The 144,179-nt window shown below is 43.2% G+C and overlaps 2 protein-coding genes and 1 long non-coding RNA gene across 15 annotated transcripts; 1 reads left to right on the top strand and 2 right to left on the bottom strand.

The window, feature by feature from the left end:
- Positions 1–3,912: 3,912 nt before the first annotated feature.
- Positions 3,913–22,628, bottom strand: LOC124280935. Its single transcript, XR_006899798.1, has 3 exons — positions 22,617–22,628; positions 20,552–20,556; positions 3,913–4,036 (listed from the first exon to the last, which is right to left on the bottom strand). It is a non-coding gene; the product is annotated as an uncharacterized LOC124280935 (long non-coding RNA).
- Positions 22,629–22,949: 321 nt separating this feature from the next.
- Positions 22,950–58,997, top strand: LOC124280933 (myosin heavy chain, striated muscle-like). 13 transcript variants are annotated; one of them, XM_046716939.1, is made up of 39 exons: positions 22,950–23,286; positions 23,561–23,704; positions 25,457–25,613; positions 26,207–26,234; positions 27,138–27,258; positions 30,435–30,530; positions 32,667–32,730; positions 33,080–33,178; positions 33,548–33,651; positions 34,126–34,258; positions 36,004–36,122; positions 36,515–36,664; positions 37,345–37,515; positions 37,608–37,787; positions 38,286–38,412; positions 39,623–39,684; positions 40,879–40,966; positions 41,408–41,525; positions 41,747–42,004; positions 42,177–42,642; positions 42,823–43,032; positions 43,200–43,345; positions 43,799–43,889; positions 49,921–49,977; positions 50,739–50,825; positions 51,139–51,305; positions 51,620–51,698; positions 51,859–52,104; positions 52,446–52,642; positions 52,853–52,985; positions 53,308–53,524; positions 53,647–53,887; positions 54,094–54,286; positions 54,478–54,738; positions 55,013–55,252; positions 55,547–55,747; positions 55,961–56,119; positions 56,932–56,970; positions 58,343–58,997. In XM_046716939.1, the coding sequence occupies exons 1-38, from the start codon at positions 23,092–23,094 to the stop codon at positions 56,965–56,967; spliced, it is 5,841 nt and encodes a 1,946-aa protein (XP_046572895.1). In that variant the 5' UTR covers positions 22,950–23,091; the 3' UTR covers positions 56,968–56,970; positions 58,343–58,997. The 13 variants fall into 13 exon arrangements, with proteins under 13 accessions (XP_046572895.1, XP_046572896.1, XP_046572884.1 ...); XM_046716940.1 differs by lacking the exon at positions 56,932–56,970 and adding an exon at positions 57,364–57,384 and having other exon boundaries at positions 58,343–58,440; XM_046716928.1 differs by lacking the exon at positions 56,932–56,970.
- Positions 58,998–67,349: 8,352 nt separating this feature from the next.
- Positions 67,350–119,081, bottom strand: LOC124280941 (exportin-6-like). The gene is made up of 24 exons (XM_046716947.1): positions 119,030–119,081; positions 118,695–118,807; positions 110,568–110,765; positions 109,221–109,380; positions 105,160–105,294; positions 104,207–104,639; positions 102,594–102,720; positions 101,900–102,009; positions 98,840–98,948; positions 97,924–98,016; positions 96,909–97,138; positions 96,127–96,219; positions 95,750–95,900; positions 95,162–95,308; positions 94,382–94,569; positions 93,691–93,848; positions 87,110–87,224; positions 80,118–80,177; positions 79,665–79,772; positions 78,079–78,238; positions 73,645–73,743; positions 73,031–73,261; positions 68,538–72,749; positions 67,350–67,388 (listed from the first exon to the last, which is right to left on the bottom strand). Exons 1-23 carry the CDS (start codon positions 119,079–119,081, stop codon positions 72,648–72,650), a joined length of 3,372 nt encoding a protein of 1,123 aa, XP_046572903.1. The 3' UTR covers positions 67,350–67,388; positions 68,538–72,647.
- Between the last annotated feature and the right edge of the window lie 25,098 nt (positions 119,082–144,179).

Genomic DNA, 144,179 nt, shown 5'->3' on the forward strand with positions numbered 1-144,179 from the left:
AGTGGGCTAGCACTATAAAACCAGCTTAATTCTGGGCTAGTACAAGCAGCCACACATACACATAAACACGTATGCACGTCGTCATATGAGCGAAATACTCTCAAGCACGACGTTAAACCCAATTTCACCTCACCTCACCTGCACACTGAAGCCCGTTTACCAATAAATAGCCAATCCAATACTTTATTACACACAGCTTACTGTTTCCGCGGTTCATGGTTTACACTTCAAATAAACAATGAAAGCTCATGTACATTTCTTTCAATCATTAATTACATAATTTTCAAATATACATTTTCGTCGTATATTGCGTGAAATTGTGCGGAAAGGGCGCATATGAAACATTAGCTTATCAACTCTTTTTAAGATAATGCTGCACATGTATACACGTCACCTAATCACGTCCGTAGTACAAAGAAGCCTTGTGTGGGAATAGGAGTGTAACACTGTGTGAAAACGTCGTCGTCAGGGACACATGCAGGCAGGCAGTATATACATGGTAGAGTACAGCAAGAATGTGTGAAAACGTCGTCGTCAGGGACACATGCAGGCAGGCAGTATATACATGGTAGAGTACAGCAAGAATGTGTGGAAACGTCGTAGTCAGGGACACATGCAGGCAGGCAGTATATACAAGGCAGGGTACAGCAAGACTGTGTGGAAACGTCGTAGTCAGGGACACGTGCAGGCAGGCAGTATATACATGGCAGAGTACAGCAAGACTGTGTGGAAACGTCGTAGTCAGGGCACGTGCAGGCAGGCAGTATATACATGACAGGGTACAGCAAGAATGTGTGGAAACGTCGTAGTCAGGGACACATGCAGGCAGTCAGTATATACATGACAGGGTACAGCAAGACTGTGTGGAAACGTCGTAGTCAGGACAGGTGCAGGCAGCCAGTATAGATATGACAGGGTACAGCAAGACTGTGTGGAAACGTCGTAGTCAGGGACACATGCAGGCAGTCAGTATACACATGGCAGGGTACAGCAAGAATGTGTGGAAACGTCGTAGTCAGGGACACGTGCAGGCAGGCAGTATATACATGGCAGGGTACAGCAAGACTGTGTGGAAACGTCGTAGTCAGAGACCCATGCAGGCAGTCAGTATATACATGACAGGGTACAGCAAGACTGTGTGGAAGCGTCGTAGTTAGGGACACGTGCAGGCAGTCAGTATATACATGGCAGGGTATAGCAAGACTGTGTGGAAACGTCGCAGTCAGGGACACGTGCAGGCAGGCAGTATATACATGGCAGGGTACAGCAAGACTGTGTGGAAACGTCGTAGTCAGGGACCCATGCAGGCACTCAGTTTATACATGGCAGGGTACAGCAAGAATGTGTGGAAACGTCGTAGTCAGGGACACGTGCAGGCAGTCAGTATATACATGACAGGGTACAGCAAGACTGTGTGGAAACGTCGTAGTCAGGGACATGTGCAGGCAGTCAGTATATACATGACAGGGTACAGCAAGACTGTGTGGAAACGTCGTAGTCAGGGACACGTGCAGGCAGTCAGTATATACATGACAGGGTACAGCAAGACTGTGTGGAAACGTCGTAGTCAGGGACACGTGCAGGCAGTCAGTATATACATGACAGGGTACAGCAAGACTGTGTGGAAACGTCGTAGTCAGGGACACGTGCAGGCAGTCAGGATATACATGGCAGGGTACACCAAGACTGTGTGGAAGCGTCGTAGTCAGGTACACACGTGCAGGCAGGCAGTATATATATGACAGAGTACAGCAAGAATGTGTGGAAACATCGTAGTCAGGACACATGCAGGCAGACAGTATATACATGACGACAGGGTACAGCAAGAATGTGTGGAAACGTCGTAGTCAGGGACACATGCAGTCAGACACATGCAGGCAGCAGTATATATATGACAGGGTACAGCAAGACTGTGTGGAAACGTCGTAGTCAGGACACGTGCAGGCAGTCAGTATATACATGACAGGGGTACAGCAAGAATGTGTGGAAACGTCGTAGCCAGGACAGAAACGTCGTGCAGGCAGTCAGTATATACATGACAGGGTACAGCAAGAATGTGTGGAAACGTCGTAGCCAGGACACGTGCAGGCAGTCAGTATATACATGACAGGGTACAGCAAGACTGTGTGGAAACGTCGTAGCCAGGACACGTGCAGGCAGTCAGTATATACATGACAGGGTACACCAAGACTGTGTGGAAACGTCGTAGTCAGGGACACATGCAGGCAGTCAGTATACACATGACAGGGTACAGCAAGAATGTGTGGAAACGTCGTAGTCAGGTACACGTGCAGGCAGGCAGTATATACATGGCAGGGTACAGCAAGACTGTGTGGAAACGTCGTAGTCAGGGACCCATGCAGGCAGTCAGTATATACATGACAGGGTACAGCAAGACTGTGTGGAAGCGTCGTAGTTAGGGACCCATGCAGGCAGTCAGTATATACATGGCAGGGTATAGCAAGACTGTGTGGAAACGTCGTAGTCAGGGGGACACGTGCAGGCAGGCAGTATATACATGACAGGGTACAGCAAGACTGTGTGGAAACGTCGTAGTCAGGGACACGTGCAGGCAGTCAGTATATACATGACAGGGTACAGCAAGACTGTGTGGAAACGTCGTAGTCAGGGACACGTGCAGGCAGTCAGTATATACATGACAGGGTACAGCAAGACTGTGTGGAAACGTCGTAGTCAGGGACACGTGCAGGCAGTCAGGATATACATGACAGGGTACACCAAGACTGTGTGGAAGCGTCGTAGTCAGGTACACGTGCAGGCAGGCAGTATATATATGACAGAGTACAGCAAGAATGTGTGGAAACATCGTAGTCAGGACACATGCAGGCAGACAGTATATACATGACAGGGTACAGCAAGAATGTGTGGAAACGTCGTAGTCAGGGACACATGCAGTCAGGCAGTATATATATGACAGGGTACAGCAAGACTGTGTGGAAACGTCGTAGTCAGGACAGGTGCAGGCAGTCAGTATATACATGACAGGGTACAGCAAGAATGTGTGGAAACGTCGTAGCCAGGACAGGTGCAGGCAGTCAGTATATACATGACAGGGTACAGCAAGAATGTGTGGAAACGTCGTAGCCAGGACACGTGCAGGCAGTCAGTATATACATGACAGGGTACACCAAGACTGTGTGGAAACGTCGTAGTCAGGACACATGCAGGCAGGCAGTATATACCATTTATATGGCGCCAGATGCACGTTTAGAATACCGTATTATATTCACACTTTACAACAGATACAGATGATCCTTTGACTCATGAATAGAAGTGATACACACTTCAATAATGTGAAGTCTTACGACATCAGATTTCTGATATAAGACAATGTCCCTGACTGAAAATACATTGCAATTGACTATGGGTTAACCCTCTTCTGCGGGAGATGTGTGTTAGTCCTTGTCGTTAACCTTCTTCTACGGGGTATGTAAATTGTCTTTGTTGTTAACCCTGCTCTATGGGAATGTATGTTAATATTTATGAGTAAATCTGTTTGAAACGTCATCAGGATCATGGTACTAGTGTGTGGTACTGATTTACACCAAAAGGTATATTTCCGCGGGCACCCGGTGTCACTGATATTATAAATGATCCATTCATATAGGTTTCATTTTCCGTGTTGCGCCCAATGGTATCTGTTTCGATTGATAGTGGAGACTGGCTATTCTCTATGATTCTCTATATTTATTGAAACATTTATCATCCAAAACTGTGTTGCACTGCAGATCAAACGATATCTCCTAGGAGATATCGTTTTGACGGTAAATTTTGTACAATGCCCTGACGTCCTCAATTACATGAGATCACAATGCTTTGACATCATCAATTACATGACTACAATGCTATGACGTCAAAAACTGATGACTGATCACAATGTCATGACGTTATACACTTAATGACGTCACAATGCTATGACATCGCTCCACTGCAAGTCTAATGGCAGTACCGTGTTCAGAGATGTACATTTATCACTGAAAACTAATGAAGTGTGATCTTTGATGATAAATAGAATCTCACTCTCTTCTCTTCTCATATCAACTCGTGTTGATATAATTGATATCAGTAGACACTTGGGTGAGATTCTCTATATAAGCCAGTCTGAATACATCTTTCTGTAATGGAGTGGAACATGGGAGACGTGATCCCAGAATCTTCCTTGTCTTCATCCTCTACAACATGGCACTGTCAGTCTGTCAATACCATTATGAGATGTAAATCTGACCAAACCAGAGGGCGAGCATTTACATCTACAACTGTATATAAAACCCAGAGTTACACCTACTATTAGCAACTTCTTTCTAACCACATTCCACTGTGATAACATCCAGGGTTCTATCCAGTGATCTGAGCTGATGACGTCACAAAGTGATGTGTCTGTCACGGGAGGTAAACAGAGGGGCTTGTTCAGACTTCCTATTACTGCATGTATATCGCGTGTGTGTGACTATGTAAAGCGTTTCTCAGAGAGACTGCTTGTAAAGAGATGCCGCACTGGCCCAGCATATTAGGGAACGATAACGCGCAGGTAATGAAGCATTAATCGGAATGATTGAGGAATGTATTAATGGCGGTGTGGGTTACTCTGGAATCGTTTTCTTTGATGAGGTGTTGTACGGGCCAGTAAATAGGAATTAGACCTGTAATAATATTGCTATCTTCAATTTGTCTTAATAGCTGATGTAAACTGTGAGTATAAAAAATATAATTGGTTTATGTGAGTGCTTATTTACATACTTGCAAACTTTGATGATGTTCTCGAATCGATATCTATAGTGTGTTTTGTCTCCCATAATGGGAGCGGAAACACATCTATAAAGGCGTATTCCACTACATGAAATGTTAGACTGGCGTCTAATAGAAGACTCGCATGTAGAGTAGATTACACTGAAGACCAAAACCTATTTCTTTGAATGATAACTTCTAATCTCTCAGTGATGAAATCCTCAAATTAGAAGTTGAAAAAGTCGAGATTTTGTGTCTGTCTTCCTGCAGCCTTGCTATTTTTCACTGAACACCGCAGTAAGGTGTTTAAAGAGAGTGTGTTAACAGATCGACAGATACATCAGTGTCACCTGAATCACTAACAGACGCGGAATAGAAGAGGAGGAATCACGCCATTATTTACCAGCTGGTTCATTTACTCCGTTTAGACTAACAGAATGGAGAACATATTTTGCCTACTGTCCCCCGTTTTCTAACTCTCGTTGTGCCCGGAACCATATACTTATAATGCAACGGGCTCACACACTAAGTTTATAACGAAGACGCTTACAACGAACTGATGGATATAACCTAGTGTTTCCTTGGTGCCGGTCATTTGTTGTACATTGTATCATATAACCTTGATGAATATAACAAATATGCTTATAACCAACTGATGGATATAACCCAGAGTTTTCTTGGTGCCGGTCATTTGTTGCACATTGTATCATATAACCTTGATGAATATAACAAATATGCTTACAACGAACTGACGGATATAACCTAGTGTTTCCTTGGTGCCGGTCATTTGTTGCACATTGTATCATATAACCTTGATGAATATAACAAATATGCTTACAACGAACTGAGGGATATAACCTAGTGTTTCCTTGGTGCCGGTCATTTGTTGTACATTGTATCATATAACCTTGATGAATATAACAAATATGCTTATAACGAACTGAGGGATATAACCTAGTGTTTCCTTGGTGCCGGTCATTTGTTGTACATTGTATCATATAACCTTGATGAATATAACAAATATGCTTACAACGAACTGACGGATATAACCCAGAGTTTCCTTGGTGCCGGTCATTTGTTGTACATTGTATCATATAAGTGATGAATATAACAAATATGCTTACAACGAACTGACGGATATAACCTAGAGTTTCCTTGGTGCCGGTCATTTGTTGCACATTGTATCATATAACCTTGATGAATATAACAAAATATGCTTACAACGAACTGACGGATATAAACCTAGTGTTTCCTTGGTGCCGGTCATTTGTTGCACATTGTATCATATAACCTTGATGAATATAACAAATATGCTTACAACGAACTGAGGGATATAACCCAGAGTTTCCTTGGTGCCGGTCATTTGTTGTACATTGTATCATATAACCTTGATGAATATAACAAATATGCTTACAACGAACTGAGGGATATAACCTAGTGTTTCCTTGGTGCCGGTCATTTGTTGCACATTGTATCATATAACCTTGATGAATATAACAAATATGCTTACAACGAACTGAGGGATATAACCCAGAGTTTCCTTGGTGGTGCCGGTCATTTGTTGCACATTGTATCATATAACCTTGATGAATATAACAAATATGCTTACAACGAACTGACGGATATAACCTAGTGTTTCCTTGGTGCCGGTCATTTGTTGCACATTGTATCATATAACCTTGATGAATATAACAAATATGCTTACAACGAACTGATGGATATAACCCAGAGTTTCCTTGGTGCCGGTCATTTGTTGTACATTGTATCATATAACCTTGATGAATATAACAAATATGCTTACAACGAACTGACGGATATAACCTAGTGTTTCCTTGGTGCCGGTCATTTGTTGTACATTGTATCATATAACCTTGATGAATATAACAAATATGCTTATAATGAACTGACGGATATAACCTAGTGTTTCCTTGGTGCCGGTCATTTGTTGCACATTGTATCATATAACCTTGATGAATATAACAAATATGCTTATAATGAACTGACGGATATAACCTAGAGTTTCCTTGGTGCCGGTCATTTGTTGCACATTGTATCATATAACCTTGATGAATATAACAAATATGCTTATAATGAACTGACGGATGTAACCTAGTGTTTCCTTGGTGCCGGTCATTTGTTGCACATTGTATCATATAACCTTGATGAATATAACAAATATGCTTACAACGAACTGACGGATATAACCCAGAGTTTCCTTGGTGCCGGTCATTTGTTGCACATTGTATCATATAACCTTGATGAATATAACAAATATGCTTACAACGAACTGACGGATATAACCTAGTGTTTCCTTGGTGCCGGTCATTTGTTGTACATTGTATCATATAACCTTGATGAATATAACAAATATGCTTACAACGAACTGAGGGATATAACCTAGTGTTTCCTTGGTGCCGGTCATTTGTTGTACATTGTACCATATAACCTTGATGAATATAACAAATATGCTAACAATGAATGATGGATATAACCCAGAGTTCCCTTGGTGCCGGTCATTTGTTGCACATTGTATCATATAACCTTGATGAATATAACAAATATGCTAACAACGAACTGAGGGATATAACCCAGAGTTTCCTTGGTGCCGGTTATTTGTTGTACATTGTATCATATAACCTTGATGAATATAACAAATATGCTTATAACGAACTGACGGATATAACCCAGAGTTTCCTTGGTGCCGGTCATTTGTTGTACATTGTATCATGTAACCTTGATGAATATAACAAATATGCTTACAACGAACTGACGGATATAACCTAGTGTTTCCTTGGTGCCGGTCATTTGTTGTACATTGTATCACATAGCATTAACGAATATACCAAATATGCTTATGACAAACTGATGGATATGGCGAACCCACTTTGTGGTCCCTCTGACACACCCTCTGTCAACGACATTGTTTATGTGTATCACGAACAATATGATCTCTGAGCTTCTCATGTGTAAAGGATGGCATATCAAAACTTCCACCAGCACATGTGGCTGTTCAAACTAGCAACAAACATTAGAAGGCAAGTGATTAACTAGGTTATGTTCTGACACTCTCAATCAACAATTGTAAAACAGTTACTAGGGTGGTTGCCTTTGAAGTGGATATATTCTGTTTATAAAACGCGACGACTAGAGTTAGAAAACTCAGTATTAATAAAGGTAATAAGGCATAGGACTATCTACGGTTGAATTGAAATATAACTAGCGGCCCTTTCAGTTCGTTATAAACGTAGTTCATTGCATATAAAAACGTTATTGTTATTATTCAGGAGTTGCAATTAAAACAACCAATTAGATATATATCCTTATCGTTATACTATTAGATCAATATACTAATTATAGATCCATATGTTGTGTTGATGAATCTATTTTACGACTGACAGTGATAAACCGTGGCCAACTTGGCGGTATGTTTGTAGTAACGGTTGTTGCACGGCTCTGACTTGATGCCTCTCACTCCTGAACCAAAGGTCTTGCACCATCGAAACTGGGGCAGAAACCCCATTAAACATACAGGGTGCCTACTTAGCTGTCGGCTTGAAACACAAACACGGAGTAGAGACATTGTAGTGATGCCGTACGTTTCGTTATACTATAGAGCAGAATACAGAGGTGTTTAACACACGCAATGCTATTAAAGTACATTTACACACGTGGACATAACCTAAAACATGAGAGAGGTTGTTATCAGTTATGTTTTAGACCCTGTATATGACTTACCCCTTATCATGGCAGTCTGCCTCACCTACAGTTCATGAGGGGTAACTGATAAGAGCCTTGCATAAAACACTTAACCTAAAGACATTAAAACGAAGTATTTTACATTATCCCCATTCACACTGATACTCTTTGCGAACTATGTTATACAGATTTTATCAAGATTTCCAAGACGTTCTTCTCTTGACTGGCTAAAACAGATGCTATGGCGGTAACGGCCAGCTGGCAGTATGGCAGTATGATCCAGATCAGAAGAATAAAGAGGATTCTGAAGTAGCTGAAAGCCACACTGTATATTAGAATGACTGATTGTATGAAAGAGCACACTTTTTGTCTTAATTTCAGCCTGCAATTGCAGCATGAAACGCTCTATTTAGTGTGTGGCCCCTCCGAAGGTAACCCACCTTGATGACACCCCCTTCATCCCAGAACCCAGAAGCCATACCTATTCCAGCTGTTGGTACCGCATGCGTTCTTTGTGCCCCCTTTACGACTGAAAGTGGAGAGTATATTTTGCTCACTGTCCTCCTAGGTTGCCCTGAACCATGTACGTGTAGGCCATGTAAACCCTGCTAATGACCACCATGGTGGTGATGTCAAATGCTTCCACTGTTTTGATTGCTGTCTGGTGTTTGAAACGTAGATTTCATCCAAATTCATAAACCATCCAAATTCACAAAGATTTTACTGGCTCAGCTTTAAAGAGGGCTAGAATATCGCAAGACTTGATAAGACGTCCAAAGATTGGAAATCAAACGAGCTGCTACTGTCTTCATTGCCAAGTTTTCTTTGGTAATGGAATGCATTCTCTCCACAGAGGTGTCAGAAGACTGAACACCCCATATACACATACTGGTTATACACGAGGTCTCAGACTTCTGAACAACTCATACACACAGGCATAGCATATACAGCGTCTCAGACGTCTGAACAGCTCATACACACAGACATAGCATACATAGCGTCTTAGACGTCTGAACAGCTCATACACACAGACATAGCATACATAGCGTCTCAGACGTCTGAACAGCTCATACACACAGACATAGCATACATAGCGTCTCAGACGTCTGAACAGCTCATACACACAGGCATAGCATACATAGAATCTCAGACGTCTGAACAGCTCATACACACAGACATAGCATACATAGCGTCTCAGACGTCTGAACAGCTCATACACACAGACATAGCATATATAGCGTCTCAGACGTCTGAACAGCTCATACACACAGACATAGCATACATAGAATCTCAGACGTCTGAACAGCTCATACACACAGGCATAGCATACATAGAATCTCAGACGTCTGAACAGCTCATACACACAGACATAGCATACATAGAATCTCAGACGTCTGAACAGCTCATACACAGACACAGCATACACAGCGTCTCAGACGTCTGAACAGCTCATACACACAGGCAAAGCATATACAGCGTCTCAGACGTCTGAACAGCTCATACACACAGACACAGCATACATAGAATCTCAGACGTCTGAACAACTCATACACACAGACACAGCATACACAGCGTCTCAGACGCCTGAACAGCTCATACACACAGGCATAGCATACACAGCGTCTCAGACGTCTGAACAGCTCATACACACAGGCATAGCATACACAGCGTCTCAGACGTCTGAACAACTCATACACACAGACACAGCATACACAGCGTCTCAGACACACTGAACAGCTCATACACACAGGCATAGCATACACAGCGTCTCAGACGTCTGAACAGCTCATACACACAGGCATAGCATACACAGCGTCTCAGACGTCTGAACAACTCATACACACAGACACAGCATACACACCGTCTCAGACACACGAACAGCTCATACACACAGACATAGCATATATAGCGTCTCAGACACCTGAACAGCTCATACACACAGACATAGTATATATAGCGTCTCAGACGTCAGAACAGCTCATACACACAGACATAGCATACAAAGCGTCTCAGACGTCTGAACAACTCATACACACAGGCATAGCATACATAGAATCTCAGACGTCTGAACAACTCATACACACAGGCATAGCATACATAGAATCTCAGACGTCTGAACAGCTCATACACACAGACATAGCATACATAGAATCTCAGACGTCTGAACAGCTCATACACACAGGTACAGCGTCTCAGACGTCTGAACAACTCATACACACAGACATAGCATACATAGCGTCTCAGACGTCTGAACAGCTCATACACACAGGCATAGCATACATAGAATCTCAGACGTCTGAACAGCTCATACACACAGGCATAGCATACACAGCGTCTCAGACGTCTGAACAGCTCTCACACACACAGACATAGCATACACAGCGTCTCAGACGTCTGAACAGCTCATACACACAGGCATAGCATACAGAGCGTCTCAGACGTCTGAACAGCTCATACACACACAGACACAGCATACACAGCGTCTCAGACACACGAACAGCTCATACACACAGACATAGCATATATAGCGTCTCAGACACCTGAACCGCTCATACACACAGACATAGCATATATAGCGTCTCAGACACCTGAACAGCTCATACACACAGACATAGCATATATAGCGTCTCAGACGTCTGAACAGCTCATACACACAGGCATAGCATACACAGCGTCTCAGACGTCTGAACAGCTCATACACACAGGCATAGCATATACAGCGTCTCAGACACACGAACAGCTCATACACACAGACACAGCGTCTCAGACGCCTGAAAAGCTCATACACACAGGCATAGCATACATAGCGTCTCAGACGTCTGAACAGCTCATACACACAGGCATAGCATACATAGAATCTCAGACGTCTGAACAGCTCATACACACAGACATAGCATACATAGAATCTCAGACGTCTGAACAGCTCATACACACAGACAGCATACACAGCGTCTCAGACGTCTGAACAACTCATACACACAGGCATAGCATACACAGCGTCTCAGACGTCTGAACAGCTCATACACACAGGCATAGCATACACAGCGTCTCAGACGTCTGAACAGCTCATACACACAGGCATAGCATACACAGCGTCTCAGACGTCTGAACAGCTCATACACACAGACACAGCATACACAGCGTCTCAGACACACGAACAGCTCATACACACAGGCATAGCATACATAGCGTCTCAGACGTCTGAACAGCTCATACACACAGGCATAGCATACACAGCGTCTCAGACGTCTGAACAGCTCATACACACAGACACAGCATACACAGCGTCTCAGACGTCTGAACAGCTCATACACACAGACATAGCATACACAGCGTCTCAGACGTCTGAACAGCTCATACACACAGGCATAGCATACACAGCGTCTCAGACGTCTGAACAGCTCATACACACAGACATAGCATACACACCGTCTCAGACGTCTGAACAGCTCATACACACAGACATAGCATAGCATATATAGCGTCTCAGACACCTGAACAGCTCATACACACAGGCATAGCATACATAGAATCTCAGACGTCTGAACAGCTCATACACACAGACATAGCATACACAGCGTCTCAGACGTCTGAACAGCTCATACACACAGACATAGCATACACAGCGTCTCAGACGTCTGAACAGCTCATACACACAGGCATAGCATACACAGCGTCTCAGACGTCTGAACAGCTCATACACACAGACATAGCATACACAGCGTCTCAGACGTCTGAACAGCTCATACACACAGGCATAGCATACACAGCGTCTCAGACGTCTGAACAGCTCATACACACAGGCATAGCATACACAGCGTCTCAGACGTCTGAACAACTCATACACACAGACACAGCATACACACCGTCTCAGACACACGAACAGCTCATACACACAGATATAGCACATATAGCGTCTCAGACACCTGAACAGCTCATACACACAGGCATAGCATACATAGAATCTCAGACGTCTGAACAACTCATACACACAGGCATAGCATACATAGAATCTCAGACGTCTGAACAGCTCATACACACAGACATAGCATACATAGAATCTCAGACGTCTGAACAGCTCATACACACAGACACAGCATACACAGCGTCTCAGACGTCTGAACAGCTCATACACACAGGCATAGCATACACAGCGTCTCAGACGTCTGAACAGCTCACACACAGACACAGCATACACAGAATCTCAGACGTCTGAACAGCTCATACACACAGACATAGCATACACAGCGTCTCAGACGTCTGAACAAGCTCATACACACAGACACAGCATACACAGCGTCTCAGACGTCTGAACAGCTCATACACACAGGCATAGCATACACAGCGTCTCAGACGTCTGAACAGCTCATACACACAGGCATAGCATACACAGCGTCTCAGACGTCTGAACAGCTCATACACACAGGCACAGCATACACAGCGTCTCAGACACCTGAACAGCTCATACACACAGACATAGCATATATATAGAACAGTCTCATATAGCGTCTCAGAACAGCTCATACACACAGACATAGCATACAGCGTCTAGAACGTCACACAGACGTAGCGTCTCAGACGTCTGAACAACTCATACACACAGGCATAGCATACATAGAATCTCAGACGTCTGAACAACTCATACACACAGGCATAGCATACATAGAATCTCAGACGTCTGAACAGCTCATACACACAGACATAGCATACATAGAATCTCAGACGTCTTAACAGCTCATACACACAGGCACAGCGTCTCAGACGTCTGAACAACTCATACACACAGACATAGCATACATAGCGTCTCAGACGTCTGAACAACTCATACACACAGGCATAGCATACATAGAATCTCAGACGTCTGAACAGCTCATACACACAGGCATAGCATACACAGCGCCTCAGACGTCTGAACAGCTCATACACACAGACACAGCATACACAGCGTCTCAGACACACGAACAGCTCATACACACAGATATAGCACATATAGCGTCTCAGACACCTGAACAGCTCATACACACAGACATAGCATATATAGCGTCTCAGACGTCTGAACAGCTCATACACACAGGCATAGCATACACAGCGTCTCAGACGTCTGAACAGCTCATACACACAGGCATAGCATACACAGCGTCTCAGACGTCTGAACATCTCATACACACAGACATAGCATACACAGGGTCTCAGACGTCTGAACAGCTTATACACACAGGCATAGCATACACAGCGTCTCAGACGTCTGAACAGCTCATACACACAGACACAGCATACACAGCGTCTCAGACACACGAACAGCTCATACACACAGACATAGCATATATAGCGTCTCAGACACCTGAACCGCTCATACACACAGACATAGCATATATAGCGTCTCAGACACCTGAACAGCTCATACACACAGACATAGCATATATAGCGTCTCAGACGTCTGAACAGCTCATACACACAGGCATAGCATACACAGCGTCTCAGACGTCTGAACAGCTCATACACACAGGCATAGCATACACAGCGTCTCAGACGTCTGAACAGCTCATACACACAGACACAGCGTCTCAGACGTCTGAACAGCTCATACACACAGGCATAGCATACATAGCGTCTCAGACGTCTGAACAGCTCATACACACAGGCATAGCATACATAGAATCTCAGACGTCTGAACAGCTCATACACACAGACATAGCATACATAGAATCTCAGACGTCTGAACAGCTCATACACACAGACATAGCATACACAGCGTCTCAGACGTCTGAACAGCTCATACACACAGGCATAGCATACACAGCGTCTCAGACGTCTGAACAGCTCATACACACAGGCATAGCATACAGAAGCGTCTCAGACGTCAGCGTCTCAGACGTCTGAACAGCTCATACACACAGGCACACACACATACACAGCGTCTCAGACGTCTGAACAGCTCATACACACAGACATAGCATACATAGCATAGCGTCTCAGACGTCTGAACAGCTCATACACACAGGCATAGCATACACAGCGTCTCAGACGTCTGAACAGCTCATACACACAGGCATAGCATACACAGCGTCTCAGACGTCTGAACAGCTCATACACACAGACATAGCATACACAGCGTCTCAGACGTCTGAACAGCTCATACACACAGACATAGCATATATAGCGTCTCAGACACACTGAACAGCTCATACACACAGACATAGCATATATAGCGTCTCAGACGTCTGAACAGCTCATACACACAGGCATAGCATACACAGCGTCTCAGACGTCTGAACAGCTCATACACACAGACATAGCATACACAGCGTCTCAGACGTCTGAACAGCTCATACACACAGACATAGCATATACAGCGTCTCAGACGTCTGAACAGCTCATACACACAGGCATAGCATACATAGCGTCTCAGACGTCTGAACAGCTCATACACACAGACATAGCATACACAGCGTCTCAGACGTCTGAACAGCTCATACACACAGGCACAGCATACACAGCACAGCGTCTCAGACGTCTGAACAGCTCATACACACAGGCATAGCATACATAGAATCTCAGACGTCTGAACAGCTCATACACACAGGCATAGCATACACAGCGTCTCAGACGTCTGAACAGCTCATACACACAGACATAGCATACATAGAATCTCAGACGTCTGAACAGCTCATACACACAGGCATAGCATACATAGAATCTCAGACGTCTGAACAGCTCATACACACAGGCATAGCATACACAGCGTCTCAGACGTCTGAACAGCTCATACACACAGGCATAGCATACACAGCGTCTCAGACGTCTGAACAGCTCATATACACACATATATAGCACATATAGCGTCTCAGACACACGAACAGCTCATACACACAGACATAGCATATATAGCGTCTCAGACGTCTGAACAGCTCATACACACAGGCATAGCATACACAGCGTCTCAGACGTCTGAACAGCTCATACACACAGGCATAGCATACACAGCGTCTCAGACGTCTGAACAGCTCATACACACAGGCATAGCATATACAGCGTCTCAGACGTCTGAACAGCTCATACACACAGGCATAGCATACACAGCGTCTCAGACGTCTGAACAGCTCATACACACAGGCATAGCATATACAGCGTCTCAGACGTCTGAACAGCTCATACACACAGACACAGCGTCTCAGACGTCTGAACAACTCATACACACAGGCATAGCATACATAGAATCTCAGACGTCTGAACAGCTCATACACACAGGCATAGCATACATAGCGTCTTAGACGTCTGAACAGCTCATGCACACAGGCATAGCATACATAGAATCTCAGACGTCTGAACAGCTCAAACACACAGGCATAGCATACATAGAATCTCAGACGTCTGAACAACTCATACACACAGGCATAGCATACATAGAATCTCAGACGTCTGAACAGCTCATACACACAGACATAGCATACATAGAATCTCAGACGTCTGAACAGCTCATACACACAGACACAGCGTCTCAGACGTCTGAACAACTCATACACACAGACATAGCATACATAGCGTCTCGGACACCTGAACAACTCATACACACAGACACAGCGTCTCAGACACCTGAACAGCTCATACACACAGACATAGCATATATAGCGTCTTAGACGTCTGAACAGCTCAAACACACAGAAAGGTTTACACATGGCGTCTTAGACACCAGAACAGCTCCTACACACAGAAAGGTATACACATGGCGTCTTAGACACCAGGACATCTCCTACACACAGAAGAGGTTTACACATGGCGTCTTAGACACCAGGATACCTCCTACACACAAAGAGGTTTACACATGGCGTCGTAGACACCAACACACCTCCTACACACAGAAAGGTTTACACATGGCGTCTTAGACACCAGGACACCCGCTACACACAGAAAGGTTTACACATGGCGTCTTAGACACCAGGACATTTCCTACACACAGAAAGTTTTACACATGGCGTATCAGACATAAGGACACCTCTTACACACAGAAAGGTTTACACATGGCATCTTAGATACCAGTACAGCTTCTACACAGAAAGGTTTTCACCTGGCGTCTTTGACACCAGGACATCTCCTACACACAGAAAGTTTTTCAACTGGCGTCTTAGACACCAGGACACCTCCTACACACAGAAAGGTCTACACATGGCGTCTCAAACACCAGGACACCCCCAACACACAGACTTGTTTACACATGGCGCCTTAGACACCAAGACAGCTCCAACACACAGAAAGGTTAACATATTGCGTCTCAGACACCAGGACAGCTCCTACACAGTGAAAGGTTTACACATGGCGTATCAGACACAAGGACACTTCTTACACACTGAAAGGTTTACACATGGCGTCTTAGACACCAAGACACCTCCTACATACAGAAAGGTTTACACATGACGTCTTAGGCACCAGGACAGCTCCTACATACAGAAAGGTTTACACATGGCGTCTTAGACACCTGGATACCCCCTACACACAGAAAGGTTTACACATGGAGTCTCAGACACCAGGACATCTCCTACACACAGAAAGTTTTTCAACTGGCGTCTTAGACACCAGGACATCTCCTACACACAGAAAGGTTTACACATGGCGTCTTAGACAGCAGGACACCTCCTACACACAGAAAGGTTTACACATGGCGTCTTAGATACCAGGACATCTCCTACACACAGAAAGGTTTACACACAGAAAGGACATCTTCTACACATGGCGTCTTAGGACATCTCCTACACACAGAAAGGACATCTTCCTACACACAGAAAGGTTTACACTCCCTACACACAGAAAGGGCGTCTTAGACACCAGGACATCTCCTCCTATGGCGTCTTAGACACAGACATCTCCTACACACAGAAAGGTTAACACATGGCGTCTTAGACACCAGGACACCACTACACACAGAAAGGTTTACACATGGCGTCTTAGACACCAGGACATCTCCTACACACGTATCAGACAGAAAGAGGTTTACACATGGCGTCTTAGACACCAGGACATCTGGCCTACACACAGAAAGGTTTACACATGGCGACACCCCAACACACAGACTTAGACACCAGGACAGCTCCAACACACAGAAAGGTTAACTGCGTCTCAGACACCAGGACAGAAAGGTTTACACATGGCATGACACGTCTTAGACACCAGGACATGGCTCTTACACTACATACAGAAAGGTTTACACATGGCGTCTTAGGCACCAGGACAGACACAGAAAGGTTTACACATGGCGTCTTAGACACCTGGATACCCCCTACACACAGAAAGGTTTACACATGGAGTCTCAGACACCAGGACATCTCCTACACACAGAAAGTTTTTCAACTGGCGTCTTAGACACCAGGACATCTCCTACACACAGAAAGGTTTACACATGGCGTCTTAGACACCAGGACACCTCCTACACACAGAAAGGTTTACACATGGCGTCTTAGATACCAGGACATCTCCTACACACAGAAAGGTTTACACATGGCGTCTTAGACACTAGGACATCTTCTACACACAGAAAGGTTTACACATGGCGTCTTAGACACCAGGACATCTCCTACACACAGAAAGATTAACACATGGCGTCTTAGGCACCAGGACATCTCCTACACACAGAAAGGTTTACACATGGCGCCTTAGACACCAGGACATCTCCTACACACAGAAAGGTTTACACATGGCGTCTTAGACACCAGGACATCTCCTACACACAGAAAGGTTAACACATGGCGTCTTAGACACCAGGACATCTCCTACCCACAGAAAGGTTAACACATGGCGTCTTAGACACCAGGACATCTCCTACACACAGATAGAGTTACACATCCATTTAAACATGATGATATTTACTTCCCAGTCGTGTGTCAGTGTATCGGGGCGAGGTAGATAGTAAATGGCGTGTACAGGCTCAGCTAACATATAACAGGTGCGTAAGATCAGCGAATATTTCTCAGATTCTCTGGAGGTCCATCTCGCCCACCATCTCATCGTACCACGTCGTGGTTACAGGTTGATGTAGGGCCTCCTCGCATGTCGGTGTCGGGAAACATCGGCATCGTTTCAATCAGACGGGTTTTTTCACCTGTTTGAGTAAAATTATCCTTTGATATAAGAAATCCGAAAACACCTTGGATTAAATAGATAGGTCTCTAAATATAGCAATGTTTCAGATTATACAACTGAGGTTATGTTGACACTGTTTATTGAATTGATGGGAGTGTAATTAAAGACGTCCTTTTGACGTTATGTCTGTGTGAAATATAGAAAGTTATGATTTGTCTTGAATGAATAACATGAGAGTATCCAGTAAGGATATGCTTATGAACAGTGGTGTCATTGGCGATACTGGCTCAATGTATAAACCTGTGTAAAGGTAGGAAAAGCTGACAAATGCCTTAATGTGTTTTTGTACTGTCAAAATTTGAAATTTAATGGGTTTAAGAAAACGAACAAGAATCACTAAGGCCATAACAGTAGTAACCATGCATGTGTCAACGGAAGCAGTGTATCATCATCAACACTGACGGTGCACCAGACATGCTTAATTACGTTCATATTAAACGTGCCTGTTATTTTCTGTCAGTAACCATGAATAATCTACCTGATAATTACGAGTCCTTTTCAGTATTACGAATAGCATGTTAGTGCCCAACAAGAGAGGGTTAAACTAGTTTGCCAGCTTCATGGGAGCACATTGTTCTAGCTCAAACAATCCGATTATGTTTGCGGGTGCACGTTCTAGTCTATACACGCCACACACTATCTGCATCAAGGTGCAAGTGCACGTTCTAGTCTGTACATGCCACACACTGTCTGTGTCAAGGTGCAAGTGCACGTTCTAGTCTGTACACGCCACACACTGTCTGCGTCAAGGTGCAAGTGCACGTTCTAGTCTGTACACGCCACACACTGTCTGCGTCAAGGTGTGAGTGCATGTTCTAATCTGTACACGCCACACACTGTCTGCGTCAAGGTGCAAGTACACGTTCTAGTCTGTACACGCCACACAGTGTCTGCGTCAAAATGCAAGTGCACGTTCTAGTCTATACACGCCATACACTGTCTGCATCAAGGTGTGAGTGCATGTTCTAGTCTATATACGCCACACACTGTCTGTGTCAAGGTGTGAGTGCACGTTCTAGTCTGTGCACGCCATACACTGTCTGCATGAAGGTGTGAGTGCACGTTCTAGTCTGTACACACCACACACACAAATCACATGCTGTCTTCATGACAGTGCATGTTCTAGCTATAACAATTGACAACCTGTCTGTGTCAAGGTGCGAGTGCACGTTCTGCCGGTGCAACGTACGTGCTGTCTGCGTGAAGGTGCTCTTCCACGGATGATGCCTAGCGTCGTGGTACAACACAACCTCCGGGCGTTCCTACATCTGACTAACTTCCCAACAGTCAGTCTCTCATGCTTTCGTTACCGCCCATGTGCTATTCAGGTTGAATAAACGATTGAAAAAGTGTTTAAAGAACAATTAGCTTGTGAGGAGTATATCGGAGTCTGAAGGAGAGGCGTGTGTCTCTTTGCTAAACAAGCTCCAAAAATATTCTCAAGTAGCTCAATTTCTCAGTAGCAAAATATTGAACTAAAACTCCGAATTCCTTGACGATAATCAACACCATTACACAATCCATCATTTTGTAAAATACAATTCAACGAAATAAAAAAGAAATCGGAAACCGACAGGCATCTGCTAAGTGTATGTCAAGGTGGAATCGAGAGTGGGTGTAAGACTGTCTGATCATGAAAGGGGCATCTAACGACTGTTCTGAGAATATATAGATAGCATTGGTTCCATATAAAGTTCCAGCAACTCCATGCCAGTGTAGTATTTAGCTAGCCCATGACACGAGAGCGAATGCTCAGTCCAATCTGCACCGCCATATAAGGGCATAGGCTACCACGGTTCCATGTTGTAAGGTAGGCAAACTTTGTGCTGTTATCTCCAGTCCTGCAGTATACCGAGTCACTGGATCCCTGCCTGTAAGATACATACACATCCCATCTCGACTCCGACCTCACGTTGCCATGGAAACCAGAACCTATTGCCATTCACAAGCCGGCCTGCATCACTTAGGCTGGTGATACTAAATCTTGTGAAGGTGTGGATGAATTTATCACCGAGAAAACAACAGGCATGAGACAACCGTACGGTCACACTGTGTATTGTCTTAGCTTCCTAGTTAAATAGATAGAAAAATGTTGTGCTAATGGACGGTAACGTACACACTCCTAAATACATTTATCAGTTTTGTTTGAACTGATGTCCACTGAGTTTAGACTTGTATATAATAGTGGGGCGGGGGGGGGGGGGAGGGGGGGGACTGGGTTAGGGAGAAATAGGGGGGAGGCACAGTCACACAGTTATGACAAAGTGGTTATTTCATAACAAAATATAAAATGCACCTTTCACTTTACAGGGACGGTCATGAAAAAATATGATCAAGGTCCAGGGCAGGGTCACCAAACTATGCTTCATCTCGTGATGGATTTGCTTTTCTAATCCGTCAATATGTTTGAATATTAAAACGCTAGTGATATTTTTAAAAAACACACCAAAACAACCCAGAACAAAACAAAACAAACAAACAAACCCTAATCTCCACTGCATTAATGTTGCATAAATGTAAAACTGTCAATAAAACGAGCGCAACGCCAAATGATTAGATCTGGGTGGTAATCTAAATTGACACGTATTATGATTAACGCCGACACACAATGCGCTAATTGAATAGCGGCCCCCACAGGGTTATGCCTCACGCCTGAATGCCCGGCGTCCCATGGGGGTCTACGGTGCAGAGGTCGAGTGCACACGCACACACATCACCCCCGCTCCTTCCAACTGGTTGCTGGCTCAGCCTATCTGCCTAGCCGAAGAGGGCAGTCATAGCCGCGCTAACACATGCCACGGATTCCCGGACTTTCCTTATACAGAAGCACCTACGTATTAAGTTACATATTTTCTGATTGGGTAGGATCTTTTTCTGGACCAATCAGAAATACGTTTGCATAATGACACGTCTGAGAATTATAATGAGTGGTATAAATTGGATGTTCCCGTGTATCTCCACAGAACAGCTTTTGAACGTAAGTACATGGATTGTGGTGTGTGTGTCTCTCTATCCTATCAAACATTCATTCTGTTTTCCCTTTTCTCTCACTACTATTACGTCATCACCTTCACATCAACATTTAACAGCTGTATTTCAAATTGGTAAACTTAAAAACTTCTGTTTCAATTGAAAAACTTTACTTTCTCGAATGACCCTTGACCTTCAAGTGCACTTACAGCTCCCAAAAGCATATCACCATCTACCTTAGTGTTAAACACACACGATTCCTTTCAACATCGTCTGCATCATAACATCCCTTGCACGAGCAGCTTGATCCTAACATAACGTAAGCGGATTTTCATTTTTGTGTGTGGACCCACTGTCTGTTGGAGATGTGGTGTGTGTTTCAAATCCTGGATGTGTTAATATCCATATTGGGATCTCCGGATGCTGTGGAGCGTCAGGCATCGGCGGATGGATATACTCTCTATCCTATGGATCGCGAGGATGTCCCTGGAACACAGTGTGTGACCATTCCCAGGATTGTACTTCGATCAGTGACATGCATGGATTCTCACAGCGACTGGGGGCATTAAATAATACTTATTTATGAGTGATTATGCTTCTAAAAATGTGCTTGCAAATGTACATGGTGTATTATTCATGTTTCGTTATTAGTATATCCTTATTTAATTTTAATAGCTTCAAGTACATGTTTTTTCTGGTATGCATTTTGATTACGTTTATATATTGACAGAGTACATGTAAGAGATTAATAGTACATGTGACAGATTCACAAACCTTATAGGCTTCTTGCTAAATTAGATGTCGCAGTTACCGCACCAACGACATATATGTTAAATCAAAATCTTGTAATGATATTCCACTAACACCAGCTGGTATTGTCGATTAACAAGTTCCTTGTTCGAAAGAAATCTTATATGAGTCATCCAGTAGTTTCTATATCGCATGTGAAAGGGTGGGTTTGGGTTGTGTAGACGCCCTCGCTTTAAGATGATGTCTATAAGTTGGTAATACCGTGCTGCATGTCATTGGAATGTGCTTTTAACATAAAACATTGACATACGTGTTACATCAACATCAACTATCAACATTCATTTACGTGTTTACAAAAACATAAACGTCATTCATTTTATATCCCGTTTGGAACCACTGAACGTTCAAAAGAAATATCAAAAGGACACATGGCAATGATGAAGACAGTATCTCTCTTTCACTCTCTCTCTCTCTCTCACACACACACACACACACTCACTTTAACTCTCTCTCACACACACACACACACACTTACTTTAACTATACACAAATCCAATTAAAATTGAATGACAATTCGATGTGCGTTAATGTTACATGTATTTGATTAAAAAACAGTTGTTGGGCCTACATTACTTAGCCTTGACCTTGTGCTTCAGCTGCTGGATCTCTAGAGCTGTTCTGCCAGTCTCCAGTAGGCCTACTGTGGTGAAGAGTTCTCAGTCGGCAGACTCGACACTTCGCACTTTCAGTGCAAACTTTCGGCAGAAGTAGGAGCTTGTCGCCACCACATCTTCCAAGATGTCTTTTGATCCTAACGATCCCGATATGGAGTACCTTGCGGTAGATCGCAAGAAGTTGATGAAAGAACAGACCCAGACCTTTGACGGTAAAAAGGCCTGCTGGATTCCTGATGACAAGGAAGGATTTGTGGCTTGTGAGATTGAGAGCACAAAAGGAGAGGAAATCACCGTTCGGCAGAATTCTAATAACGCGGTAAATATGATTTAAGTTGTATTCATGATCCATGTAGTGCTAGACCGTGGGTTTTAATCCCTTACTTAACACTGAGATCCCTGCTTGAATATGGGACACATGGTTGTACTATTATGTAGGTAACCAGGTGTATTTTTCTGAATTTGTTGATACACAAAGAAAGGTCTTTTGGTATGGCATTTGAATAACACTGGATTCTTACACGTCTTCAAAGATAAAAGCAAAACTAAAAAGATGCATGTATTTATGATAATGTGTTCCGTCCCCTCAACAGCAAAGAACTGTCAAGAAGGATGACGTCATGCAGATGAATCCCCCTAAGTTCGAGAAGATCGACGACATGGCTAACTTGACCTATCTTAATGAGGCTGCCGTTTTGTACAACTTGAGAGCTAGATACACCGCTTCCCTGATCTACGTAAGTACTCACTGATGCCACCTCAACTCATGTGACTTGCTCAGACAGAACTTTGCCTATGCTATGTTACTTCATGCTGGACATATTACGTCCCTGGAAAAGGTGATTAGGTGAAAATGTCATTATCAGTTTGGAAATGGAACTGTTGACTGAAGGACAATGTTTTTCAGGTGCTATTAATCTGAATGACACGCTATCAGACTGAGACACTGATACTATTTACGGTACAAATCAAATGATTCTTAGTTGAAGCATGTATGAAACTAGCAGGTATATCTGTTGTCCCATCGTAGTGAGGATATCATCTCGCATCATGGATGTCTATGTCAAGATGTATCTAATGCTAACAGGCGCCTTTTGTCACAAAACTATCCTTACGGTACAACCTAAATTCATACACTAAGATGTATGAAAGTCAAAGTCCTAAGGTCGCTTACTGGAACCAGACTCTGAAATTCCGATTCCAAAGTAGGTTTTTCACTAACATTAGGTATACACTGTAGTTAGTGTTGTTAGCTGTTAGTGATTCATCGCCCTACTGATTATATACCTGATCCAAACGTTGACGTAATGTCATATTGACATTGCCTGAAAATAGTGCATGAAACATTAATTAGATTATGTAGAAACGTTACAGAAACGTTTGAATAATGTTCTTTTACAATATGAATCCTGCTTTAAAGAAATATACATTTTGAAATGTTCAAACAAGCTAATGATGCGAACACATGTATGATTGTAAGTTTGCGATTCATGGACCTGCTCGAAACTATGGCCTGAAAGACGATATTCTGGGGTGATTCTGCAGATGCGCGGAGCGTGTGGTGCTATTTTTGGCACCATCTGCCTTCGACCTTCAAAGTCCTTGAAACCTTGGCAGCTTCACTTGCCCGGAATGTTCGAACGCATTTAGATATGTAGAATGTGACTCCTCCTTTTAGCCAAGGTTTTCAGATAGAATATACATTGCTGTTTCACGTTTTCAACCAATATTTACATTGCATCTCCAAGTATAAAGCATAGTTGTCTCTCGTATAAACTATGTTTACTTTATCACGATAAGTTTTAATAAAGATACAATGTATTTTGCGCTGATATGTATGATTTGCATCGTAAATAATCGTTAGGATAAATATGAAACTTTTCGAAAAGAGATGTTGACAGCATTTAGAAGATGTAGCCCGAGGAAGACCGTCCAATATGTAAATGGAAAAAGGTGGATCGCTCTGTGATTTGACGAAAGTTAAAATATACTCAATATTTATGATTTCGTTACATACTGATCGATAATGAATTGGCCTCATGATCGTGTAATATGGTGGTGTAATGAGGTAGGGTATTCAAAAGAATTCAGTTTCCAATAAAACTAACACCCACCCCACCCCACCCATCCCCCCTTTAATTAGTGAGTGAGTGAGTGAGTTTAGTTTTACGCCGCACTCGGCAATATTCCAGCTATATGGCGGCGGTCTGTAAATAATCGAGTCTGTACCAGACAATCCAGTGATCAACAGCATGAGCATCGATCTGCGCAATTGGGAACCGATGACATGTGTCAATTTAATTAGTGAAGACAAACCGTGAAGGTACAATGGTGACACCAGATGTGGGTGAAACTATAAAGCGTGTGGTACTACTTTAATATGTAGGCGTGTTCCTTACATATAACCGATGTTGTAAATGTAAAATGTATCCCAATTTTATCCCATTCCCCTACAGTTCTTTCTCCATTGTGATGTTTATTTACTTCAGACCTACTCCGGCCTCTTCTGTGTCGCCATCAACCCCTACCGGCGCCTCCCCATCTACACATCCAGGATTATTGAGAAGTTCAGGGGCAAACGAAGGGTGGAGATGCCTCCCCACTTGTTCTCCGTCGCTGACAACGCCTACCAGTACATGTTGCAAGGTACTTAGGGACACGCACACGCACGCACGTACACACACACATATGTATGATTGTAGCGATAGGACATGATTACCTGATTACCTTTGGGCTATCCAACTTCACTTGTGTTTTTGTGAGAATCATGCGGACCATCCAAAGATCGCACTGAGAATAATATTTGGATCGGAACCAATCGGGCCTGGAAGCTAAGGGACATAACTCATTGTGGCGAGTTGTAACCCTAAGACCATTGTTACCACTGAAACTATATACACATCGGCAGTGTCAGAGATGTCTATCACTTCATCACATACATTCCTGTTCGATAACCCATTACACCCAACTACGAACCAATACAAGACATGTTTCTACAATTGTTATCACCGTGATGACATGCCGACATTGACACATTACCTACCCAGGTCACCGTTCCTTGTGGATTGACTTAACATGATATTGATTGTAATATGGAGTTTACTATACTGCTACACGTTCACTCACCTTCAAGTAACTATCGGAGAAACATGGAACTGTACTGCTGTACTCCGGGCTAGATAAAGGTATATTGGAGATACAACTTGGGTAACGACTGAATGCTATACATTTGTCCACAGATCGTGAGAACCAGTCCATGTTGATCACGTGAGTACTCTCGAACACGATTTACTTCCTCATATCCTTCATATCTTACCCAATGTGTGAAGTTTAACCAGCAATTTATCCACTCCTAATAATATTTGCCGCACATATCAGTTTAAATGCATGATAGACTATAAGAACACGAAATACAGCAATATTTTAACAAGCATGCCCCCACATAACGAGAGTATCTAGTGATCTAGTCTGTTTTAAAGATACACTTAGAATTCCTCACGTGTGAACTTTAAAACGTGTGTTTATGAATTTCTGTAAACGTCTTCTTAGATAGAAACCTCTCCACTGCACATGCCCCCATTTCTGTAGTATTAGAACAACACCCAGCTTGTGTACAAACATGGTAGGTCCCTGTGGTGGTTCATCCTCGGTTATCAAGGTGTTAAATCTCCATTCTATTGTGATAAATACCAAGAAACCATTCACCACCATCCGTGTCTCAGGCTCGAAAAACACGACGCTTATAAGAGACTCCAAGCACATAAGACGACAGAAACACGCGTGGGTATCACGTCCTCGGACTTACTTGCCGTGTAACAGACAACCGGAACGCCTTGTCGTGTAAGACCTTCCCTCTCCTGTCTTAACAAGGGTCACAACTTTTTCTGGTTAAATGTTATCAACGTCTTCAGAATCGACTATACATATATCGCTCAGGCTAAGCGTCTACACCATTGAAGATCTACTGCGAACTCGAGTACAAGCGAAGCAATTTGCCTTTGTGCTGATTTCAGGCTCACTGTTAGTCTACCCTAAGTGAATGGTGGTGAAAGGGTATTTATTTAGAAAGAATTGAGATTTAATGTTTTCATTTTTGATAATCGAAGATGAAGCCATGGTACGTTCCTGTTGTGTTGTGTTTTATTGATGTTTGATAATTATTTTGGCTAGTGGTGAATCGGGAGCCGGAAAAACTGAGAGTACGAAGAAAGTGATAATGTATTTTGCTCGAGTGGCAGCTAATGTTCACCGAGAGGGTGGTAAAGGGCCCAAGCAACAAGATGACCTTTATGTAAGTCTTTATGGTATATTGCTTCAAGTATATACATGCTTTGTGCAATCCTGCATAATCGTACCATTGATGTACATCGCAGTACCAAGGATTCAGAGAAATGATAAAGTACCCTTTGGTTAAAGATTCCTTTCCGTGTCTATAGCCGGCAATCAATATAAAAGCAGAAAAATACTTTTCTATAATTAATCTATTATTGATCGGTCCAATATATAAACAACCGAACCATTTATTAAAGTTAGACAATGACCTTGGACTATCTGTGATCTATCAACGGTACCGTTATATAGGATCATATTCATTAGCAACATGTTAAACTGCATCTTCCAACATCAGTGACAGGAACATCGGTGAACATTTTGGCCGTCAGTGGTTAGGCCATTATTCGTCTTGTGAACATAAATACACTCCGCTGGAAGATGTAGTTAACATACTGTTTTGACTCTCTTGGGATGGAGAGTGAGATATAGATATGAATAATATAAACAGAACGATTCTGATCCTGTTCTGCGCAGTGGCGAGTCTGGAGCTGGTAAGACTGAGAATACCAAGAAGGTTATCCAATATCTGGCTATGGTTGCCGGAGGGTCAAAAGACACCAAGGAAAAAGACGAAACTGACAAGAAGGTAGCAAAGTAAATCCTGTGTGCGCATGCTCCCGATGACGTCATAGAATCCACCTCTCACTCTATCTTCCAGCTACGTCTAATATGTGTGGTTTCTTCAAGACACTATTGTCTCCTGGAATTGTTTATAACATGTATTTTAGTGATGTTAAAACAGGTGAATGCTTGTTTGATCAAATGTCATCAGCACCTTACCATTGACAGTTATATATTCAGTTATCTACAAATCTTTCAAGTAAAGAATGCATGGAGTTTTACTTTCACACAAGTCTTCTAGTCACCAAACTCCCTCTTCCTGTAGTACCACACTCGACTGGACCTGCTGTGCTCATGTTTCTATTAGTACCAGTAACCATGACGACGTCATCACTCAAATGTTTAACTCTTTGATGCTGCTGAACAAAGGCAAATATTTCATCTTCCTTCTCTCTTGGAACTCATGAGTGACACAGGACCGAACCAGAACATGAATTTTGAGCTTGATAAATACACGAATGAAATCTTTTCATCATTTAGGGATCTTTTTTCTTTGACTTTGTTCAGCATTTTAATCCTTTCTTTCCAGCGAACTCAGTCAAAGTATTTTGATACTTCAAAGTAATTGTGATCGATATTGATATCAAAATGCATTGACTGTTTCACAAAATATCGATGATCTATAAGACGTTCTTTTGTAAGGTATTATATATAATCATTTGCAAGACCATATAAAGCTTAAATTTCAATAACCTTTTCGCATAATTCATTCATCAAATGTTTAATATATATGTATGTATGTATGTATGTATATGCATATAGTACTTATGATCTCATAGAATTGGTTTTCTACTTCTTTGCAATTTGTGAACACAGGACATGTATTACACAGTTCATACTTCTTCTTTTATCCCGCCCTTTTAATAATCTACCAAACGCCATCCGTCCATTTAATAAAACACCCAAAACGTCTTACCTACCTACTCCTTGGCTCATAACAAAATAAAATACATTAAAAACCACCCCAAATCCCCAAACAACCACCTCGAACACATCCAAACCCAATACCCGTCCGAACCTATACTCCTGTATAAAAACCCTGAATCTTCCACCTTAAAAACCCCAAACCCGACCTAACTTCTACCCCCTTATGAAAAAAACCCTCCCAAACAACAAAACCAACCATTCGCCCTGTACCTAAACCCTATGATTCCCTGTCTAACATATGACCTGCCCCTTCCAAAACAATTTCCCCCCCAAACAGGGTACGCTGGAGGATCAGATCGTGCAAGCTAACCCTGTCCTTGAGGCCTACGGTAACGCCAAGACCACCCGTAACAACAACTCCTCCAGATTCGTAAGTTAAGAGTGAGACCAACCTACTGCCCTGGTCCACTCAGGTGACACCAACCGAACCCCTAATCTCATTTCTCCAATTCTAACACACTTTGCCCTAAAAATGTGTTATAGCCCAGCCCATACTCAACCAACCCTTCCCCTTATGCAGCCCCTAATCACCAGGTACCCTTACCAGGCCCAGAATGTCCATCAACACCCCATGGTACATATAGCCAGTCTAACACATAGCCAGTCTTCATAATGACACCAGCCAACCCTTGCACTTCAATGAATAGGTCATTACTGATTTTTCCACCCTTCCTTTTTTACCCTTCCATTTTCCGTATTGTGTCGGGTATCAGGGATCACTGGAGGACCAAATTATCCAGGCCAACCCCGTACTCGAGGCGTACGGTAACGCCAAGACCACCCGTAATAACAACTCCTCCCGATTCGTGAGTACCGTACCCCCTCTAGTTATAGCCCGGAGAGATCTTCATGACGCGTGTTTAACCCTTCCTCCGAAGAATCCCCACAACTCCTATCTCCTCCTCCTAATGTACTAATGTAGGAATCATAGCGTTAGAACCTAGGATGAAAGTGTCATCACAAGCTCACCAACTCTGAAACTCTCCAACCTCAATCCCACTTTTAATGTGCTAATGGTTTTGTTGTTCCGTTGATGTATGTCCAAACGAATCCTGATATTGAACCTCTCACCGCACAACCTCCTCAACTGAATCCCTCTCACCATTTTCCTCTTCTTGGTCTTTCCCACTGTTTCTGATTTTCTTGTGCCGTCTGTGCGTTTAAAGGAATCTTAGCAATAGCAACTCTCACCTCGGATGAAAGTGCCATAACAACCCAATGAAAACCCATCATCATGCACCAGTGAACTAAGTGAATGAGTTTGAGAAATACATGTGTGAAACTCCTTTAACATTTCTCGCCGCAGTCTAGCAAACCCTCACTCTACCCCACATACCCCATGCACTAAAACCTTCCTAAACAAGTCACCAAAATACCCGAGTATTATATCCTCTAACCTCTGATAAAAACCCCCACAACCCTCTGGTAAAGAATCCTCTCACACCCAGCGCCTGGATTGGCCAATCTATTGCTTGCAATAGATTCGTACAATCAAGAAGGCCCTGGTTACCTACCCTATAAGCTCCTTAAGGTCGTTACTCCAGACGCCTTAAATTGTACCTTACCTTTTCCTGCATGTACCTGAAGATTGGATCACTCGAGGATCAAATTATTCAGGCCAACCCGGTCTTGGAAGCTTATGGTAATGCAAAGACCACCCGTAATAACAACTCCTCTCGATTCGTAAGTACCCTGTACAGATTCCCATGCTTGTCACCTCACGGAGCACATCTAATACAGATAGACTCTAAACATAGTTGACCCTAGATGACCTCCAAAACAGATGACTTACGAACCTCACGGACACCCATGTGCCTTGTCATGGAGCCCTGGTTTTATGGTCAGTTGTTTGAATAAAGGTCAGTAGTTACCTTTGTCCTTTGTAGACTAATACCCTGTTCGAATGTCCCTCTAAACATGTGTGCAGTAGAAAGGGACGGACATATTTACCCTAATGCACAGTTCCGATCCTTCAACTCAACACGGCGTGCATAGTGCTTATTCCATCTCCTACCTCTTCTTTGCTTTTGAATTTTCCTGTCAAAATCTGTTTTCTTATTCTTCCTTTTCTCTCTCTCTTACCAAATCTTTTTTCACAACCAAGTCAAACAAAAGTTATCTCCCTTTGATTGTGCGCGTGCCCTTCACCTTCCCCTACAATGATAACCCACATTGCCAGTGCTTCAGATTTATTTGAATCTGTTTTTAAATATAGCAGTCCCTTTGTGGAACGAAGGACGGCGTTTCAGAAATATATTCACAAAGAACCTTTTATTGAAAATGGAGGATTATGTAAAAGACCCGATGTCCCAGTCAATCTGAAGCACTGCATCAAACACCAAAATTCCATCTGACAAACCGTGTGTGAATTAGTTTTGGAGTTTCCTCACAACCGCACACCAAGCACCTTGTTGAGGTAGCTACAGGTACTAACTAACACAGATCCCTTCTGGGTATGTAGACAGTATGCACAGAACACTAATCCTTCATCTTGCCTCCTTCCCGTGTGTGCTTGGCGCCGACAGGTTGGCAACCTTGAGGACCAAATCATCGAAGCTAACCCAGTTTTGGAAGCTTTTGGTAATGCCAAGACGGTTCGCAATAACAACTCCTCAAGATTTGTAAGTATCGTTGGTGATGAGAAACCATGAATCAGTGGAAATATTTTCATATATTTATACTTTCATGGACATAAGGGGTTCTGAATTTTTTTCGGCTCTCGTACAGTATTAACTGTTAAATAACTCATACTTCAAAAGTCAAAACTAGTTTCTTTTGCCTTTCCGAAAATGAAGTTATTCGTTGATAGTGGAGTCTTCATGTAGTAGAGACGTCAAAGATGCATGTAGGCCCTGTTTGATGTCATTCAAAATTCAAAAAATGTCTTTTTCAAGTGTTTGAAACGCTTTTCTTGAATCATATCCTACACTAAGCGAGGCGACTGCAGATTATTTGTGTCGAATGTCTCGGCATCGAGTGGTACTGCGTTCAGCCATAGTGACTCATCTTGGCGTATAGCACCCCTTGATGTTCGCAACAATTGAAGATCACTATACCTGTATATAGAACCGTGCAAAGTGTTCCTTTAGTGGAAACATGTTATGGGTGCACATACACACGTGTGTGCGAGTTACCACTTGCTCTCCTGGTAGATAGGCTCATTACGAGCGATGTTACCTGTTTATTGCAAAACCGACTCCTTTTGTGACCAACCTGCATGTTGTGCGTAAACAATCTCCTCCTAACCATTGGTATCGTCGTCACCACCTTGTATATTTATCATTACTTCGTGACATCATGGTCGTGCGGGTAAGTACGCTGTAGCGTCCCCATGAGAACTTCTGGGTAGAATAGTTCCCGTGCTCCACGTTTGAAGCTGGAGGCGACTAATGAGATTCAGGTGGTTTCAGAGTGACCTAGCTGATTGTTGTCACGGTGCCCTCAGCTGGAGTCGTTGCTCATGTCATCAACCAATGGTCGGTTGAATCAGTCATTGACAGGCTGCCGTGAAAGAGGTGGAACATTGCTGACTGGAGTGTACCAAGCCTGCTTGATCAGAGTCAAATAACATTGATTTATAATACAAAAGTATCAGTTATACGAATAGCAATCGCATTTTATTCCGTAGTTATTTTTAATTCTATACGTAAAATTAGATATCGAGGACATATTCATATCTATCACTTTCAAATCGTAAATAAATGGTGAAAAGTTCAATAATATTATAGGTGTGTATTGTATGGTGATACTATATCATTCCTTTTGTTCATTCTCTACCTCTATTTGTCGGATATGTGAATATATTTTCTGCATCTGTAGGGTAAGTTCATCCGTATCCATTTCGGTACCCAAGGAAAGATCGCCGGTGCTGATATTGAAACATGTAAGTTGTCATTAAGTTCGATAATCGAAATTTTCAGTAGGTGAGGTTGATGTTTTTTTCACCGCCAGGTATCAATGTATGGCTTGAATGAATATAGTTTGACACTTTCGAAATGGCAGTGATCTATTTTGAAGTGACAGATGAAATAAATAATCTCAAAAACAGGAATTGAAAGTACGAAGAAGCCCTTTACGATTAATTCAGCAATTTCCTATAAAACATTGTCGCGTTACAGTTTTAAAATATTAACATGTTAAAGATATAAAATTGGTGTTTAAATTTCCTTTTGTGTACAGTTATGTATATATCCCATGGGCCTGGAGTATATGATATGTTAATCTTCTGCCAGACCTACTGGAGAAATCTCGCGTGACCTTCCAACAGCCCGCGGAGAGGAACTACCACATCTTCTACCAGCTCCTGTCTGATGCCATCCCAAAGCTCCACGGTAAATAAATATACACACAGTGGAATCGCCGGTCTGCCCTTAGGGTCCACAGGGTATCTGTGTTAAAGAAGTCACATTGCAAGGATTGTCATTTTGAAGCCATCTTTATATATTGATTGGTTTCCTGTAAAATTCAAAACATTTAGGATTCTTATATCTAAAAGAAAGACAACAGGTTAAAACTTGCATGTTTCAATGTATATTTTTCTGAAAAAGGAAATTGGAATGATGATCAACATAAAAAAACGAAATATAACTTTTTCTAATTCTCAATTTTACAGATTGATAGATTCGTAAATATTGTTAACGATGTTTTGGATATGGTTGTTTCCAATGCCTTTGATATCCCCCCCTTCATACTGTGTTCAGAGAAGCTGCTGTCACCCTGTGACCCCGCCCTGTACTACTTCATCAACCAGGGCGCCCTCACCGTAGACGGTATCGATGACGTAGAGGAAATGAAGATGACAGACGTAAGTATATAATTAATTCAAAACATAAACACACGGAAAAGTGCATACGTAAATTTCTCATTACACTGATTCGGACGAGTTGTGATAATTGAATTGGTAGTGGTATATTAAGAGTCAGGTGAAAGGAGAGTTGACTCAGGCGAATCGATGTTAATAGGTGGACAGTCGAGGCTCTAGCCTCGCAAAGGATGCGTCATTCGGTAAAGAATATGGGACCCACTATGTCTGTTACCCTTGTTTTTGTCAGCACACAACCCGTGGGTGTTAAGTTATAAACAATACGACCTGCGTCACCTTGAACCGCTGTGGTTTCATTGAGACGTCCAGTGTAACCATTCAACAGGTGCCTTTGTAGACGATGAACGTCGGGGAACGTCTGGATATTTGACAAACTAGAACAACATGTGACTGATACGTGAAACATACAATGCGTGAGGACAGCCATGTTTTTACACCATGTATGTATATGCTTAGGTCGCCTTCGATGTGTTGGGTTTCACCGTGGAGGAGAAGACCAGTATGTACAAAGGTACTGGCGCCATCCTGCACTTTGGTGAGATGAAGTTCAAGCAGAGAGGCGAGCAGGCCGAGGCTGATGGAACTGCTGGTGAGTGAGTCAGTCAGTCAGTGAGTGAGTGAGTCGTGTTCAGGGCAAGGTAGTCTTTCTTGAGGAAACCCACCATAGCCTTATCAAATTGTTACTCAAGAAGTCATAAGTGTATCATACATTGACTTTCCTTTTCTATGTACAGTAAAGTATTATTCACAGTGTTGTCATGCCATTAACCTACCATATACAGCACTCTGATATGACTGGAGTGCCACTCAACTGCTAAAACCGTTGGTTAAATCTCCAGCATCTGCTAGATATGTTTACAATAGGTTTGTGCACAGAGTTACATCAGATCATGCCGTCGTTTCTAATTGCTTAGTGAATCAATGGAAATGAAAATCAGATATGAAAGGTTTATGTTTTAGTAATGATGTCCTAGTTTAGCCGACGATTGGACGTTTGGTATTGTCGTGAGTGGTGTGCCTGTGTGATATTGTGATTCTAGTGCACTATGTGTGTTGTGATAGAACAGTTTTATCCTCTATATCATATGTCAAGACATTCATGTGTTTACGCTTTAAATATGCATGTTTCTACAGATATCGATGTGATGCTTATTTCAGCTATGAACATTTTGTGGTCATCCTTCCACCACTTCGACTCAGTATGTCTACCTCACTCTCATCCCTGCACCTCCCCTTTCTGCCTCGTGAACTTTTTTACAGGACCCGGAACACCCGTTTCATCCGTCTCACAACACAGGAGATACATACATGTTCACCCACTAACATCCATCTACACACTGGCATTAAACTACATTATGTTTCCTCTCTCTTTCCTAATACTTTTTTCAACAAACTCTCTTTCACATTATTTTTAATTCCGACTGATACCTAACCAATCTTCTGCCATGGTTGATTGAGCCATGACTGTGTGATTCTACCTCAACATGTCACCACCAACAGCCACTCAACAACTAACTTTTAGTGAAGCAAACTATCAGTGTATATGATTGTGTTATCTTTACCAGCAGAGAGGGTGAAAATGCATAGACCTTCAGACTACGGCACAGAACACACGAGGTGTACCATCAGAGGCAGTGCTTCTCGGAACAGGTGTACTTCCTATGGCCTGGTTTTCCCCTCGTTTATCACTCTGCACGTACCCTCCACGTTTGTCCCCCATCCACACGCCCATTCATTCCCATGACAGGTCCTTTCTCTCATCTCAAGATCCTTTCATGAAAAGCACCTGTTTGCTTTTCCTGAACCAAACACTAACGTTGTGGACATTCCAATAACATCTGGCGTGACACCCACTGCCATGCTCCTGTTTCAGCATCGCTGAAGTCTAATGGTTTCAGCTTACTGATACGTCCATTAAAATCTAATTTCGAATTTAACAACTCCACTTTTATACTAATTTGTTTCAAAGATTTCATTAAAACATAACACATTTTTATTGATGGGTTAGACGTAAAACGTGTGTCCATATAAATTTCAAGACTACTCCCACAATATATTTGAATCGACAGTTCAGTATATGTATACGAAAAAACCCAATAAGACAGTGCAGAGATTCTTTGCTGCGACATTGCTATAATCTAGAAACATGCTCTCTTATTTATCATTGTTTCCCATGATGCATTGGGTAAATGCGTAATTGCACATAGCCTGCGGTTGCTAGAATTAGATGCATAGGTTTAGTTATTTTAGTTAGTATGTGTTAGCTTAGTCATTATCGTATAGTAAGTTGCCAAATTTAGGACGTCACTGACATGGAGTTTTCTCCCTTTGCAGAGGTTGAGAAAGCTGCTTTCTTGCTCGGTGTCAACGCTGGTGACTTTGTCAAAGGTCTCCTGAAACCAAAGATCAAGGTCGGCAACGAATATGTGACCCAAGGTCGTACCAAGGATCAGGTAAATACACCACAACCATGGTTCTAAAAGTGTATGTCACACAGTGAAATCCCTGTCATTAGACCGAAACAAGACAATCGGGACCATAGTTCTTGACGACCAACACACAAGAATATCCACCCAATCTAACATTGTTCACCTCGCACGGTTGACTATCTGTAGGATTCCTCTGAAAACACCAGTGAATGGATACTACATTTAATGTACCACTTACAAACATTAAAGGCCATTTCTATTCCTGTATTTATAAAGCACCATCAAATCGTGACGATACCAGGTGTTCCCCGAAGGTGAACGTATCCTGCCACGTCCTATTTGTCACACGGAGCCAAGTTTATCATAGTGACATAAGTGTTTGGCAGCCTTGTGTAACTAAACCTGTTTCTTTATAGGTGGTTTACTCCGTCGCTGCCCTGGCCAAGTCCCTATACGATCGTATGTTCTTGTGGCTGGTCAAGAGAGTCAACAAAACTCTGGACACCAAGAAACCAAGACAGTTCTTCATTGGTGTACTGGATATTGCTGGCTTCGAGATCTTCGACGTAAGTATTCACATCTTGCTTTATAATTAATAGCATAGCACAACCTACATCCGTGAAGGTCCATGTGTGGATTGGTCTTCAGCAGTCTATTTTATTCAATGCGATTCACGGGATCGGATGCTCAGAATCGCTGGCTAGGTTGGTGCATTTGGTAATATCAGTCACTAGACTGTCTGGTCGTGGCTCAGTTGTTTCTGGGTGCTGTCAAATAGCTGTAATATTGCTGAGTAGGAAGGACCAGCCCTGCCTGCACCCAAGAACTTGGGGACAGAAATGGTAATCAGGCTCGTTGACTCGTCTTATCGTACACTCCGTGCTGTGGGGAGCTTCCCATGACATCAATCACAGGTTTGTCGATACTACCTTGATATAATGAGTATTGCTTAGTGCGACGTTTAGTAAAAAACCTGCCATTTCACTCCGTTATGATCCAACCATTGGTTAACAAAACAGATACTTCTATGGATAAAAATATTATGTGTTCAATATGTGACATGTAATAAGGAGGTTGTATATCCATAGAACTATCTCCCTTGTTATTACACCAACTTCTAAATGCCGCTCAAAGCAGACAACCATTTTGTTTCCCCGGTTATGTTTGGAAATTGTCCCAGACACCTTAAACATCCACTAACTCTTCAGAGTCTGTCATGGCTAACTAACTCACACGTCTTATACAGTTCAACAGCTTCGAGCAGCTGTGCATCAACTACACCAACGAGCGTCTGCAGCAGTTCTTCAACCACCACATGTTCATCCTGGAGCAGGAGGAATACAAGAAGGAAAACATCCAGTGGGAGTTCATTGACTTCGGTATGGACTTGCAGGCCTGCATCGATCTCATTGAAAAGGTACGAAAGCATGTACATATCAATGACGTGAACTTTCCAGGATGAATACAGAAATGTTTTTCAGATGTATTGAGTCAATTTTCCCTTTACAGCCTATGGGTCTGTTGTCCATCCTTGAAGAGGAGTGCATGTTCCCCAAGGCTTCTGACAAGACCTTCAAGGACAAGCTGTTCACCAACCACATGGGCAAATCACCTAACTTTGGCAAGCCTGTGAAGGGAATGAAGGGTGCCACTGATGCCCACTTTGCCCTGAAGCACTACGCTGGCACAGTAAGTAAATCCACTAAATACATTATTACTCTAACATAAGGCTGTCGGTTCAGTTCCCGGATTATTCCTGTCGACACTATATATGTGCTAATGGGTTTCGCCAAAATGGTGAACGAATACGACCGCTACCACTTTCGGCTTTCTTCATACATCAAGCTGACAGACCCTGATATAACTGGGATGTAGTTCAATCACTGTCATTCATAAGAAGGGCTATTGGTCTTGAAGCTTAGGTCTTATACACGCGGACGACCTTGATTCGATTCCCCCACATTGAAGAAATATAATGGTGTGTCTCGTAGCGGTACCGAACACGTTAGTCTTGGGTTCGAATCCATTATTCATTTGAGTTTTGGAGTTTTGGTCTGTCATTTGGCAGCATCAGTGCTCGGTCATTTCTCCATTGAGATGAACATGCACATCATCACTAAAGGCTTGGCCATACATCAGAACACGTTATGGTGTCGATACATCCATCGCACATATTCCTCATTACAGGTGCCCTACAACATCAACGGATGGCTTGAGAAGAACAAGGATCCCCTTAACGAAACTGTCGTGGAGTTGCTATCTCACTCCAAGGAAGCCATGGTTCAGACCTTGTTTGCTATTCCCGAAGTGCCAGGTAAGACCACGAGATCCTAAAGCACATAATATACCACGTCAACGCCAGAGAATAGTCAGTCTGCGAAAACAGACTCCACTGGACATAAAGGGCGAGATAGCGGTGGAAATTAGCGGTGAAACACTGAACATTTGTAACATACACTCTGTATGAAAACCCCAAGTGTCTGTAGATTTTGCCTGACGCGGAACAACGGTACATCTGCCTTATGGCGGCGTCTCGACCAGACAATCTACTGTCATGTTATCAAAGATTTAAAGGTTACGTTTTATCCACCTCAAATTCAAAGTCATGTTAAGTTAGAAGTGGTTTATTACTCAGACAGCTTTTGGCGAACACCTGGTGGTATCACTGATCACCGGTAGTGTGCTTGTTACAGCCAATACAATCTGTTCCGGCAGATAATCGAGGCTAGTTATTCTACTAGCCGACATTATTTTCAGATCCACAAACTAAGTAACCGTTGTTCGAATTCTGAGTGAAGATCAGTCGTTAGTGCCATGGGTTGCTACTCGAACTAGGATTGGTTGGAATCGCTTGTCTGAGTGTGTGTCAGCTGACCTTCTTCAAAGGATGATGGCCGTGCTAGCAACAACTACTGCTCTGTCTGTCCAAGATTAATTATATGTTTTTGTTGATTGCAGCGTAAAACCGCAGAAGTAGAAGTAGTTAAGGGAAGAATTCATTTCTGATAAAATACAACTATTTCTTGCATATTTCGACATTGAAATATGAATCAATTAAAGTGAATATTGGCAGATATATGAAACCAAGCGTCTTCTCCAGTAACCAACAACAGCTATGTTCATGTTGACACAGACCCGTGAAGGTCCGGGTTAGAATGAACCTTCAGTAACCCATGCTTGTCGTAAGAGGCGACGAACAGGATCGGGTGGTCAGGCTCGCTGGCTTGGTTGACACATGTCATCGGTTCCCAATTGCGCAGATCGATGCTCATGCTGTTGATCACTGGATTGTCTGGTCCAGACTCGATTATTTACAGACCGCCGCCATATAGCTGGAATATTGCCGAGTGCGGCGTAAAACTAAACTCACTCACTCACTCATGTTGACATAAAATGGTAAATGTAATAAGTGCCAATAACATATATTCTAGTTGAGAAGGTTTAAAAGCCGTCTTTGGGGTATTTTGTATTCTTCATTAAGTTCCAGTAACACAAGCTGCTATGTGATTTGCTTGATTTTTAAGTTGAAGCTCCCAAACACAGAAAGAAGGGTTCAAGCTTCATGACGGTGTCGTACATGCACAGGGTAGGACTTTCACCGAATGCGAAGTCCCTATTTTTCAAAACAGATATTTCTTCTGGATTTGTTCCATATTTGTTTTGAGAAAATATGGACCTCGTATGTACTGTATGGTCTGAAGAATATGTTCAAAACCAGGATATATTTTAGGTCCATACGTCTGTATTGTTTTGTATTATCATGGATGTAATGTATTCACTTTGACATTCAGAGGGTGGCAAGAAAAAGAAGAGTTCAGCTTTCCAGACTATCAGTGCAACACACAGGGTATAATTCAGTGACATGTTTGCTATAGGTAGAAGCGTGGTGACCCCGTCGGGACTTCTCTACCCAGTCTGCATGCCATCCCTCTAGAAACGGTTGCTCCTTCACACAGTTGCGGAACCTGAATAAAAAATAACACTTCTTCCTGTTTCTTAACCCCCAATGATCTTACATTCCCAGTGGAACTTCACCAGAACTATAGCTAGCTAGCTACATGCTAGGTTAGAGCACATGAAACCTCACACGCTCCTTCTTCACATAGACCAAGTCTCTGGCAGTGTTCATGCCTCCTGCCCAGGTGCCCCAGTGTGACGTTTGTGTTAACTCTTTGAGATGTGTGAGCTTCTTGTTGATAACAACGCGTGACAACTTCACTGTTGACTCCAGTACCTCACAACCGTCACTTTCTCTGCATGTCTTCCTCCTTCCCTCTGCAACACGAAGCACGACGAGTGCTTTCCTCTTTAGTCTATTCATGGGACGGTGACAGTTTTCGTCATACTGAAGATTCGCAATCGACTTCCCACATGGATATGCTGTCTGAGGCCAAATCATGATCTCTACGTCTGAATATTGTTGAAATAATAACATAAGCGTCGCAAAAAGACATATTTACCTTCTTCACTGTTAAGTAATCCACTAGGTTCCAATCTTCTGCATCTCTCACTCTTTCTTCATCTCTTTCTGATGCAATGACCTTTCTCTAGAAGATTGTCCTCTTTTCTGTCTCTCTGTGTGAAAAAGTAAATGTAATTTCATTTATTATTTTATTTCTACCATAAAGAAAACGATAAGAACTAACGCCGGATTCAAGCATATATTTTAATCATGTTATCGATTATGACCTACAAGAATACAATGAAATAACCCATAGTAAAGTGTATGATATTATGTGTGCCGTTTCATCTGTATAAAACCTATGTTGTTCTGTAACAGGAGTCTCTGAACAAGCTGATGAAGAACCTGTACAGCACTCACCCTCACTTCGTGCGTTGTATCATCCCCAACGAGTTCAAGACTCCAGGTGAGATAAAACAACAAGGACCTGTGTCCACACCGCTATGTTCCTCTGTTGCCTTACACTCTCCCTTCACTGCGGACTCGCCGGTGGTATGTGCAAATCCGTCATCCATCCAGATGATGGTCTGTCAGCGCATGTAATGCCATTTGGGGTTTTCATCCAACATCAATCTCGTCTGCTTTTATCCAATTGAAAAAAAAACTGTTTAAAACTCACTTACTTCGAAAAAACCCGTATATATGTTATATCAATGGCAAAGCTCCACTAATAATGTATATTCTTACTCCAAACTTTTGGATACATGGATGCTGTCTTCATTTAAATGAAATGCAAATCTCTGGTGTCCATGATATTGAAAGAGATAATTCAAGCAAATTTGTTCACGTATTTAGAAGTTTTCTGATCCCTTCGCACACGCCTATATGGATTTCTTGTCATCACCAGGTCTGATTGACGCCCATCTCGTGCTCCACCAGCTCCAGTGTAACGGTGTACTTGAGGGTATCCGTATCTGTCGTAAGGGTTTCCCCAACAGAGTCATCTATTCCGAGTTCAAGCAGAGGTAAGGTTGGACCAGTCTCCTGTATTATGGGGTGAATACGTACATATATCATCAGTTCCCAAACAAACGTCGATAAAAAAAAGTTTTCTGTACAATCTTGCATAACAACTGTAGAATAACGACATTGAAAAGCTTGTTGAGCACTTGCTTGTACCCAAATATAACAGTACGATAGAGAATGAATACAGATTCTAGACCACTTTGTGTTTGGTACCATGTAGATACTCCATCTTGGCCCCCAATGCCATACCCCAAGGATTTGCTGACGGCAAAGTGTGCACTGAGAAGATTCTTGAAGCTCTTCAGATGGACAAAAATGAATACCGTTGTGGTCTTACAAAAGTATTCTTTAAAGCTGGTGTGCTGGGTTACCTTGAGGATCTCCGTGACGAGCGTCTGTCCGCCATTATCTCCATGTTCCAAGCCCACATCCGTGGATATCTGATGCGCAAGGCTTACAAGAAACTCCAGGACCAAAGGTAAATACATAGGATAAGACAAATGATCCTTATGACAAGGGAAAACCCTTAATGGACATTATCATTTATCCAACAATGGATTACTGCAATAACTTGGATGATGCAACATTAGACATGTGAACATGTCGTTATTAAGTAGCAGTATCAAATGGACAGTTGTTTCTTTTTCCAGAATTGGCCTCTCTGTGATTCAGAGGAACATCCGTAAGTGGCTGTCCATGAGGAACTGGCTCTGGTGGAAGCTGTACACCAAGGTCAAGCCCCTCCTTAACATTGCCCGTGCTGAGGACGACATGAAGAAGAAGGAAGAAGAACTGGAGAAGACCAAGGAAGAATTGTCTAGGGTTAGCCAGAGAGGAAAAGAACTTGAGGAGCAGAACGTCACCCTTCTTCAACAGAAGAACGACCTGTTCCTTCAACTACAGACTGAGCAGGACAGCTTGGCTGATGCCGAGGAGAAAATCGAGAAGTTGATTGGTCAGAAGGGAGACTTTGAACAGCAGTTAAAGGAACTCGAGGAACGACTCTTGGATGAAGAAGATGCAAATGCTGACGCGTCTGAGAGGAGGAAGAAGATGGAGGGCGAAATCGACGATCTCAAGAAAGACTGTGAAGAACTTGAAGGCAGTCTAGCAAAGGTAACGATAACTTCCCATTGTTTGCTTACTGCAATTATGTATCTACCCACTTTATTCGCTGTTTGATTTCTACTCTAAGCTAACTCGTAAAAATGATATTCTGAAAATGATTTCAGTGTTCCACTCACATATTATTCACTGTCATCTTGCCTTTATGCTCAATGGAATGTTTCATGTTAGGCTGAACAAGATAAACAGACCAAAGACAACCAGATCAAGACACTCCAGGATGAGATGGCAGCTCAGGATGAACAGATCGCCAAGTTGAGCAAGGGCAAGAAGGATCTCGAGGAACTCCAGAAAAAGACAATGGCAGATCTTCAGGCTGAGGAAGACAAGGTCAACCATCTCAACAAACTCAAGCAGAAACTTGAATCAACGCTTGACGAGGTGAGAATAATTCCTTTGGGGCATCACGACTTTTATCCCAGTTCTCTTGTCTGTGGTGCCAATTGGACCGATATGCATTATGTTGTTCTAGTAACTGTTCTGATGACTGAAATAGTAACTTAAATCTGCACAGGGTCCATTGCTAAGGCCGTAGTGTTGTGTTATAGCTTGAAGATAACCTAGAACGAGAAAAGAAGGTGCGAGGTGATGTTGAGAAGGCCAAGAGGAAGGTAGAACAGGATCTGAAAATGACTCAAGAAACAGTAGAGGACCTGGAACGTGTCAAGCGAGAGCTTGAGGAGAATGTTAGAAGGTAGGGCTATGTGATAGTCTCACTGTCCTTATTTCCCTTACTGCGATGCCAAGTCTAAATTTGCCACATGCTCTGAATACCCTCTATCACTGGGTTTAATTGAACTACTTGTGTTTACCGCAATTTATTGTTTCAGAGACTAAGCTTTAGTTTAGATCGTGTTAAAATAGTGAAACCACAAAGTAGGACGTAGGTTCACCTGACATAAGGATTGAACCAGGTGATCAGCTACAGCTATCCGCTATACCTATTTATGTATGTCGCGATACGGACTTGGATGTGGCAATGTTGATGTAGCTCATCAAAGATCCCCAGTTTAGTGCGTTTACTCAGATATCTCGCTGTAACTCTGGATACCGTTTATGACATTACATTGCCAAAGTATTCCTGAAGGCGCCATAAAATCGCATGCCATCACGCACATGTAACAAAACGATGATTTATTCCTCCCAGGAAGGACATGGAAATCAGTGGTCTCAATTCTAAGCTGGAAGACGAACAGTCTCTAGTTGCTCAACTCCAGAGGAAGATCAAAGAACTACAGGTATACACACCAGCATACGCCTTCATCACCATTTCTAAACCCATTGTCATCATCCTATAATCACAACATCCCATTACAACACACATATCCACATGCTTTCACACCTCACTTCATCCTATTTGGTAAGTATGACCTCATTACTTCTAGCAGTTTTTTTCCCGGGGATATTGTGTGTGTGTGGTCTACGGATGGCGATGGATAATACTATAGCGTCGGTGCTGCGAAGCGGTGATCACAGGTGAGTCCACGATATATATGAATAAAGTTTGCTGTGCTACCTGAGTGTTCCTTGTTTCTTACCTCAATATATATGATTTAATATGTGTTTTCCACCCCGGGTATAGACCCTCACCGTGATCCATAGTTCCCGAGTAGCCCTTACTAAACTACATGAGCCCATTATATCACATGTCAGGTACGATACAGCTGACCAGGGGCGTGGTCGCCTACTCTCCATGTCACCTGCCCAACACCTGGTCATCGAGTGTGTTTCCCCGCTTCCATGTATAGATATACATATACTTATAGATAGACAAATTTGACTGCGTATTTATCGATTATCAACTTAATCTTCTCGGTCTACAGAAAATAGATTAATTCCCATTATTAACTATACTACATACATCACTCATCTAACGTTAAAAGGTGTACTCTTATTAACTTTGTATCATCCGCTTCCGTGTACCGACAATAGATGTACTCCCATTATTTACTTTATATCACGTATCTACCGACAACAGATGTACTCTCATTATTAACGATACTATATACAACGTTAGAAAGGTGTACTCCCATTATTAACTATACTATATACAACGTAAAAAGGTGTACTCTCATTATTGCCTTATCTTCCGCTTCCGTCTACCGACAGTAGATGTACTCCCATTATTAACTATATTATATACAACGTTAAAAGGTGTACTCTCATTTTTACCTATACTATATAAAACGTTAAAAGGTGTACTCTCATTATTAACCATACTATATACAACGTTAAAAGGTGTACTCCCATTATTAACTATACTATATACAACGTTAAAAGGTGTACTCTCATTATTGCCTTATCTTCCCGCATCCGTCTACCGACAATAGATGTACTCCCATTATTAACTATTTATTATTATACAAGTAGATGTATACAACGTATCTCACCGACTATACTATATACAACGTTAAAAGGTGTACTCGCATTATTAACCATACTATATACAACGTTAAAAGGTGTACTCTCATTATTAACTATACTATATACAACGTTAAAAGGTGTACTCTCATTATTAACCATACTATATACAACGTTAAAAGGTGTACTCTCATTATTAACTATACTATATACGTTAAAAGGTGTACTCGCATTATTAACTATACTATATACAACGTTAAAAGGTGTACTCTCATTATTAACTATACTATATACAACGTTAAAAGGTGTACTCGCATTATTAACCATACTATATACAACGTTAAAAGGTGTACTATATACAACGCATTATTAACTATACTATATACAACGTTAAAAGGTGTACTCGCATTATTAACCATACTATATACAACGTTTAAAGGTGTACTCTCATAATTAACTGTGTATCCATCCGTGTGGATGTGTAGTGTGTCACCCTCTCTTTGATATACTATAACATTGAATAAAAACGGTTGTTAGGGCGCAGATATCGCAGTAAAAATTGAAACGGGCTTGCGTGGATGTACCGTACATACATGTTGATTGACGAATAAGTCTTGAACCGTTTCAAGTCATAGAAAACATTTTAACAACATAAGTATTCGGGGAAACTGAGTGAAGGTAAGTGTAATATTTATTTTCTTTTGAGGAATGAACAGCTTTAAACGTTTTCGGAATACTCGGCGTTTTCAAATGCCATCCAAATGCGCGCTCTGTGTTGATGGAAAGTATTTGCTTATGAAGGAACATAGGGAATTATGGAACGCGACGTGGCGAGATGTCAGTGATGTATGTTTTTATGTTTTATCAGTTCAGAACAATTTCCGCCAACACGAATAGTTAGAGTTAGGATATGAGGTTAAACTTTGGAAAAACACACACAACCTGAAGAATATAAGCATATAATTAGTGTACATATACACATCTGTAAACTTATGTGTAACTTCCTTGATATGAAATCTGTGTGTGTACGTCTGGTTTATGACAGTATAGAATGAATGACCTTATCAGCTTAAAATTCCGGGTATTTGTATTTAAAATGAGTAACAAAAACTTTATGAGTAATATATACGCTTAGTAATATATGACTAGCTTAGTGTAAGCTTTTGGGGCGGTGGGGTAGCCTAGTGGTTAAAGCGTTCGCTCGTCACGCCGAAGGCCCGGGTTCAATTCCCCACATGGATACAATGTGTGAAGCCGATTTTTGGTGTCCTTGTCGTGATATTGCTGGAACATTGCTAAAAGCGGCGTAAAACCAAACTCGTTCACTCATTAGTGTAAGCTTTGGGTATGTATGTAGGAAGGCACGTCTGGTGAACCAGTTTAGCTGGCATTTTTCATTGTTGACGCAGATGCAAGGGATAAACGTATCAGTATTTGCAATCAGGTCACCGGCGTTTGTCGTCTGTACTAAACACGTCAAACAACTTGTAAGTCAGTTTCCACTTGGAAAGTCACTATCAACAAATCTGACAGGCGGAATGTTGGAAAATGTGCCCACCAAGCATTTCCTGCCGTGTGTTTCGCTTTAAACAGTTGTTTGGCAAACTGCACCTACGCGTAAATAGACTTCTTCGATGTTACCATAGCAACCGTTCAAGGTATTTCACAAGAACTCTCCCATAGGTTGGCTCAGGTACCAACCCAGAAATTCCTCGATGAAGAAGCGTTTGCAGAACGTAACTTAGGATTTTCATGATTAGCTATGATTGAAGACTGATTTTTAAAGACAGATTTAACATTTTTATCTAATGAAATAATTATGAATTGCAGGAATCAACAAGAAAAGCCTTAGCTAATGTTTTATATATGCGAACGAAAATAATAAAACAGTTTTGCTCCGACCGTGAAATGTGTGAAATCCGTTAATCTTTCCATTCAGCCTTCTTAAAAATGCTCACACGTGTTCAGTGACGTCATATTCGAAATTTAACACTCCTTTCGTGATACAACAGTTTTTTTGTGTGAGAAGAACTTCCAAAGACAGTAAGTTTGAAGAGAATCAACCTTCTTCATTACATAGCATGATTCACCGTATGCTGAAACTAGTTTTCTTTCAATGGCTCGGCGGCAGACAAAGACATGCCAAAATATTCGTATGTGAAACGATAAAAACGATAAATAATGATTTCAAAATGCCGCTGAGGGAATTAAAACGGTTAGATTAAAGGGAATTTTGTGTTCAAAATCAGTGCCCAGAAATTCTCGAAATAAATCGATGGAATGTTTTGGAGATATGTGAACGTTATGGTAAAGATCGGTGTGTCAGCACTGAAAGAGGAAGTAAGAGTACGAAGTCGGAAAACAATGCATGCCATATACAAGTTTCGTTAGGAATGTAACTGATACTGAAAAGCAAGCTATATTTACATCCCAGGTGCGAGACATTCTGCCTCAATGTACCAAAACAACTGCATGTGCAGTCTTACTCATGTGATGCTAGGCCAGACGTGCTGCACTTCAGATAACATGCAAGGTCGGTTTAAAGTCAGTATCGTCCATAGGTATATATCACCTGTGGAGCATCACGATCGCGATTAATCATCAGGAAATATTTTCTCGTCTATAAATGCCATATGAGTAATTCCTGAAGTGAAGGGTTTGTTTGGGATGTAGCCGTGTGGGGTAACGGAAAAGGTAATATGAAAAAATACTAACACGAATATAAATGTTAGGGTCGGAGAAACGGCGTGGCGTTATGGCTGGGATTTGACGTCTCCGTCAAGCTTGTTTGAGCGGTACTACTAATGTTTACAATGTGTGTTAGATAAATAACTGCAAGAAGTAGAATATAAAACAGACTCGCTGCTAATGTCAAGCTGTCAGTTTTGGAGGAATTCATGGAGAATCCGACACATTCGCTGCTGATGTTGTGAAATCCTATCCCCGCCTCGCTTGCTAAATAAGGAAGAGCCCAGCATGGGGGCCTTGCTTATCTTTGGTGTAACCTGATAGCTACCTAGCTCTCCCCCAGGGTGATAGTAAAATCTGTTAAGAACCCGGTTCTTCTTACAGCACCTCCCCGCCCCCTTTCTATTTCCTACATTGTGCTTCCGTCTCGATCAAATTCCATTGTTTCCCTGTGTTTGCGTCTACATATACCTCTTCCCCTACCCATCCCTGATCCTTGCTAGTTCCAGACATGTAATCCGTATATGCTTATCGCTGGCTGGAGGCCAGACTCAGAGTTTTTACATTTTGTTTGAGCGCCTAAATAGGTTCAGCTCGGAATGATGCGTAGTCGGTACAATTACCAGGAAGCATCACATGACCTTGGGAAGGGCAAGAGGTCAGCTCGTTGTCAGGAGTGATGACCTCATCCTATTAACATATTCCATGAAGCCGGACCTTTAAAGGCAGGTAAGTGTTATGCAGTGTTCTAGAACTGACAGTTCCTGACTCCACACAGCTCGCGCCGGTACTGCTCATGTTGTTCGGTCTCGGTGAATCACAACAATGGCTGCCAGTGTATAAAGTGAGAAGCCAGCAGACTCCCCCCAGTTACCCATTACCTTCCTGTGGTGCCTACCTCCCAGCCTGGATCCTGTCTTCTACCTTATAGCGTAGAGACCGGGACACCAGCCTTCGTTACAACTGATAATACTTTTGATATTCAAGGGTATTAATCATACATATCTGTCACCATGGCAACTAATGGAGAAGCTGTTTCGGAGCCTGCTCCTACACGGGAGCCAGACCCACCGGTCATTTCGGCCCCTGCCCCACCGGAGGACATTGTCACCACAGTTAAGGAACAGGTGACAGTGAAGAAGTCAGCTCCTAAACCTGCGCCAGCACCAGTACCTGCAAAGGAGCCGGAGACTAGACCACGACAGTCCAAAGGCTCTAAAACATCATCACAGACTAGTACTACCAAATCGTCAACTGTGAAAAGTTCCAGAGTGAAATCATCTGGATATCCGTCATATTATAGTGATCTTCAAAAGGAATTCCACGGGGTAACACCATCAGTGCTGGACAATATCGGGAGTCACCCACTACTGTTCTCACGTGCTTACGAGCCTTCAAGATACCCCGGTCTTAGCGCAAGAAGCAGGAAATTTATTCGAGAGGCAGCCGATCTGGCCTGTGTGTCCCCGGGATTAAAAAACCTGCTAGAAGTAATGTACAATTTTAAATGCTTTTTTTACATCTTTATATGCTTTTCATCACACACATATTCTGAGTGAATGGTTTCATGGTGATAACGATGCTTGTTTTAAAGTTCACGTCAATGTAATTCATTTGTTTCAAATGAAATCCTTTATATAATTTGAATGACCGTCCCTCCCCTAACCAGCTGTACCGCGAGCTACTGTGCACTAGCAGACTCGTGGCCTATGATGTTGATAGCTGGACGAGTGTAAACACATGCAAGCGGCCATCAGTAATTCCCAGTGATCTGTCAAAGTCTGATAAGAACCAGCGTTTCATGATAACGCTGCAAGCTGGGCTGTCTCAGTTCGATATAATAAAGCCTAAATTTGCGATTCTATTAACGTCGGTGTGATTTAAAATATATCCAACTTTCGAATATCAGCATGACGTTGCAAATCAGCAGTATTGGGCCATGAAAGCAGACTGTCTAGAAGATAATTCCAAAGATAGTTGAGTTGAAAAAAAAGTTCTCATATTTCTGGAAGGCGCATCACCTACGTACGGCCTGACTCACTGTTCAAGTATGTGGCTTGTTCACTTGAAGTGTAGCGATACGTAGTGTGAAGTTCGGCCGCCAGGAGAACCCGACCTACCCTGACACTAGGACCCTCAAACCCCTCCACTCCCTCATACCCTACCCCTGTTCGCAAAGTTCTTCAATATATTTTGAAAATGACAAACCGTGCTTTGCAGGCTCGTATTGAAGAACTTGAGGAGGAACTCGAGGCTGAAAGACAAGCAAGAGCCAAGGTAAGCCAGGGCAGCACTCGGACTTATTCACTTCCACATCTCTATTACAAACTGAAACACTTACTGGTTTCTTCAACCAAGAAGAATTCTTAGGTTCAAGGGAACATAATGGGCGATATTAAATACTACCTAGATCGCCAAATACAGCTTCGAGGAAGTTTTAAGAAGAATTTGGCTTTCGTTCAAATGTTTGGATGTTCTCGGCTTTTTGGAATTCTGTTAATTTGAGTTAGGTTTACCAAGCGTACTGACATTCGGAGCAGCCACTTCTAAAAATACACATGGACTGAGTTTTGCTACATAAAAGCAGAAGCCTGCTGACTGAGACAAACGACGTGGGCCCAACTTACCCCTGGCTATATATAGGTGTACAGTCCCGCCTTCAACCAGCCTTCGGTGCCAGAGGGGGTTTATGTATGTCTACCGGGCGATTCCTTGTCAGCTAGGAATTACTATGTCAATAAAAACGTGAAACAAAGAACAGTCATCAGCAGTATATATATATTATCTATTACCTTACGTTACTTGTATATACGGTAATACCGATGAAGTACGTCAGTTATTTTAAGTACGAATTTACATTACTAAAATATAGTTTTTGTAATTTGATATTTGGAATTCATACCCAATTTTGACTCTCCCTTAGAAACAGATTCCATTTGGCGTAAAGGGCAAATTAGCTGTGAAACTCGAATTTAATCAATGTTTCAAAAGTTTTGGAGAGCCTTTAATCAGTTATCACAATTAATTACCCCCCACAGGTCGAGAAACAGAGAACTGAACTGTCACGGGAACTGGAGGATCTCGGCGAGCGTCTGGATGAGGCTGGTGGCGCCACCGCTGCTCAGGTAAGATGCAGATTAAATTCAGGTGTGAAATAAGCAGATTTTAGTGAAAGCAGTGTGCTGAGAATATTTTGAAAAAGCTTTATTGTTTTGGTTGAGGATAATTTCTCGGTAATATTACAATTGTGTACATCTTTGGTGATATATGAAGCCTGCACCGTTTCACAAAATGAATCCAGCGTTCCAGAATACTTTGGACCTCAGACACTCACAGCGCTAAGGTTGCCTTCTGAGTGTAGACACTAGCCGACGTACGTGGTTAACAACGACGTGTTTTTGTACGTTATCAACACTAATACCAAACAACTGCTTTCAGGTCGAGTTGAACAAAAAACGTGAGCAGGAACTTCTGAAGCTGCGTCGTGATCTGGAGGAATCAACACTTCAACATGAGTCTCAGGTCGCATCTCTCCGCAAGAAGCAACAGGAAGCGTCCAGCGAGCTCAGTGACCAGGTTGACCAGCTCCAGAAGGTCAAGAGCAGGTGCGTGGTTATTACAGGGAAACGCCGCTCACAACAGTCCGTCAAGTGCTTTACACAAATAGTCATTTCTACCACATATGTGTGTGACGCTGAAACACTGCCGATGTGATAGTTAACCATTCGACCCTGTATTGCTTCCAATGTTTATGCCACATACAATTTTCACCCTTAATCGCTGTATTGGTGCCAAATATTGCCGATACGACATACAAATGTAACAAATTAACTCATCATGAGTACATCCGCACGTTTATTAACCCCTCCACAATTCCATGTTGAGCCAGTAACATGGCTGACTGTCTCTCTGTTTTAAGGCTGGAGAAGGAAAAGAACCAGATGAAGAGCGAGATCGATGACCTGCACGCCCAGGTTGAACATGTGTCCAAGAACAGGGTGAGGCACCTTTATAACCGCCATATTATCTACCCTGTACGCTTTTATCAATTACAAACTGTAACATTTGGCACGTATAACATTTTTAACTAAGCAAAAATATGATATTTGGTTTGTTACACATTTTCTCTTGTACTTAACGTTTAATCAAATCATCCAGGGAACATCCGACAAGCTTTCGAAACAGATGGAGAACCAACTATCCGAACTCAACAGTAAGATTGACGATGGACAGCGCCAAATCAGCGACCTCAGCTCCCAGAAGAACCGTCTTCAGGCTGAGAGTGCCGACCTCACCCGTCAACTAGAAGACGCTGAACACCGCGTCGGCTCTCTCTCCAAGGAGAAGAACCTGCTCGCTAGCCAGTTGGAGGAGGCCAAGAGATCACTTGAAGATGAGACCAGAGTAAGGGCTGTTTCAGGCGTTCTGAAAATAGAACGTTTCTATTAAAACGTTTCTATTAAAACCATCAGTAGTGATAAACGAGGGTTCAGTATCAGGGCAACGAATAACGTATGGAGGGGTTCCTAATACAAACAACGGTGTGAAGTCGTAGTTGTCAAGGCTTAGTCAATTATGAGAAGATGCAGTTCCCATTCGTAAAATTTGTGAGGCCTTTCATGTAGCCACAGTACCATGGCCAAATGCAGCGTAAATCATGCAAAGGAAGTAAGATAAATATAACGATGTTAATATATTGATTCCTTTAAACAAAAGAGCTACAACATTTTCGTTTTTCACCGCAGACCCGCCAGAAACTGCAGAGCGAAGTGAGGAATCTGACCTCGGACCTGGATGGTATCCGTGAGCAACTGGAAGAGGAACAGGAAGGTCGCGGTGACCTTCAGAGGCAGCTGTCCAAGGCAAATGCTGAGGTGCAGCAGTGGAGGTCAAAGTTCGAAAGCGAGGGAACAGCCCGTACAGAGGAACTCGAGGATGCTAAGTAAGTCCAGCAAAGGAACTGTAATATTGTATGAAATACACAATATAATAATATTGTAATTATAATTTCTATTGTAATGTGCTGGAAGTATACCGTATAGAAAAGCATCCAAGTGTTCGCTCAATCACCCTCTTCATCTGTAATGAACATTCTCTGACAGTCCCAGAGCATACTTACGTTTCAAATATCATTTGTATCATCTTTTGCAAGGCGCCGCCTTCAGTCCAAACTCAACGATGCTGAACAGAACATGGAAGCTGCCCAGGCCAAGGTCAACGCCCTTGAGAAGGCCAAGTCCAGACTGCAGGGTGAACTGGAAGACCTGATGGTCGATGTCGAGAGGGTGAGTAGTTAAACGCGTTAGCCATAGGTGTTGCTCTGAACGCAAAAACGTAATATTTCCGATAAACAATATTGAGAGCAGAATCTACGCTCAATTCTGAAAGGCATACATATTGTTTGTGCTTTAAGTATCATATTTTTCATAAAAGTTAACGGTAACAATATCTCACCATAGTAATGAAATGCGCTTCATTTTTTCTGAAGATTATTAACCCGTAAATGAAACATTTTCACGTTTTGGGCCATGCAGGTATCTGATATGGCAGGGAAGAGTATCCTTTATGACAGCGTCAAACCTTTATGTGATATGATTTCCTTTACAGTCAAACGCTAACGCCAACTCGCTGGAGAAGAAGCAGCGTTCCTTCGACAAGACCCTTGCAGAGTGGCAGTCCAAGGTGAAGGACCTCCAGTCTGAGCTTGAGAACGCCCAGAAGGAGTCCCGCGGTTACTCTGCCGAGCTCTTCCGTACCAAGGCTCAGCTTGAGGAGGCCCAGGACCAGATTGAATCTGTCAGGAGGGAGAACAAGAACTTGGCAGGTGCGTACGACAGGCTTGAGAACGCCAATGAACAAGGGTACTCCTCTTTTGTGTGTTATGGGTTTTTGTACACTCATATTTACTGATCAGTGAAATTGTCATTGTCAAATTGTTATCTTCAGATGAGATCCACGACCTGACCGATCAGCTGACCGATGGCGGCCGCAACGCACACGAGACACAGAAGATGTGCAAACGTCTCCAGATGGAGAAGGAGGAACTTCAGGCAGCGCTGGAGGAGGCTGAGGCCGCCCTGGAACAGGAAGAGGCCAAGGTCATGCGAGCTCAGCTCGAGATGTCACAGGTCCGTTCTGAGATTGATAGACGCATCCACGAGAAGGAAGAGGAATTCGAAAACACACGGTAAACAAACGGCTTGTCATCAGACACATGTACACTGTGTGATGTTTATGGAAAAGTGAGGTTGACGTTATGACAGAAGTTTCATGTAATAGCAAGTTTACAATCTTTTCTACCTTGATAGGGAAACAAGAGACACATATTGATTCTGTTATATGATTACATGACCATGTTAAATAAATATTGATTGAATTACTTTAAATATTCAGCCGCAACCACCAGCGTGCTCTTGACTCCATGAACGCAAGTCTGGAGGCTGAAACCAAGGGCAAGGCTGAGGCCATGAGGATCAAGAAGAAGCTGGAATCAGACATCAACGAGCTGGAGATTGCCCTGGACGGCGCTAACCGCGGCCGAGCTGAGGCTGAGAAGAACATCAAGAGATACCAGCAGCAAGTCAGGGTGGGTAGTTATACTGTATATACCACAAGCAGCAGCAAGTCAGGTAGTTATACTGCACGCACACACACACACACACACACACACACACACACACACACACACACATATTCTATGACGTTTTTAAGCAAACTGGTTTGTTAATATTGTTTGGTTAAATGTTACTGACCTTCGTTTTTCATGTCTTTTATCAGGAACTCTCAGCATGCGTTGAAGAAGAGCAACGTAACCGTGATGAGGTCCGCGAGAACCTCAACATGACTGAACGTCGTTGCAACATCCTCAACGGGGAATGCGAGGAGCTCCGTACAGCTCTCGAGTCCGCCGAGCGTGCCCGCAAGGGAGCTGAGAACGAGCTGACTGATGCCAACGACCGTGTCAACGAACTGGCCGCCCAGGTCTCATCTGTATCCAGCCAGAAGAGAAAACTGGAGGGAGATGTTACCGCCATGCAGGTGCGCGATTAGAAAGTGTACAAACACTATTTACAAAATTGTAATCATGAAGCTGTGAATTGTTTTATACACTCTAGTAAAGGTTTCTTGTAATTAAATCCAAAAACGTGATGAGGTAGCAATGTAGTTAAATCGGTTGTCAGGCATGCTGAAGACCACAGCAACCCAAGTAAAACCCATTCACAGTGTCCTTGTTGTGATGTGGCTAGAATATTGATGAAAACGGGTTAAGATCATATCACTGATGTATTATTTGTTTGGATATTATTTCTAGGCCGACCTTGATGAGATGAACTCTGAACTACGTTGCGCCGAGGAGAACTCCAAGCGCGCTGTTGCTGATGCCTCCCGTCTGGGTGACGAGCTCCGACAGGAACAGGACCATGGCCTCCAGGTGGAGAAGCTCCGTAAGGGGCTGGAGAGTCAGGTGAAGGAACTGCAGTCCCGTTTGGATGAAGCCGAGGCACAGACACTCAAGGGAGGCAAGAAGATCATACAGAAACTCGAACAGAGAGTACGTATTTGTCATACAGCTTTCAAAACCAGTCTTCAATAAAACCAACAAGCAGTCTAAAAATATTTTGATGTTGTTTTCAGTCACATAAACATAGCCCAAATGATTATAACTGAACTCATATTTATTTCGTTTTTCAATACAAGAGACAATACTCAAATTAGAGACACTGTCACACGTTGATTATTGATAAAACAACGCGTCTAGAGTCAAATAACTCCGTAAGCTATCGTGGTATAATCTCTGAAAGGGTAATGACATGAGAAAAAATCTGACGTCTGGTGATTATTCTAGGTCCGTGAACTCGAGTCTGAGCTTGACAACGAGCAGCGCCGCCACGCGGACACTCAGAAGAACATGCGCAAGGCCGACAGACGTCTTAAGGAAATCGCGTTCCAGTCTGACGAGGACAGGAAGAACCAGGAGAGACTCCAGGACACCATCGACAAACTGAACGGAAAGATCAAGACCTACAAGCGCCAAGTGGAGGAGGCTGTAAGTGTACTTCGACTTACCCACAGAAACTTGCATTGACTCAGTCATCCAAATGTATATTGTGTATCTGAAGCGGGATGAAACCACCCATCAATGCAAAATCTGTCTAATGCATATTCTTATAACGATCTAGAAATATACGACTGAATGCCATCTGTCAGTACCTGTAGTCCCGAGATGCCAGTAGTTGACCCTGTTCTGTCCTTTGTGCAGGAGGAGATCGCTGCAGTTAACCTTGCCAAGTTCCGCAAGGTTCAGCACGAACTGGAAGACGCCGAGGAGAGAGCCGACTCTGCCGAGAGCACCCTTCAGAAACTCCGCGCCAAGAACCGCAGCTCTGTGTCCCAACAACGCACCAGTGCCAGCCCCGCGGTGAGTTCACTACAATCGCCAATGTCCTGAAACAAAATGATAATGTCTCGAAACAAACGATAGCGTAACGTGTAATTACAATTGTGATGCAACAGACGATTGCGAAACGGGTTTTCTCTGATTGGTACCTGTGCAAATGAAGATAATATCAAACGTGGTTTTAATTGCAACTGACCGATTGAATTTCAGGGCGGTAGGGCAAGGAGCAGCGATCGCAGCCTTAGAGCTGGTTCGCTCGCTTAAATAGGTAACGATTGAGAGTGATGGTGAATCAATATTGGAGTGGAGTGATGATCCAGTAGTAGGATGTTGATGTGTCCTTTACAGATCTCCATAGGGTGTGATTCTCCGAACAGGCATCCATAGCGTGTGCTTTGCCTGGGACAGAAGTCATTGCTGCATGGTTAAGTCAGTAGCTGCAGCTCTTGAAAAAGAGCCGATGTCCATTGAAAATCACAATGTGTTTTTCTGAAACTGTTTCTATGCAAAGTTTGAAATGGTTTGGGTTTTAGGAATCAAAATTATATAAAAAACACAACACCAAAGGTTCAAAACATGAACTAGCGAAGCTGCTTTGAGATGGTGGGAAAATTCAGGTGGTTAATTCACCGTGTTATTTTCATGTTAACGAAGTCCAAGGCAAGTATTTGGCAACGAGATATTGGAAAGGTGTTTACAAACAGAAACTGGACATATGATGCAGAACTCGTGTGTGAGTTTTACCTACCATATACACCCAGTATATATTCCCGCCTGTTAGACACACCCACAGATCCCATATATTTCATGCGTATCTTTGTTTCCCAAACCAGCCTATCACCAGAGCGAGAGCACCTTCTTCCGAGTAAAGAGTAAGTGGATGTTGACGTTGGTCAACACCGATGTTGTTAGTGTCGTCGAATGATATGTTTTGCAAACCCATTTGTAGCTAGAAATCCTTACCTATATTTCAGGCGCACCCGAGTGTTGGTTCATGCCACTGTAGTTAGTTGTCGCTCCATCATCATTGTTCCTATTTTGTTTTCCATGTTTGGGGACCGTTGTCCCAACAACGCACACCAATTTCATTTCATTTTCACTGTATCACTTCAAAGGAGCACAGACACTAGTTGAATGTGTTTGAGAAGTATATATATATACTATTAACCCTAGTTTTCCAAGGGTGTGATATATTAACAATGTCAGTACCTTGTATTAACATACTACTTTCCAACAACTAAGAAATATCCACTTTTTCTTTCAAGCCGGAGTGATAAGATTCAGATGTAAGTCCAACAGGTGTGAAGTTCATTCCTTTTGAACGCTTAACATTTGTTAAACATTTGTTAATGTACCCATTAATACTCCAGACTGATATACGAAACAGTTCAGTGTTTGATTTCGCAAATAAGAATGGCGCCTACTAAAACAATTAAGAAAATGTTTTTCAGACTTGTTTCCAGATCGTTAATGTTCTGTAATAACATGGCTTGAAGTGGCGTTAAGTGCCATGGTTTTGTTCACATCATGGTTCATGTGTTAGACCGCCATTGCCATTAAAAGCAAAGTTTCATTCAGGTTTAGTTTATAACACGTTTCTATTGTTATTCTGACCTGTTGTTCTACTGTGTTCATCATCCGCCCCCGTGACTGTCGCCTTCCCTCAGCACTCCTAAGTTGTCTGCATGAATGTTCCTCTGGAACTGATTCTACTAAGTTAGGGGTACCGGTCGATATGGAGTTACAAACGTCATGGTACCGGTCGATATGGAGTTACAAACGTCATGGTACCGGTCGATATGGAGTTACAAACGTCATGGTACCGGTCGATATGGAGTTACAAACGTCATGGTACCGGTCGATATCGAGTTACAAACGTCATTTACTGAAAGGTGTAACTGTCATTTCACAGATTCAGCGCTGACCAAATGGATTTGGAATATTATGTTTAACCTTTCAAATCAGTGTACTGTTTACAGATAAACTGTCTAAATGTTCTATTGTATTCCTATTTTTACTGACTCGAATTCCATATATTTGCTTGACTTATGGTACTTGTATCATTCCGTGTGTATTGTTACTGTCAGTGGTCATGGGCCATGAGCCATAACTGTGACGTCGTCACGAGTAACACCTTATCAATGCTATGTTACAATACAAGGGCCCTAAGAAGGGGAGTTGATATTGAAAGAGGCCGTAACCGTATGGACAATGATTCTAAAATGTTTAAATTTTTGTTTGCAGACACCAATCCAGCGTGCGACTTTGCAAGTGTCTCGAGGACTGAATTCTCCTTACCGCCGTTCTGTTACTCCGTCCAATGAGGGTGATGATTATGATTATTAATAATACATAGAAGGGGCCCCTCCCGGTTTTGTCCAGGCCGGCCCGTGTACATACATACCGCTATCAAGACTTTAAGGGAACCATACTGATCGTGCCATACTTACTGCTTTGCTCTGTGGATGTATTTTATGCCAGTTCAAGCACGTTTCTTTCCCAAGACTTCACTTAAAAGCTCGAGAAAAATACAAGACGTGCTTGTTGGAGTGATGTTCTCCTGTATTATGGGCGAGGCCCCCAACCGACATTCTTTCTAGTCCCCTTAGGAGTTGTTCTTCTTTTCTTGTTATGTATGTTTATGTATTTATAGGCGATTATGATATATACGATGTGATAATTTTCTTGTATTTATGATAATTTATTCATTGCCTACGCTGGGGCCGTGTACAGGTTCGGCTGATTTTGAGCACGTGCAATACACGCCCCCCTCATTGGACGCCACAAAGGAAACAGAATAATGCAATTATCGGAAACGCTTTGTTGTTTCCTTTGTGTTTCATAAAAAACTTTTAGAGTGATGTAAACCTGAGGCAGTAATAAAACTTCTGTCATAATACTTCTTTTGTTCTATTTTTGTTCTCTTTGCTTTTGCTAACTAACGGGAGTCAAACAACAACTGTCTGCTTGGTCTAGTGGATAGAGTGTTTGCCGAGGGAGCCGAAGGCTGTGGGTTTGATCCCCTGGCTGCGGCATAACAGATCACGTTAAAATGGTTCTGAATGATTCCCTTCCTGGCTCTCGACATTTGGGGAGTAAATCAAAGACCGGTTGGTCAGTATACTGTGTCCGAGTGGGGTATCCAGGTTGAACTGGAGCACGGTATGTCAATACTGACGTTAGGGCGGTCTAATACAAGCAGCCACACACGGGCGTGCACGTCGACATGCCAGTGTGGCAATATACTGGGCGACTTTAACCCTGTTTCACCAATATCCGAAAACAAACCAGTCATGTTAGCCAGTTTGCTCTCTTAATGGTTTGTGATGTGTGATAGAGTAGTGGTTAAAGCGTTAGCTCGATCCCCCAAATGGGTACAATGTGTTGAGCCCATTTCTGGTGTCTCGTGATATTGGATTATTGATCAGATCGGCGAAAAACCATACTCACTCTTCGTGTTTGGTTGGGCCTCTGGTACATACTACCACCAGACCTGCGTTTGTTCCGGGTTTGAGCTCTACAATGGTAGCTCTGCGATGACTTAGCTTAACATTGATACAAGAAGGAAATGTTTACTGCCGTTCACACAGATCAATGACTGACAGAAATGTCCTCCGAAATATTCAAACTATTGAAAAGTGCCCCAATTTACAAAAAACATAACCTGCACGTACACATGTGGATGACAAGGGTCACTTTACCCTCAGATAATGTAGGGTTCTTATGCGACGGGGGCTTCTTATATAACAGACACAATATTGTAGCGTTACTGGACAGGAGAGTAAACAGTGTTTACTGCAGCTGGAAGTACTTTAATCTGTCCCGGGGTGTCGGCTTACTGTGGGAGGTAAGAGGAAAGTGACAATGGCTATAGTTTAAAGGTCACATAAACCCTAGGGGGTAAAAATACATAAATCACTAACTGGCATCGTTATAAATGAAACCCCGTCATTAAAACTACTGATTTCGACCTTTAATTGACTTAAATCGACCTTTTTGACAACAGTGCACAATTCTCACCCGCGAACAAAATTTCAACCAATCAGAGCGGCGCGACTCTGTGACGTCATATGAGGAATAGCTTTGAGGGCCGATGCAGAATTCATCTACATTTTAGGGGGTAAATTATCTTGTTTACAGGCTTGTATAAACCTGAAATCGTGACAATTGTTGTGGAAAATGAAAGCTATATGTTCTCACAATCTACTGGCATTTAATTTTGTCTCCTGCTTTGCCTAGTTTCCGAGTTACAACTTGTTTTCATAGACGCTTCTGTCACAATTGATTGGTGTCGTTAGGCCCTATTTGTATAATGACTGATCCAAATTGATCCCATTTCTGTGTTTTTTTACCTCGATATTTAATCATGTCATGTAAAAATCTGTTTGTATTCTCAAAACAGTGTCGGCCCATAAGTTTTCACATGCAATACAGCAATTAATACTCCCTTGTTGTAACCCGTGTTAGGCGGTATAAACCTACACATGTTATTTGTCATCATTCACTTGATAGTCAGTTAATGAATTTATAACAGGTATAATTAGTGGTAACACACTTAGATTACCCGACAAAGGTTCCCATTTGGCATTTCTTGTGTCTGGAGTAAATATTCAACATTATAAACATCGATCAAAGGATTAACCGATAACACGCTGATTGATTAATTACTTTTATCTTACACAGCGGATTTGTCAAAAAGGTAGTGTTTATGTATGTAGATTTACTAATCTATACTGAATACACTCTGCCGTGTCAGTGTCTGCGTAAAAACAACGTCCTTCTTTCAAAGGATTAACCGGCAATACATTGATTGATTGCCCATTATTGGCTAACTAAATTACTGTTTTTAATGAAAGGCGGACATTATGCAATTAGTTGCCAGGTGTGCTATCTTGGGTGACCAATGAGACTATACACCAATACCTGAAAAGATTTATCACTTTTTCGTATATTAAACTGTTAAAAGACACATCATTTGGAACAGTTTTGTGGATATTGATGGATACATTCCTCAAACAAGGTAATGGCCTGATATTGTTCCTATAACTTTAATCTGTTTTAATTTTAATATTTGCATTTTGTTTTTTATTCATTTGTCGTAGCATTCAACAGAATCATTGTTTTCGCCATGAAGTGTAATGAGACAGACAACATACACTAGGGTGTGTGTGCGAATTATGATTCACATTGGCAAACTATAAAATGTCTAGATATTACAGTTCTGTTATAAATTCACTATAAGTATCAGCAGATCGTCTGCTTTTTATTTTGTTTCAAAATGCATAAAAGTATGATAATAAACTAATTAGGATTATAAGACCAAATATAAAGACGCACATTGACTAGTATCTACATACTGGTGAGTGGACATTAACCATGTGAATGTAGCAAGAAATTTATCGCGCAGTATTGTGACTTCGACCCCCACCTCGCTTCCGTGGAAGAAATCGTTATGTTATAAGTTGTGTCATGCAAAATCCTTTTGGTTATGATTCCAATACATATTTAACTACGAGTAGAAAGTAGTTTTGATTTTCTAACTTGATGAAAACAAACTATAATCTCATTAATTCTAACAGAGTTTACGATTTTCAAAAATGGCGGCGCCCTGTCGGGAACATCCGCCAGTCTGTGGATAAATGCTATTTAGGTTTGTTTTCACGGAGTTACAAAATCAAAACTACTTTCTACTGGTAGTAAAATATGTATTTTACTGATGGCCAATAGGATTTTGCATGACATAGCGTATAACAAAACAATTTCTCTCCTGGCAGCGAGGTGGGTGTCAATATAATACTACTTACAATATTATTGTTACTTCGACCACAACCTCACTTCCGAGGAAGAAATCGTTATGTTACAAGTTGTGTTATGGAAAATCTTTATGGTCATCAATCATATACATATTTTACTATAACTAGTAAGTAGTTTTGATTCTTTAACTTCCCTGAAGCGATCTGAACACAAGTAAGATATCGTTTCAGGTTTCCACAACGCTCGCTTCGCACTCACAAACATAACCCATTTAGCACGAACTGCGGGGTCCTGTGGAAATCTGTGCATGGTGACACCATCACCCGACCCCTAGGAGCAATTGACGACAAAGCAACGATTCGGCATGTCGTCGTTCATGTCGAGAAATCATCAAAATGATGAGCGTGCTACACACTTTCTATACAACTAACTGAAAATCGTTCCTCATATGACGTCACTGCAGTGCTCTGGCGACAGAGTTACGTAACCTGTCTGTGGTTTCGTTGGCGGGCGAGAGGGAAGCAGGCGACTTTTTGGCCACTTTTAATCGCTCGGTATTAATTAACCACAAGTTTTTAAAGAATAAATTTGGTGTTCCGCATAAGACTAACCACAAATCTTTCATGTGTAATGGTTAAAAGAGTAACAAAAAACAAAGTTTAGTGGTTCTTTAACACTATGGAGCTGATCGATGTCGTCTGGTGGATAAGGGACGTAACTCTGCACGGCGAGCTGCGGTTACTCTAGAGATTTAAAGGGGCACTGATCCATGGCTTCAAAACCGGCAGTCTAACACTGCAATTTGCCAGCGGACTGAACTGAGCTTGACATGAGACTGGGCTACCACCTGTCAGGACAGCGGACTATGAGACTATGTTTATATGTTTACCAAAGCGCGCGTGTTGATTAATACAATGATTGATTGCTCGTTGTTGCCTAACTAAATTATCATCATGAAAATAGTCGTCACCTGTGCTATCTCAACTGACCAATGAGACTTTTCGCCCAAGTGAAAAAGCTGAAACAAAGTCACATTGCCAGTTGAGAAACTATCACAATATATAATATCCCCAAACGTTATACACATTACACTAGTAGATTGTTAAAGACATGTAACCATGGAACAGGTTGATTTTTTAGATGTATGGGGTCTTGTTGCTGTAAGTGGATATAACGGGTACATTCCTCCAACTTCAAAATGGTAAAAATTGTTATAATAATCTAGATGGACGTATTTTGCAGCCAGTTTGTAAAACATCTGAAGATGACTGCATTTCCCAATTAATGACAAGACGAAATTATTTCAGTTTTTTTATTAATAAGAATACGCCTCTATACTATCAGTGGCGCAGGAGAGGTCGCGGACCAGTCAATAATTTTGGGATATCATTCAATCACCCACGGGACAAAATACAATCTCCAAAGCTACAGCTCTAGACAAGTTCTCCTTTAGTGTCAGGTTGCCTTGCCCTGGAAACCATTTTTTCAGCAAGTATCATTCAAACCTGTTAAGAGGTGTGAGCAGGACCCAGTCCTCGACCCGGACAGCGAGAATACCGTACATAGTTACACAAGTTTTCTGTTGCTTTTTTTCCCAATCTGAAACGTGAAGTTAATACAGACATATATTCAGAAATCGTTAAGTACAGACATATATTCAGAAATTGTTCAGTACAGACATATATTCAGAAATTGTTAAGTACAGACATATAATCAGAAATCGTTAAGTACAGACATATATTCAGAAATCGTTAAGTACAGACATATATTCAGAAATCGTTAAGTACAGACATATATTCAGAAATCGGCAAATATGCTGAACATCATTAAAAACGCACCACCTGTATTAGTTTGGATTTCCAAGAGCATAAATGAGCAATCGGTGTAAATTTTACATACTTTTGTAGTCCAATGATTGGTAAAGAAAAGAAACAAGAACCAATCCAGCAAAACAGTGAAGTTTTAATTCAGCTGACCATGAAAGAAACATGGAGTCAAATTGGAAAGTCAGTAACGTTTATGACCACCGTTAGCAGCAACACAAGCTGTGCAGCGTCTCCTCATTGAACTGATAAGTCTCTGAATAATGTTTTGAGGCAATGCATTCCACTTTTGTTGCAAGGCATTCTCAAGTTCCCCAAGGTTGTTGATCTGTGGGCGACGCGAGAGGCGTTGGCCGATGTAATCTCACAAGAGTTCAATAGGAGACAAATCTGGTGATAATGCAGGCCATGGAAGTAGAGGAATGTTGTTTGCCAGAAACTGTGTTGCAACACATGCTCCATTGTCCTGCTGGACTGTGTGCAAATCTTGATGCACAAACTATCAGAGCGGTTTTGTGATGATAACTGATTCCCCACACCATAATGCTTCCTCCACCCCACCGATCTGTTTGCACAACACAGTCCTGATGGTAAAGTTCTCCCCGTCGACGCCATACCCGTAGACGCCCGTCAGCATTTCGCAAGTGAAAACGTGACTCGTCGGAGAACACAACACCATGCCAACGTCGTAACAACCACAAACGATGCTGTTCAGCCCATCGTCGGCGTTCACGGCGATGTCTATCAGTCAGGATAGGTCCAACATAAGGGCGTCGACACCGTAATCCTGCCGCACGGAGACGGCGTCGGACGGTGGAAGCACTGATCAAACCACGTCGGCCTTGGACAGCGTTGGCGGTTCTGGCAGCCGGCAACGTACGATCCCGAATATGGCGCCAAACAATGTCTCGATCTTGGCGAGGGGTGGTAACACGTGCCTGGCCAGGACGTTGGCGGTCCCTGGTGGTTCCTGTTTGTTGGTACCTGTTGGCAAGTCTTATGATGGTGGAATGATGGCAACCAAATCGTCTGGCAATAATCCTGCTTGATGTGCCAACCTGCAACATGCCCAACGCCCGTTCTCGTTCCTCTGGTGACAATCTCGGCATTACAAAATAAACTTTACTTGCGGAGGTACAGCTGAAATGAGAACGGTTTTTGCCGACGGTCATTTATACCCCTAATCAGCATGTTTTACGCATGCAATTTGTGCTTTTCGTGTGTGTTGTGCATGAATTTTGTTGTTGTCATGTGATGTGTTCCATGATGTGTTCGGGCAATCCGTTCTTTCCTGTACAGCATTATTTATTGTTTTTTGTGTTATTAACAACATTTCCAACGTTCATTTTCACCCTCAAAACAATCCTTTTATCATATTTCAAAATTTACAGGTTGTGCGTTTTCAATGATTTTCAGTATAGTTGCACAAGACCAATGAATAATCAACACCAGTAAATAAGATTGCGGGATAACTATGACTGCAACTGTATATTATCCATGGAAGTCGCTAGACAGAAGTACCGAAACATCATATGGGAGCATACTTAGTAGATATACTGCAACGTCACGTTAGCCCGCGTGGGTCTTGCGCTGCATGAGTAGTAGACAGGGGTTCGATTCGGATCAGACCGCAGATCCCCGATCCACGTTCTGGCGCTGTTACAACAAGGACGTCACGTTAGCCATGCTTCACTGCGGCATGATATCTCAGTGAGTCTTGCGCTGCAGTACAAGCAGCCGCACATACACATACACACGCATGCACGTCGTCATATAGATTCTCAGGGGTTCGATTCGGATCGTACATTCGAATGCTCGACCAATCGTGGGTGTATGATATGTATCTGTGTGTATGATGTGTATCTATATGTACATCAAGTTATCTCAGATGTTCATGCCTTGACTACACACTCCTGTCGTCTTTCTTGTTGTTATCACCTTCACTGTACACTGCAACATGTTCGGTTGATTGTCCATTTTCAATCCACCCACTGCCGTCACCTCTTTGTATTCCTGTAATTATGGCAACGAGCTTGATGCACCATCCTTTATGCTTGGAGACCCCTCAAAGGTTGTACTGACCATACACATAATTATAATTGTACTGACTTTTACATCTGTATGGATCTAACACATACAAATAGGGACTATTTTAATCTTGCAAAATATATTTTAGGATATGATGTAAGCTTTTGTCACATGACAATGAATTATTAAAGACAAAAAAAAAGCAGGAATAATTGAACATTTATGTGAAACCATGCATTTTGCCAAATTTGGGGTAAGAACGAAATGAAAGTGCCAAAGTTCTACATAAAACTGGTGACAAGGTACCTTATGAACACCTTAACCAATATTACCAGAAAATGTGCTCTGAAGATAGGATGACTGAGTTGTCATCATCAGCCCATCCACACAGCTGGCTCCCCTGTCTGCCTGCTCAGGATCAGGGCTAGGGTTAGTGAGTGAGTTGGGTGATTGAGACTTTGCACTTTGTACAGATATTAGTCATATGTTTTTGTCATTGTTTCAATGAGCAGTGACAAAGACAACAAACACAATGGTGATCAGATATTTTTGTACTTTATAGTTTTATACACTGCGGTACTGTAGCAAAACCATGTACAGATCATAGGCACACAAGTATATACAGTCAAATATAAATATAGATGTCACATGCTGTCATCATATTTACATATTTACACATATGAAAATAATCAGTATTTAATACCGATATGGCTGACTTGTACACCAATGTCCCAGTACAATCATGTATCCTACATACCCCACACAATACTGATAACATTTACAGTAACAGCTTGGTACTACTTTTCATTTTTCATTTGGCAAATTGTGTTCTTCCCTGCAAACAAAAACTTATGTGGTTTTGACAACATGGCTGAAGCTAGTAATTCAGTGACTTAAAATGTTCTCTGTAGACACCAAACAAGAGTGAAACAAAGTGGCACAGATATAAAGGTTGCCTCAAGTCATGACAGTGACCAGCATGTACTGTTGATGAACTGGTCAGTTGAGTATTCAACAACTAACATTCAATAAACTGAGGAACTTAATCAAGTGAACTTGTGATCATGCTACAATTCTGTGCTTAGGTTCAACATACAGCATTACAATGGGTTAGTGTCAATATTAACAGTAGCCACTGAAGTAGTGTCGAAACTAGGCTTAGTCGTATCAGCAGTCCGTGGTGACACTAACACTAGTCACATTAGCGGTCAGTGGTGACACTAACACTAGTCGTATCAGCAGTCAGTGGTGACACTAACACTAGTCACATTAGCAGTCAGTGGTGACACTAACTACACTAGTCAGTGGTGATCAGCAGTCAGTCAGTGGTGACACTAACACTAGTCACATTAGCAGTCAGTGGTGACACTAACACTAGTCGTATCAGCAGTCAGTGGTGACACTAACACTAGTCACATTAGCAGTCAGTTGTGACGGTAACACTAGTCGTATCAGCAGTCAGTGGTGACACTAACACTAGTCACATTAGCAGTCAGTGGTGACACTAACACTAGTCGTATCAGCAGTCAGTGGTGACACTAACACTAGTCACATTAGCAGTGGTGACACTGACACTAACACTAGTCACATCAGTCAGTGGTGACACTAACACTAGTCACATTAGCAGTATCATCAGCGGTCAGTGGTGACACTAACACTAGTCACATTAGCAGTCAGTGGTGACACTAACACTAGTCACATCAGCAGCAGTCAGTGGTGACACTAACACTAGTCACAGTCAGTGGTGGTGACACTACTAGTCACTAGTCAGCAGTCAGTCACGTGGTGACACTAACACTAGTCATATCAGCAGTCAGTGGTGACACTAACACTAGTCACATTAGCAGTCAGTGGTGACACTAACACTAGTCGTGGTGACATCAGCAGTCAGTGGTGACACTAACACTAGTCGTATCAGCGGGCAGTGGTGACACTAACACTAGTCACATTAGCAGTCAGTGGTGACACTAACACTAGTCACATTAGCAGTCAGTGGTGACACTAACACTAGTCACATTAGCAGTCAGTGGTGACACTAACACTAGTCACATTAGCAGTCAGTGGTGACACTAACACTAGTCGTATCAGCAGTCAGTGGTGACACTAACACTAGTCACATTAGCAGTCAGTGGTGACACTAACACTAGTCACATTAGCAGTCAGTGGTGACACTAACACTAGTCACATTAGCAGTCAGTGGTGACACTAACACTAGTCACATTAGCAGTCAGTGGTGACACTAACACTAGTCACATTAGCAGTCAGTGGTGACACTAACACTAGTATCAGCAGTCAGTGGTGACACTAACACTAGTATCAGCAGTCAGTGGTGACACTAACACTAGTATCAGCAGTCAGTGGTGACACTAACACTAGTATCAGCAGTCAGTGGTGACACTAACACTAGTCACATTAGCAGTCAGTGGTGACACTAACACTAGTCACATTAGTCAGTCATCACAGTAACACAGTGGTGAGTCAGTGGTGACACTAACACTAGTCACATCACATTAGCAGTCAGTGGTGACACTAACACTAGTCACATCACATTAGCAGTCAGTGGTGACACTAACACTAGTCACATCACATTAGCAGTCAGTGGTGACACTAACACTAGTCACATCACATTAGCAGTCAGTGGTGACACTAACACTAGTCACATCACATTAGCAGTCAGTGGTGACACTAACACTAGTATCAGCAGTCAGTGGTGACACTAACACTAGTCACATTAGCAGTCAGTGGTGACACTAACACTAGTCACATCACATTAGCAGTCAGTGGTGACACTAACACTAGTATCAGCAGTCAGTGGTGACACTAACACTAGTCACATCACATTAGCAGTCAGTGGTGACACTAACACTAGTATCAGCAGTCAGTGGTGACACTAACACAAGTCACATTAGCAGTGAATGTTGATACCAACACTAGCCATAGTAGCAGTCAGTCTCGATACCAACACTAACCATAGTCACATTCAGTTTAGACACACTGTCTGCCTGACTGAAGGAGATCTCAGATATTTACTACTTTGATGAAAACCACAAGAACATGTATGGTGCTGATGAACCAAGAAATATGAACAAGATGAATCTCGGATTCAAACCAACAATCAAAGATTTCTCGCATATGAAAGGGGCACAACTGCACAGTGAATCACAGTGCCTAACAGAAATGTGTACCCCAACAAACAGTGAAAGTTGTACACTGCTATGATTTGGATCCTTCTGGCCCTGGTCACATCCGATTGAGCGCTGGTCCCATCAGCAGGTCTCCCAGTAGAACTGACTGCCTGACTTACTGCATACGAGGTGGGATGAGTGGTTAGTTAAGGAGATAGTCTCCGTTGTATGAGCTGCATAGCTGGTCAACCTCTACACACTCTCACAATACTACCATGCCTACTGCTGCAAATGGTGGGTTCTCTAACCACTGTAGTGATGTAGGGCAGAGATGATACAGTCACGATAACACACGATGCCACACTAAGTTCAAGATACCTTACACAATATACACTACTAAAACAAAAGTGTGAACACATATATGTCTAATTTCGTAACAAACAAAGGAAAACAAATCTGTTTAACACTTTCCCAACATATAAACATACAAATAAATAAAGAGGAACCTGCATCACATGAATAACAACAAATACCAGGGTGCACGAATTCATCAATGAATTGTTCCAGCCTTACAAGTGACACAGATCAAAACATCTCTCAATGGTTTGGTAAGATACACAACACGCTACCATATACATACAACAGGATAGCACACATTGTGGTGGGAAGCCCTGGCCCATCATTGGAAGATAAAAAACTCACGACATTTTCTTCTATAACAAAATTTCTTGGTCAATATGCAAAGATGGAGGGATCGTTTACAGTATATTTGTTTTTAAAACATTTAAAAATTGACTCCTTGTACAATGTCAGAAATTGGTACTACTCACTTTAAAATCATGTCGTTGATACCATTACACATAAATCAAGACAACCAAATGGCACGTCCTAAGGCGACCTGAGCTTCGGTCAGTTACTGCAGTCCTAAAGCTTCAGCAGCTATCCATCTGCTGGATACATGTGACAAGAACATGGAGGGTGGTCCTATGTAAATATACACCTGTATGATCCCACACCTGTAACACACAACCGTCCACAGAGAAAACCATGCACACATTCACACCAGTAGCTTTTTCTGGGTTGTTCATGATACAGTCACTGAACACAATACATATCAACAGACAATTATGAAACGCATAAAGCATCACATTTGGCACTTTGATTTTGATGGCACTTAGCAACAGCAAACAACATGTCAACCTCAGCACACACAGAAGACCTCTTCTACCCAGGAACGGACAATCATGTCCTTCAAATATACAGCCAGGACTCTTCTGCTCTCCTGCACAACACAAGTATCAGCACTTCAATTTACAGTTCTGCCTGTTCGAAACTTCACAAAAAGCAATATATCTTCCAGCAAGGTGTTCAATCAATCATACCGAACGTACTGTGAAACTTTGTTAATCTGGACCCTGTTGGTTCAGAAGCCCATCTTCCACAGATGCAGGGAACACTTACATAAAGTCACATTAGTCATGATCTGCTCTTCCAGACATTTTTATTACAGGATGAATTCAGAGGGAACATGGTTGTCTGGATGAACAGGGTGTCACTCAACTTATCGGCTAAGCAAAGATTTCACTGTGGACACACAATCCGTGAATGTTTGCAGTTTACTGTAAGCATCACATTTCAAATATATGTTCCTACAGATATTTTGCAGTTTGATTTTGACTCCGGATTTGAAAAGTATACCGAGAAGCCAAGTTGAAGAATGGTGAAGACAGGTCTGTCATGCAGTGTACAGCACAAGCAGTTCTCAGTTGACTCCCAGTGGGAATGAATAACAATACAAGCGCCTTGAGAATGCTGATAGGTAACAGTCTGTTTGAGCATGTCATGGAGTTGAGGGAGTTTGGAAACACAGTACAACATCATACAATACATGTCATACACATAGATGAGCTACGAACACTGTACATATGATCAACCGGTATATCAATGACGTGATAGTACAACAAGAGACATAAGGGCTCATTCTTCACTCTGTTGAAATAAAGCATTAACATTATACACCGGTTTCTGTCTTCACACACAGTTAACTAACCCTACCACAGACAAATCCAATGCTTAGTTTATATTAGACTTTCAATAGTCTTGCAGTCAGACAGCTTTGAGCACACAGGCCAAGAACACTACACAAGCCATTGATTCATGAACTATAACAGCGTGGCAATTACCATAGCTTGTTGTGGCCTGTTTATCACGCAACAGGACTGAATAATCAGAAAGTCTGATGAGACACATCATCCATCATTCTTCAACAAAAAAACTTCTATCAAAGCTATGGACAGTATTCAGGTCAATTTTCAGGAAATTTTTTCCACAATATCTTTCTTTTTGTACAATTCAATTGCAAATGTTATAAGGATCTAAATATCCTAAAAACATGAAAGAGTAATGGCTCATTTCTTTAAGTATTCCAAACCTTTTACTACAGACACGTTTGCTGAAATATTCTGACTGGGTCACTCGTTAATTACCTTAGCATGGAAAACATCGACATTTGAGGGAATGCAACAATTATTGGCATTTGCAAGAAAGCTGCATAGCATGTACTTCATATAGATACCAAACTACCTCTTGATTCTATGGCAACAGGCTTCTCTGAATGGGACTTCTGTGAGATGAGCGAAGGTTTGGAGCACAAGGGTACAGCTGCATGCTTCAGGTGATACAAATAACATGGACATGAGACATTATTTCACTACTGGCAATCTTGACCACATAAGCATTGTGTGTGTTGGGAATGATGTCAATTTCCACAGTATTCCGTTATGTGAAGGCGAGTCAGCACAGTATGTGATTAAAGCGACACAGGGTGTACCACCACTCATGTGAGTGAAGTGTCACGAGCACCAGTATGGTTAACAGCTAATGGTTTTTGTCATGATGAAGGGAATAAGTGAATCACGGCATTGGTAATACCTGCAACAGATTTCAGAAAATGCCTGTACAGAATATCATACATGAAACCCTTTTCGTTCACCTTATAAGATTGTCTATTCTAACAGTCCAACTGAATCACACATGACAAGTACTCTGAAACACCTCTCGTCTCACTTCAGGTGAGTATACATCTTTGATTGTCGCTGCCCTCTGTCTGGCTCATCTGACAACACAGCACTGTCAGCCAGTGCTACATACGTCACACTCATTCCACAGTAATATACAATATGGACAGTAGTATTTACACCTGTACACGGTCTGCGTGGGTCTAGCCCTGTGAGACACCTATACACACACACTCTCCCGGTCACATTGTCCCCACCATACATAAAACAGACACACTTCACGCATCAAATCCTTCAGCAAATCCACCAATACCTGTTTCAAAATAACTTTATCTGATCAGGTTCTGTGGCTCACCACTTTAATATTTCTACAGGCTTAACCCAACTTGAAAGTGTGGATGACAGGCTTGAGTATTAACTAGTCCTGCTGAAAATACATCACTTCTGTCTTTTGGAGGACCAAGCTTTCATACAAAATGTCTTGACACTAATAACCTCTAAAATACTGCTGTCTATATCTCCAGAATGCTTATAGATGGAGTTGGACAAAGGGAGACAACTGCAGCAGGAATGCACCTGGCAATCCTAACTCTCTGTTGAATCTTGCAGGCCAACTGACTGCATCATCACCAGGATATAGCACACTGAACCATTCATAGGAAAACTTGATCATAGTTTGGTACATCTGATGAAATGATCTCCACAAACTTCAAGCAGGTGATTCCTCTTCGGGAAAATGACCTGTTCAGTCCAGAGGTTATTTATTCATCAACATCCTCTGAGGACATATGTGGTATATGTCTTAAAACTTGACGGAGCCTTCTGGCAAACTATTGTTGATGAGTCTGTAGTAACGTATGTCATTCACAAACCGGTGCGTGCTCTGAGTGAAGGAAGGCAGATCCTGAAAGAACAACATTAGGCTTTAACGAATGCATGTCACAAACTGAACTAAGGGTCCGTTCATAATTTATAGCTATTATAAAGAACTTCTGATGCACGCACATGCATACACATTTCAGCAGCAGTGCAGCAAAATTCCAGCTATATTTTGAAGGTTCATTAAGAATCAGCTCTGGAACAGGCACACCAGCAAACAACATGCATCAGACGGGCCACATGTTCTGGCCACCACATGTCAGTTGGCACAAAAGGTCTATTTTGAATCCCTCTGTCTAAACTTACTGAGTCCATCTTGAAGTTGTGAGCCAGCACAGTCTTCTGGTTGTCGTCAAGGCCCTCCATGTTGGTGAGGAATTGTGGCAGGTAGGTTGAGTAGAAGCCATCAAAGTCGATGGACGCCATGTTGTAGACGGTGATGACAATCTCCTCCTGTAGCAGGTCATGGGACTTCTGCACCAACACCTGGATCAGCACGTTCAGGAACTGGCAGAGCATCATCTCCATGAAGATTTTCTGGAGAATTGATTTAACAGTGTGTAGGTGGTCTTAACAAGAAAACTGACAGGGTGAAATGTCATCAGGGTACTAATAGGTATGTTCCTTTCTGACTTGTGAAGACATACTCTTTTACAGGCCTATAGGTAAGAAAAATGGGGTTCAAACATGACAAATGTAATAAGTGTGATATTATAATCAGTATCTACTATTACAATCGATAAGCCTGACTACGACTACCACCACAGTTGACCAGCCTGACTAATACACCTCTTATAACCATCAATAACGTGCTTAGTTCCTATTTTAATGTGTTCCTATGGAAGCCAGAACGATCTAAGAATACTGTTATTTCTCTACAATATTTTGCTAAGTCAATCATACACTGAACCGAGACTGACCTTATGATACAGTTTCCATTTGGAGTTGAGGCTTTCTAATGATTCAAGGTTCTGTTTAAATATTGCAATATCAGCCTGCAGGAATGACTGTCCATATGACTGAAAGACAAAGCAAATGCACACCTCAAATAATCGAACGCATCATCTCAAATCTTGTAGCAGACAAAATTGGTCCAAACGGATCCAACAAACAACTTAACTATGACAGCATTTATATGACATCAGCAGAAGTTCTCCATTCACTTGTAATTTCAGTGCTGTACAGAGACATGTATAGGTGTAAAGAGTCTTAAAGAATAGTACACAGTCGTACAGAACTGAAGAGACGTGTAGAGGTGTAGAGAGTCTTAAAGAATAGTACACGGTTGTACAGAACTAAACAGAGACATGTAGAGGTGTAGAGAGTCTAAAAGAATAGTACACGGTTGTACAGAACTGAACAGAGACGTGTAGAGGTGTAGAGAGTCTTTAAGAATAGTACACGGTTGTACAGAACTGAACAGAGACGTGTAGAGGTGTAGAAAGTCTTTAAGAATAGTACGGTTGTACAGAACTGAACAGAGACGTGTAGAGGTGTAGAAAGTCTTTAAGAATAGTACAAGGTTGTACAGAACTGAACAGAGACGTGTAGAGGTGTAGAGAGTCTTTAAGAATAGTACAAGGTTGTACAGAACTGAACAGACGTGTAGAGGTGTAGAAAGTCTTTAAGAATAGTACAAGGTTGTACAGAACTGAACAGAGACGTGTAGAGGTGTAGAGAGTCTTAAAGAATAGTACACGGTTGTACAGAACTGAACAGAGACGTGTAGAGGTGTAGAGAGTCTTTAAGAATAGTACAAGGTTGTACAGAACTGAACAGAGACGTGTAGAGGTGTAGAGTAGTCTTTAAGAATAGTACAAGGTTGTACAGAACTGAACAGAGACGTGTAGAGGTGTAGAAAGTCTTTAAGAATAGTACAAGGTTGTACAGAACTGAACAGAGACGTGTAGAGGTGTAGAGAGTCTTTAAGAATAGTACACGGTTGTACAGAACTGAACAGAGACGTGTAGAGGTGTAGAGAGTCTTAAAGAATAGTACACGCTTGTACAGAACTGAACAGAGACGTGTAGAGGTGTAGAAAGTCTTTAAGAATAGTACAAGGTTGTACAGAACTGAACAGAGACGTGTAGAGGTGTAGAGAGTCTTTAAGAATAGTACACGGTTGTACAGAACTGAACAGAGACGTGTAGAGGTGTAGAAAGTCTTTAAGAATAGTACACGGTTGTACAGAACTGAACAGAGACGTGTAGAGGTGTAGAAAGTCTTTAAGAATAGTACAAGGTTGTACAGAACTGAACAGAGACGTGTAGAGGTGTAGAGAGTCTTAAAGAATAGTACACGGTTGTACAGAACTGAACAGAGACGTGTAGAGGTGTAGAAAGTCTTTAAGAATAGTACAAGGTTGTACAGAACTGAACAGAACGTAGAGAGAGTCTTAAAGAATAGTACACAGTTGTACAGAACTGAACAGAGACGTGTAGAGGTGTAGAAAGTCTTTAAGAATAGTACAAGGTTGTACAGAACTGAACAGAGACGTGTAGAGGTGTAGAGAGTCTTTAAGAATAGTACAAGGTTGTACAGAACTGAACAGAGGCGTGTAGAGGTGTAGAAAGTCTTTAAGAATAGTACAAGGTTGTACTGAACTGAACAGAGGCGATGTAGAGGTGTAGAGAGTCTTAAAGAATAATACGGTTGTACAGAACTGAACAGAGGCGTGTAGAGGTGTAGAAAGTCTTTAAGAATAGTACAAGGTTGTACAGAACTGAACAGAGACGTGTAGAGGTGTAGAGAGTCTTAAAGAATAGTACAAGGTTGTACAGAACTGAACAGAGACGTGTAGAGGTGTAGAAAGTCTTTAAGAATAGTACACGGTTGTACAGAACTGAACAGAGACGTGTAGAGGTGTAGAGAGTCTTAAAGAATAGTACACGCTTGTACAGAACTGAACAGAGACGTGTAGAGGCGTAGAAAGTCTTTAAGAATAGCACAAGGTTGTACAGAACTGAACAGAGACGTGTAGGGGTGTAGAGAGTCTTTAAGAATAGTACGGTTGTACAGAACTGAACAGAGGCGTGTAGAGGTGTAGAAAGTCTTTAAGAATAGTACGGTTGTACAGAACTGAACAGAGACGTGTAGAGGTGTAGAGAGTCTTTAAGAATAGTACAAGGTTGTACAGAACTGAACAGAGACGTGTAGAGGTGTAGAAAGTCTTTAAGAATAGTACAAGGTTGTACAGAACTGAACAAAGACGTGTAGAGGTGTAGAGAGTCCTTAAGAATAGTACACGGTTGTACAGAACTGAACAGAGACGTGTAGAGGTGTAGAAAGTCTTTAAGAATAGTACAAGGTTGTACAGAACTGAACAGAGACGTGAAGAGAGGTGTAGAGAAGTCTTAAAAAAATAGTACCGCGGTTTGTACAGAACTGAACAGAGGCGATGTAGAGGTGTAGAAAGTCTTTAAGAATAGTACAAGGTTGTACAGAACTGAACAGAGACGTGTAGAGAGTCTTAAAGAATAGTACAGTTGTACAGAACTGAACAGAGACGTGTAGAGGTGTAGAAAGTCTTTAAGAATAGTACAAGGTTGTACAGAACTGAACAGAGACGTGTAGAGGTGTAGAGAGTCCTTAAGAATAGTACAAGGTTGTACAGAACTGAACAGAGACGTGTAGAGGTGTAGAAAGTCTTTAAGAATAGAACAAGGTTGTACTGAACTGAACAGAGACGTGAAGAGGTGTAGAGAGTCTTAAAGAATAATACACGGTTGTACAGAACTGAACAGAGACGTGTAGAGGTGTAGAAAGTCTTTAAGAATAGTACAAGGTTGTACAGAACTGAACAGAGACGTGTAGAGGTGTAGAGAGTCTTAAAGAATAGTACAAGGTTGTACAGAACTGAACAGAGACGTGTAGAGGTGTAGAAAGTCTTTAAGAATAGTACAAGGTTGTACAGAACTGAACAGAGATGTGTAGAGGTGTAGAGAGTCTTTAAGAATAGTACACGGTTGTACAGAACTGAACAGAGACGTGTAGAGGTGTAGAAAGTCTTTAAGAATAGTACAAGGTTGTACAGAACTGAACAGAGACGTGTAGAGGTGTAGAGAGTCTAATAGAACAGTACACGGTTGTACAGAACTGAACAGAGACGTGTAGAGGTGTAGAAAGTCTTTAAGAATAGTACAAGGTTGTACAGAACTGAACAGAGACGTGTAGAGGTGTAGAGAGTCTTAAAGAATAGTACACGGTTGTACAGAACTGAACAGAGACGTGTAGAGGTGTAGAAAGTCTTTAAGAATAGTACAAGGTTGTACAGAACTGAACAGAGGCGTGAAGAGGTGTAGTAGAGTGTAGAAAGTCTTTAAGAATAGTACAAGGTTGTACAGAACTGAACAGAGACGTGTAGAGGTGTAGAAAGTCTTTAAGAATAGTACACGGTTGTACAGAACTGAACAGAGACGTGTAGAGGTGTAGAAAGTCTTTAAGAATAGTACAAGGTTGTACAGAACTGAACAGAGACGTGTAGAGGTGTAGAGAGTCTTTAAGAATAGTACAAGGTTGTACAGAACTGAACAGAGACGTGTAGAGGTGTAGAAAGTCTTTAAGAATAGTACAAGGTTGTACAGAACTGAACAGAGACGTGTAGAGGTGTAGAGAGTCTTAAAGAATAGTACACGGTTGTACAGAACTGAACAGAGACGTGTAGAGGTGTAGAAAGTCTTTAAGAATAGTACAAGGTTGTACAGAACTGAACAGAGACGTGTAGAGGTGTAGAAAGTCTTTAAGAATAGTACACGGTTGTACAGAACTGAACAGAGACGTGTAGACAAGTAAACTTCCTATGGTATCTATGATAGTTCACGTCAGAGGTGCAGTGTTGCAGAAGAAAGTTAATGGTTCCGCCATATACGATGGGCATTGACTGTTCAGTTGTATAGTGCACCAGTTAATTTTGAACTAATGTTTGTGGACATGTAAAAAACAAACTGGGTGCAAGAGGAGTGGTTAAGTTCAGGTACAATCTTACATAAAATGAATGAACTTGTGTGATTTTTATGAATGTAAAAGTAGTTCCGAATCAACATGCTATGTTGGCGTGACCATGATTATCCAATAAAACCACATGAATTAAGGGTTAACCCCATACAACACATGTCGACCTTGTATGTCAATCTTACCATTGATTTGTTCACCATGTGGTTAACAAAGAGTTGTACAGAGTTGTACAGTGCTATCATGAGTCATACAGACAGACCAAGGACTATCACAATCAGTGCAAACCAGGGAGATGAGCAACGACCAGTGGTTATGAGCTTGTACTATACACCACTGGGCAATCAATTAGAAATATAAAACCAAAGGAAAAGCTGTGAGACAATCCCAAACACCCGTCGTACCTGCATAATAGTGGTGAACTGGGAGCCATTCTCCACCTGTTCAGACTGGTTGTTGAGAGTCGAAATGGCTGACCTCTTGAAAAAGTACCGCCAGTTGTTCATCATCAATTCATGGAGCAGTTCATATAATACTGACTTGATGTCGGGGGCTGGTCTCTGGAACAACATGGAAGATGCACATCGTTGTATACTGTTGTCTGTGTATGTAGCCATGGATTGTTGTACACTGTTGTCTGTGTATGTAGCCATGGATTGTTGTACACTGTTGTCTGTGTATGTAGCCATGGATTGTTGTACACTGTTGTCTGTGTATGTAGCCATGGATTGTTGTACACTGTTGTCTGTGTATGTAGCAATGGATTGTTGTACACTGTTGTCTGTGTATGTAGCAATGGATTGTTGTACACTGTTGTCTGTGTATGTAGCCATGGATTGTTGTATACTGTTGTCTGTGTCTGTAGCCATGGATTGTCGTATACTGTAGTCTGTGTCTGTAGCCATGGATTGTTGTACACTGTTGTCTGTATGTAGCCGTGGATTGTTGTACACTGTTGTCTGTATGTAGCCATGGATTGTTGTACACTGTTGTCTGTGTATGTAGCCATGGATTGTTGTACACTGTTGTCTGTGTATGTAGCCATGGATTGTTGTACACTGTTGTCTGTGTATGTAGCCATGGATTGTTGTATACTGTTGTCTGTGTATGTAGCCATGGATTGTTGTACACTGTTGTCTGTGTATGTAGCCATGGATTGTTGTACACTGTTGTCTGTGTATGTAGCCATGGATTGTTGTACACTGTTGTCTGTGTATGTAGCAATGGATTGTTGTATACTGTTGTCTGTATGTAGCCATGGATTGTTGTACACTGTTAACATCTGTATGTATGTAGCAATGGATTGTTGTACACTGTAGTCTGTGTCTGTAGCCATGGATTGAGGAGAAATTGTGCAATGCTATACTGTAGATCTGATGTCTGAAATATACTGAGTATTTGAGGGAGAAAACGTCGCTGTATTATAGGGTAGATCTGATCCAGAAATATACTGAGTATTTGAGGGAGAAACGCGATGCGGTGCTATTATAGGGTAGATCTGATCCAGAAATATACTGAGTATTTGAGGGAGAAAGCGTGCTATTATAGGGTGGTGCTATTATAGGGTAGATCTGATCCAGACATATACTGAGTATTTGAGGGAGAAAAGCGTGCGGTGCTATTATAGGGTAGATCTGATCCAGAAATATACTGAGTATTTGAGGGAGAAGCGTGATCGGTGCTATTATAGGGTAGATCTGATCCAGAAATATACTGAGTATTTGAGGGAGAAACGTACCGGTGCTATTATAGGGTAGATCTGATCCAGAAATATACTGAGTATTTGAGGGAGAAACGTACCGGTGCTATTATAGGGTAGATCTGATCCAGACATATACTGAGTATTTGAGGGAGAAACGTAGCGGTGCTATTATAGGGTAGATCTGATCCAGAAATATACTGAGTATTTGAGGGAGAAACGTACCGGTGCTATTATAGGGTAGATCTGATCCAGACATATACTGAGTATTTGAGGGAGAAACGTAGCGGTGCTATTATAGGGTAGATCTGATCCAGACATATACTGAGTATTTGAGGGAGAAAGGATTTGAAGGATGAACTTGGTTCCTGGACAATGAGCTGAAGGATTTTCAAAAACCTGCAAGTAAAACAAACATCAAAATTGTTTAACAGTATCGTATAATAAAGAGCAAGGTGTCACATGAAAACACTTCTGATCCATAACAGTGTTATACAACACAATTCAACAACTACAAAACACAACACCTTTACTGTGTGATTATGAAAACTCTATAGCCCTTGATTCCTGACTCAGACACAGAACATGGACCAGTCATTTGTAAAATAGTATGATGTCTTTATGTCTTGGTAATACAAGGAGACCTTCTGCTCTCCAAGCAGACTCTCTACCCACAACACCATGAAGGCGGTTCCATCTGGACTGAGGACAGTTAGGTCATAATGTGTATCACTTGACTCTTACTTTTCTATAACTCTGAATCCTGTTGAGCTTTCCTGGTTTATTGTCTCAGCAAGTTGTTCCCTGCAGAAACATACGAGTACAGTTGAAAACACAACAAAGTGTAACACTTATTACACTCCACTAATGACGAAATGAAGACATATCTACACTGAAGAAATGGCATGACTTAACAGAGGGAAAATGCCTTCGCTTAAAATGCAAACTTTTAGCACAATCTCTTAACATCTGCCATACATGTGCATTAGTTTCATAAAATGGTCTCTTCACCTGATGGCCACAATATTCGAACAAACCTGTAGCGGTTGATGATTCTTTGAATAGAGTGCTCCTTGGAGTACTTATAAGCATTTTCATGTCCATTAAAAATTCCTACGACAGTTGTAACTATATTTTGAACAAGCATTGTCACTAAGGTGACATAATCCCCCCGCCGCAAATTATCAAATCAAACTTAAAAAGTAATGAAAGTTTAAGATGAAGCTAAATGTCAACAAAAACATGATCAGTCAACCTCTCTTGATATCTTGCTCTTTAGTTGTTCAAACACACAAATATTTTCAAGACTGACTTTGACCTTGACATGAATGTCATTGTGTATGAAAATGGCACTAAAGAAATTGCTTATTGAAAAACATTCAAGGGAAGTCTTGAAAGTCTATGAAGAAAATCCAGTGAATTCAGGTTAAGATGCTGAAATCTTCAAAGTGTCACACTGACCTTGAAAATTATGTGAAGGTCACCAAAATTGACTGGGCCCTGCGCCTTTTTAGATGAAGCTTGGTGCCACATATGAAAACAATCCAGTGAATAGTTTTTGAGATATCTTGCTGACTATCTTAACATGCAATTTAACATGCTGAAATCTTCAGTGTCTTTGTGACCTTGAAAATTATGTGAAGGTCACCAAAATCGACTAGGCCTTGCACTTTCCCTAGATGAAGCTTGGTGTCAAATATGAAGAAAGTCCAGTGAATGGTTCTTGAGGTATCTCGCTGACAAGCATAACATGCAGGTTAATATGCTTAAATCTTCAAAGTGTCGCCATGACCTTGAAAATTATGTGAAGGTCACCCAAATCGACTGGGCCCTGCGCCTTCCCTAGATGAAGCTTGGTGTTGAATATGAAGAAAGTCCAGTGAATGGTTCTTGAGATATCTCGCTGACAAGGGTAAAACGTTAAAGTCCCCTTGTGACCTTGAAATGAAGGTCAAGGTCACCCAACCTGACTGGGACCTTTCTTTTACTGTGATGAACCTAGGTACGAAATATGAAAAGAATCTAGTCAACGGTTCTTAAGATATTCCAATGTGATGAACGCAGGTCCCACGGATGAAAATAATCTAGTATCTTAAGATATTCCAACTGCAAACGGCGATACTATAACTAAAATATTTACAAAACAAAAACAATGTTTTTGTCTTATTGGATCACACCCTACCGAGCCCAGAATGGACCCGTCCGCCAAGAACAAGTAACTCTAGGCGCTCTCCTCGTACCTCACTTTCCATGCTGAACGTTATCAGACAGAATGTGAGGGGAGGCGGGTGGCCCGACCCCAAGGAGGACTCTCTTCAAATCTTCAAAGAATCATCAACCTCTACAGGTTTGTTTGATTCTTTTTCATAAGAGATCCTCCATGGGGTACTTATAAGCATAAGACACACTCCTACAGACCAGAGTCCGGGAGTGGCATTCTGTCAATTGACCATAAACCCTGTGAAACAAGTGGAATTCCCCAGTCTAAAAATAGATGAAATTCACACTTACCCAATCACCTGTCCATAATCTGCCGGAAGGGCAAGTGCAAGGCTAGGCACAAGGGTCGGACAAAAGGTACGCTCATAAGTACTACGGAATTATGTCAGCGAAAAATACCCACCCTCTTCCCAATTTGGCAGAGGACAATAGGTACATACACCAAATATCATCATAGGCCAAGATTTCAATGGACTAAAGTCATGATCAGTGCGCTGAGATCGTTGCGCTGAGATTGGTGCGCTCTAACCGTGTGAGCTTTCAATCCCTCAGGAGGAGTTAGCCCTTTATGTAGATAACCCATACAAATGGCAGAGACATGCCACCTAGAAATGGTTTGCTTATTCGCCGGAAGGCCAGCCTTACCCCCACCGTAACAGCAGAACAATTGATTATCCTTGCGAATAGCTTTCGTTCCTTTGATATAAGACCAGAGGGACTTACGCACATCAAAGACGTGAGCAAGTCGAAGAGAGGTACCCGGTCGAAGAGAGGTACCCTGGTAACTCAATAGGCGCTGCAACATGAAAGGCGCTGTCTCTCTTAGGACTGTAAGAGTCTGGTAATCTAATACTAACGCTGTCTTTATGAACGACGGTGAGTTCAGGATCGGCAGACATAGCATGAATGTCGCCTACCCGTCTACCAGACGTTACCGCCACAAGAAAAGCAGCCTTCCACGTTAACAGCTGGAGGGAAAGAGCCGACAGGTTATGAAAAAGAGGACCGGACAGCCAATCAAGAACGACTGACAAATCCCACGGGGACTAATTTGCCGGACAGCCAGACGGATCCTGTCCACACTTGCTAAGAAACGCTGTACAAGAGGGTGCTGCCCCAAAAGTGCACCCGTCGACAGGCACGTGAAACGCCGAAACAGCTGTTGAGTAACCATGTATGGTTGAAGCAGCGAGACCGGCTTGCAACTTAGACTGAAGAAACTCAAGTAATACAACTGAATCTGCAGAAAAGGGATCAAGAATCCCCCTGCCGACACACCAGCATGCATAGCAGGTCCATCTATCCTCATATTGAACGTTTGTCAAATCCCTCCACGAAGCCAGAATTGTGTCTGCAACTGATGCAGGAATTCCACTCGCTTGGAGGCGATTCTGGACAGCGGCCAGGCCACCCACTGAATCCTGGGATTCGGGTGCGGCGCTCCATTCTGGTACAGTAAGTCCGGTCGAAAGGGTAATAGTACAGGAGGCAGAGCCAGAAACCTGATGATTACCGGAAACCAGCTTTGAGCCGACCAAAGGGGTGCAAGGAGCACAAGTAGCCAAGCTGGCTGGGTGGCTAGCTGCAACAGGACCGTGGGAATTAATGGTACTGGTGGAAACGCTCACAGAACCATTCCCGTCCAATCGAAGCTGGAAGGTGTTGTTGGCTACCGCTCTCGGATCCGGAATCTGAGAGCAAAACACTGGTATCTGATTCGTTTCCCCAGAGGCAAACAGATCCACCTGGAACAAACCGTACAACTGGGAGATAACCTCAAATCAAATATTCCCCGATCCAACATCCATTTGTGTGGGGCTAGAATATGACGAGAGCAGCGCATCTGCTCAAATGTTGTCTATGCCTGGGAGATAAACGGGTACTACCCGTATGTCGTACTGATCGCACCACAGTAGAAACTGCCATGCCTCCTGCAGGAGGGACGGAGACACCGTGCCGCCTTGCTTGAGGATGTCTGCTTGTCCATTTCTAGACGAACCACTTGGCCGTGAACCTGTTCCACAAAGCTGTCGAACACCAACCGGACTGCTCTCAATTCCAACACGTTTATGTGTAGACGGGACTCAGTCTCCGACCACAGGCCTGAGGCTGACTGATCCCCTAGGACACCGGCCCAACCCGCCCTGATGTCTGTCCACCACCTCAGGTGAGGAATCAACCACTCCGGCAAATCGAGAAGTGTCTCGTAGCTTTCGGAGTGGGACCACAGCTGTGCAGGAGCTTGCTGTATGGGTCTCATCCTCAACCACGCACGCCAAACTACGTCCACCGTTGCCGCCATGGTGCCTAGCAATCGAAGCCATGTCCGAGCCAAGGCCCTATGGGACTGGAGAAATTGTTAGACAGTCCTCTGGAGTTTGACAATGTGATCTTGTGACAGGGAAACAATACCCACGTTGGTATTGAACCATGCCCCCAAGAACAAGGTCTGATTTCTTAGATTGATGATCCAGCCCAGCTTGATAAGGATCTCCATCACTGTGCGTGGTATCCTGACTGAACTGCTGGCCTAGCGCCCTGAGAAGCCAGTGGTCGAGGTATGGGTGACAAAACCAACCCTGTGATCTGGCTAACTGAGCTGGAATCAACATGAGTTTGGTGAACACCCTTGGTGCCGTAGAGATGCCGAAGGGGAGCACACGAAACTGGTAGCACTGCCCGTTGAAGGAGAACCTGAGGTACTTCTTGGGGTGCATTGGAACATGCAGGAAGGCGTCTTTGAGGTCGATTGATGTCTCTACGGATGAGATCACTGAGCGCAGTGTCTCCATCCGAAAAGACGGTGCCTGAATAAGTTTGTTCAGGCCCCTGAGATTGAGAACGGGTTTGAACCTTCTGTCCTTCTCGGTCACTATGAATTACATAAAAACCCTAGTTTTCGTGACCGTCGGGAACCACTTCGATGGCTGCCTTGTCTAGCAACGCTAAGACCTCGGCAACGGAGAATGTCCGCCTTCTCCTTGGAGGCTGGCACTGGTGTGTGACGTTCTCCGGTGAAGGGCGTTGGGTGTCTCTTCCACTGCGGTAAATGGCCATCCCTGAGTGTGGACAGGACCCAGGGATTTGAAGTGGCTATCTCCAATTCCCAAAGGAAGAGGGAGAGCTGGCCGCCGACAGGGACGCTTGGTAGAAGGCAATGTACCCCCGCACTCTGCAACGTTACGCTTGCTTGAACGGGGGACACCAAGGGCATCGTCGGGGAGAATAAAGGGAAGCAGGGGCTGACTTCCCCTTTCCCCGAAAAGGCTGCTGCGACCCAGTCGCCTTACACCTGCCTTTACCTTTCCTGTTCTTCCGTGACTGTAATGGAGCCGCCCATTTTGCAGTCTCCTTCACCGGCGCCTAAGGATAGGAAGATGACAGGACCGAGGGACGCTGACGAGATGTGGATGGCTGTTCTAGCAAGGGTTTAGAGTCCTTGAACGTAGAAACAGCCTCAGCGGCCTCCCGGACTACTCTAAGGGCTCCCGGGAAAAGGGAAGAACCCATCTTATACGGGAGGGAGAGTAGCCCTTGCTGTGTGGATGGCGAGTAGCGTGCTACCGCCAACCACAAACGACGCAAGCCCATCACCAAGACATCTGACTAGCGCAAATGCATAAACAGTCCCTGGCCAAGTGAGAATGCACTTCAGCTGCAGCTGAAAAAATGAAGATATATCATCGAATGTTAATGTAGGTGGAACAACAGCAAGATGTGGATGGTGTGGGGGAAGGTACAGCAACAACTGAGGGGGAAGACTCATTAGAAACCTTAGCCTTCTTCCCGCCAGCTTCAGCAGAATCCAGGGAAGCCGAAGAAGAGGACTTCCTCTTAGAATGCTTTTTGGAGGGAGGATCCTGAGCCCAAATGTTGCCCCCTGCCCTGAGTAGCTTAGAGTAATACATGTAGTCGGTGCGCCGCTTGTGCTGAGTCTTAGGTGTAAAACCCTGACACAGAGCATTGTTGGTCATCATGCCCTTCTTCAACCAGACATCTCAGACAAACCTCGTGTGAGTCTTGAGGCGGTAGGACTGAACTGCACGACATGCAGTTTTTAAACTGCAAAAGTTAACAGATAACCAATACCAAATGCTAAAGTGTAAACACTTAAACAAGGGGTACAACGTAAGCATGGGTGATAAACTATACAGCATACAATACAAAACATAGTATGTAACCCATAATTCCAAGAAAAATATGAACTTGGAAGCGTACGTAAAATAAAGGTACCTGAGGCCAACGTACGCCCCGAACAGCAATGTACATACAAGCAATAAAATGTGGAAAAACACATTTATACAAAAAACGGGAAGCAACCTTAATAATCAGCCCGTAAACACACAGGTAAAAAGCCAAAGCTTAACCTACATGTACATATAGCAGCCGTCATCTTGTTGGCCATATGGCCAGAAGACATGGCAATAAAGTTACAACAAAGATGAATGAAACTTCACGCAAACAGACTAAATTTACCACCCATGCGATAAAAAAAAGAAAGTAACGATACATACAGTATTGGAATCGGAGCACTCATCTTAGGAATTCACTTGTAAACAAGTAATGGAGCCCACACGTCTTCACAAGGGAACGACAGCATGGAAAGTGAGGTACGAGGAGAGCGCCCAGAGTTACCTGTTCTTGGCGGACGAGTCCATTCTGGGCTCGGTAGGAGTGGTCCAATAAGATGAAAACGTTTTTGTTTTGTAAATATTTTACAACTGTCGTAGAAATTTTTAATGGACATAAAAATGCTTATAAGTACCCCAAGGAGGATCTCTTATGAAAAAAGAATTATAACTTCACTACTGAATACTTACTAAAGTAAAGACTCCACAGACAATGACTCAACCCAATAACTACTAACATGTCTAAGGCTCATAACGTGTGTCAGGAATGTCTTTGTATGTGGCAATAGATGTATCAGTATATTTCAATGTCAATGATGATTAAATTTACATTTATCAAGATTATTGTGTTTATGACAGACATATGACAAGGCAAACAACTGAAAATATACATCATTCATGGGTCAGTCTTATTTAAAGTATCCATAGACTAAAACAGTTTATAATTTTCAATTCATTGATGCATACTGATACTTTTGAGTTTATAGATTAGCTCCCCCCGTGAAGGTCCGGGTTAGAATATTGATCTTCAGTAACCCATGCTTGTCGTAAGAGGCGACTAACGGGATCGGGTGGTCAGGCTCGCTGACTTAGTTGACACATGTCATTGTATCCCAATTGCGTAGATCGATGTTCATGCTGTTGATCCCTGGATTGTCTGGTCCAGACTCGATTATTTACAGACTGCCACCATATTAAGCTGGAATATTGCTGAGTGCGGGGCGTAAAACTAAACTACTCATTATATATTAGCTGCCATATAGCTGGAATATAGCTAGGTGCAGTGTTAAACACCAAACAAACTATATATTAATCAGATGAAAGGACCACTGAAAATAAGTGATGACACCAGGTGTTCATATCAGTGTGAGTGCAGGAGATGACTACCTGGAGAAGAGGTTCATGAACGTCCTTATCGCCTGTTCCGTGAAAGGGACTCCCATCTGAACCCGTAAACCTTGAAAAAGTGCTAGGAAGAAACTCATAATGTCATCGACTACATCTGCAAATAAAAAGGAAAAACCCAGGGGTAACACAACAAGATTAGGTATCTCTGCGTTTTTAGGCACATCATGGTATGTTTACGCAAGGCTTAATCTGCACTGTTACTGCATGGCCAGTTACACATGGCCAGTCTACAGAGTTTGTGCATAAATTTCAATCTAATGATGCAAAATGACAGAATAAGGTAAGGTACAGCTAGCCAAAGTATTTATAAGGCTGGGTTATTGTAAAACTAATAATGACTACTCATATAAAATTATCTGACTGGCTAGTCACTGTCTGTCCAGTACAAGTCTGCCTACATGGACATTATTGCATCATCTGCTTGATCACATTCAGTTACCATACCAAATCCTTGTAAGGCACATCATACATTGCAATGCCAATATGTTCACCAAAAACAAATCCTCAGTTTAGACAATTTCTTGTGTATCATTGTGTACAAGCCAATCCAACTTGTACAACCAGCAACCAGCTACTGATACACTATAAGTGGTCTGGTTCTCGTAAGTACATCAGACCATGTAGCAGTGTCACCCGAGCGGTAGGCACCGAGGGATGACACTGCTACAAAGAGCCGTACATCAGACCATATTAACCGAGGGAGAAGTGTACAACGTATTTATCTTACCACCATGTTGAATGTACATAATATCATTTTATTGTATTTTGAAGATTGATAAGCTCGCTACCGACTATATGATAAGTAAACAAAATGGCATCTACCCCTCGAGTGGATTTTTTAAATCAGTGAAACATATTCTCACAATCTTAAAACTGCTATAAAAATGATTTAGATAAACCTGTAGAGGTTTCCAATTCTTTGAAGTAAGAGAGTCGTCCTTGGGGTACATATATGCATTAACACAGACTCCCAAAGACCAGAGGCTAGGGAGGAGGGAATTCTGTCACAGTACAAAGAGATAGCGATCACGTAAACAAAAGTTACCTACGTCACAACACTCACCTGGCATGTGTCCCGAAGCTTCCGCGAGAGGCATTATGGGAGGTGACCCAACAGGGAGGAAACGTACTGAGGACCGACCTCAACATGCTAAGCATTAAAACACATAACATAGTGTGTACATAAAACCCCGCCCACTTAGTGAAATCTCTAGAGAGCACTGTAAGGGGGAACCACAACTCACAACCGAATATCTCAACCGAGACAGTGAATATTGTCGAAAAATCAACAGCGGATAAGTCAATTAAAACAACAATTGAATGCAGCGTCACTATAAAACCAAATAACCAAGACTCACTCGGTCAGGGTGGCAGGACACTGTCCACCGGAGAGAACAGAATGGGAATGTGTATCAAGCTGATAGTGCCGTATAAAAGTGCTAGGCCGGCTCCAAATAGCGGCAGAGCAAATCTCTTCGATGGGCAGTGCCGCTGCAAAAGCTTTTGAAGTGGCTACTGCCCTGATCGAATGAGCTTTCAACCCCTCAGGGGGAGGCTTGCCCTTAGCCTGTTACGCAGCACAAATGACCGACACAAGCCAGCGAGAAAGTGTCTGTTTGCTGGCAGGAGCCCCAGCCTTCCCGCCTTTGTAACAGCAGAACAGATGGGAACCGTACGGATCCCTTGTGTTTGTTTGATATAGACCTTGTGGTTCTTACGGACGTCCAACGGTTGAGTGCTCGTTGCAGAGGTCCCCGATGTGGAAGGCTGGGTAAGTGTAGGAAGTTCGATAGGAGCTGTCACATGGAAAGCGTGATCGATCTTCGGACGATAACTATCCGGGAGGTGAATACTGATGCGATCGGGATGGAACACAGTCAGTGCCGGGTCTGCAGACATGGCATGAAAATCACCTACCCTTCTCCCAGATGTCACCGCCACCAGAAAAACGGCCTTCCAGCTGAATGGAAATAGCCGATAGACGTGAGAAAGTAGGACCGGACAGCCAATCTAGCACGATTGACAAATCCCAAGGTGGGCTGGTATGCCTGAAAGGTCGAATCCGATCCATGCCAGCTAAGAGGAGCTGCAGAAGAGGGTGCTGCCCAGAAAGAGCACCATCGACAGGGGTGTGAAAGGTAGAAATAGCGGTGGAGTAGCCACGAATGGTCGAAGCAGCCAAGCCTTCTTCCAAACAAGACTGCAGAAACTCCAAAACTCAGACTAAATCCGCAGAAAAGGGATCTGCAATTCCCCTATCTGAACACCAGCGCGCATAGTGGACCGCCTATCCTCGTACTGAACATTTGTCGAATCCCGCCTCGAAGCCATTATTGTGTCTGCAACTGCTGCAGGAATTCCACATGCTTTGAGGCTAGACCTGACAGAGGCCAAGCCACCAACTGAATCCGTGGATTGGGGTGTGGCAGCGCCGTTCTGAGTGAGAATGTCCGGTCGTAAGGGTAATAGAAACCAGAAACCAGAGCCAGAAACCTGAGAATTACCGGAAACCAGCTCTGTGACGGCCAAAGCAGTGCCAGAAGCACAAGTAGCCGAGCTGGCTGGGTGAACAGCTGGGAGAGGACCCGGGGAATGAGTGGTAGTGGCTGGAACGCCCACAGCACCTTGCCCGTCCAATCTAGTAGGAAGGCGTAGGAAGCCAACACCCTCTGGTCCAGAAAATGGGGATCTGATTCGTCCCGCCAGACGCAAACAGATCCACCTGGAACGAACCCGTACAACTGGAAGATAACTCCGAATATCTGCCGATCGAGCATCCACTTCGTGCGTGGCCAGGATCTGGCGAGAGAGCACATCTGCTCGCACGTTCTCTAGCCCCGGGAGATAGACAGGAATCACCTGACAGTCGCACTGGTCGCACCAGAGGAGAACTAAGGACACTGTGCCGCCTTGCTTCAGGATGTGCGTCATGGCCGTACGGTTGTCTAACTGAAGATGAACCACCTGGCCCTGAACAGCGCTCGAAAACCAACTGCACAGCTCTCAGTTCTAAGACATTGATGTGAAGACTGTCTTCAGCTTCGGACCAGAGTCCGGACACTGACAGACTGCCCAGAACACTCCCCCAGCCCGAGAGGGATTCATCCGTTTGAACTGTAAGAGCTGGTGTCGGGAGTTCCAAAGGGACCCCTTTGGAGAGATTCCCGACGTTGGTCCACCACTGAAGGTGAGGAGACAACCACCCGGGGACTGTGAGACACTTCTCCAGATCCTCTGAGTGGGCCCACATACTCACCAAACCTTGCTGTATAGGGCGCATCCTCAATCGTGCTCGCCAGCACGACAGAGACGGTCACCGCCATATGACCCAGCAGACGGAGCCAAGTCCGTGCCGGCGCCTGGGGCTGGTAGAGGAACAAAGACACCATCTCCCGTACTTTGGTGATCTGGTCGGGTGACAGAGACACAAGACCTTGTTGAGTTGTGAACCGTGCCCCGAGAAAAACCAAGTCCTGGGTTGGTACCAGGTCGGATTTCTTGAGGTTGATGATCCACCCCGTCGAACTAGAATGTCTATCACCGTGTGAGTAGAATCTAGACTCGCTGGCTGAGTTAGTGCGCGCAGCAACCAGTCGTCCAGGTAAGGGTGACCATGCCTTCCTTGCGGATGCGCGAGAGTAGCCGGCACTAACATGAGCTTGGTGAACACCCTGGGGACAGTAGATATGCCGAAGGGGAGCACCCTGAACTGATAAGACATCCCGTCGTAAGAGAACCGGAGATACTGCTTGAATGTGGGATGAATAGGCACATGTAGATACGCATCCTTGAGATCGATCGATGTGAGCCAATCGCTGGGCTGAACAGAGGAGATCACCGAGCGAAATGTCTCCATCTTGAAGAATGGAACCTCTAACATGCGATTCAACCCCTTGAGGTTGAGAATGGGACGGAACCTGCCGTCCTTCTTCGGTACGAGGAAGTACGTGGAATAAAACCCTGCCTGTTCCTCTCCCGGTGGTATGCGCTCTATTGCGGACTTGTCCAGCAAAGCCTGACCGGACATGACGGCACCGGAGTGCGCCTTATGACGGTAAACTCTGGCGGACAAGCTTCCACAGCAGTAGATGGCTGACACTTACGGTGGACAGCACCCAAGAGTTGTGTGTAGCCTTCTCCCACTCCGGAAGGAATAGAGAGAGGCAGCCTCCCACTGGGATATGTGGTAAGAGAGCGTGAGTAGTCCCCTGCAGCTGAACTGGCTGGGACATATCCGCTGGAGCAGCCTGCACATCTAATGGGAGGTCGGGGCTGACCCCCTGCGACTTTGAAAAGGCTGCTGGGAGCCAGACGAAGAAGCCTGCTCCTTACCCTTACCCTTGGTGGGACGGCTCCTCCTCCTACCCCTGCCAAGCGTCCGAAGCCAACCTGCAGACTCGGGCGTAGGCTGCGCCCCGGAGGAAGAGCTGGCCGCAGGAGCACGGGGGCGAGAAACCCGCGGTTGCTCCAACAAGGCCTTGGAGTCCTTGAAGAAAGTAGCTGCAGCAGCAGCCTCCCGTATTACCTGCTGAGCCCCCGGAAACAACGCCGCACCCAGCCGAACTGCCGAGTAGCGTGAGGTCGACAACCACAGCTCGCGCATCCCCATGACTGCACACATCACCGTCGACGCAGCGGACCGTAACAAGTCCCTGGTCAGGTGGGCCTGTACCTCGGTAAGTTGACGGAGGAGAACAACATGAGGTGATACGTCACCCGTGCCTGCCTCCGCTTCCAGGGCCGACCTCTGAATCAAGGAGAGGTACGCCCCATGGACCACAACCCATACCTGTTGCATAGCATTCAGATAAACATCCTCCTAGGTTCGGTATGCTTGCCGCAGAGGGGCGCCTGACTGGGCAAAAGGTGGAACCAAACGCCCTTGTTTGGCAGCCGGAGCTGAACCCGAGGAAGCCGAGCCTCCCCCAAGGGCGACCGAGGTAAAAACACAATCGTCCACCACCGGAACCAGGAAGAGGGACTCATCGCCCAGCTGATACCGCTTCACAAGTTAGGGAAAATTGAACTCCAGCTGAGAGCAAGCTAGCAACGGATCCACAACATCCTGAATCAGTGAGGGGAAAACGTGGAGCTGCGTCTGTGAAGGCTGCCAAGGAGCAAACGCCTCACCCGGCAGGTGGAACTCAGACGAGTCCTGACAGCTAGTCATTACCACAGCTTGGGGTAACATCTGCGAAATGCGCTGACACTCGGGACACTCTCCGCTCCGGACGCAGGAGGTAGCCCAGACAGAACTGGCTCCTCCGCTCTCAAGGGGAAAGGGTGAAGAGGGGGCGGAACACCAGGAATACCAGAGTTCATTGAATGAATGACATATCAAATTGTGGAGATTCTTTCGAACCCTTGGTTTTAGAAGGATTTTTAGCCTTTTTAGACTTGGATGGGGGCATTTCCTCGGCCGGGTGCCCTCCCACCTCCCTCAATTCTCTGTAGAAGAGGAAATCAGCAGCCCTTCTCTTCTGGGCACGGGGGTAGAAACCCATACAAAGCTTGCATACGTCAGGGTTATGCCCAGCCTTTTAAGACAACATAAGCACTTTTCATGCTTATCTTGCTGCGGCAACATGAGCCCACAGGCAATGCACGCCGTAAATTGCCTGAGAGCAAACACGCAAAGCACTTAGCTAACGGTGAAATACAACAGCAAAATACACATAGAAAACTCCACGTGGTGGGGGCCGTATAATAAATAAAAGTTTTTTATTTATTGTACAATATTTTTATTAAAACATTGATACAACTGTCACGTGACATTTTCAGCCGCAGAAAATGCATATATGTACCCCAAGGACGATCACTATGAAAAAGATAATTATGTTTAAGTTGAGTGTGCAAACGATTCAATGTAAAAAATAAATGAAATAAAGCAGTGAAAGTCAGTAAATAAATATGTATTTTCTGAACTAAAAAACTCCGTACACTGCATGCATCATATTATGACGTCATATGATTGTTAGCGACACTGCTTCTTGGCAGAGAGTTTGCAGGTTACCGTGGCAGCGAGTAATATTTTTTCCAGTTGTCACCCTCCTGGGAGGGGTGACACGGAAATGTGTTAAAGCGTCATTGACCAATGAAATTAAAGTATTTTACATGAAGGTAAGATAAATATCTCTGAATACTGTACTAAAACATGGTCCAAGGCACAGGTGGGTGTACATACTGTGTTTTGCTAGGAATAAATCTGCAATGACTGATGCAGCAGTGAAACACAGCTGACACACATAATGTGTGACAACCTAAATGACTGCACTGGTTTGTCTGTCTGTGACAGCTAACGCACTGCAGCAAGTACGAGTAAGGTTTTCTTTATGCACCAGTCAGCTTTATATTTTCACTAAACCGTGGGGGCCTCCAAATGATGATAAGTCTTGATGAGGCAGAGCATGACATCATGCCTCAGAATTCCCCTTGAGAGAGAATCAAGGGCTACCGGGCCCCTGTCTTGCTTCAGAATCCCTGCAGAGACACAAGGTTGGGGTGCTGTGAAGCTATTCGATGTGGTCACTGTGAGTATAGATTATGTTAAAGCCACTGACCTGTCTGTTGTATATATATGGGGAAGATAGTAAGTGTCATCTGTATTGACTCCTGAAGCGACTGGTAGCAGATCTGCTTGGATTTCACCACTTCTCCGGCTAATGACTCGATCAAATCTTGCATGATCTGTAATGTCACCCTGATCACAGGCTTGACTGGAAGGAGGAAAGTAATAAAAGTTTCACTGCCAGTGGAAAACAAAGACATCAAGAAGAGTTTTGACATTGATCCAGATTTCAGCTGCCTCTCACAACAGTGTACTGGGGAACTCGTTTGTTTGTTCATTCGTTTGTGAGTTTAGTTTTACACCGCACTCAGCTATATGGTGAAGGTCTGTAAATAATTGAGTCTGGACCAGACAATCCAGTGATCAACAGCATGAGCATCATTCTATGCAAGTGGGATACAATGACATGTGTCAACCAAGTCAGTTAGCCTGACCTCCTGATCACGTTAGTCGCCTCTTACGACCAGCATGGGTTACTGAAGATCAATTTGAACCGGATCTTCATGGGTCGGGTTCAAAATGAGGACTGTAATATCGATAGCCTATAAATTCCTACATAGAAACAAATAAATGAATGAAAACCCAGCACAAACTCCCTTTGGCACTTTTAACAAAGGGCAGATCAATTCAGATGAGTGTGAGCAGGAAATCAATGAATGTGCAGGAAATCAATGAACGTGAATTCTTGCTGTAGAACTTTATTGTCTGCCAGGTCTGCCATTGTTTTGACCTGAATGTAGCGTGCGGTGAGAGACTGTATAAAACTCTGATGATGTGACGCTCTGTTCACCCAGTTCTGCTCGGAGTCTGGTAATCCCGGCCAGGGTAGCAACAGATAGTGGGACAACGACCGGCACATTAGCAGCTGGATCTGTCAACACACACACAACACCACTGCTGTAACACACAAACACAAATTCCCTCATTCTTATAATGGATCTCCAGAAAAGACTGATACTGAAGCAGTTTTAGTTTCAACAGCTTAATACCAGACCAAGATCATGAAATCAAAATAGCAGTTTCACCCAGCAGCATCTTACATCAGTAAGCATGTGGTCTCTCACAAGCAAAATTCATAGCTTGACCAAGGCATACATCCCAGCTCCACCTAGTCAATATATAATGGTGGTCCAGGGAACTCACTGCCAACTGTAGGGTTCCCAAGTTGATATATTGGGATGCCAGAGAAATGTTATTCTCCACAAGTGACATAACATTGCACATATTTCATTTGTTCTAACTGGTACCAAATTATCAAACTGCAGTTTTCATTCCTAAATATGTTGTTTTCCATCCCAGTGGAATCACTGTTTTTCATCTATTTGTAATATACGGTTTTGCATCTGTTGATCATACCCTTCAAATAAAGAACCTGGCATACTAGTAACCAACATGACATCCTTTGCCCTGAAATGGGAATACACTGTTTTAACTGGCATGCTGGACAGAAGCAAATAACATACCTCCTGCTTGAGAGACGTGAAGGCTCCCTGACTGGCCATGTTGTACAGGGTCTGCATGCTAGGAAGCTGTATGAGGAAGGATGGCCTCACTGTTGTGGCCATCGATAGAAACAAGTGGGCAGCAGAGTGAGCCACTCTCTCTGGAACCTAAACAAGGACCCAGCTCAATCAGTCACAAACTATTTTACTCAGATTTGGTGTTCGAGCATATATTCATACTGCACGAGTAACTAACAGTGTTTTCAAGTACTTGCAGGAAGGGAAGCAGCCATTGACTGTCATTTCCTCAATGGCCATACATACCAGGATGAAGTTCAAGTCAGGGTACATGACTTCCTTGACCTGGACCTTGCTCAGGTGTAACAGTAACTTGCAACTCCTGATACCAATCAGAACTTACCTGGCCCAACTAGTGATAACATAGAACAATGGCAGAAACAGTCAAACTGAGACAACTGCTTTACAACATCACCCATACTGTTAAATAACACAGGCACTAGTGTTCTGATACCTGGCAGGTGTACGGCCTCACAACCTATAGGTATTTCAAGTCCATCTGATGCTGTGATATTTAGAAATATAACACACCTCCTTATTTATTAGAGGTGCAACTGCATCAATAAGCTTGACGATGAGGTTGTACAGCTTCTCTTTCTCCTGATTGGTTCGTTGAGACTCTCCATAAAGTTGAGCCAGCCAATGAGCATATGCCTTGATGGCTGCCATAGCCTGAGAATGACTGAAAGAGAGCAAAAGGCTGTGAGTGATAGCAGTAGTATACATAACAGTCAGAACAATTAACACATCATAACAATCATATTGTCGATAAATACAGTAGTATCAGTCATGATACATAACTTTCCTTCAGTGTTTGAATACAACGGTAACACAAGTGTTATGCACTCTGACATGTATAACCTGTTCATCAACTATGAGTGAAGGTAGACTTTCTGTGCAATACTGACACTTGAATGAAGTCCGGCTGCAGCACAGACTGAGCTACCGATGTCACTTCAAACAGCTTGTGTTTACTTCCATATGTCACTGTCTCCACCAATCTGAAAACACAACAACATGAGGTGGATTAGATAAGCTCCACCAACTATCTGATTTCAAAACACCTATCAAGCATCATTGTCAGCACTTTCATCACACATTATCACATCCAGTTGTTGATTTCACATGTATTCTGTAACAACATTAACAATATTATAATTAAACGCTGCAGTTGCCCAGAAAATAAACAGATACCATATTTTCTTATATTTACTGCCACCCATGTTATACACACACCACATTCTATGTGTATAAGTTTACAGAAACAGTGTTATTGCATATGTAGTGTACAATGCAAAACTACACTATATCACTTCAAGTGAACCAACAGCTTATTAGAAACTTGGTCAATGATTATATCAAGTTTGGCGAATAAACATCCCCACATATGATAGTTCATAATTGCAATTGTATTCATGTACGTGAAGCAATGTTTGTATGACTGTAGACAACAATTATTAGTCCCATACAATTTACTGTGAAAAGAACCACAACTCATTGAATATGCTTGTATTAAGTGTTCCTCCTCTACATAGCTTTTAACACCAAGAGTGCATTACACACAGGATCATATGGTTTCCTTAATTACCACAGCCTTGACCCAGTCACACAAACACCTGCCTGCCACTTCAGTATCACATGAAAACTAGATGTTTGTACAGACAGAAAGTGTCAAGAAGTAAATGTTTACTTGTCCACCAGAACTTGGGCAATGGTGTATCTGTGGGCAAACTTCTCCCCAATGAAGTGATCTGCCAGCCTCCCAAGTGCCTGCAGTAGGGACGACAGATCTCTCAGTGTGCAGTGAAGTCTCCGACACTCGTTCTCGCCAGTGATATTGAGCCGACGGCCCTGCATGCCGTTTGTCACGCATGTCTCCAGCCCCATGTACACATTCATGTAATCCTTGAAAGGCTCCCACTGAAAGGTTGCCAGTAAACATACATACTGTCACTTCTCTACTGGGAGCAACTATTGCTAAACAGTGACTCAAATACACCCTGATTTGAAACACTGAACATACTTACACAATACATAAACAGTATGTGAGCCAGGAATGGTATTTACGCAACCCCCTCCTTAAACATTAATTGAAAATTTCCATCTCAGCAGTACTGCAGCTACTTAATATGAACATTATAATAGCCATCTAGGGGACCGTTCATAACTTATGGCTAGGGGGATGTGTGTGTGTGTGTGTGTGTGTGTGTGTGTGTGTGTGTGTGTGTGTGTGTGTGTGTGTGTGTGTGTGTGTGTGTGTGTGTGTGTGTGTGTGTGTGTGTGTGTGTGTGATGATAAATGTGCATGTACAATGTGTGACCCCACTGCATGTGTGTACAAAATCAATGACACCCCCCTTCCCTCCCATAATTTTTAAGCATAATGTTTAAATATTTTAATGTACAAAATTGCTGACCCTCCTAGTACATGTGTACAAATTTGATGACCCCCTACCTCCCCAGAACAAAATGGGTGACCTCCCTTAATATCATCATCACAAAGTCAACACCCCCCAAACCCCATAAATTATGGAGGTCCCTTGATCTTACAAATTATCCTCTTGAGCTCTATTACTTCTAAATCAGACAAAAGGTAAGAACATGTTATTGTTATCATGGTTGTCTGAGGTTGTACAGACACAAGTAAACTATAATCTTGAATATTTCTTCTGTATTGAATGTTTAATGAGAAAACCCAGAACTTACTATGAGCTGGAAAGTCTCTGCTGTGAGGAGTTCAGCAACCTTGGCTATTACTTCGAGACACTGACGAAGGAAGTGTTGCCACTCTGTCTCAGACTGAAAGGAACACACCAACTTCATCACACTAAGGTTTCCTAGGCAATAATTTTCCACATCACCACTGACCGAGTGACACCTACCACTCCATGATGCCACTCCATTCAACAGCAACAACTCATTCCTGGCAGTGAGTGGGGGATTGTTACTTAACATTGCAGTCCCTAAACATTGAGTTATATCACCATGATCACTGTCCAGACAAACTCCAGACAAACCAGTGTTTGAAGATATGACATCAGGGCATGATGAATGAAACCTATTCACTCCAACTTCATCCCTCAATGATTCCATATCACCAGCATCGCATCCATATTTCACCTGATCCAAAAGGCTAGCATCACACCAACATTTGACCTGACCCAAAAGGCACAAGTTGGGAAGGGCCCAGTTGTATATGGCACATGAATTCTATCTTAAGAGTTTCACCCCTTTGTCACACCTGAATCCAGTGATCAGGGGTTTGATAAGTCACCCTGATTGTGGTTCATGGTTTGTCAGAACTCTACAAGTAGGATCAATATCAATCCATGCTTTCATCCCACATGGTGCTGTGATCAATGATGCTTGATCATTGTTTTCACTGTTGGGTCATGGAAGCCTGATGTTAGGTCCACACATTACAGCACAGTATTCCATTACTAGTTCTTTGGTAAGATCTTAGGACACAGTATTCCAATACTAGTCCTTAGTAAGATATTAGGGCATGGTGTTCCAATACTAGTTATTTGGTAAGATCTTAGGACACAGTATTCCACTGTTCTTTCTTTAGTAAGATTTTAGGGCATGGTGTTCGAATACTAGTCCTTAGTAAACTACTCACATCATCATCGAGCGTGTCGTCATCCAGCTCCTCTAGCTGAGACTGGTTGAAGCGGAACTGGAACTTCTGCAGGATGTGAGACACCAGGGACAACAGAGCTTCCTGGTACCTGTAAAAAATGTCAGAGAGTGGGGTACACCTCAGGTGGGAGACTGTCAGACCAATGTCAGAGAGTGGGGTACACCTCAGGTGGGAGACTGTCAGACCAATGTCAGAGAGTGGGGTACACCTCAGGTGGGAGACTGTCAGACCAATGTCAGAGAGTGGGGTACACCTCAGGTGGGAGACTGTCAGACCAATGTCAGAGAGTGGGGTACACCTCAGGTGGGAGACTGTCAGACCAATGTCAGAGAGTGGGGTACACCTCAGGTGGGAGACTGTCAGACCAATGTCAGAGTGGGGTACACCTCAGATGGGAGACTGTCAGACCAATGTCAGAGAGTGGGGTACACCTCAGATGGGAGACTGTCAGACCAATGTCAGAGAGAGGGGGTACACCTCAGTGGGAGACTGTCAGACCAATGTCAGAGAGTGGGGTACACCTCAGGTGGGAGACTGTCAGACCAATGTCAGAGAGTGGGGTACACCTCAGGTGGGAGACTGTCAGACCAATGTCAGAGAGTGGGGTACACCTCAGGTGGGAGACTGTCAGACAAATGTCAGATGTCAGAGGGGTACACCTCAGATGGGAGACTGTCAGACCAATGTCAGAGTGGGGTACACCTCAGATGGGAGACTGTCAGACCAATGTCAGAGAGTGGGGTACACCTCAGATGGGAGACTGTCAGACCAATGTCAGAGAGTGGGGTACACCTCAGGTGGGAGACTGTCAGACAAATGTCAGAGAGCGGGGTACACCTCAGGTGGGAGACTGTCAGACAAATGTCAGAGAGGGGGTACACCTCAGGTGGGAGACTGTCAGACAAATGTCAGAGGGGGTACACCTCAGATGGGAGACTGTCAGACCAATGTCAGAGAGTGGGGTACACCTCAGGTGGGAGACTGTCAGACCAATGTCAGAGAGGGGGTACACCTCAGATGGGAGACTGTCAGACCAATGTCAGAGAGTGGGGTACACCTCAGGTGGGAGACTGTCAGACCAATGTCAGAGAGTGGGGTACACCTCAGGTGGGAGACTGTCAGACCAATGTCAGAGAGTGGGGTACACCTCAGGTGGGAGACTGTCAGACCAATGTCAGACAGCGGGGTGACCAATGTCAGAGAGTGGGTACACCTCAGATGGGAGACTGTCAGACCAATGTCAGAGAGTGGGGTACACCTCAGGTGGGAGACTGTCAGACCAATGTCAGAGAGCGGGGTACACCTCAGGTGGGAGACTGTCAGACCAATGTCAGAGAGTGGGGTACACCTCAGGTGGGAGACTGTCAGACCAATGTCAGAGAGTTGGGTAAACCTCAGATGGGAGACTGTCAGACCAATGTCAGAGAGTGGGGTACACCTCAGATGGGAGACTGTCAGACCAATGTCAGACAGCGGGGTACACCTCAGGTGGGAAGACTGTCAGACCAATGTCAGAGAGTGGGGTACACCTCAGGTGGGAGACTGTCAGACCAATGTCAGAGAGTGGGGTACACCTCAGGTGGGAGACTGTCAGACCAATGTCAGAGAGAGTGGGTACACCTCAGATGGGAGACTGTCAGACCAATGTCAGAGAGTGGGGTACACCTCAGGTGGGAAGACTGTCAGACCAATGTCAGAGAGTGGGGGTACACCTCAGGTGGGAGACTGTCAGACCAATGTCAGAGAGTGGGCCACACCTCAGGTGGGAGACTGTCAGACCAATGTCAGAGAGTGGGGTACACCTCAGGTGGGAGACTGTCAGACAAATGTCAGAGAGTGGGGTACACCTCAGATGGGAGACAGTCAGACCAATGTCAGAGAGTGGGGTACACCTCAGATGGGAGACTGTCAGACCAATGTCAGAGAGTGGGGTACACCTCAGATGGGAGACTGTCAGACCAATGTCAGACAGCGGGGTACACCTCAGGTGGAAGACTGTCGACCAATGTCAGAGAGCGGGGTACACCTCAGGTGGGAGACTGTCAGACAAATGTCAGAGAGTGGGGTACACCTCTGGTGGGAGACTGTCAGACCAATGTCAGAGAGTGGGGAACACCTCAGATGGGAGACTGTCAGACCAATGTCAGAGAGCGGGTACACCTCAGATGGGAGACTGTCAGACCAATGTCAGAGAGTTGGGTACACCTCAGATGGGAGACTGTCAGACCAATGTCAGAGAGTGGGGTACACCTCAGATGGGAGACTGTCAGACCAATGTTAGAGAGCGGGGTACACCTCAGATGGGAGACTGTCAGACCAATGTCAGAGGGGGTACACCTCAGATGGGAGACTGTCAGACCAATGTCAGAGAGTGGGGTACACCTCAGATGGGAGACTGTCAGACCAATGTCAGAGAGGGGGTACACCTCAGATGGGAGACTGTCAGACCAATGTCAGAGAGTGGGGAACACCTTAGGTGGGAGAGACTGTCAGACCAATGTCAGAGAGTGGGGTAGACCTCAGGTGGGAGACTGTCAGACAAACGTCAGAGAGTGGGGAACACCTCAGGTGGGATACACGGAGACAATACTTGCTATACTAACACGCATTATACAGCAGTCAAACTTTTGGTACAAATTGTATGACCTATGTGTACTCTGCCAACAAAATGGCTCAGATGTAAACATGATACACTACCTAACCACAGATGACCTTCTTCACACATGTATTAGTTGCAGCAAAAATAAAGAATTGACACATACTCTATCAGTCATCAAAATTAGTGCTAATCTACAGAACAACAGCTGCATACAATAAAGCAGTATACGTTGATACATCTGCATCAAGACCAACTGGGAAATACTCCATCTCAGGGGCTCCAAACACCACAACCATTATGAGGCAATAGCTGGGTTTAGCAATTGTCTTTTGGCATCAGATTGAGTAGATTTCAAGACAACTCATATTAATATATGGACCATTATCATTTTTATTAGCTGAGAATACGGGATTAAACAAAACACAGGGACAATGACATACCTGCTGACTATGCTGAGTCCATCTGCCGACCTCTCCTGGAGTTTGGTCAGCAGGTAGTCCAGAAAGGTGTTCCAGATGTCCAGACAGTTGAAGAATCCATCATTGCCAGGCTGAAACAAACACACATCACACTCAGAACTCTGATAAGTGCTACTGTAAGTCAAAATGCTTTGTTTGTTTATTTGTTTGTGGTGTAGCGCACCATGCAGCAATATCCAAGCTATATGTGGGGATCTGCAAATACTCAAGTCTGGGCCAGAAAATCCAGTGATTGATATCATGAGCATCTGGGTTACGGGTTATCAATTTGGCAATGACATGCATCAACAAGTCAAAGAGCCTGAACACTGATCTGGTTAATCAACTTTAAAGACAAGCGTGGGCTACGGAAGATCAATTCTAACCAGGATCTTCAAAGGGGGAGTCATGCAGATTTCTGTTTACTACAATCCTTAAATTATGGACATAATTTTTTGCCAGAAAAGACAAAAGAAATCAACTAACAGTGTGTTTCACATTTTCGAAAGAACAGACCGTGTGATATGTGGCACGTTTCTATCCCCCACTGAGATACTGTTAGAAATTTGCACAATTATGACACTAAGGCATATCAATTATACTTATATTTGCCCCATCAAAACAACTGCATGAACAATAAACTATGATAAATGTTTACAACATTGCGTATATTTACCTGTCTGAAGGTATACTTGAAGAGAAGAGCAAGGAATTCTAATACAGGAAACTGTGCACTGCCCTCAAAACGACGCAAGTGTATACTGACAAAGAGTCGCAAAAAATCAGTGAATTTCTCCACGTAACTGAAAGGAAAACATCAACATCATGTTATTCACTGCACAAATGTTAGGATGAATGATTCGCAGACAAACAATAGTAGGATAATCATACAATGATAAACTACATACATAACAACAGGTAAACCCAGTGTTCACGAATAGCGTCTGTCCTCTGACAAATCCGGCAGATTTGCCAACGGTCCGATAGAAGTCTACAACCCGCCGGCCCCAATGTCAGACTGTATATTTCACAATGACTTCGACTGAAGTTGTTATATGTGACATGTGACACTTGTTTGCCCTTCATAAATCTTACGTTTGTTAAAAATTTCAATGCCAATTATAAGAAATGTTGAATATGAAATGTGTGTTTAATTTTATTCTATGGGTCCTGTGGATTTTGAATGGGTCAGACAGACATCTGAAACTTATAGGACCCAATGTCCTGTTACTTTTGAAACAGCATTCGTGAACACTGTAAACCTGGACTGTATCCATGATATCACCTGTACAATATTTGCCATATTAGCAAGATACAAGTCTACAAGCAACCAGCAAATCAAACAACACCAATCTTCATAGTTGGAACTCACACAACCTAGGTAGATAAGGGAAACACTGGGCTGGATTTGATCTCACTTTGAGGATATGTTGGTTGTTTTATGTTGTGGAAGGACAATGGGTTGTATATGCCTGGGGGGAACACCCACAGTGATACAGGCCAAGCTTGTGCGGCACTATGGTGAAACCAATAACCATAGTTGTGGAGACACACCGAGGCTCAAAATCAGGGTAAACCATGCAGCCACAATCATAAACTCCATGCACTTGACTACAGAGGGACCTTCATAGTTTGCTTGTGTTAAATGCATGCAGTATTCAAGCTTTATGCTGGCACTCTGTAAATAACACTTGTGAGAGGGGTACACAAAGTCTGTTATCTTGACTACTAGTTGTCAGACTTCTCTTGTGAAAGCCATGTTGGCTGAGTTGGTTGGATGGCTGACTTTGTGTGCTGGTGATCAGTTGCCTGACTCTCAGAGCATGGGTTTGAATCCCGGATGGGACTCAACACCCTAAGAGTACTTTGCTGACAAAGTCTAATCCTAAATATTACATCTGTTAAGTCTGGACCAGACAATCCTGTGACTGACATCATGAGCATTGTTACATGCAGTTGGGAAAGATGTTGGATGCAATCAGTCACTGAGTAGGACAACCTGATCCATTTAATTGCCACTTATGTTTCTTGTGACTGTTATTCTTAATCCGAATCACCAGGTGAGAGGAGTAAGTGAGTGAGTTTAGTTTTACACCACTTTTTTATCAATATTCCAGCAATATCACGGCTAGGGACACCAGAAATGGGCCTCGCACATTGTGCCCATGCGGGGAGTCGAACCCGTCCCTTCGGCGTGAAGGGCAAACACTTTAACCACTAGGCTACCCTACCACCCCAAAGGTGAGAGGAGCTTTCAGGAGATAACAACAACTTAACAAAGCCACCCACCTATCTTCGAGTTCTGCTAATCTGTTTCCTGTTGGATTAGTAGAGCTCTCCTTTGTCATCTTTTGTAACAGGTAAAATGTCTGCTGAAACATCTGTAGCAGGAAGTCCTCAAACTCCTGTGGGACACAGTTCTTGGACAGCAGCTCATTGACACAGTTCATGGCCAGCACACCCAGACACTGAGTACTGTTGGAGAAGGACATGTTCGGACTGGATGCCCGGTTGTTGCGCACCTCGCAGCCAAATCCTGCATAGTGGAAGATGGTGCTGAGCAGAGTGGGGGTGATGGTTGCGGAGAGCGGGATCCAGCTGAAGTAGTGGGCCAGGGAGAGGGCAGCGGAACACAACTGCTGGGACTCATCATCCAGGGGGGGGAGAGCTTCCATGCGTGTGCCTCGGATTGGGGACTTGAACATACTGCTTAGAAGAGTATCTGGGAAAATAACAGACGGGGGCATGAGCATAACAATGTTATGCAGCTTGTGCAAATTTCTTAACACGGCTACACAATAGTATAAATTCTTCATTCAAAACTAAACATGACTTGGGGATAAATGTTGTGGAAGACTAGTGTGAATGATCATTATATGAAACAGTTAAGTTCTAAATCACAGGATATTGTTTTGGATGTAAGCAAGAGATATGTTATATCATGGAAGTCTGTTAATAACTTGGAATGAACAAGCAAACCAGTAGTTGTTAGCATGAAGAACGATCCAAACTGATTGGGTACACAGACACACAAGTCTCACTTAATAAATCCAATGCTGATGTTAGTCAGTTATAAACACAGGCAAATGATAGCAAAAGCTATTCTAAGTCATGCAAAGCTTCACAATATTGAGTCCTGGACATGAGTATCATTGTAAATTTGAAAAATTCTCTATAGATTAATCCTCTAAAACACCAGTATATGTTTGTTTAGACATGGCAGATACTCATCATCCATATACCTGATCTGATAGGTGAAGAAGAGAAGAGCATTAGAGAAGATCTGCGACTAATGCTGCTGTCCCCCTGTGTCGGTGAAGGTGGAGGAGTGGCTGCCACTAGGTGGCGATGCTTTTCAAGCACTGTTTCTAGAAGATCTGAAAACAAACAGGGAGAGAAAATATGCTATCAATATCATAAAACGATATCTGAAATATGTTTTAAGTAAATTACTGAGAATTAATGCATAAACTGATGTTGTCGCTTCTTGCAACCTAAACTTAAATGTCCATGGGAATATAATGAGGAAGTAGTTGAGCACATGTACAGATAGTCTGTCGTACAGACCCTGAAGCAAATATGTCCAAGAAAACCCACACAAGTCTAGAATATGTGGCAAGTCTAGATTTCCTCAGCTTCAGGCTGAAAATGAAGAAATTCTCAGGGCTCCTTTTCATTATATTTTTTTTTTTTACTATGAACTTTTTTCAGTAAAATATGTTCATTTCAGAGACTAGTTGTTAGTCTAAGAGGTACAGAGGACATGATACATACTGTTAAGTTTACTGAGGACATGGTACTGACTGTTGAGTGTACCGAGGACATGGTACTCACTGTTGAGTGTACTGAGGACATGGTACTCACTGTCGGGTGTACTGAGGACATGGTACTGACTGTTGAATGTACTGAGGACTTGGTACTCACTGTCGGGTGTACTGAGGACATGGTACTGACCGTTGAGTGTACTGAGGACATGGTACTCACTGTCGGGTGTACTGAGGACATGGTACTGACTGTAAGGTGTACTGAGGACATGGTACTCACTATTGAGTCTACTGAGGACAGGGGCGGTGGGGTAGCCTAGTGGTTAAAGCGTTGGCTAGTCAGTCTACTGAGGACATGATACTCACTGTTGAGTACGTGGGGGACATGGCAGTCACTGGTGAGTGTACTGAGGACAAGGCATTCACTGTTAAGTGTACTGAGGACATGGTACTGACTGTTGAGTGTACTGAGGACATGGTACTCACTGTTGAGTGTACTGAGGACATGGTACTCACTGTTGAGTGTACTGAGGACATGGTACTGACTGATGAGTGTACTGAGGACATGGTACTGACTGTTGAGTGTACTGAGGACATGGTACTCACTGTTGAGTGTACTGAGGACATGGTACTGACTGATGAGTGTACTGAGGACATGGTACTGACTGTTGAGTGTACTGAGGACATGGTACTGACTGTTGAGTGTACTGAGGACATGGTACTGACTGTCGGGTATACTGAAGACATGGTACTCACTATTGAGTCTACTGAGGACATGATACTCACTGTTGAGTACGTGGGGGACATGGCAGTCACTGGTGAGTGTACTGAGGACAAGGCATTCACTGTTAAGTGTACTGAGGACATGGTACTGACTGTTGAGTGTACTGAGGACATGGTACTCACTGTTGAGTGTACTGAGGACATGGTACTCACTGTTGAGTGTACTGAGGACATGGTACTGATGAGTGTACTGAGGACATGGTACTGACCGTTGAGTGTACTGAGGACATGGTACTGACTGTTGAGTGTACTGAGGACATGGTACTCACTGTTGAGTGTGTACTGAGGACATGGACTGTTGAGTGTACTGAGGACATGGTACTGACTGTTGAGTGTACTGAGGACATGGTACTCACTGTAAGAGTGTACTGAGGACATGGTACCCACTGTTGAGTGTACTGAGGACATGGTACTCACTGTTGAGTGTACTGAGGACATGGTACTGACTGTTGAGTGTACTGAGGACATGGTACTCACTGCTGAGTGTACTGAGGACATGGTACTGACTGTTGAATGTACTGAGGACATGGCACTCACTGCTGAGTGTACTGAGGACATGGTACTGACTGTTGAGTGTACTGAGGACATGGTACTCACTGTTGAGTGTACTGAGGACATGTACTGAGGTACTGAGGACATGGTACTCACTGCTGAGTGTACTGAGGACATGGTACTGACTGTTGAGTGTACTGAGGACATGGTACTGACTGTTGAGTGTACTGAGGACATGGTACTCACTGTGAGTGTACTGAGGACATGGTACTCACTGCTGAGTGTACTGAGGACATGGTACTCACTGCTGAGTGTACTGAGGACATGGTCACTGACTGTTGAGGTACATGGTAGGACATGGTACTACAGGACATGGTACTCACTGCCGGGTGTACTGAGGACATGGTACTCACTGTTGAGTGTACTGAGGACATGGTACTCACTGCTGAGTGTACTGAGGACATGACACTCACTGTTGAGTGTACTGAGGACATGGTACTGACTGTTGAGTGTACTGAGGACATGGCACTCACTGCCGAGTGTACAGAGGACATGGTACTGACTGTTGAGTGTACTGAGGACATGGTACTGACTGTCCAGTGTAGTGAGGACATGGTACTCACTGTCGGGTGTACCGAGGACATGGTACTGACTGTAAGGTGTCCCGAGGACATGGTACTCACTGTTGAGTGTACTGAGGATGTGGTACTCACTGCCAGGTGTACTGAGGACACGGTACTGACTGTTGAGTACAATGAGGACATGGTACTCACTGTTCAGCATGCAGATGACATGCTACTCATTGTTGAGTGTACTGAGGACATGGTACTCACTGCCGGGTGTACTGAGGACATGGTACTCACTGTTGAGTGTACTGAGGAGGTGGTACTCACTGCTGGGTGTACTGAGGACATGGTACTCACTGCCGGGTGTACTGAGGACATGGTACCCACTGTTGAGTGTACTGAGGACATGGTACTGACTGTTGAGTGTACTGAGGACATGGTACTGACTGCTGAGTGTACTGAGGACATGGTACTGACTGCTGAGTGTACTGAGGACATGGTACTGACCGTTGAGTGTACTGAGGACATGGTACTGACTGTTGAGTGTACTGAGGACATGGTACTGACTGTTGAGTGTACTGAGGACATGGTACTCACTGCTGAGTGTACTGAGGACATGGTACTGACTGTTGAGTGTACTGAGGACATGGTACTGACTGTTGAGTGTACTGAGGACATGGTACTGACTGTTGAGTGTACTGAGGACATGGTACTGACTGTTGAGTGTACTGAGGACATGGTACTGACTGTTGAGTGTACTGAGGACATGGCACTCACTGCTGAGTGTACTGAGGACATGGTACTGACTGTTGAGTGTACTGAGGACATGGTACTGACTGTTGAGTGTACTGAGGACATGGTACTCACTGCCGGGTGTACTGAGGACATGGTACTCACTGTTGAGTGTACTGAGGACATGGTACTCACTGCTGAGTGTACTGAGGACATGGTACTCACTGTTGAGTGTACTGAGGACATGGTACTGACTGTTGAGTGTACTGAGGACATGGCACTCACTGCCGAGTGTACAGAGGACATGGTACTGACTGTTGAGTGTACTGAGGACGTCATGGTACTGACTGTTGAGTACAATGAGGACATGGTACTGACTGTCCAGTGTAGTGAGGACATGGTACTCACTGTCGGGTGTACCGAGGACATGGTACTGACTGTAAGGTGTCCCGAGGACATGGTACTGACTGTTGAGTGTACTGAGGATGTGGTACTCACTGCCAGGTGTACTGAGGACACGGTACTGACTGTTGAGTACAATGAGGACATGGTACTCACTGTTCAGTATGCAGATGACATGCTACTCATTGTTGAGGGTACTGAGGACATGGTACTCACTGCCGGGTGTACTGAGGACATGGTACTCACTGTTGAGTGTACTGAGGAGGTGGTACTCACTGCCGGGTGTACTGAGGACATGGTACTCACTGCCGGGTGTACTGAGGACATGGTACTCACTGTTGAGTACAATGAGGACATGGTACTCACTGTTCAGTATACAAAGGGACATGGTACTGACTGTTGAGTACAATGAGGACATGGTACTCACTGTTCAGTATACAGACGACATGTATACTGAGCGTACTGAGGACATGGTACTCACTGCTAAGAGTACTGAGGTCATGGTACTCCTGTTCAGTATACAGAGGACATGTATACTGAGCGTACTGAGGACATGGTACTCACTGTTCAGTATACTGAGGACGTTGGGCACCTGCACCAGCAGCAGTCGGTGGAGTTCCTCCTTCCTGGCCATGCTCAGGTCTTCCCGGGGGGCGGCCAGTTCCTCGGACGCTGTCTGTAGTAGTATCACACCCAACATTGTGGTGTCTTGACCCTGGGCAAGCTGGTAATATAAAAATGTTGCCTGATTATCTTAAATTCTTTTATGTTTGTTCTTTTCACCATCATTTTTCATTGCTGCGCCCATCATTATTCCAGCCATATGATGTCAGTCTGAACAGGACAGGAAAATAAAGTACTCAACCAAATCACCTGACCAAGAAAGCCAACTTACCCAGTGGGGGGTCATGTTGGCACTAGTTGGTATGAACACCAGGTGAGGTGAGGTGAAATTGGGTTTAACGTCGTGCTTGAGAATATTTCGTTCATATGACGACGTGCGTGTGTGTGTATGTGTATGTGCGGCTGCTTGTACTAGCCCAGACTTAAGCTGGTTTTATAGTGCTAGCCCACTGAGATACCATGCTGCAGTGAAGCATGAATACCCCACTCAGACACATTATACTGACTCCGAGCCGACCAGTCATGGTTGTACCCATTAATGCTGAGCGCCAGGCAGGGACCAACAAGTACCATATTTTAACATCTTTTGGTATGACGCGGTCGGGGATCGAACCCACGACCTTCCGTTCTCCGGGCGGACGCTCTAACCACTACACCACGGAGGCGGTCATGAACACCAGGATGCAGAGAGATTATATATATGTGAATGTAAAATCAAGAAGTAATCAGATAATAAAGGTGGTAACTGATCTGAGGAACATTAATGTTTATCCGTTCTGAATGGTGATGGCAATGGACACATGGAAGCAGGCACTGATCTGATAAGCACTGATTGGCAATGGACAAAAGAAAGGCAGGGGGTAATTAGCAGTGATTCGTGACACTATAGAGACCAGGGAACATGTCTATGTAGCGCTTGGGACTTAATTCATCTGAGCCTGCATCTATCTAGGCCATAAATGAAGCTGCCTCCAATTACTATCACTATGATAGTAGACATTTTGTAAGTCCATTACTATCACCAATCATTGGAGAAGTTGACATCCATACATCTGTGTAACCCTTTTTGCTTATGCATAACCATGTTAACCCTTCAAAACATGCAAAATGCCATTTAAAGATTAAATATAAAAACTTCTAAAGAATCAAGCTTGATTTTCAGGAAAGATATGCAATTGTAGTGTTCCAATGTAGCCAGTTGAAATGATACATAATGCTCGTGTTTCTTCATACACTAACTGAGCAATGCTGTGAAAAGAAATTCTCAACAATTAAGATTTACAATACCTGTAAAATACTTGGAAAAAAGTCTGGGTAGAAATGTGGCCAGTCAATCCTTCCGATGTCCACAACCAGTTTAACAATCTTATTCCTGATGTACGAGGGTACAACAGTATGGTGAATCAACAGGAACTGGTTCAGAGTGTTGCGAATCTTGATCTTGTCCTGGCCATCAAACCCCAACCATTGCTTGTTGATTAGATTCTGAAATAGGTTTGATTTCACAACAGTTTGTTTGGTTGTCAGTTAACAAGAGTCATCAGAAGATGTAATTTTTTAAGTAAAAGTGATATTTCATACTTATCCTGACTCATGATCTTTTGCTTATCTCCTTCTTCTATGCGAATGTTAGTGGAACACTTGAATGCCTTGTAGTCCCTAAAGCGGACGTAAAAGTTCACTCACCCACGAGTTACCTCCCTTTTCCTGCGCATTTATTAGATTTTGTGTTAGTGAGCAATTCATTGGTCTCATATGGAATCAAACGGACTATACAAAATTACATATTTTTCCTTATCCTGACTCATGATATTTTGCTTATAGAATCCGACGGATTGGTGGTGGTTCAAACCACTTCGTGGATTCATCAGCTGTCCTTAGATACGTCCTGTAACTGCGTAACGGCACTTCCTAGATCCTATTCTTCCAACTTCCGTTATAAACTCGGGGGACCACAATCTTGTCCTACTTCTCACTCAGACAAGTGAATCTTATAGATTCATGTGGATTTTAGATATACTAGTATCTTCTTTTTACTAGTTATCTATAACAACCCATAGATTATGATAAGATCATTATCATAAATGAGTTGCGACCCCCTTCACGTACAGGTAAGATTGTTACCCGTATAGTCTAAATCACTCATGCTAGTCTAGTCCAGACGGAGAGCATGGACTTTCAAACTAAAACTTCTCCAGAGTAAAATTTATCTACAAGTCAACATGACAAAGGGTGAGATTTCCAACTCAGCGCCTTTGTGGAACTGTTTAGTTGTTGTGCTACAACAAGTGGCCCAAACTGGTGAATGCCGGAGATGTCTTCGGTGGCTATGTCTCTGAGGTAGTGGTTGGCAAACACTGTAACCGACTTCCAAAAGCAGCCCTCCATTATTGATGATATTGAGCAGTTTCCGTGCAGAGCGAGTGTAGACGCCAGTGCTCTGACTTCATGTGGGTTTTAGGCTCTTGGAGGCTCTAATCCTGCTGCTTTGTAGGCCCTCAGTATAACGGCTCCCATCCAAAACGATATTGTCGTTCTTGAGACCACTACATATGTCTCCGTTGACAAGGGGATGAATAGGCGCTTGAATTTTCTTCTCCTTGTTTTAGTCTTTTGAAGATATATTTTCAGGGCTCTGACAGGACACAAGGATAAGTCCTGGGTGTCCTCTGGTCCGAGGATTGTAGATAGCGCTGGGACGTGGAACTGTCTATCTGGATGGCCAGGTAACCGATTCTTTGCAATAAAGTCCTATCTAAGTCCTAGATGTACTGCAGCACGGTCTCCGGTGTCAAATCTAGTTCGTCCAAAGTCCAGCGCATGTATCTCTGACATTCGAGCTGCTGTAGCTAATGCAAGGAGGAACAGAGTTTTCTGTGTGAGTAGCTCGAAGGTAGTTTGCTCTAGAGGTTCGTAGGCATCACTCATGAGATGTCGTAGAATTACGTTCAGATCCCAGGCTGGAGCTCTGAATTTCTTTTGCGGGTCTTTTTCAAAGCGGTCTTCCAGTTTCAAAGAGCGTCTTCATCATGACGACTATACTAATAGCGGCCAGGTATGTTTATAATGTCGAACCTTTCAAATGCCTTGTATATCTAAGGTGACATAGATATTCCACCACTTGAGGATGAGTCGCTTTCATTGCTGTGAAGCCTTTCCGTCTTGCATATTGTTCAAATTTTTGCCATTTGTTGTCGTACAAGTTGCGAGTTGATCTACAACAGGATCTTTTGCTGCTCTGGCAGAGTATCCTCTTTTCTTTTCTAAGAATCTGATAACTGATATATTGTACTTGAAAGTAATTTCAAATGTGGAAACTTCAAGGACTCCTTTACATGTTTTATGATTAACACTGATGTGAGCATAATGTTTTGAACCCCATGATCACCTAATAAATATGTAATTTAATGTGTTTTACATAAAGGTCACATGCAACGTAAAACACAACTTTGCAGATTCTGATACCTTTCGAATGGACTTACAGATACAAATCATCAAAAATGCAAAATTCAACTTATAAAGTTGAAAATTATTAAAATCTAAATATTTTAGATATTTAAATACTTACCTTACCATAGGTCTTATGCATATTACCTCAAGCTCCGCTTAAAAGAGGTCAGTCAGTCGTTGATTCGCCATTCTACTAGAATGGCTCCCTCATGTATCGACAAGTGTACAGGAACGGAAGTGACGTGATCTCCCCTCCCGCGCAAGCATGGTCTATCCAAAAATCACTTTTACTGACCAGGTCTGAAGAGCCCAGAAAGGGGAGGAGCATCTAGCATTGGGAGGGAGTAACCACCCTATGGTAAGGTATGTATTTAAATATCTAAATCTCATGCAGATTATTGGCTGTAGGGTGAGGGAGATCTTGTGCATCGTAGGCGGCCAGGATGGTCGTATGCAGCCAGAGAGCGATGGTATTCCTATTAACCTCACCCTATGGCGCAGAGGAGAGTGGGATGAACAGTCGCTTGCGAGACTGCCTCCTGGTTGACGGCTTGGCAATGTACCTCTTAAGAGCCCTCACAGGACAAAGCAGCTGTTCCTCAGCGTCCTGGGGTCCTAAGATGGAAGACAATGGAGGAATGGAGAACATCCTGTCCGGTTGTCCTGGCAGCTGGTTCTTAGCCACGAAGTCCCAAAGCAGTCCCAGATGATCAAGACCATGCCGCGACTGCTCAAAACGCACCCTGTTGACATCCAATGCCAGGGCCATGAGAAAAGCTGTTTTTCTGGAGAGGTTCTCAAACGAAGCAGTGTCCTGAGCAGGTGAGGCCACTATGGTAACTGTTGCGGACTTCTTTTCGGCGGGGCGCAGATCTGGGAACAAGGTTCTGGTTGGCCACCAAGGCACAACCAAAAGCAGATGAATCCTCTTCGTCTGTTTGACCTTTGCTACTACTGCTGGCAACAGAACTGGTGGTGGAAAGGCGTATGCGTCCAGACCCTCCCACAACAAGGATATGGCATCGACTCCCCATCCCGCCGGATCAGGAATCGGAGACACGTACAATGGAAGCTGTTTGTTGAACCGAGTCGCAAACAGGTCGATCAGAGGGCGGCCGTGACTGTGACATAGAAGGTTGAATGCTTCTGGATGCAGCATCCACTCTGTTGGCGATGGCTTGCCTGGCCTTGAGAGAGCGTCTGCTAGGACATTCTTGCACCCTGGGATGTGCCGGGCTCTGGCTCTGATGCTGTTGTCGTCCAGGATACTGGCCAACAGGAAAGTCTGCTCCAACAGATGCTTGGACCTGTTCATTCCCTGGTTGCTAATCAGCCAAACCACCGTGGAATTGTCCGACGCAATCAGGAGCTTGGTGTTCCTCAGGAGAGGCGTCCAGTGTTTGACCGCTAGAATGACCGCTTGGAGCTCCAGGTTGTTGATATGCCACCCTAGCTCGGCATCAGACCACAGCCCCGAGGTGGTATGGCTGTTGAGGTGTGCCCCCCAACCCTGAAGAGACGCGTCTACGAACAGTTCGTGATCGGGAACTTCCTGTGACGATGGTAAATAGGCACATGCAAGTAGGCGTCCTGGAGGTCGAGGCTGGCCAACCAAACCCTGGGCGCAAGCCTGGCACGCAGCTGTTCCAGGGACACCATCCAGAAGTGAGGCAGCTCCGAAAGGTAGGTCGTTGAAAACTGCCATATTGTGAATCATGCGCAGTTTGACTGAATCCTTCTTGGGAACCAGGAAGATGGGTGAGTAGAACCCCGGGGACTGCTGGGGGTCTAGCACTGTCTCTATGGCCTGTTTGTCTAGCAGAGTCTGCTAACAGTAACTGCTGATCTAGGGCATACACGCGTGACTGAGGCGTTGTAGTCAGAAATGGCGACATGGCGATTGGCAACTTGTAACCGGTCTTGAGGATGTTGGTCACAAAAGGATCCTCTAGGACTGTCCAATTGGGCCAGAAGATCCCTAGTCTCCCGCATACTGGAGTACGATGAACCGGCACGGCTGGAGGCAGGAGGTCCCAGTCGTGTTGATTCAAAGCTTCAGCGTCCTGAGTAAGGGCGCCTACCCCTACCCCTGCTGGGCGTCGAAGGGGGCTCCTGAGGACGGTCCTGCGGAGAGTGCTAAAAATCAGGGTTGGGCCTGCCATGGCCGCTATGGACAGAATCTCTCCTTGGGATGTAATGGCGCTTCCCTCTTCCTCTCATAGACGTCTTGCCACGAAAGGCCGAACTCAGAGCCTCAAAGGTAGACAGAGACACTTCAGTGTTAGTGAGCTCAGCATGCTCCTTGTAAACCTCCGGAATCCGGTTATCGAAGAGGACACTAGACGCGAACGGAGCTCTTAGCAACTTCCTCTTGAACTCTTCCTGCCACGAACAAGGTTCAAGAAAACCACTCCGACGAACCACTGTAGTCATGGCCAAAGCCGCCCGGAGGTGAGCCAACAAGTCATGCAACACCTTACCCTGCTACTGAAACAGGGTGGTGAGGTGTTCTGATCTAGACGCATTGTCCTCAGTCAGATCCCATGCTGCCGCCAAAGTAGCAGAGGCCAACGCCGACACAGGTTTCAACATTCGCTTAAGTTCGGCGTCAGTAGCCAACATCTTAGAGTCTTGCACTCTGGAAGAAGACTGAGGAGAGCCTGACAACCGTTTCAGGGATTCATCATGGGTCGCACCACCATCAGCAAAGTCCAACCTATTGATCTTGTAGTCCCCTTTGCGCAACTTCTGGGCCTTGATAGTGGTGTTAAGTGACAGCTTAGCAAAATCGGCATCCAAGGAAGCCACTGCGCCGGCCACCATCGGGTGCGGCGGAAGGAGTAGCTCAGGAGAAAACCTAATTGCCCTCGGGTCATCAGTGCCTGTAGAAGGGGAAGGACAATCTGGCAGCCTGTCGGCGATCCAATCAAAAACCGCTGATTGGGGAAGGTACGTACCCCCATTATCTTCCTCGCCTAACAACTCCTCATTATAATCAGGGAAAAAATAACGTTCTTCCGTATTGTCCCAGGATACGGTAGGTACATCGTACCGTTGTCCAGAAGTGGAAAGAGTTGGGTGCTGAAGGGCAGACGACGGCTGAGGTACAGAACTGAAGGTAACGTCCGGGAAACGAGAACGTGGTCGTCGTGGCGCGCGGCGAGTGGCGAAATGGAGGTGACCTTGAACGAGAACGACGGTAGCGCCTCCCTGAGGTCAGAGTTGAAAACCTCTCATTGGAACATTGAGGAGAGCGAGATCTGGAACAAGACCGACGACGGCGACGATGGGCGTCAGAACTACGCGGGGGACTCCTAGAACGCTGACGTTGTCTCGGAGACCGGGAGCGAGATCGTTTAGAACGACGGGAGCGTTCGGCTTCCAGGCGTCAGGAACGCTCCTCCAGCAACTGGCGCTGCAAATCCTCCTCTCTAGAAATCGTAGCTGAAGGTGTCTTCCTAGGGATACGGTAATCTGAAAGCGGCGTCAGCGTCGGCGCTGGCTGATGCAATTGAACAGCAGCAGCAGGCGTCGGCGCTGGAACTGCACTCGGCAATGCAGATGAAGGCGCTGTCACGGCGCTGCGCAATGAAAGTGTTGGCGCTGGAACGGCGCTAGTTTGGGCTTCAATCTGAACGCTGGCTCTGGATGCAACAGGCAAGAGAAGTGGCCATAGAAGTTTCTGCATCTCCGGGTGAGATAAGGCTTCCGGCTGAGACAGATAAACTAAGGCGTCCCACGGGCGTTGAACCTCCGGCGTCAGCTTACGAGGCACAGGTGTAGAATTAGACTTGGGCATCTGTTCTGTCATCGAAGAGCGTCCACCTGGCGTTCGTGGAAGAGACGTTCAGGAACCAACAGAAGAAGCAGGCGAAGACATCTTCCTTCTGCGTTGCGAAAGCCATTTCTTCTTAGGGACGGTATAAGACTTAAAGTCGGCGACGGACAACGGGGTGCAGAAATGACAACGCTCAGCGAGCGAACAGGAGACTGTAGCGCAGTCTGGGCACCAAGGGTGTGGATCCTTAGCTGACTTCTGCACCTTGCAGATGCAGCAAAACTGACAGGCCATGCACACAAAAGCCATAACACACGAAAGGGAGTAACGTAAAACATACGTAAAAGGAGCAGAAAAAAACCCTGCAGAAAAGTGAAAACACCCCTGCAGTAAAAAATGGGCACGCCCAAACAGGCGGGACAGTAGAGAGTAAACAACCAAAATGGCTGCCCCACTGTGCCGAGAAGAGCGTGAAAAAATCAAGAATAAGGAATTACTAGCACTATACGCAAAATCAAGCATGAATAGTATGGTGAAAGAGACATAGGAGTATACAATACACCAAACATGCCAAAGCGAAGGGTCACTCACAACGTGGGAACACACCCCACACCGAAGTGAGAGACACGAGGCAGCAAGGTAGGTGAAACTTATTTTAATTCCTCTTCACCCACCATAGTAGAAGATAGGACATATAAAAACATACATACCAAATACCAATGTGAACTTTTAATAGCTAAAAGTATCAGTAAGTAGCAAGTAGCGAAACAAATAACGTCTGACTTGCAGTACGCTTGAAGTAAAAGTGATTTTTGGATAGATCGCGCTTGCGCGGGAGGGGAGATCACGTCACTTCGGTTCCTGTACACTCATCAATACATGAGGCAGCCATTCTAGTAGAATGGCGAATCAACGACTGTCTGATCTCTTTTAAGCGGAGCTTGAGGTAATATGCATAAGACCTATGGTAAGGTAAGTATTTAAATATCTAAAATATTTAGATTTTAATAATTTTCAACTTTATAAGTTGAATTTGCTTTTTTGATGATTTGTATCTGTAAGTCCATTCCGAAAGGTATCAGAATCTGCAAAGTTGTGTTTTACGTTGCATGTGACCTTTATGTAAAACACATTAAATTACATATTTATTAGGTATATGCATAAGACCTATGGTAAGGTAAGTTAAAAATATAACGCGATGAAAACCCCCCTGCAAAATCGGAGTTCAAACGTTTCATTAAATGTACCCCTGCTTGGGGTGAAAAGTGGTTTCAACAGCTGTGCTGCGCTGCGCTGGGCTGTGCTCATAGCGCATAGGTTCACGCAGCTTGGAAGCGGGATCTCCAGATTATATGGTCGTGAGCAGAGTAGTCTAATCAAAACAAATAGTAAATAATCTACTTGTTACATAAAAGAACCTTGTTAGGATCTAGATCTACTCAGCTATGTGTCAACCAGTGAGGCGTTCGACATTTCAAGACGGAAAACCTTCGCTGGCGGTGTGTACTCGGTGAAGGCTTTGATGTGAGCTATGTTTCTAATGTTTTGTTGATATTTCACAGGCGCGAGCTTTTTATATGTTATGACAGTAGATTACCGATTAATTGTTTATATAATTTCATATGGCTATTTCACCACACGTTCTTCTTACCGAGTCACTTTCTCAGTTCGATACTTAAAAGCAATGTCATTATTTAGCATTGACAGAATTTCTAACTGTTATATAGATATGTCTTTGTCACAGACAAATCTCAATGTCTGTTTTATTGACACCTATGTGTCTGCCTGCCTGTCTGCTAATGACAATATGCAATACACAACTCCGATCACTGACCACATGCAATTTTAACTTAACACCTATCAGGCTATACACCATAAACAAAACGTTACACTTGAGTGCACACCCACCCGCTCTGACTGGGTTCGGTATCCCGGGTGCTTCTTTTCGAGGGAAGTAAACCTAAGTACAAAATATTGCACTTTTGGTTTGCAATTGTACACTTATAGTTTTTTAATATGTTTTTTTTTATAATCAGCAATGTATATTATATGTCATGAATAAGTGATAATTGTGTTTTAATTATGTTTGATTTTTTGGTTGCATGTGACCTTTAAGTTACTTCCTCATTTGGTTCTCTTATGAACACTAAATTTGCAAACATGAAACCCAAAAAGAATACCCTTACCTCAAGGACATTGAGACAGTACATGATGACATATTCATTGCCAGTGTGGCTAATGAAAAACAAGCTGTGACGCCACGCATCTTTTGTCTGAGCAAAATTATTCAGCAAGGACTCTGAAACAATGGTAAAACAATATTACATAAAACAAACTATGAATGATAACAGATTACAATTTTTGTATAGAATATATATAATTTTATGATTTTCAACATGTCCAAATTGATCACAGTAAATGAAGACACATTAAGGGATATTGATATTATTTACTGCTAGATGGAACTATTGTTGGGTTTAAAATGCATTCTCAAATGCTATCATTTCAAAGAAAACATTACCAATTTCTCTTTTCCGTTCATTTGTAGTTCTGATGTCAAAAAACTCCGACATCAAAGTTTCCAAGGACCTCAAAGAGTTTTCTGTAGATGCCTGCAGCACAAAATGCACAAGTTATATTAGGAATAGCGATTATGAATTGTAAAATTGTACACATACATGTCATGCAGAAACCAGAAGTAACAGACTGAGCAATTCTGTTGGAAATATATAGTACAGTAAATAGGACTGGCAAACAAATATTACTCAGTAACAAGCATGGCGAGTAGTGCTCTTCTCATTCACAGTGCACCAGATAATTGCTTTAGCTGATGAGAGTACAGGGACAGAATTCTGTCTTAATTGGAGTATAGCATCATTTTGTCTCAAAATCAATTCTAAATGCCATTCAATTTCAAAGGCTCTGTATTTTCTTTGGTCGCAAATAACTTTCACCACACTATTCGAGTGCTGTGTTGTACCTTTCTTTGTTTTCCAAGAAACCTATACGAATGTGACTATGAGGATGAGGATGACATCATCAGTGCTATTCAAACTATAAAGAAACTCATAAGTTCCATAATATAAGTATGCATGTACTTACAGCCTAATGATTCATAAAGTAGGAAAACAGTGCTGTTAAAAGCAGACCTTCAGTATTTATCCATGAAATACTTCAGATAAATGCAATTAACACTCCGCAAGTTTTAAGATGCAACAGCCATTAAAACTTGAGATGTACAACTACATGACAGGTAAACCAGTGTTCGCGAATAGTGTCTGACCCTCTGACAAATCTGGCAGATTCGCCAACGGTCCGATAGAAGTCTACAACCCACCGGCCCCAGTGTCCGACTGTATATTTCACAATGACTTTGACTGAAGTTGTTATATGTGACATGTGACACTTGTTTGCTGTTTATTTTATCTTAATTTTTCTTATGTTTGTTAATAATTTCAATGCCAATTATTAGAAATGTTAAATCTGAAATGTGTGTTTAATTTTATTCCATGGGTCCTGTGAATTTTCAATGGGTCAGACAGACATCTTAAACTTACAGGACCCAATATCTTGTTACTTTGAAACACCATTCGTGAACACTGGTAAACATTCTAATATAAGTGGCAATGAGAGGAACTAAGTCCCCTTTTTACATAATGTTACCATCGTTTCCATAGATATCATATGGAAAACATGTCTATCTGATCATCTTGACCATATCATGATGCTCATGACACAGAACAATAGAATTTCTGAGGGAAGGCTTTAATGGCAGGTATGTAGTTATGATGACTAAGGTGCCCTCTCAAACCATTGTGAATAATATTTATTCAAGAGAAACTCACTGGCAAAGAAAATGGTAGCATAATCTTGAAAAATGGTGGTTTTGGTCTTAAAGGACTTTGCAACCAATTAGATTGAGTGAGTATGGTTTCACGCCACTTCTAGCAATATTCCAGCAATATCACTGCCGGGGACACCAGAAATGGGCTTCACACATTGTACCCATGTGGGGAACCGAACCCGTGCCTTCAGCGTAACGAGCCAACACTTTAACCACTAGGCTATCCCACAGCCGCTACAACAACCAATTGCAAGTATGGCTGTTTACATGGATTAGCTGAAAAAGATTTGATCCGAAGCAGAGGATGGAAGTCCTTATGTTACTAGCTGTGTACATTAAACAATATGGTGCAAAACAAGGTATGTCAAGTACTAACGATATTACCACAAGTTTCAAACCAGATAGAAGAGTTTGATTTGAATAAATTTCTATTTGATAACATTGTATCATTCAAACCATGCTGACTCAGAACAAAGCTTTATTGTGGCAATTACATGAGCCTTAGCTATTTATCATAATTGTTGTAACAGAATGGAGCCACAGTAAGCCCATAGTACAATACCCTATATAACTGAAGATCATATTTCAGCATCTTTGATTTGAGAACATTTAAAAAAAATAATAAACTGAATACATAATGTCAGTGAGGAGAGTGATATGTTAATATTTGAAATGCTCTAGCCAATGAAGGTCATGTGCGGGTTCCCCATTTCATGGGTTTTTACTATTAGAAACTCTGAAAACATAAAAGTGACCATTACTACAATATATAAGATAAACTGCGCTAATCAAGCTGTTCACTTGCACTGACATTTGTGGCAATGTGTCCTCCCTGTCAGTGCCTGTAATGAAGGGTTCACGATCATTTGGAACTGGAAATGCACATGGGCATTAAAGGTAAGTTGCACATATAAGCGTGTAGGATACATAACAGAAATAATAAACTGTAAAACACATGACACTGACATTGAGGTTTTGCTATGGAATATTGAACGATAGATCACCGCATCAGGGATGAAGATGTTTAGCTGAAGATGATGACGCACAGGGAAGTTCAAGAGCTATATTGCTAAACCCGAGATGGGAACGTATAATATACATATTCACTTCCTGAAAATAACTTTGCAGATTACGTTTTCTGACGCAGCGCATGTTCATATATGTAAAAATGTTAAGTCTGCAAAACACGACAAATCACATGTGACAGTTCGCACGGTTCAGCCCACGCACATGTTCCATTGCCTTTCCCTTATTGACTTCAACTAATATATTTTCAAATATTTCCAGGGAATAGTTACCATTATTGTCTCAAGTTGCAGGGCTTATTTACGCCTAGTACACCAATGATCTGTATTTAAATGTCCATTCTCATCTTGTAAAATTCACGACACTCTCAGAACTCTGCCATTTTTGCTGAAGCATCCTGGGATATATTCATACCGTTTCAATTATCTCCCTTCGATGCTGATACCGGGTTATTGCCCTTACCATAACATTTTCCTGAAATGCCCCCAAACTGACGTATTTTAATATAATATAAAACTCCCGAGACAGATTTGTAGTGAATGACTAAAATGTCCTGGGAAACGTTAACAATGGTTCAAATTATTTATTTTTGCTAGTTTTGTCTTTGTTTGATAGATTTATCTATATTTCATCATAATAATATCGACTATTTGAAATGCTCTTGAAAATAGAAATGGATAAGAGAACAGCCAACGAGCTACGTGAGTGTGAGTGAGTGAGTTTAGTTTTACGTCGCACTCAGCAATATTCCAGTTATATGGCGGCGGTTTGTAAATAATCGAGTCTGGACCAGTCAATCAAGTGATCAACAGCATGAGCATCGATCTGCGCAATTGTGAACCGATGACATGTGACAACCAAGTCAGCGAGCCTGACCACCCGATCCCGTTAGTCGCCTCTTGCGACAAGCATGGGTTACTGAAGATCAATATTCTAACCTGGATCTTCACGGGTTTCCAACGAGCAACGAGGATATAACAATTGTCTTTTTATGAGGTATGCTTGGATCCACCATACCGTATTTTCCGTACATTGAAGAAATAGGACTTAAATTGATGGCTAAAATACGAAACATGTGTACATTTGTTGATTATTTTATATCTTGGCAACACACCACTAATTACCTGTATCGTTATGTCCGGGTAGTTTCGTATCGTGACCTGAGGAGAGTATAACAGATTGTTTACAACGTCGTTGTTTCATACAGACTGGGTAACTGTACAGCCAATACTTATTGTTCAGATTTTCACTAAACTACAACAATATCACTGATAAATTTGATGTTTACCATGACCCATATTTGGTTCGGTTGGGATAATGGTGCGTTGCGTGTGTGTTGAGGTGAAATTGTTTTTTTACTTAAAAAAACAAGGTACAATACTATGTTTACGATATCTGTGTCTTCACAGGCAGGACGTCTTGTCTTCACACGTGTCGCGTGAAAGCAGGTTTCCTCGAGTTCAAGACAACTGATGGTAAAAAGAGTTGAGTTGGGTTGAGTAGAATTTTACGGCGGCATTATAGACCATTCTTAATGAGGCCTCATGAATATTCATATCTGTACCAAAACGAGGCTAAACGGGGCAAGGACACAATCGCATAATGGCGACAAATCTCAATGTATACTTCCTGGTTTCAAATTTCCCTTGAACGGTACATTACGAAACTGTCCAGTAGTTCAGGGAAATCGCAGAGTAATGGGAAAGGGCTACACAAATGTTTCTGTAGCATATCCACGGATTGAAGGGTGAATAATTACTGTACATCACGACACATCACGATAAGTCATATGACCTAGATATCTAGGTAACGTTTACCATGTTGCGCAGCATTTATGAAGGGAAGCTACTCTAAAGTCACAATAGTGGAAATATTACCAAGGGAAGTCAATTACGTTTACTTTATCAACATATGAACAAAGCAAAAGACTCAACGTATTTCCTGACCTGGATTCAAATCATCCACTTCCACATGGGAGTAGTGTTGTTAATTCTTGAGCTGGATAATCGAGATTATAAGTAATGTACGTGTAGATCAAGATAGCTCTCCTCGAGTGGATCTGGACCAAACAAATTTGTTTGTATTATTCATGTGATGAAATTATTTGTTTGGTATTTTTTCTGTTTAAAATGTTTTGTCCTATCGACTCTGTTTTATAGATATAGGGTATTTATTCACGCATTTATTTTCAGTTGTACAGGACTAGTGGTGATGGGGATGTGCGCGTAGTTGCATGTTACAATCGCAGAGGAAAAACGAATCGCCACATCATCATGTAGAAACTATTGATTTCACTCAACATGAGTGGGACCAGAGACCATATCTATTATATGGTCTCTGGTGGGACACAATGTGCAAGACAAAACTGGATGATTTTTTTTCACGTTTTTTCTTGACTGATTTGGAGGTGAATAATTAATTTACCTAAATGGACAAGTGGTACCTGTATGGGAATATTTGAACCAATTTTCAATATTGTGTTACTATACCATAAAATTGATTTATTGTAGATCAGGTGTATTTATTCTGTTCCACTGTAACTGAAGACATTTTTAAGGAGAACATATTATAAGATTAACATAACAGGATTCACACTACAGCAAACAATTAACCCAAATAAATAACGAACACCTGGAGTGCAGTTAATAAAAATTTATTTTGAAATGGTGTCTTAAAAGTCCAATAACAATAGACACATTCACAATAGCTTCCAACTGATATATAATACTGATGAATAACAATAAAATTTTCAGAGGATGCAAATTGAAAATATATTGGGTGCAATGTTTATGTTGATAGAAGTATCCTTTTAGATTAGTCTGACATAAATGGCAACAACTACAGCTGGATCAATGCATAATTTATCATAGTCTTCTCCCCTTACACATTATCATAATCTCTTACCTATGAATGATGTTTTTTTCTGATTCCCAACTAACACTTTTCAAACAGGATGAAATACATTCTTTTTCATCAATTATTAATTAAACAGCAGCAAATGAGTTACATCTACAACTATGCCATTATGAAAGACCTTTCTATTATGCAGCGAAATCCATCTATGTGTATGTATTACAGCTGTCTCTTTCTTCATCCATCATTTACACAACACAAAAGCACCAAACAATTTCATTTACATTCATGTCTGTCAATTTTTGTGCTGTTTGGGCAAGGTACTTCACAAAACCTGGGAAGATATTGAACAAATGAAAAAGTTCCAGCTAATCAGTGCCAATGTTTGAAATGATGGAATACTGTAAAATGTTCAATCAATTTTTATCATCATACATGAACTTACAAACTCCAAACTTTCCAAGTTCAAGTTTTCTGTTCAATTTTTCTATTTTGTCAACCGTTTCCTTGAGTTGCCTCCCCTGTTCATGTAATGTTTGATGGAGTTGTTCTATGTAGGACTGGGGGTAAGTGGCTGCTGTATCACTCTCTGCTCCACTGTAATACAAGCATTGTAAAGCATCAGTATTATCTCTTCGACCACACAAACAATAAATATATCTCTGGAATTACAAATATACATCAAGGAGTAGAGGCTAACATCATTTCATATTTTAGACAGTATGGGCAATCTATATTTTTATATGTAAATATCATAGCATATAGGTCAAAGTTCAGTTGTATTAAATTCTTCAAAACCATGTCAATTGGCAATATTAACTTAATACGATCTGACATTCTTACTGTATCTGAGATGGTGACTGTGGTAGATTCCTTATGGGAGGTTCCTGAGCTGGTGACATGCTCTCTGACTCTTAATAAGCAGCATCTGAAATGGATATTTAAACACTAAATATATTTCAGTTGGTGTAATTAGATTGTCCAGTAATATGTCCTGTATCCCTGAAGTACTGGTCAGTATGCAGTAATTTTGAAAGTAGATACATATTTCAGATTTTTTAACAGCATGTGTATGTCCTGCATATATACATGTATATGTACTTGAAATGTTACTTTGATTTGCAACCAATCTAATTTCACGGATACAGAATATTTGCAAATAAAATTCCCATGCCACCACGACAAGAGTGTCTGCACATGTCCATATGCTTAATTTTTTAAAATATATTGGACCGTTCATAATTTATGACTAAGGGGGTGATGATGATTTTAGGTGCGGTGTTTGCGGGGGTTGGGGTGTCTCCCAGTTTGTTTTGGGAGGCAGGGGGAGGGGTCAATTGTGTACATATGAACTAGGGGTGATCACTGATTTTGAACATGACAATGTCTGGTGGGGTGGGGTGGGGTTTGAATGTGTCTCTGTGTGTGTGTGACATTCACATTGTACATGTGCCCCTGATATTAAAACCTTGCACAGTGAACAGTTTGTACATTTCACGGCAGATCTAGACTATGCCATGTGCCGTAATTACTATGAATCATTTTCCAGGATCTCTCCGTATTTTCGTCAACCACTGCCTTCTTCTGATCTTATTCTCGGAAATATGGTGAAAAGATACCGTAAAATCCTTACGGGCATCACTCCAACGCAAAGGCACACAGCAGTAATCTTTCCTTTTCGAGGTGGCCATTTTCAAGGTTGGGTCAACCTATTTAAGCCTCGCTTTCGATTTGACCTCGAGGTCATGCATATTGGCTAAGAATGGTCTATTCCAGCCATTTAGCGACGAGACCAAGTCTGCATTCATACACATGTTTAGTACAAAGTCCAAATGTGTTTTTTGAAAACAGTTATATTCATTACATTACTTTTCCAAACAGAATATGTCATAGCACCAAATCCAAAAACAAGCAATCCGTCATTCACATTACATAGTTACAATTTATGATATGGTTAAAAGAAACAACGCTGCAATTATAATAAATTATAACGATAATTCTATATTGCTGAAATTATTGTTCTTTTAATCAACTACTACTCAACACCACCCTGACGCAAATCGTAGAAGCACGACAGTGTTCCTTTGTTAAAAGGTTCTTATGTTACATATTTTAAGAGCGCTTCCAGCAGGGTTGATTTCGCACGGTGAACATATGTTGTTTAATAACAGTTCGGTCCACATACCGCATCAATCATGGTTATGTAATCCCCAGCACGTGCGTGTATATTTGATTCCACGTGACCTGCTTCACGCTCCTTACTGACAGCTTGTGACGTGAAGTAGCACTTCACAAGGCGCCGCCCGGAATGTACAACATACGGTAGCACGTGACCATACACTTCTGGCTTCGTGGTTGGGATTATCACAGACTTATAAACAACATGGGGAACCATGATAGCTGACGGGGAGCTGGTGGCTCGACATGAGGCATTTCCCGTGTACTTGAGTTGCAGGTTATAAACTTTGATCACTGCGTAAGAAGATCCTATACTGTAAAGGAATTGCATACACATGTTTACGCCGTCAACATACCACATGCGCTAATTTTCAGCAATGTTTTGGATTACAAGGCTGTTTTGTAAATTAAATAACATCAATATCTCTGGAACATTCTACCACTCGCCCTATAAGAAATAGAATCTGCTGACGCTTTCAAAACTGCCCTCAAAACTCATCTTTTCAAACTCTCTTTTCCATGGACATTGTCTACAATCTTTTCTCTTTATAGCGCCATTGAGTAATATCTTTTGGAAATGGGCGCTCTATATAAATCAATTATTATTATTATTAATAATAATAATAATGGATACGTAGATGCAAGTGATTCCATGACGTCTGAATGTTTTACGGTACCATAAACCAAATTTGAATTTTATTCAGGCCATGCCAAATAACTGTCCTCTGATTGGCTGATAATAGTGTGACCGGGACTTGGGTTGTATCATGGCGCTGACCGATGTCACTCGCTTTGTATTGTTGCCTAAGTATTTGGGTCTTAATGAAGGTGATGTGAGGTGAAATGAGGTTTAACGTCGTACTTAAAGGTCACATGCAACGTAAAACACAACTTTGCAGATTCTGATACCTTTCGGTATGGACTTACCGAAACAAATCGTCAAAAATGCAAATTCAACTTATAAAGTTAAAAAATAACGCGATGAAAAAAAACGCGCGAAATCGGAGTTCAAACGTTTCACTAATTTTCCCCCGACTTTTCTGGGGAAAACGGGTTTCAACAGCTGGGCTGCGCTCATAGCACGTGCGCAGGGAAATAGGTTCGCGCAGCTTGGAAGCGGGTTGTCGGGTGAAAACTCGGTGAAGGCTTTGGTGTGAGCTATTTTTCTAATGTTTTGTTGATATCTCACAGGCGCGAGCTTTTTATATGTTATGACAGTTTATATAATTTAATTTGTCTATTTCACCACACGTTCTTCTTACCGGGTCACTTTCTCAGTTCGATACTTAAAAGCAATGTCATTATTTAGCGTTGTACAGAATTTCTAACTGTGATATAGATATGTCGTTGTCACAGACAAAACTCAATGTCTTGTTTTATTGACACCTGTGTGTCTGCCTGCCTGTCTGACAATATTCAATACACAACTGCTATCACTGACCACATGCAATTTGAACTTAACACCAATCAGGCTATACACCATAAACAAAATGCATTGATTTATGGCCCGAGTTCGGTCTCTGTCACGTTATGTAATTACACAGACAGGCAGGTGTGATACTTGAACACATGACATGTTATGATGTCTGTTGATTGCAAAATGTTATACACAAAAAATGAGCATGTATTTACAAAACCCAACATCTCTATATATACACACACAATAAGCCGTAAAGGCATCCGCAAATGAACCAGCCGTTACACTTGAGTGCACACCCACCCGCTCTGACTGGGTTCGGTGTCCCGGCTGCTTCGTTTCTTGGGAAGTAAACCGAAGTACACAATTTTGCACTTTTGATTTGCGATTGTACTCTTATAATTTTGTTTATATGTTTTTTCATAACCAGCAATGTATATTATATGTCATGAATAAGTGATAATTGTGTTTTAATTATGTTTGATTTTTTGGTTGCATGTGACCTTAAAGAATATTTCGCTCATATGACGAGCTTTATAGTTTTATAGTGCTAGCTCACTGAGATACCATGCCGCAATGAAGCATGAATACCTCACTCAGACACATTATACTGACTCCGAGCCGACAAGTCCTTGTTGTACCCATTAATGCCGAGCGCCATGCAGGCAGGGAACAACAAGTACTACATTTTAACGTCGTTTGGTATGACGCGGCCGGGGATCGAACCCGGACGCTCTAACCACTACACCATGGAGGCGGTAGTTGTTAATGAAAACATTAGCAGTCTGTGAAGTTCATGACTCGAGGGCAGACTGAATCCGATCTTGGAGGTGTAAAACCGGCATGCGCACTTCGCTACTCGAATTTACACATAATGTACACCTGGCTTTACGTTATACACCCATACACGCCACAGATTAAATGAAGTAAATTTTTAAATGTTTATGCTCTATAAGGGTAGTAAAAGTCACTTATATTGCTTTGTTGCTTCGAAATAACTTAACCGTTTATCAATGCCAAGGTTTCCTTTATGTTCCAAAGGTTGCGCTCACTGCAGTCCGCCGCACCATGGTGGGATAAGGCAGCGGTGTATGATCCACTCACTCACTCGGGTGGCGTCAGTCTGATGTAGATGTTTCTATATGTAGTTATTATGTAGATGTTTCTATATGTAGTTATTATGTAGATGTTTCTATATGTAGTTATTATGTAGATGTTTCTATATGTAGTTATTATGTAGATGTTTCTGTGTAGTGACAAACCCAATCTCACACAATGGCGACTGCAGGAGCAATCTCCGTTTAGCGTTGTGGTTGCTTGTATGAGACGTAGAGACGGTATTTACGGATATGCTTTTATTTTAACCCCATAGTGCATACAAACATATATTAAACCTTCCTGTGTTTGCGTATACCCGAAATGCATGCTGCTATAAATCTGAAACACACGGGCAGATGTTTCTGATACAGAGGAAGAGCCAGTTACAAGCAGCCCTTGTTGTACATTCCTGCCCAGCCGTGGAAAGCCAGACTGTTCATGTTCCGTACCATGAAGTGGTAAAAAACTTCTTTGAGTTCCATAGTGACTAACTCAGAGGGATAACACTGAAATAGCCTAGGTCACCTTGCCCTTCTCAAACCTTTTATGATAAGGTCTGGGCTTTTCTTTTGGATGTGTGTGGGGTGTGCGTGGGGTGGTTTGCCCTGTTATACTGCGTTTACACGAGGCCACGATTAGGCCGACCTGACGCAAACCAAATATCGTAGTAGATCTTCATGATCGTGGAACATTTTGTTTATTTTTCCCTTTCTTGGGGCCCTTTTACGGTTTCATACGCTCTGATTTGATCTGTTACGCATTCTTACGATTGGGTATCCGATCAATTACATTTCAGTGAAGATCTGTTGCGAATATTTGACGATCTGTAGCGACTTTTTACGATCATCACGATTTGAGTGTACGATCTGTTGCGATTTCTTACGTTTTGAGACGTTCATAACGATCTGCTACCTTTTGGTACCTTCTGTTTAGACAAATAAGGGCGATTAAACACGATTGTGACACGACTCTCGGACAGCATGAGCTACTTTAGAGCCCTTTCCTTTACCCTTGCCCTTTGTCGATCCCATCTCCTATATTCTACAATGGAAATGACGATAAAATAGTGTGATACGGCTTGCAGTTGGATCACAATGAATTTCGTGTGGCAGCGTGACACAATTTATAGGAAAGCGCACCAAACGCAGAAGAACGTGTCGCAGCACAAGGGAGCGTAATAGATCGTGACGGGTCAACTGACTGACTGACAGAGTTTGGTTTTACGCCGCTTTTAGCAATATTCCAGCGACATCACGGCGGGGAACACCAGAAATGGGCTTCACATATTGTACCCTTGTGGGGATTCGAACCCGGGTCTTCGGCCTGATGACCCAACGCTTTAACCACTAGGCTACCCCACCGCCCCGTGACGGGTCGAGATAGATCGTGGACGTTATTCGTAGTACAGCGTGTTAATAAGTTCATAGATATTCATTGAATCGTATTATATCAAGATAGATTGTGTACAACGTGACACAGCGCAGGAGATCTTAATAGAATCGTAATAGATCTTAATAGAATCGTGGGACAATGGGAACTGACATCTCATACTCGTTATTACGATGTATTACGATCTTCCCGACACGCTCCACTGCGCTTTTTCACGCTTTCTCACTCTCTTGTATGATTTGTTCCGATGCCCACGCTTTACTACGTAGTACCACGTTCTGAAACGTGTTTTATATTGTGCCACGATTATCAAGATGCCTCACGATCGTGGAGATCTCTTGCGATCACCACGATTTGGATCTGCGATCCTTCACGCTTTACAGGATGAGTTACGATTTTAAAAAAATATCTGAATCGTGGCCATCGTACCCTAATCGTGGCCTAGTGTAAACGAAGCAAAGTAATTGACAGGAATCAAGGAGAATCAGCCAGAAAAAAAATATTTCCAAAATGGAACCGCATTTGGAAGAGAATGTCAAAATAAACAATTTTTTCAACTTGGTAAGAATGCTGTTGGAATACTTAGAACGCACTTTGAACGCACTTTGAACCCGCCTCGAATGATTCTCACTCATTCCAAATGTACTAGATCACGAATGCAGCTCGAATGAATCGGAATACAGTAGGGATAATTAGAATGCCGTTAGAATACACTAAGAATACTTAAAATGAATTTCGACTGCAGTACGAGGCCGGTTCGATTGCTGCATGAATAGCACTCGAATTTCAGTTGGAACGTACCTCGAATGCTGTACGAATTTACATAGAATGCATTCAGAACCCCCTTGGAATGACCCCCGAATATGAATAGAATGTTACAGAATTAAAACAGAATGCAGCTCAAATATTTCAAATGTCCTTCAAATGCACTTAGAATGTAACACACATGTCCGATATGCATCAAGAATGCTGCCGGAATGTTCCAAGATGGGGTATAAAACATGTTGAATCTGGACTATTCATCAGTCTCTGCCCAACTCCTATACAGTATGGACCCCTGGACCATGTTGCGTTGCTCCAGATTGCTGTCCTCCAGCAAGCCCTGATTGAAAGAGATGTGGAGGAGACCAGGCGAAGAAACAGGAGAAGACCCAGGAGATTCCAGACCAGACCATGGCTGACAGAGGAAAGGAGGAGGCTGTATGGACATTACACAAGACTGATGGAGGAGCTCAGAGTTGGGGACACGCAGTCATTCTTCAACTACCTTAGGATGGAGCCTGCCATGCTTGATGAGTTGGTGCAGAAAGTGGGACCAAGAATATAGAATATATGAGATATATATGCGAAAGGCGCTACCTCCAGACTTGAAGCTAGCCATAACATTGAGGTTCCTGGCTTCAGGTGATAGGTACCCAAGCATCATGTACAGCTTCCGCGTGGCAAGGAAAACAATCAGCCTGATCATCCCAGAAGTATGTAAGGTCGTTGTGGAGGAATACAAGGATGAGGTTATCATCTTCCCTACCACTCCAGAAGAATGGGCACCCATTGAAGAGGTATTCAGAAACAGGTGGAATATTCCTCATGCCGTAGGAGCTTTAGATGGCAAACATGTGGCCATTAGGAAACCTGCCAAGAACGGCCCATTGTACCACAACTACAAGGACTTCTTCTCTGTGACCCTCATGGCCCTTGTGGATAGAAATTACAAGTTCCTGTGGGTGGACGTTGGTGCTTACGGAAGTATGTCTGATGCTCAGATCTTCAACGAGTGCGAGCTCAAGGATTGCCTTGAAGACAGGAGCATGGGATTTCTTGATCCGTTCCCCTTACCCCAAGATGACGAGCGTATGCCATGCTTTATTCTGGGAGATGATGCCTTTGGAATAAGGGGCTTCTTGATGAAACCGTCTGGTCATAGTATATCCAGAGAGACGAGAGAATCTACAACTACAGGATCACCAGGGGCCGACGGGTAGTCGAAAATGCATTTGGAATCATGGCCCAGAGTTGGAAAATCCTCCTCACCATCATGCTGCCAAGGTCTTCCATTTTGAATGACATCATTGAATGCTGTGTCTGCCTGCACAACTTGATGAGGATTCGTTATCCTAATCTCCACAATGGTATGGTGGATGAGGAAGATGAGCAGCACAACGTGGTGCCAGGAAGCTGGAGACAACTTGCGCAGCTTGAAGATGTGAATGATATCTGAAGTTTCAATGACAGGTGGCTACGTTTTATGCGATTCGGCGGGTTTCTGATGACGTCAGGGCTCATTTGAAGAGCATTCTGACTGTATTCGATGTGTATTCGATGTACATTCTAGCTGTATTCCAAGTGCAATCGAAATATTCCGATACGTTTGAAGCATATTCCACCTAAATTCCACCAGCAATCGAAATACATTCGAGGCGCATTCGGGACATTCTTGCAGGATTTGAAGTGGCTTGCCTTTTCGATTCTCCCTCGAACACGTACAGAATGCTTAGAATGCAGTTAGAATGCAGTAAGAATACTTAGAATGCAGTTAGAATACACTTCAAATGTTGTTCGATATTTTTCCACTTCGAATGTACCTCGAAAGTTTTGAACATGTTCAAAACATTCGGGCATGTTACAAGAATTGACACGAATAGTTGGAGTGCATTCGGAATGGAGTAGGAAGTTTTAGAATGCAGTTCGAATTTCCAGGAATCTCCTGGAATTTTCGTTCCGACGGCATTCCGGCTCATTCCGCCTCAAGTGTGAAGGGGGTATTAGTCGAATGTTCCTAACCTTCTTCCTTGTGCAGGTGTAACTGGGGGAAGGTATCGGAAACAGCGTCTGTTTATCAACGTCTCTGTTGACCTAGTCTTCAGTGCATCTTGAAGGAAATGTCACTATTTGACCCGTTAGTCTAACAGTACTCTGAACACAACATTACCCATCTTTATCCATAATAGTACCCCAACGGAGCATTCTCTCCACACTTCCACCTTAAATGGTATTCATAAAACAACATGCCAGCCCATATTCACGCCAATAATACTCTTACAGCTCTCTACCCACCCTCACCCCAATAGTTCCCTTACAGTACATACAGTTCTCTACTGTACATACAGTTCTCTACATCTACATCACAGGTCTCCCTCACCCCAATAGTTCTCTTACAGTACATACAGTCTCTCTACCCACCCTCACCCCAATAGTTCTCTTACAGTACATACAGCTCTCTACCCACCCTCACCCCAATAGGTCTCTTACAGTACATACAGCTCTCTACCCACCCTCACCCCAATAGTTCTCTTACAGTACATACAGCTCTCTACCCACCCTCACCCCAATAGGTCTCTTACAGTACATACAGCTCTCTACCCACCCTCACCCCAATAGTTCTCTTACAGTACATACAGCTCTCTACCCACCCTCACCCCAATAGTTCTCTTACAGTACATACAGCTCTCTACCCACCCTCACCCCAATAGTTCTCTTACAGTACATAGCTACTCTAAAGCTCTCTACCCACCCTCACCCCAATGGTTCCCTTACAGTACATACAGCTCTCTACCCACCCTCACCCCAATAGTTCTCTTACAGTACATACAGCTCTCTACCCACCCTCACCCCAATAGTTTCTCTTACAGTACATACAGCTCTCTACCCACCCTCACCCCAATAGTTCTCTTACAGTACATACAGCTCTCTACCCACCCTCACCCACCCCAATAGTTCTCTTACAGTACATACAGCTCTCTACCCACCCCTCACCCCAATAGTTCTCTTACAGTACATACAGCTCTCTACCCACCCTCACCCCAATAGTTCTCTTACAGTACATACAGCTCTCTACCCACCCTCACCCCAATAGTATCTCTCTTACAGTACATACAGCTCTCTACCCACCCTCACCCCAATAGTTCTCTTACAGTACATACAGCTCTCTACCCACCCTCACCCCAATAGTTTCTCTTACAGTACATACAAGCTCTCTACCCACCCTCACCCCCAATAGTTCTCTTACAGTACATACAGCTCTCTACCCACCCTCACCCCAATAGATCTCTTACAGTACATACAGCTCTCTACCCACCCTCACCCCAATAGTTCTCTTACAGTACATACAGCTCTCTACCCACCCTCACCCCAATAGGTCTCTTACAGTACATACAGCTCTCTACCCACCCTCACCACAATAGTTCTCTTACAGTACATACAGCTCTCTACCCACCCTCACCCCAATAGTTCTCTTACAGTACATACAGCTCTCTACCCAACCCTCACCCCAATAGTTCTCTCACCCCTAACAGTACATACAGCTCTCTACCCACCTTCACCCCAATAGTTTCTCTTTACAGTACATAAAGCTCTCTACCCACCCTCACCCCAATAGTTCTCTTACAGTACATACAGCTCTCTACCCACCCTCACCCCAATAGTTCTCTTACAGTACATAAAGCTCTCTACCCACCTTCACCCCAATAGTTTTCTTACAGTACATAAAGCTCTCTACCCACCCTCACCCCAATAGTTCTTCTTACAGTACATACAGCTCTCTACCCACCCTCACCCCAATAGATCTCTCTTACAGTACATACAGCTCTCTACCCACCCTCACCCCAATAGTTCTCTTACAGTACATACAGTACATACAGCTCTCTACCCAGCTCTCACCCTCACCCCAATAGTTCTCTTACAGCCACATACAGTACATAAAGCTCTCTACCCACCCTCACCCCAATAGTTCTCTTACAGTACATACAGCTCTCTACCCACCCTCACCCCAATAGATTCTCTTACAGTACATACAGCTCTCTACCCACCCCTCACCCCAATAGGTCTCTTACAGTACAGCTCTACCCACCCTCACCTCAATAGTTCTCTTACAGTACATACCACCCACCTCACCCCCCCCAATAGTTCTCACAGTACATAAAGCTCTCTACCCACCTTCACCCCAATAGTTTTCTTACAGTACATACAGCTCTCTACCCACCCTCACCCCAATAGATCTCTTACAGTACATACAGCTCTCTACCCACCCTCACCCCAATAGTTCTCTTACAGTACATACAGCTCTCTACCCACCCCTCACCCCAATAGTTCCCACAGTACATACAGCTCTCTACCCACCCTCACCCCAATAGGTCTCTTACAGTACATACAGCTCTCTACCCACCCTCACCCCAATAGTTCTCTTACAGTACATACAGCTCTCTACCCACCCTCACCCCAATAGGTTCTTACAGTACATACAGCTCTCTACCCACCCTCACCCCAATAGTTCTCTTACAGTACATACAGCTCTCTACCCACCCTCACCCCAATAGTTCTTACAGTTCTTCAATTACAGTACTACCCACCCTCACCCCAAGCTCTACAGTACATACAGCTCTCACCCCACCCCTCACCCCAATAGTTCTCTTAACAGTACATACAGCTCTCTACCCACCCTCACCCCAATAGTTTTCTTACAGTACATAAATAGTTCTCTACCCACCTTCCCTCCCCAATAGTTTTCTTACAGTACATAAAGCTCTCTACCCTTACCCTCACCCCAATAGTTTTCTTACAGTACATACAGCTCTCTACCCACCCTCACCCCAATAGTTTTCTTACAGTACCCTCTCACCCCAAAGCAGTACATAAAGCTCTCTACCCACCCCTCACCCCAATAGTTTTCTTACCTTACATACAGCTCTCTACCAGACCTTCACCCCAATAGTTTTCTTACAGTACATAAAGCTCTCTTCCCACCTTCACCCCAATAGTTCTCTTAAAGTACATACAGCTCTCTACCCACCCTCACCCCAATAGTTTTCTTACAGTACATAAAGCTCTCTACCCACCCTCACCCCAATAGTTTTCTTACAGTACATAAAGCTCTCTACCCACCCTCACCCCAATAGTTTTCTTACAGTACATAAAGCTCTCTACCCACCCTCACCCCAATAGTTTTCTTACAGTACATACAGCTCTCTACCCACCCTCACCCCAATAGTTTTCTTACAGTACATACAGCTCTCTACCCACCCTCACCCCAATAGTTTTCTTACAGTACATACAGCTCTCTACCTTCGGAGCATGTACACTATGTATCACTATGAAATAGCCCAATTTGTGCCTACTTATTCCTGAAATGTTTTACCACAACATTTAAACAGATGTTGACAATGAGGAAGGTCCAGCATTTCACATATCGTTTTTCAATAAATTTCAAATGAAATTTTGACAAATTGTCCACACCGTATCTTTGTTTAGCACGTTTATTGACAAGTGTTTCCTTAAGTTTGTCAGGTGAGAAAGTGGTGTAAAAAATCAAAGTTTTTACAGTACTAAAGCCGGTCAATTACTGAGTTTCTAACAATTCAAGAAAAAACTTTGAGGTTTTGAGAATGCACAATTCCGCTAGTCTCAAATGGTTTCTGTGAACAAAGCTAAAGTAATACCTTGGTAGTATTAAGGATTATGGACAGGGACATGGACAGGGACTGGGACAGGGACTGGGACAGGGACAGGGACAGGGACAGGGACAGACAGGGACAGGGACAGGGACAGGGACAGGGACAGGGACAGGGACAGGGACAGGGACAGGGACAGGGACAGGGACAGGGACAGGGACAGGGACAGGGACAGGGACAGGGACAGGGACAGGGACAGGGACAGGGACAGGGAGACATTTGGCTGACTCAGCAATATACTACTGTTTGTGCAGAATGTTATGGAGCACAGGAATCCAGCACGAATGAGGAATGGACAGGTCTTCAGGTTTTCGAATCAAGGCAAACATTGATAGTACCGGTGAATGGTTTTGGCAGATTCCTCCTAAGTTCACACACTGGCTATATATATGGCAGTACTTGATATATCACTTATACCAAACTCTTCGACCAAACAACCAGACTTTGGATGCCAGTTCGCTGTGAAAAAATGCGTTTATTCCAATTATGTTTTCTCTTTTTCAGTTTATGCATTCTACCAATGACAACATCGCCAACTGATAAAACATACAATTCTCTACCTACCTCCAATCACTCCCCCAGCCACCTGTCCCCTACCCAAGTTCCCAATCTGACGCCCACATTCCCCATACTTGAGATCCTCTGCTAAGGTGGAAATCGTATAGGTTTCTTAATAACTACAGCCAACACACATTTAGGCATAACATTATATTTAGATTTACATTTCTATTTCGTTTATAACTATTTCAACGTTGGGGTATATGGTGTCCTTAATGGTGACACTTATATTCAGGGGTGTAGCTACCATTATTAACAAAAAGCCGGGGCTTACACATGATTACTGCTAAAAAGGTTGGACAAGCCCTCAATTCTATGTAAATATAAAGATTTGCAGCCTATCGGGATTACTCGTAAAAATTGGCTTACTACGCGCCTGATATTTAACCTTCTTCAACAGTTATTCAGTCTCTTCGGTACAAAAAGAACACACGCCTGTAAGTGTTTGAGATATGTTCTTAATTGGTAGCCATAGCAATTCGCAGCACGGACGGTAATCAGACGCAATTATTGCATGTAATCTTTTCAGGGAAGCCCTATAACCACTTCAAGGTGATACGTTTGTTGCTTCTCAAGGTCACCTCGGTAAACCGGCGCTGTATTGAAAGCAGAGTTAAAATTGATGACTTGAAGTTGGAAACGTTCCCGATCTCCCCTCTCACCGGCAACTTGGTAATAAAGATAAAGAAATTCTCAAACCCTTCCATCCTCGGTGTCAAGTTTCATACTTGAAGCGGCGCGTGCCGTGATGGGATAAACGACTTGCCATACCTCGTGCTGCCGTATCACGTCCTTGTTATTTCTATGTAGACTCTACTTTTAGAAGATAAGGTAAGCCAATATTCATTGCATTAACATTCCATTGGGTACAACAGCATTACGACAATTGCAAAAGAAATAATTGAAATAACAGACCGTACATAATCAACAGGCCAAATCGAATAGCATCAGTACTGTATATTCGAAAACTGTAAAGAAACAAATAGCGCTACACATATTTCATGGTTTTATGATTAAGTTGTTAGATTAAGTTCCATTATAAAATGTTCTTCTATTCATAGAAGATGGTCACAAGTGCATTACCACTTAGATATGTTGGGGTTTTGCTTCAAAATGACCGGTGTTCAGACGAGGCTACTGTCACTACAATAGAATTCCACATCGCCTATCACGTCAGAATGAGTAATTGTTTCCAGATATCCGAGGTCCACCTAAGTTTGATATTCTATACAGTAGCTTTATAATGATGTACAGCAAAGATCACATTTGTTGCCTTAGACTGTAGACCTGACGATTCTTCCCTCGTTCACATGGTTCCAGTTACAGACTCTTTCTCCCTCTCCTGGCTTTAGACCTCATTATGAGATGCAGCTAGAGACTAATGGTCACTCGGCACGTTCCTTGGTTTCTCAGACGGACTAAATTAGTGTCGGTGTTTGTTAATGGCTTCTGCAGGTTTTCATCAGAGGTCTGAGTGGAAGCTATACAACAGTCGTCTCTACCTTTACACTTCTGTGTGTTGCTTAACTTAATAAGTTCAGGATTACGTTATGCACCATAGACCCGAATGCGTCGGTGTATATCGTGCCCATGCACAGTGTACATGATTTATATCAACCGTCAGTAATTTCAAACGATGAATGAACATAAATGCAAAGCTCGAATCAAAATGAAGACAATACCAAACATGATATTTTTTCATATGGTTTCTTTTTCATTTTATTATGGAATTTCCAGCTTTCAGGTACCTGTGTGTTGAAGTAATTGTCGGTTTTTTGGGGGGCAAACTACAGCTGCGTCCCCAAAACAATGGTTTTTATTTAAGATTTATGCAGCTGTTTGACATGGATTTGTCTCTTGTACCCAAGTCATCAAGCTGCAGCTAATTTGGTGATACCGAAGCACTAGGTCACTGCTGTAAGTAACTGGAACTTGGCTGGGTCTGAACATGTCAGTGCCGTATATCGGATGGGTTGTTCGACGAAGTCGGCCACATTCATCACCCAACATCAGTCAGCAAAACAGCACAATCACCCACCAGCACACAACAACACCCATCAACACCCACCAGCACACAACAACACCCACAAACACCCACCAGCACACAACAACACCCATCAACACCCACCAGCACACAGACAATACCCAACTGGACACAACACACCAGCACACAACAACACCCATCAACACCCACAAACACCCACAGCACAAACATCAACACCCACAAACACCCACCAGCACACAACAACACCCATCAACACCCACCAGCACACAGCAACACCCATCAACACCCACCAGCACAACAACAGCACCCATCAACACCCACCAGCACACAAAACAACACCCATCAACACCCACCAGCACATAATAATAACAACACCCATCAACACCCACCAGCACACAACAACACCCATCAACACCCACAAACACCCACCAGCACACAACAAAACCCATCAACACCCCCAGCAGCACACAACAAAACCCATCAACACTCCACAATCACCCACCAGCACACAGCAAGAAACCCATCAACACCCACCAGCACACAACAAAACCCATCAACACCCACAAACACCCACCAGCACACAACAAAACCCATCAACACCCACAAACACCCACCAGCACACAGGCAACAAAACCCATCAACACCCACCAGCACAACAAAACCCATCAACACCCAACAAACACCCACCAGCACACAACAGAACCACAAACACCCACCAGCACACAACAAAACACATCAACACCCACAAACACCCACCAGCACACAACAAACCCATCAACACCCACCAGCACACAACAAAACCATCAACACCCACAAAACACCCACCAGCACACACAACGACACCCATCAACACCCACCAGCACACAACAAAACACTCCATCAACACCCACAAACACCCACCAGCACACAACAAAACCCATCAACACCCACAAACACCACCAGCACACAACAAAACCCATCAACACCCACAAACACCCACCAGCACACACAGCAAAACCCATCAACACCCACCAGCACACAACAAAACCCACCAACACCCACAAACACCCACCAGCACACAGCAAAACCCATCAACACCCACAAACACCCACCAGCACACAACGAAACCATCAACACCCACCAGCACACAACAAAACCCATCAACACCCACAAACACCCACCAGCACACAACAAACCCATCAACACCCACAAACACCCACCAGCACACAATAAAACCATCAACACCCACAAACACCCACCAGCACACAGGCAAAACCCATCAACACCCACAAACACCCACCAGCACACAACAAAACCCATCAACACCCACCAGCACACAAAAAACCCATCAAACACACAACAAACACCCGCACAGCACACAATAAAACCCATCAACACACACAAACACCCACCAGCACACAACAAAACCCATCAACACCCACAAACACCCACCAGCACACAACAAAACCCATCAACACCCACAATCACCCACCAGCACACAACAAAACCCATCAACACCCACAAACACCCACCAGCACACAACAAAGGCCATCAACACCCACAAACACCCACAGCACACAACAAAACCCATCAACACCCACAAACACCCGCAGCACACAACAAAACCCATCAACACCCACAAACACCCACCAGCACACAGCAAAACCCCATACACCCACAATCACCCACCAGCACAGGCACACAAACCCATCAACACCCAGGCAATGCCAACTGGACTTATAACAACACTCCACAGACACCCATCAACAGGCAATCACCCACCAGCACATAACAAAACCATCAACACCCAGGCAATACCCAACTGGACTTATAACAACACTCCACAAACACCAAGGCAATACCCAACTGGACTTATAACAACACTCCACAAACACCCAGGCAACCACCCAACAACACTCCACAAACAGGCAATACCCAACTGGACTTATAACAACACTCCACAAACACCCAGGCAATACCCAACTGGACTTATAACAACACTCCACAAACACCCATCAACACCCACAAACACCCAGGCAATACCCAACTGGACTTATAACAACACTCCACAAACACCCACAACACCCACAAACACCCAGGCAATACCCACCTGGACTTAGAACAACACTCCACAAACACCCATCAACACCCACAAACACCCAGGCAATACCCAACTGGACTTATAACAACACTCCACAAACACCCAGGCAATACCCAACTGGACTTATAACAACACTCCACAAACACCCAGGCAATACCCAACTGGACTTATAACAACACCCACAAACACCCAGGCAATACCCAACTGGACTTATAACAACACTCCACAAACACCCAGGCAATACCCAACTGGACTTATAACAACAACACTCCACAACACACAAACACCCAGGCAATACCCACCTGGACTTATAACAACACTCTACAAACATCCAGGCAATACCCAACTGGACTTATAACAACACTCCACAAAACCCAGGCAACACCACACACTGGACTTATTACAACACTCCACAAACACCCAGGCAATACCCAACTGGACTTATTATAACAACACTCCACAAACACACAGGCAATACCCAACTGGACTTATAACAACACTCCACAAACACCCAGGCAATACCCAACTGGACTTATAACAACACTCCACAAACACCCAGGCAATACCCAACTGGACTTATAACAACACTCCACAAACACCCAGGCAATACCCAACTGGACTTATAACAACACCCACAAACACCCAGGCAATACCCAACTGGACTTATAACAACACTCCACAAACACCCAGGCAATACCCAACTGGACTTATAACAACACTCCACAAACACCCAGGCAATACCCAACTGGACTTATAACAACACTCCACAAACACCCAGGCAATACCCAACTGGACTTATAACAACACTCCACAAACACCCAGGCAATACCCAACTGGACTTATAACAACACTCCACAAACACCCATCAACACCCACAAACACCCAGGCAATACCCAACTGGACTTATAACAACACTCCACAAACATCCAGGCAATACCCAACTGGACATAACAACACTTATCCAGGCAACACTCCACAAACACCCAGGCAATACCCACCTGGACTTATAACAACACTCCACAAACACCCAGGCAATACCCACCTGGACTTATAACAACACTCCACAAACACCCAGGCAATACCCACTGGACTTAGGCAACACTCCACAAACACCCAGGCATTACCCAACTGGACTTATAACAACACCACAAACACCCAGGCAACACCCACAAACACCCAGGCAACACCCACAAACACCCAGGCATTACCCAACTGGACTTATAACAACACTCCACAAACACCCAGGCAATACCCACTGGACTTAGGCAACACTCCACAAACACCCAGGCATTTTACCCAACTGGACTTATAACAACACTCCACAAACAGCCAGGCAACACCCACAAACAGCCAGGCAACACCCACAATGCCTGGACCCAGGCAACACTCCACAAACACCCAGGCAATACCCAACTGGACTTATAACAACACCCACAAACACCCAGGCAACACCCACAAACTTATAACAGGCAACACCCACAAACACCCAGGCAATACCCAACTGGACTTATAACAACAACACCTCCAATACCCACAAACACCCAGGCAATACCCAACTGGACTTATAACAACACTCCACAAACACCCAGGCAACACCCACAAACACAACACACAGGCATTACCCAACTGGACTTATAACAACACTCCACAAACATCCAGGCAATACCCAACTGGACCAGGCAACACTCCACAAACACCCAGGCAATACCCAACTGGACTTATAACAAAACTCCACAAAACACCCAGGCAATACCCACACTGGACTTAGGCAACACTCCACAAACACACAGGCAATACCCAACTGGACTTATAACAACACCTACACAAACACAGGCAATACCACAAACTGGACTTAGGCAACACTCCCACAAACACCCAGGCAATACCCAACTGGACTTATAACAACACTCCACAAACACCCAGGCAATACCCACAAACACCCAGGCAACACCCAAAAACACCCAGGCATTACCCAACTGGACTTATAACAACACCCACAAACACCCAGGCAATACCACAACTGGACCCAACAACACCAAACAAACACCCAGGCAATACCCAACTGGACTTATAACAACACTCCACAAACACCCAGGCAACACCCACAAACACCCAGGCAACACTCCACAAACACCCAGGCAATACCCAACTGGACTTATAACAACACTCCACAAACACCCAGGCAACACCCAAAACACTCAGGCAACACCCACAAACACCCATGCAATACCCACAAACTTAGGCAACACCCACAAACACCCAGGCAACACCCAACTGGACCCAGGCAACACCCACAAACACCCAGGCAACACCCACAAACACCCAGGCAATACCCACAAACATCCAGGCAACACCCACAAACACCCAGGCAACACCCACAAACACCCAGGCAACACCCACAAACACCCAGGCAATACCCACAAACACCCAGGCAATACCCACAAACATCCAGGCAATACCCAACTGGACTTATAACAACACTCCAAAACCCAGGCAACACCCACAAACACCCAGGCAACACCCACAAGCATTCAGGCAATACCCACAAACACCCAGGCAATACCCACAAACATCCAGGCAACACCCACAAACACCCAGGCAACACCCACAAACACCCAGGCAATACCCACAAACACCCAGGCAATACCCAACTGGACTTATAACAACACTCCACAAACACCCAGGCAACACCCACAAACACCCAGGCAATACCCACAAACACCCAGGCAATACCCACAAACACCCAGGCAACAACCACAAACACCCAGGCAATACCCAAC

This window comes from Haliotis rubra, unplaced genomic scaffold (genome assembly GCF_003918875.1).
Source record: "Haliotis rubra isolate DU_JTF1 unplaced genomic scaffold, ASM391887v1 Scf276, whole genome shotgun sequence".
NCBI classification, from domain to species: domain Eukaryota; kingdom Metazoa; phylum Mollusca; class Gastropoda; order Lepetellida; family Haliotidae; genus Haliotis; species Haliotis rubra.

What these genes read in the sequence shown, in the direction of transcription:
- LOC124280941 (XM_046716947.1), bottom strand. Translation starts at nt 119,081, where the DNA reads ATGTCGGAGTTTTTTGACATCAGAACTACAAATGAACGGAAAAGAGAA. An exon ending in CACCTCTAATAAATAAGGAG is followed by an intron (nt 95,309 to 95,749) that starts GTGTGTTATATT and finishes GTCCTTGTTTAG; the next exon opens with GTTCCAGAGAGAGTGGCTCA. An exon ending in ACAACTTCAAGATGGACTCA is followed by an intron (nt 72,750 to 73,030) that starts GTAAGTTTAGAC and finishes TTGTTCTTTCAG; the next exon opens with GATCTGCCTTCCTTCACTCA.
- LOC124280933 (XM_046716928.1), top strand. Translation starts at nt 23,092, where the DNA reads ATGTCTTTTGATCCTAACGATCCCGATATGGAGTACCTTGCGGTAGAT. An exon ending in AAGAAACTCCAGGACCAAAG is followed by an intron (nt 42,005 to 42,176) that starts GTAAATACATAG and finishes TTCTTTTTCCAG; the next exon opens with AATTGGCCTCTCTGTGATTC. An exon ending in GTGGCGCCACCGCTGCTCAG is followed by an intron (nt 50,826 to 51,138) that starts GTAAGATGCAGA and finishes AACTGCTTTCAG; the next exon opens with GTCGAGTTGAACAAAAAACG.